Consider the following 144,179-nt stretch of genomic DNA (forward strand, 5'->3'; position numbering starts at 1 on the left):
GGGGGGTTCTCTAAGCCCCCTTTTCTATTGCCCTTCTCAAGCGGTTTTTACAACCTCGAGATTAAGCCCCTTTCCCCCCCTTGCATCCCACACAAGTCCATTTTACCCCGGGTTTCTCTTAAATCCTTCCCATTTTGACTCTTATAATACCCTATTAACCTCGGTTTAAATCCCCTATCCTTGGAGACCCTATTAAGTCCAATGTAACCGGGATTTAAAGGCCATTTTTTCCCCTTGCATTCCCCGGGAATTAAGCCTTCATATTGATCTCCGTAAGTTCATTTCGAACCTAGAATTTTCAAGTCCCCTTCTCATAGCAGCCACCACAAGACAAAATCTTCACCCCCGGTTCTTGTAAGAAGAAGAGGGGTTTCTCTAAACCCTTTCCATTCAAATTCCCCCATAAACCCATCCCAAATTTTCCCCACACACCTTCTCCACAAAGATCCTTGACCCCGAAAGGAGAAGTTCATAAGTTCCCATTTCCAAAGCCCAAATTCCACAAGAAGGTGCTTCGGTCAAGGAAGCCGTACCGCAAAGGGAATTCGCACATACAAGGGAGAATGGGCCAAGATCATAAGTCTGCGGCGGCCAAGGCAAGAAGGTCGAATTCACGATGGTCCCTAAAAAGGCACAAGGCACAACCGCAGGAGGATCATCTCCTAACATTCATGTGGACATTTCACCTAATCCACAAGTCCAAGTTTTCTTCCTATTTTTGATTTACGTCGTAATATTGCAACTATGCATGGTTAATTCACGGAAGCAAGATGCGCTTTTACGATTGAAAAACATTGGCTATCTTAAGGGAAATAACTCACAATTGAAGAATCAGTCATTTGTATTTCTCGAAGAGACGAATGAAAGAAGAACATAAGACGTCTATGCATTCTTAGCAAATTGTTTTTATGCATTGCAAAGTAACGAATTTAGATCAACTAATGACCATCATTTCAAAGTCAAAATTATTGTAGTACACTTCGATTATGCATGGAAAGATTAAATAGCATATCGCATTATTAGACATCTCATCTTCGCAATGATTCATTAAAGAAGGTTGCTAACAACCATAGGAAATTGCAAGGCATGGAAATGATTCTAGGGATGCATGAAGTAGATTAAACTCTAGGCAATTGGCATAAATCTCGTTCAACTGCGTAGTTGTTAGAAAAGGCTGCATGGTTCAAACATAAAACCCTAAAGCTTAGTAGCTTGAATCTTGAATGCATGTTCTAGAAGGATCAATAGAAATTATGCCGTAACTTAGCACAGGCTTTGATCTTAACAAGAAAAGTTAGGGTTTGTAAATCTAATCATATGGTAGGCAATGAATCGTGTGCTTACGATAATTGTATCGTAATGCAACCAATTTTCCCTTCTTCGATCAAGACAATATCTTTAGGAATAGACAAGTACATTGTTTTACCCTAAACACCTAAACCACAAAGGACTCGCTTAGGAATGGTTAAATCGATGCAACATATCCCAAGTGCTAACTGGGATTTAGCACGTTGAGGATGTGACCTAGTCGTACTTATTGCCAAGTTGAAACTCTCATACCCCAAAGACATGCCCACATTCACGGAATGTAGGGACAATAGGACATACTTGCGAGAAACGATCTAGGGTTTCTACCCTAAGGATCACTCGCTCAAAAGATGAAACTGGGTTTGAGTTGGAACCCTAGGATCGATGATGTTGGCCTAGTGCAATCACGAACGGATTGGATATGAAGACACCCTAACCCTATTTCCTATCTAATCATGATTCTGTGATTAGAAGACACCGTTTGATGGGTAAAATAGTCCCATAGATTAGATGCGTCACTTGTGCAACAAATTACAGAGTCGCATGATCTTGTGGTTTGACCACAAGAGAATGACCAATTCCTCGGAATGAGATTGGCAGATTCTTGCGCAAGTTTATATTGCAAGAGAATGAGTAGTCATCCTGATATAGTACCTTTCTTGGAAAAAGTGACCAAGATAAGGGGATAAGATATTTGCTTTGAAGCAAAGGACCAATCAATAATTTGGAGCAACATATTTTCTATTTTGGTTAAGTTGGGTTAATAGGATACGGCCCTAACCCAAGGACATAAGGGTTAACAACAAATCCTTGGGGATCTTGTCGAGTCGTAATTGATCCCAGATCGAATGCTTGATGCATTCGGAGAGAAGGATTCACTCCTTAGTAGTTGGCCAAATTAACGACCACTGGAAATAATTGTGCTTGTAACAGTTTAAAGAGCATTGTTTGCTTTGTTTGCTCAAGGAATTAAAGGATGAAAAGATATCTAATGCTTCAAGTTGAAGGCCTGAAGGGAGAGGCAGCCTCAGTTACCCCTGATTGTCTGCCTGACCCTAACCAAGGGGATTGTTATCCGCACCGGGAACGTGGACCGAACCCATCGCAAGAGGTCTCTCCGTTGGGCGCTACTTGGAGAAGGAGGATGCTTGGGTGCTAGGGGGGCTCTGGCCGTAAATCCCTTGCCTTCCGAGTCCTGCACAAGAGGCCGACGTGACTCGGGATTGGATCTCAAGGCTCGCATACTAGTCTATGGGCAGAATCTTGGATTAGTAATCCCTATGGATTGTTGGATAGCCTTCGCGCGAATTATGGATAAGCCTACGAGGGCTGGACTTAATAAATGTATTCCAAAGATAAATATGATAAACTGTTGAAAATGAACTTGTTTGCCATTGCTTTCTATGTCAAGTGCTATGATTACGTGAAGGAACCGATGCCTAATGGGCTAATTAAGAAAGCTGTTTGATGCATGTTCAACTAAAAATGTGGTAGGTAATTAGACAACTAAAACAACATGAGGAAAGTGCGGTGGATGTGGCCATGGGTCCGTCCTACGGATGGGTAGTCCCGGTTGGCCGAGAACTTTTCTCAATCATAATGGATAGCAAGGAGATCATTTCAAAGGAAATGAACAGCAAGGGCACTGACCTAGACTCTAGATTATAATAATCCTGATTTATGCTATTTTAGGGGAACGCAATGGGGCTATGCCTTATGGCAGAGAGGTCGAGCTTTGCATCCCTCTCGTTTCCCATTCTCCTTGAACCAAGTGCAGCGCGAATCCGCTTCGTCCCTGGCGTTTCTGCGTAAAGTAGTTCGCTCAGGGTTTGATGCTAGTTGCCATTTTGGAAATGACCATTAGGAAAAACCTCGATTCAGGTCGGCAGTCCTAAGTACTGGGAACGGCCAGAATACTTCCGCTACATGGCAGATGCAGAAAGTCCTAGATCACAAACCCCATGACATTCCATGGGAGTGCCGGGCGGAGCTTTCTAGACCTCCTTTCCCATGGACTGCTAAGACATGTCGTGAAAGGAACAGGTGGATACGTTACAGTTGGAATCAAATCAAACCAACGAAGGATTTGTTTTTTTAAGAAGAAGTAAAGCAAATGTTGCTATTAAAAAAACATTCCCTTACTTTCGATGCTATCTTGCAGAATTATGAAGCATGGAACAGGTTCTTAGTGTTCCAAGTCATGTTTATGACCGCAATGCATTCCCCGAATTATCGACAAAGGGTTGAGATGATGAATATCCTAGATCGTATTTAAAATACATCGCTGTTGATAAACACAGATCTAGAGCTAGTTAGCTATGGTGGATGCAAATCAAACACATGATACATTATCAAATTGAGAGATTGTAACTCAAGTGAATTAGGTTCCAAGATAGATTAGCTTGGACTCATAAAGACAATCTTGAATAACTCAAACTGATAGTTCCATTATTGAAATGAGTGTCAAGTACATGCTTATATAGCTTTTGGGGATAGTACCATTGTACTCACTATGCATATGGGATTTTGGACATCTCTTCTTAGAACTTCTAGAGCATACATCTTTGCCATATCTCCTAGCCTCTTCAGGGCATAGATTCAGCCTCTATGGGCATTCATCTAGCCTCTATGGCCAAGCATCATTTGCTATTCTCAACACCCCCCCTAAAATGATGAGTTCCTACCCTTGTTGGCTTTTGCCTCCCTGCATGATGACATGGCCCGGGAGACTAGCTCTTTGGCAGCCTAGTCAAGTTAAGGCTTCAAACTTTACATTCTTGGTAAGGGTTTTAAATCCACTTTGGAAAATCACATCCACTAAGGAAAATTCTTTGTCAACAGCAGCAGCGAAAATAATTTCTTCATCTTCTTTTTGGTGGTTTTCTTCATGGTCTTTTGCTCCAATCTTCGATCTACTGGGTGTCTTTGATCTTCTTGGACTCTTTTTCTTTGTTGTGCTCTTTATCCCTTTTATTGATGCATTGTATGTGCATTTTTCTCCAGTTTTCATGGCACAATCTTTCTGCTCAATGCGATAGATATAACCTGGTACATTGCTTTGACATGGTAGATTCCTTTTGACATACATGACTTGGTGATCCATTACATAGGTCTTGAAATACATAGGATTGATTTTTGGCTTAATGGCTATATAGCTTGTCATTACATTGACGTTGGATCTTCTTTCAAAACCACACATCTTCTTTAGGTGATTACATAAATTAGTTCAGAAAAAGTATAGTGTGTGAATAAGGGTACTTGGACCACTTTAGAGAGCAATAGTGTGAACACACAATTAAAAACTTAGCTTGAGTGTGAAAAGGGAGATTTAGTTAGGTCAACCTAAAGTCTTAGAATTTAGAGAAAAAAACAAGGATAATAGAACCTAAAAATACATTGCTATAACAACCTGTCGTGGCGGCCTCTTCATGCCCGCGTGCAGATCTCTCATTCTCCATTCGTCTTCTTCCTCTAATTTTGAACTAGTAGTCAAGACCAGAAGCAATGGCTTCCTCGCCCCCTCATGAGGGAAATGAAAATGTTGTTGGCCAGAGCGTCAGATCTATCCTTGCGTCAGATTTAGCAAGGCTTAGGAATCTCAAAGAGTCCTGAGCAGAGCTGCTCGTGTGTGTGCAAAGTCAGTGATCTGTTGCTTTGCTTGGTGGTGTTACAAGAGGAGCCACAGATGGTCGTCAACCTCTGTTCAAGTCGATGTGTTTCTCGTTTCTTTGTTCTCCTTTCCTTCTTCTGCTTGATGGAGGAGATGACATTAGATCACAGGGATCTCTGCTCCCTCTCCATCGCCAACGCCGCCCTTCACTGCCTTAGCTATCGTGATGTTGGCTGTCGAAATTTTTTGCGTCTGCTCTTTTTCCTTCTGTGAGCAGCTATCTGTGGACAACTATGGCAGCTGTGGATTCTCCTTATTCACCATGCCCATCAACAAGGAACATTAGCAACAAATCCAATCTTGCTAAGTGCTTTGGTAAGATTGCAAACTAGATCAGGCCGTGCAGAGTAGCTATCTGATCTTGCTGAGTGCTTTTTATTGTTCACTTATGTTGCAGCGCCACTAGTACCATTCAATTGAAAATAGAGCTCTAAGCTCTCTACAACACCCATTTCTTCTTCCTCTTCTCTCTGTCGAACCAAGAACACACCCTTTCCTTTTTCCTCAGGGCCAAAGCCCTTGCTTGCAATTGAAAGCAAGCCCTTAGCTTGGTCTTAAGAAGGCCTCTCTTCTTCTTCTTCCAAATGAAAGCTTCTGAAATGGGAAATGAACCTTAATACCTCTAATGTGAACTCCAAACCGAGCTCCTTGAGCAACACCTTCTTTCTTGGGCTTCTTCACCTCATACACAACACTAGATGTTGGCTTGAAAAATTGGAATAGGGATAGGCGTGTACAAGGAGAAGAATGAGATGGAAAGGCTTTAGAATATGCAAGGAAGAAGGAAATGTTAGGAATCTGGTACTATCTAGCTCAGCCATGGCTCTGATACCATGTTGATAAACACGGATCTAGAGCTAGTTAGCTATGGTGGATGCAAATCAAACACACGATACATTATCAAATTGAGAGATTGTAACTCAAGTGAATTAGGTTCCAAGATAGATTAGCTTGGACTCATAAAGACAGTCTTGAGTAACTCAAACTGATAGTTCCATTATTGAAATGAGTGTCAAGTACATGCTTATATAGATTTTGGGGATAGTACCATTGTACTCACTATGCATATGTGATTTTGGACATCTCTTCTTAGAACTTCTAGAAGATACATCTTTGTCATATCACCTAGCCTCTTCAGAGCATAGATTCAGCCTCTATGGGCATTCATCTGGCCTCTATGGCCAAGCATCATTTGCTATTCTCAACAATCGCCTTTGTACGTGGAACGAAGATAGACGGGTGACTCAAGAATCTACTACATAGCTGCCCACTGGTTTGCATACCTTCAAACCAACCTAAAGAGGATCAAGTGGTTGGAAGACCTGAAGATCGTGAAGCTGTTCACTTTTGTGGAGGCTCACGTAAACTCAACTTTACATATTCGAGGTCGGAGGGTTGAGTTAAACTCATATGTATATGAGGAAGTGACCCGTGTAATCCCCGCCGATAGGATCAAGGTGTTGGGGCGCTATAAGAAGAATGGGTTCCAAAGGAAAAGATACCCTAATATTCCGATGGCTTACCGATTCCTGAAGATCCGTGACCCGAAACCATACTATTATCTAGTTCCCGTAGATAAATGTAATACAACATTATTCTCCCCGAACTAAATGTAATGCTCTAAATATTGTACTCTGAAAGGGCTATGCCCATATAAATGCAATAAGACTTCTTTTTATCAATGTCTGTCTTGTCCATGAGAATTGATAAAAAGTTAAGTGGCTAGGATTCTTGGTTGATAGCTGAATTGGGTATGAAATATAAATCATAACGATTAGTGAGTTATAACGTTAAGAATCCTTTATTCAGGCACAACCCCAGGTACAGATTCCCAGTTCGCCTCCTACATCAAGTACTGTTGTGATCCAGGAGAAGAAGTTTTTTCTCAAGCAGATTAAGCCACCTGAATTTGATGGAAATGATAGGACTGTCCAAGCAGATGCTAAGATTTGGATAGAATCCATGGAGGATTACTTTGAAGCAGCCGGTACTGCACCTGCCAACCAGGCTATGCTCGCCAAGCTGAAGCTAACCGGCAAAGCCAGGATTTGGTGGAAGCAATGGTGCAGAGATCAAGGAATCACGGAAGGATCCGTTACTTGGGAAAAACTGAAGAAAGTCGTGCAAGGAAGATAGTTACCACCTGTGTATCGCACGCAGCAAATGAATGAGTTCTACGAGCTAAAACAGCTGGGACTCACTCTTGACGCATACTACTCTAAATTCGTCTCACTTCTTAAGTATGCACCACAAATGGACATGACACAGCAGGTGTCAAAAAAAAAATTTGGTTTAAACCCACCAGTGAATACGTGTCTCGAATCTATGCGCACATCAGATCTACAGGACGCACTCATTCGAGCTGTGCCTATAATTCACGAGGTGTAGGCTAGGCCAAGAGGTAACAAAACTTGGTCTTATAATGACCCGAACGGAGGAGCATATAGGCCTCAAATGAAGAGATTTCAAGGTCAGAATCGAGGACAAAGAAAGAAAGCAAGGTCTAATAATGCCAACAGCTTTGTCCCTACCCAAAGCAATGACCAAAATGTAATATTTCCGCGTACCGCGTGCCGTAAATATTGACGTCCCGCACACGACGTAAACCTTGTGCAAGGGATATCTCTTGCATTGAAATTATTGGCAGTGTAATGTGTGACCCGCACGAGTGAAATGGGATCCTCCGCATTGGTAAATCAAATCCGGGAGTTTAAAACCGCAAGTCTCACAAAAACACCCTCTTGGGAGGGGCAATTTTAAATATTCAAGGCAATTTTTTTTAATTATTATCCCTTCCCCCAGCCGATGCATGGCTGGAGGAGAGGGAGTGTGGGGGAGGAATGGCCAAAGAGGAGAAGGTCAGTTTGCATGAGGAGGTCCTCCACGTGTGTGGAGGCCCCCTTTCCCCACCCCTCCCAAGGGCTATATAAACACCCCCCTAGCTAGAGGGGGGGAGGCTGGAGGGTGTGCAGGACGGGCCGTAAGGAGAGGGAGAAGCTGTGGGAGGGAGAGAGCTAGAGGAGGAAGAGGTCGCCGTGCCGACGTGAAGGGAGGAAGGGCCGTCATCATTCAGGAGCCGCCGCGCTGCCGCCAGCTGCCATAGCCACCGCCAGTCCAGTCCGCCAGTCGCTGCTGCCCTGTCCGCCGGCCAGCTCAGGCTGCCCTGCCACGTGGATCACGACCCCCCCCCACGTGTTTCTGTTGAAGCTACAGAAGCTTCTTAGAAGCTTCTTTAGAAGCTTCTAAGGAGGGGGCCTCCTTAAGGTCCCTTCCCACCACATTACTAAGAAGACCTCTTCATACCCTTCTCGGGACTTTGAAGAGGGGACGGTGAAGCCATAAAGACCCCCGCAAGACCCATCGAAAAGGCTTTCGCAAGAAGATTTTAAAGCCGCAAGCCGTCCGAGATTAAATTCCATGCCGATTCGAGTTTTCTTGAAAGACTCCTAAAGCCTTTGCCGCAAGCACCATCCCGAAAAGGAAATCTCCCGCATACAAGGATAAAGGCAGAGGTCGGAAGGTCGCATTCCGAGGGCCGTCACTCCGTAGACCACAAAGGCAAATCGGAAGCCGAATTTACGACTACGATGGCCCCAAAAAGATCACAAGGTGCGACCGCGGAAGGCTCATCTCCGAATGTACAAGTGGACATCTCCCCGAGCCCTCAAGTCCAGGTTCCTTCGAGTTATTCTCGCATGATTAGGCGCGCTTAGCTCATAAAAGGAATTGCATTTTTACGTTTAATTTTAATACGGAAATTGGAAAGAAATACATGTGACAAAGCATCTCCTGAAACATTAGGTAAGATTGAAATATGTCGTGAATTTGAACGAGTAGAAGGCTAGTTGCATGTAGTTCTGGTACCTTATCAAGGTAATGAGTCTAAACTTAGGCAAAGAAATGGAATTTATAAGTACATTATCTTTCGTCCTAGACATGGTAGAAATAAGCGTGTGCCGCCCATTAGGCAACATACTTCTCGTAATGATTTCATAGGAAAAGGTTAGCACCTTAAGGTATCAGCCGGAAAGAAATAATAGAGTACTAAAGTGAACGTATGGACTTGCAAATAGCTTGTAAGATGGAATAAATTAACACTAGTTGTATGAGTTTCATTGACTACTTCGTGGCTAGGAGAATGTTGTGTATTGCGTAGTCGTCATGTGAAAAATGTCATTCATTAAGAGCCGCAATTAGGAGTCAAAGCATAAGATGCCAAAGTGTAGACAACAAGGTTGTAGGTACGACTATTGATGTAAGACCTAGTAGGTCCTAGGCAAAGTTAGTAGCCAGATTATCGTGCACCAAAGAAAGATAAAGTTATCATGGGCCATGTGATGCGTAAAGGCAATAAATCGCATGTTTACGCGTGTTGGTGTAGTTGTAAGTATTGTTACCCGTTAGATTTAGATTATTACCCTTGAGAAGGATCATCCTTGTCGCAAGACAAGCATAATTGAATTGACTAAGTAATCTAAACCACAAGGATTCGTATGGACATGATTGAGTCGATATGATAGGAATCCTAAGTGTTAACTAGGGTTTAGTGCAACTTGACCTAGCTTTAGACAAAAACCGTGATTCTAAAGATCCTACACACGTTCACAAAATGTCGAAGCAATGGGATGTTCATGCATGAAATGATCTAAGGTTTTATCCTAAGGATCATTCAAAATGATGAAACTCCGACGGAGTTGCCTATTTCCAAGACCATGGGCCAACATAATTAGCAATGGTTTGGAGGATATCCTAAACCCCTGCTACTCGGCTGGAGGAAAATTCCGTGACCGGAAAACGCTAAACAATGGGTGGAATGATCCCGTGAAATTAGATGTAATACATGTGCAAAAAGCTGCAGCATTGTATAGACTTGAGATTTGTCCACAAGAGAGTTTTGTCATCTCTCGAAATGAGGTTGGCAAGTTATTGAAGGAATTTAACTTACAAGAGGATGAGTAATCATCCTGTTACTCACTTTCCTTGGGGAATAATTGCCAAGGGAAAGGAAAGTTAGGTATTTGCAAATGACCAGACAATAAACTAAAGCGACATGGTCGCTGGAACCTATCACAACAAAACCTAAAGTATTGGTAGGGTATGACCCTAACCCAAGAATACTTGGAATCTTGCCAAGTTGCAATTGATTCCGGATCGAATGCGGGTTGCATTCGGAGAAAAGGAGTCACTCCTTAACAGTTTGCCAGTTAAACGACCATTGAAATTGATTGTGCTTGTAACAGTTTAGAAAGGACTGTTTGCATTGTTTGCTCAATGAACTAAAGGATGAAAAGATATCTAAATATACTTCAGGTTGAAGCCTGAAGGGAGAGGCAGCTTCAGTTACCCCCGACTGCCTGCCTGACCCTAACCAAGGGGGTTGTTAACCGCGTCGGGAACGTGGACCGAACCCGCCGTGAGAGGTCTCTCCGTTGAGTTCTACTTGGAGCAGGAGGACGCTTGGGTGCCAGAGGGGGCTCTGGCCGTAAATCCCTCGCCTTCCGGGCCCTGCACAAGAGGCTAACATGACTCGGGATTGGATCTCGAGGCCCGCATACTAGTCTACGGGCGGAAACTTGGATTAGTGATCCCTGGTGGATTACTGGATAGCCTTCGGCCGGATTATGTATACGCCTACGGGCGGGAACTCCTTGTATTCCAAAGATAAAAGGATTAAATGATAATAAAGGAGTTGTTTGACATTGTCTTCTTTATGTCCTGTGATAAGATTACGTGAAGGAACCAATGCTTAACAGGGCTAATCAAGGAAGCTATTTGTATATGTCAAACTAATGTGGTAGGTAATTACATAACTAAAACAAACCGAGGAAAGTGCGGAGGATGGACCATGGGTCTGTCCTATGGAAGGGTGGTCCCGGTTAGCCGGGAACTTTTCTCAAAGTCTTCGGCGAACAGAGGATGATCGTCATCTCCGAAACAAGTAATGAGAACGATGACTTGGAATTACCGATTACCCGATTCACGCTGTTTTAGGGAAACGGAATGGGACTATGCCTTTGGCAGAGAGGTCGAGCCTTGCATCCCTCTCGTTTCCCATTCTCCTTGAACCAAGTGCAGCGTGAATCCGCTTCAGACCGGGCGTTTCTACGTAAAGTAGTTCGATCGGGGCTGACGCTAGTTGCTGCTAGCTAATGACCAAACAGGAAAACCCAAATTCAGGTCGATCCTAAGTGGGAACGGCCAGGATACTTCCGCTACGTGGCAGACGCGGGAAGACCTAGATTGCAAGTCCCGTAACATTCCATGGGAGTGCCGGGCGGAGCTTTCTAGACATCCTTCCCGATGGACTGCTAAGACGTGTCCGGAATGATTCTAGCGGACACATTACACAAAACCTCCATTGTTTCCACTGCAACGAGCCCGATCATTTCGAGAGGCAATGTCCCAAGCTTGGAGGAGGACATCACCAAGCACCTTTCCAAGGAACTAGCTGTGGCCAGGGAGCCACTACCCGAGGTAGAGGAAGAACTGCCTGCATTGCCAACAGGGAAATGTGCAAAGAAGAAGATCCGACCATGGAAGCAGAGTTTGAAAGGGCGACAATCCATGCCGCTCCTCACAAGAAAGGCCCAAATCATCAGTTCTCGGTGATTCAGACACCGTCGGACTATCAAGGTAAAGGTTTCAAGACCTTGATTGACTGTGGCAGTACACATTCCTCACCATCTTGTGCAAAAAGATTAGGAATAGCCACAGTAGAAGCACCTACCTTGCTTGTGGAATTAGCAAATGGTCGTGAGGTCACTTGTACCAGGCAAACTGCTAAGGCAGAATTCTTTCTGGGAGGAAAGATGACTTTAGTCAAATTTAGATTCATGAACCTAGGTATTCATGAGTGTCTACTCGGAATGGATTGGTGTAAACCTAATGACGCCCACATGCATTGTGGAAAGGGCCAAATTTCCTTTCGGAACTCTGAAGGGGAATTGGTCACAACTCAAGGAGAGACTGGAAAGCCAAAAATTCAATTGGCCTAAGCATCTCGAATTATAAAGGGAGTTAGAAAGGAACTACCTGTCTACTTGATTAAGCTCAATAAGCTAGATCAGAAGCAGGATTCTAGTGAAGAACCTTCATGGCTAAAGGAGTACGCGGACGTATTTCCTAAAGAGTTGACAGAACTCCCACCTCAAAGAGAAGTGGATCATGAGATCAAGCTAGTGCCGGGAGCTGCACCAATTGCAAAGAGACCTTATAGAATGTCCATACCAAAAGCAATTGAGCTGAAGGAACAACTCAAGCAACTGCTAGATCAGGGCTACATCCATCCTAGCAATTCACCATGGGGAGCTCCAGTACTATTTCAGAAAAAGAAAGATGGAACGCTTCGACTGTGTATTGATTACAGAGGGTTGAATCAATCAACTATCAAGAATAAGTATCCTATTCCTAGAATAGATGAGCATCTCGATCGTCTTCAAGGTGCGAAGATCTTCTCCAAGATTGATCTCAGGTCTGGTTACTATCAGATAAGGATCAAGGAAGAAGATATCCCAAAGACGGCCTTCAACACAAGATATGGACATTTTGAGTTCCTAGTTATGTCATTCGAGCTTACGAATGTGCCTGCCACCTTCAATAGGTTAATGCAGGATATCTTTAGGCCATATCTTGATGAGTTCGTGCTCATCTTCTTTGACGACACTTTAGTCTATTCCAAACAGGAGGAGGATCATGAACCCCAACTTTGGATTGTCCTTGAGACAATGAGAGCGCATAAGCTCTATGCCAAGATGAAGAAGTGTGCATTCTTTAAGCATCAGATTGAATATATGGGATTCATCGTATCAGCGGAAGGAATCTCAGTGGATCCGGCCAAAGTTAGAGATGTTCTAGAATGGCCAATACCAACAACTATCAAAGAAATACACAGTTTTCTTGGATTGACAGGATGGTATAGGGCCTTCATAAAAAATTATGCTTTGATTGCAGCACCTCTGATGGACTTACTGAAGAAGCAAACATCCATTGCATGGTCAACTGCTGAACAAACTAGCTTTGATAGATTGAAGCAAAGTTTGGTATCAGCACCTATCCTAAAACTTCCAGACCTCAGTAAGGAGTTCGAGGTAGTAATTGATGCTAGCACGCTTGCCTTAGGATGTGTGCTCATGTAGAAAGGTCATCCTGTAGCATACTCTTCAAGGAAACTGAAGAGCCATGAGAAGAATTATGCCACCCATGATCTAGAATTGTTACCTATCATCCATGCTCTAAAGCTTTGGAGACACTACGTGTTGGGTAACAAGTTTTCTCTAGTGACTAATCATAAAAGTCTCAAGTGGATCTTTACCTAGAACGAGCTTAACATGAGGCAACGTCAGTGGATTGAAGTGCTGGAGGAGTATGATTTTGAAATCAAATATCGACCTGGAAAGGAGAATGTAGTTGTTGATGCACTCAGTCGCAAGGCATTCCTTAATTCTCTAATCTTGCAAAATCCATCAATAGCTAGATCTCTAGCCACAAAGGTGTCCATGCCAAACAACCCAATACTTGAGCTAGCTAGAGAAGAAGCATGCCATGACCCAACCTATCAAAAGATGATAAGGGAGATCCCTATCATGGACTAAGACCAAAAGCTACAAGCTAAGTATCATGAATGCTCTATCAATAGCGGACTTGTTTACTATAGAACGAGATTATGTATACCGGCAAGCCACTCATTTAAGCAAAAGATATTATGGGAAGCTCATGATTCCCCTTTCTCAGGACATCCTAGCTATGCCAAGACTCTCAAAGCAGTTAGGAAGAGCTACTATTGGGAGAGGCTTAAAGGTGACGTTCTCAAATATGTCACTGAGTGTTTGTCTTGTCAACCTATCAAAGCCGAACATGTCAAAATGCCAAGAAAGTTAAAATCACTTGACATTCCCCAAATGAAATGGAAATTCATCAGTATGGACATTGTTATTGGCCTACCCCAAGTTCAGGAAGGATACAACTCCATCATGGTTGTGGTTGACATGCTTACTAAGGTTGCTCACCTTATTCCAGTAAAGACAAACTATAAAGCCTCTGACATTGCAAGGTTGTTTATCAAGGAGATATTCAAGCTACATGGGCTACCCAGAAGAATCATTAGTGATCATGATTCTCTCTTCATATCACAAATGTGGAGAGCTATCTTTGAAGCCATTGGGACTTAACTTTGTTTTAGTACAGCTTACTATCCCCAAACTGATGGCCAAATGGAGCGAGTCAATCAAGTCATCGAGGATATGCTAAGGGCACACTGCTGCCGTGAACCAAAAAGATGGATTCAATACTTGCCATTGGTTGAATTTGCCTACAATTCTTCTTACCAACAAAGCATTGAGATGACCCCTTTTTAAGCATTGTATGGTCATGACTGTTGAAGTCCCCTAAACTTCTCAGATCCAACCTTGAGGGTTGAAGCTTCAAGGCAGATGTTGGAAGAGATGGATGACCAAGTAAAGTCAATAAGACAGGACATCCAAGCTGCCAAGGATAGACAGAAGGCATACACGGATTTGAAGAGTCAAGATAGAATCTTCAAGGAAGGAGACATGGTCTTCATTCGCGTACGGCCAAAGAAGAGTTCTCTGTCCTTAGGAGATTGCAAGAAGCTAAGTCCAAGGTATTGTGGACCATACAAGATCCTCAAGTGCCTAGGACCTAATGCTTATAGAATGCAACTCCCTGAGAACCTAAAGGTTCATAATGTATTCCATATCAGCTTATTGAAGAGGTATGTACCTAATCCTATCCATGTACTTGATGACCAACAAGTTGTAATGCCTAATCAAGAAATCCTTGAGCTACGACCTGACAGGATCTTAGATGTTAGGGAGAGACAGCTAAGATCCAAAACCTTGAGAGAATGCCTCGTCCAGTGGAAAGATTAACTTGAGGAGGATGCCACTTGGATAGATGAAAGCACTCTCAATCATCAATATCCCCAGTTACGCACATAGCGATGCAAATAGTGACGCCCCACAGGGAAAAAAATTTGGCCGAAACCGAGCACGGGTTTATTTCGCATTTTTTCGTCTACTGTTTTGAGAGCGAGAGCGAGAGAGAGAGAGCGACCATCGTGAGAGGGAGAGGAAGAAGGCTTGTCGCCGTCGCCGCCGCCGCCGTCGTTCACGAAGGAGAGGAGGAGCCTTCATCGCGAAGAGAAGCCGCCAAACACTTGCCATTTCTCATCAGTGAGTCTATTCTCTCCTTTTGCTTGTTCAGGGTTTAATTCTCTTTCTCTTTTGCTTGTTTTGGAGAGGAAATGAGAGAGAAAGAGAGGGAGAGGGAGAGGGAGGGAGAGAAAGAGAAAGAGAAAGAGAAGGAGGGGGAGGGGGAGGGGGAGGGGGAGGGGGAGGGGGAGGGGGAGGAAATGAGAGAGGGAGAGAGAGAAAGAGAGGGAGAGGGAGAGTGCATTCTCTCTCTCCCTCTCCCTTTTGCTTTTATAATTTGTGTATATATATTGAGAGAGGGAGAGGAAATGAGAGAAAAAGAGAGGGAGAGGGAGAGGGAGAGGGAGGGAGAGAGAGGAAATGGAAGAGGTTGTGGGCAAAACTCTCTATTCACGTTTTTGAAGTGTTCAAATTAACATAGGATGCATGCATAGATCATTCTTGTGTGTGCAAACTTGAGAGCTCTCTTCTCTCTCCTTTTATCATATCTTCTTATGCTTCACATTGAGGGCGAGGGTGAGGGTGAGGGTGAGGGTGAGGGTGAGGGTGAGAGGAATTAAGTGAGGAACTAGAAGAGTGAAGCTTCTCTCCTATCTTGCATTCTTCTCTTCTTCCCCTTCTTCTTCTACAATTTGGAGGGTGAGAGGTGGAGTTGAGCTGAGGTTGGGATATCCCTATTTCTTTTCTATGCTTCCTCTCTTTGTTGGAGTACTTGAGGAATGGATGGATTGCAAAATGGAGTGGCGTAACCAATTGAGGAAGCCATGCTTGAATTGTGAGGCTGAATTGATTCGAGATGATGATTTGATTGGTTGAGTATATTAGATTAGATAGAAATCAACAACTCTATTTTTTATAAAAAAACTCTCTAATCATTTGTAGTAGAGATTTGAATTGCATTGATTGATGATTTCTATGGAGGATAAGTTATTTCCAACGTTTATCAATTGCATTAGGAAAGAAATTAGTTATGTCTACTGTTATGTCTAATGATTGCTATGGAGGATTAGTTATGTCTAATGTTTATTAATTGTATTAGGAAAATAAATTAGTGAAAATTTTTTGCTTACGCCATGAAATTAGTTCTCTAGATAAAACACCCTATGGGTTGCATTCAAATTAAACTCACAATGTAACTCATCTAAATGCAACTCATTGGAGAGTGTTAGGAGCATTTAAATGGAAGGACCTCTTGAGTGAAAGCTAGCAGGAAGAGAGGGAGATATTTTCCAAATAAAACATTTAAGGAAGAAAATGAAATGAGAGAGGGAGAGGAAGAGAGAAAACGAAATGAGAGAGGGAGAGGAGAGAGAAAAAATGTAAGAGAGAAAAGAAAATGAGAGAGGGCACTAAGGTTCAATACATAACCTAGAAGCATATAAATACCACTGACAACACTATGAGAGATATAAGTACTAGGTCCAAGACAAAACATCAAACCATCCTATGATAGGGGTACTGCATCCAATGAGTATCAAGAGAGCATGTACATGTCACAATTAGTCCTATTGTCTCACTATAATATATCTAACAAATGGCTCATGTATCATCCAATGATAAGAGGCATGAAGTGTCTTAAATTAATGCTTGATGTGAAAAGTGACAGTCAAACTCAATGAGACTAAGCTTCAATCTCAATCCAAGTGCATTCTAGAAGCATGGCCAAGTATATGGCATCAACCATAGACATTAGTGTAGCATGCAAAGTAATCAATAAGCATCAACAAGCAATAAGCATGAAGTTTCTCTGACAAAATAGCATTCAACCCTACTTATTACAGAAGTGAAAACCTCTATAAAATTGAGTAAATGAGTGCTCAAATTAGTCCAATAGCATGCAATGACATTGACATAGCATCCCAAGTGATCTCACATCAAATAGACATCTCGAGAAGCATAAGTGACCTCCAATAAACAATGAGTGAAGGGTTTTCCCAAATTGTATTACGAGTCATTAAATTTTTTGTTGTAACGTAGACAAGATGGAAAACAAACAAGGTCCTATTGTTCAAGATCGCAAGGCGTATCTTAATCAATGTGTCCCATGTCCTTGCTCTCAATGCAAGTTGGCAATTAGACGAAAACGTCGATTGTCTATAGAACAAGTACGACGATTTGGCGAGTTTCAATCTGAGATCATTGATCAGGCGATTGCGGATTTTCAGCAAACGGTAATTTGAAGTTAATATCAATCATGCATTGTACTCGCAAGCTAATTGAATACCATATACAATAAGATTGGGTCTTGCTGGCAAATTTTCTATCCAGGGAGGTGATGTCTCGTCTCAAGGGGGAGTGCACCCTTTGCGTCCAATTAGAAGAGTACGTGGGCGTGCAATGGATGGAGTGCAGGAGCCAATCCACCACTCGCAAGGCCAATCTATACTGTCAATGCCAGAGGAGACAGGCAACCTTCTAGACCTACCTACAATCTTAGAGCCTGAGATGGAGGCAATGATCGATGCTTCTAATCCACTTAGAGAGGAAGCATCCATACCATTATATGATGGGTGCCGAGTATCTCTGCTGAAAATACTGCTTACACTCTTAAGTGTGCAAGCAAAATACGGGTGGAGCGATACGAGTGTGACCAAGTTGTTCAGGTACCTTGTACATACGCTTCATTGATTATTTTTTTCGGCACTATTATTACAAACATTTGTGTTTTTTCAAGGTATTTTATGATTTTTTTCAGGTTATTGAAATATCATATATTACCACCTGTAAATACCATGCTTGAGTCTCGTGATGATGCACGACATGTTTTACGAAACCTTGGCATGGACTACAATAATATCCATGCATGTATCATCGATTGCTGTGTGTTTCGAGGAGAATACGAGACTATGGAGACATGTCCAAAGTGTGGTGCTCACAAGTATCGACAGGACTTGCAAGGGCAAACCATCCCTCAAAAAGTTCTTAGACACTTTCTGCTTATCCCCCGCATAAACCACATGTTTCGTACGTCCGACATGGTGAGCTTGACAACATCCCATGCGCAGAATAGGTCCACGGATGGAGTTCAACGAATATCAGCGGATTCGCGCGCATGGAACCACATTGACTCTACCTTCCTAGGCTTTGCCCGAGAGCCAAGAAATCTTTGGCTCGGTCTCGCAATGAATGGCATGAACCCATTCGATCTGCGCTCAACTTCTTACAGTGTGTGGCCTATAGTCCTTGTCAACTACAATATCCCTCCATGGCTTTCTATGAAGAAAGGACATCCCATCCTTAGCTTGCTCATCCCAGGCCACTACAAAGTAAAAAATATGGACGTGTATCTTCGTCCATTAGTCGATGAGCTTAAGATTTTGTGGGAGGAGGGGGTCACTCTGCAAGATATGAGCAGGCGCGATGGTCGGCGGTCAGCCAATATTCGAGCCATTCTCATATGGACGATGCATGACTTTTTGGAATTGGGAGAGTGCTCAGGTGAGCACGCCTCCGTTCTCGCTGGTAATATCTATATTTTATCTCGTTCAATCAAGTATTCACTAGGTCGTGGTGTTGGAACAGGTCTGGTTACCTCAGGTTATCATGCATGTCCATTGTGTGGGCCACAGTTAGACTCCCGAAGGTCACGAACCATGAAGAAGATGGTATATCAAGGACACGCTACTTTCTTGCCAGAGGATCATGAACTCAGGGAAGGTTTCCTTGGATGACGTCCAACACATATGAACGCCGCGAGCTGGTACGAGTTGAAAATGGTCCACCCGAAATCACATCCAAATGGAATGCGGCGGTTCTCAGTTTTCTACGAGTTGCCATATTGGACCCACTTACAGGTCAACCACTTGTTGGATCCCATGCATATTTTTAAGAATGTGAGCAGCTTATTATGGGACCACATCACAGGAAAGAGAGACACTATAGGGGCACGAATGGATTTGAAGGAGGTAGGTAAGATGCAGGTACTTTGGCCTCAGTCGAGTGCTGATGGTTGCGTGCAGCTTCCTCATGTTCCTTGGGTTTTGTCCACTAAAGAAGAGTGCATTGTGAAGCAAGTAACCAAGTCTATCCGCATTTCGACGGGTATGATGTGTTCTCTCAGGTCCGCATTTTCTAAAGACGACCAATTATCAGGGCTAAAATCCCATGACTGGCATAAGATATGTCAGTTTATACTACAAATGGATTGTAATTAGCATGGGCATTTTGCTATTTGGAATGTAGCCATTATTCATAATGCTTTCTCATTTGTGGCAGTTTGTACTACCGATCGCGATCGCAGGATGTCTTACTCCAGAAATACGCAGGGCCATTTACAAGTTGTCGACTTTGGTGCAATGGATCTCACAGAAGGAGATTAAGACGTCCTCTATTGAATCCGCGAGGCGGCGAGGAGCAGTGGAGACGGTCTGTCTCTTTGAGAAACCAGACAATGAAATGCTATGGTCGCTTAAGGACGATGATAGACTGACTGGAGATGTGGTGGTTGGAAATGGGATAGAAAAAAGAACGGATGCCTCAATGGAAGAGAAGGTGAATCGCTTTTGTATGTTGCACCATGCCTCTATGGAGATGTGGCTCGCCAAGTATTAGATCGCTAGGCAAGATCGAGAGGAAGCGCGAGCTGATTTCCGACGTAGTATGCATCATCGACCGATTCGATATCCTGAAGACATGGAGAAGATGCCGCAGTTTATGTCAACGCGATGGTTGCATGGAGCTTTGACCGCAGCGTCTCGCGAAGGGACAGAGGTCTCAATGGAGGAGTGAGAATTCTCGAGGGGATGTAGTCCAAAGGTGATGAGGGGTTTAGAATCTGTCGTATCTAAATTTTATATCGACATCTAATTTTATTATTTCAATATACAATACAAAATATATAGTGCAGCGTGGTCACGCGGACAGCATTTTCGCGTGGAGCATATTGACAAAATGCGCTCCACAATGGACTGTGGTATCATGGCAAGGTTTGAGCAAGAGAGCCGGCGACGAGCAACGGATCCAAACACGGTTGTGGATGAGATGGAGTATTTTGGGAACTTGCAAAATATAGTTACGGTGGATTACCGTAGCTTCTCCATGATACTATTCGATGTGCAGTGGTTCAAAGTGGTACTTGGAGGAGCTGGAGCAACAGTTTGACGAGGTCCATCTGAATTTCTCAAAATAGATTCCGAAAAAAAATGGACGGATTTACGCGACACCTTTGTGTTACCGGCCCATTGTGAACAGATGCATGGACTCATTTGCTTGGTAATTGTATTACGACATGGTTTATGTGACAATGGTTTGAACTCTCTTGTACGTGTTTGTGAATAGGTAATAATCTATCCAAACCCCCGACAACCTCGATGGTGGTATGTTATACCTTCAACTCCCCGAAGTGCAAGAGTATATGATCAAAGCGATGTTCCGAGCATAGATGAAGATAATATGCAAATAGAGGGATCAATATTGCAAGAGGTGGAGGCCGTCGAAAGCTTGGAGGTAGCATCGGCTAACAATGATAGAAATACAAGAGTCCAAGAATTCTTTGAGAACGAGGCAGACTCATTCTTTTGTGGTGACATGTTTATCGACCTTCCAGTGTATGCGGAGTTGTGTCAGGAGAATAACATGGAACCATAGGATACTTCATACTTGAAGCATCCACTTACTCAATTTGTTGACCAATCGCTTATAACGGTACATAAGATATGCATTTTAAGTGAGATTTTCTTTAAATGATTTATATTAATGTGCTTTGTATGATTTAAATTGATTATTCTAACATCATTTTTTGTCTGTGCAGGTAACATTTTCAGGATGAGCGATGAGGAGTTACAGGACATCTTCACACGCATGTCTCCAGACCAAATCACCAAATTCAGATAGATGGCATACCAAGAGCTGTCTCGGTCTTCGTCAGGGTGCTCTGCTAGATCTATTTCAGTACGATCGGATGCTTCGACTTCGAGCAGACGATCTCGATGCTCACGACTTGGGCCAGAGGGAGGGAGTGCATCGGGATTAGGAGGATGTTGCAGAGATACAGAGGCAGTGAGCCTGCGGTCGACATAGGATACAGGTGCGACTCCTCGCTCTCTTGGCTCAGGTGGATGCTGTGGAGACACGAACGCGATGTCTTCATCTCGTCGTTCAGCTGGAGCTGCGTCACCTCCAGGATTTGTCACACTTGTGGGGACGTCTACTCCAGTTACTCTGACTTTTGCGCAATCGTCAGCAGGTGGCACCCCTATGGGTGCCACTCCGAGAGATATTACCCCCGTCGGTACACCGGATGCACAAGGGTCTCCTGGATATACCCAAGAGCATGGATGCAGATGGGAGAGGATCCATCTTAGGCAGACTCCTGCGGGTTATGGATATCTAGTCGATAGTAGGTCAGGAGCCATCATCATGAATGATGAGGGGAGGAGGGTGATGGCTCGCATGAGAGAGTTGTGCCAACAAGTTTTTTGGCATAACGTCTTGGATCATTGGAAGAACATACCGCAGGGGAGCAAGGACTACATAGTAGTATCCTTGCACGAGGAGTTTCCGGTGCCAGCCGCAGTAAATAGATTCTCTACGGGCTAGATGATGGATTGCATGCGTGCATACATGTCACATAGATGATCTGGCACACGCAAGGCAATCAAGAGTGGGGCTGCAAAGCGCGAGTGGTTAGATGCAGATGACTGGCGCCGACTGAGGGAGGAGGCTACAGATTCTCTAGGACGTTGGAGTCAGTAGTGTGAGGCGACGAGGGCACGACTCGAGGTCGGAGTGGTCCATCATCTTGGGAGTGGCGGCCACATGACATATTTGGAGGACCTTGTAAGTTTTTCTTTTGTTTTTCTTGTTTATTTTTTTGAAATATTCTTTGTACTGACAATCATGTTTCTAACAGTTAGCATTTTGTTTTCTTTGCAGCACTCCATTACAAATCGCGATCCGACTGGCCTTGAGACTCGATATGCAGAGAGGCACGGTCTCAGGGCATTGGTCGACCGATTGTATAGACACAGCGGCCTTGTAAGTCACTCATCTTTCTTGTCCGTAGTTACCATGAGATATTTGAATGCATTATTGTATGGTGGACTGATGTGTTGTTTCTTTTTCTGCAGAGTCTGTTCGATGCTCCTTTGTAGCGGGACGAGCTTTCGAGGGACGAGGATATGTAGCTCGCCCTTGGATCCCTGGAGCTCACACACCTTTATTTTTGAGTCGCCTGATCTATATAGACATTTTCTATGTATTAGTGATATCCTGTCATGATTGTACCAATCACTTTTTATGCGATCATGTATTTATTTCATGTATCAGTTTTATGATTTCAATATACATTGTTTTTGTTTGCAAGCACATTGTACACAGTAGTACAGAAACAATTTTGTATGGCTGTCATAAAGCACATAGTGCTATAGCTGCCCTGCAACAAAAAAAAATTTATCCCTGTTACCATCGCTAATGCAATGTTGACAGCGACGCCAATACCGACGCTGATAGCAATGGTTTGCGACGTGCATAACGATGCTAATAGCAACGCCAATACAGACTGTTCTATGGCGTCGCCAATAATGACGTTTTTTGCGACGACGGGGGCAAATTTTGTTGTTTGTATTTTCGTCGCTTTAAACGTTGGTATAAGGCCTATATCTTGTAGTGTAAGGACATCTCGATTCCTCCAAGGGGGAGAGAATGTAATATTTCTGTTGAAAAATATTACGAGCCCGCATGAGTCTCATGCAATGACAATTCCGGCATTGAAGTTACAGACGGTGCGGTCTTTAAACAGTATACGACATATCATGACTCTCCATTGGCCAATTGAGACTAAGGTTTAAAAACCCACATATCTACATGTGGACCTCCTCTTGGGAGGAGGTCAAGAAGATAATGTTAGATTTATTGCAAATTTTTTTAATCCTCTTCCCCCCAGCCGAAGCGTGGCTAAGGGAAGAGGATGGGGCTATAATGGGAGATTGTAGAGGTGGAAGAAGAAGATGCATATAGGGACCACGTGGGGGGAGGGAGCCTTTATCCCCTCTTCCTATAAATACCCCCCTCTATGGGGTGAAGAGGGAGGGGAAAAAACTGAGAAGTCGTGATGCTGCCAGGCCATGAGAGGGAGAGAGGAGAGCTACGTCGCTTTGAGTGTGCCGTGAGGGAGGAGGATTGCCGTAGAAGAACCGCCGCTGCCATCATTTCGCCTCCTGCAGCCAACAACCGTCATCAAAATCGTCCCCTCTTCCTCCATGTGGATAATTGACGCCCACAAAAGCTTCCAAGAAGCTTCTTGGAAGCTTCTAAGGGGGGTTCTCTAAGCCCCCTTTTCTATTGCCCTTCTCATTAAGCCCCTTTTCCCCCCCTAGCATCCCAAACAAGTCCATTTTACCCCAGGTTTCTCTTAAACCCTTCCCATTTCGACTCTTATAATACCCTATTAACCTCATTTAAAGCCCCTATCCGTGGAGACCCTATCAAGTCCATTGTAATTGGGATTTAAAGGCCCTTTTTTCCCCTTGCATTCCCCGAGAATTAAGCCTTCATATTGATCTCCGTAAGTTCATTCCAAACCCAGAATTTTCAAGTCCCCTTCCCATAGCAGCCACCACAAGCAAAAATCTTCACCCCCATTCTTGTAAGAAGAAGAGGGGTTTCTCTAAACCCTTTCCACTCGAATTCCCCCATAAACCCATCCCAAAATTTCCCCACACTCCTTCTCCACAAAGACCCTTGACCCCGAAAGGAGAAGTTCATAAGTTCCCATTTCCAAAGCCCAAATTCTGCAAGAAGGTGCTTCGATCAAGGAAGCCGTATCGCAAAGGGAATTCGCGCGTACAAGGGAGAACAGGCCAAGATCATAAGTCTGCGGCCAAGGCAAGAAGGTTGAATTCATGATGGCCCCTAAAAAGGTACAAGGCGCAACCGCAGGAGGATCATCTCCTAACATTCATGTGGACATTTCACCAAATCCACAAGTCCAAGTTTTCTTCCTATTTTTGATTTACGTCGTAATATTGCAATTATGCATAGTTAATTCACGAAAGCAAGATGCGCTTTTACGATTGAAAAACATTGGCCATCTTAAGGGAAATAACTCACAATTGAAGAATCGGTCATTTTTATTTCTCAAAGAAACGAATGAAAGAAGAACATAAGACGTCTATGCATTCTTAGCAAATTGTTTTTATGCATTGCAAAGTAACGAATTTAGATCAACTAATGACCATCATTTCAAAGTCGAAATTATTGTAGTACACTTCGATTATGCATGGAAAGATTAAATCGCATATTGCATTATTAGACATCTCTTCTTTGCATTAAAGAAGGTTGTTAACAACCGTAGAAAATTGCAAGGCATGGAAATGATTCTAGGGCTGCAATGATTCATTAAAGAAGGTTGCTAACAACCGTAGAAAATTGCAAGGCATGGAAATGATTCTAGGGCTGCATGAAGTAGATTAAACTCTAGGCAATTGGCATAAATCTCGTTCAACTGTGTAGCTTGAATCTTGAATGCATGTTCTAGAAGGATCAATAGAAATTATGCCATAACTTAGCACAGGCTTTGATCTTAACCAGAAAAGTTAGGGTTTGTAAATCTAATCATATGGTAGGCAATGAATCGTATGCTTACGAGAATTGTATCGTAATGCAACCAATTTTCCCTTCTTCGATCAAGATAATATCTTTAGGAATAGACAAGTACATTGTTTTACCCTAAACACCTAAACCACAAAGGACTCGCTTAGGAATCACTACAACAGAAACGAGGAATAGACGCGCATGTTAGACGCGCGAAGTCGGGTGCGTCTATCATTGCGTCTATATGTGTATGTAAAAGAGCGTGTAAATAGACGCGAATTTTGCGTCTATATATCCACGTAAATAGACACTAATATAGATGCGCCTTCAGACGCGTAATTATTTAACCTCCTGAAATTGGACTTAATATAATTAAAAAACCAGATTTAATAATCCAAACCCGGATCCTTTAAGAAAAGATGGATCTATTTAACCACTTGAAATTGATTCTTGAGTATGCACGTGTGCGCATGATAAAAACCATAGAATTAAGAATACACATTGAATCATTGAATTAAAAAACGAGAGTTAATAATTATATTTGCATTGCTCTCTAATGAATGGCAGTTCCTCCAGTTGACAAGCCTGATATAAGTAATTAGCGACAAGCGACAGAAACCTTATTATACAATTAGTAGCAAGCATTGCAATATGTATCTCGTAATTTCTCTACTTGAAGATGATAAAAAATACTTCCTTTTTACTATGGAAAATTCAATTTAGCTTTATACTTGACTATTGATTATTGAGTATGCACGTGTACGCATGATAAAAACCATAGAATTAAGAATACACATTGAATCATTAAGAAAATTAAGTATGTTACAATGAATGATCCATGTCATCTTCAATGAGATCAGCCCTTGCTAAACTATCTACTTCTAGGTCTATGTTACCAAGAGGTAACGAAACAAATAAGTCTATCCCACTATCAGATGTGTTGCTATATTGCTCAATAACTTCATCAATATAATCGACAATCACATTATTGTCTTCTTCTACATTTGCTTGAACATCCTCGCAAGGTTCATCTTGTACTATATCATGTATATCATCCATTATGGTGTCATCATGTACATCATCATTAATTGTTGGATTGTCATCTGCTATCTCTAGGTCGGTAATATTACCATATATTGGTTTTGAACGATTAGATATAGGGATGACATACCACCATCGGTTATTCTTTACCATTGGATGATACACAACTTGTATTTGAAAAACAAAAGCAAGAAACTTAAATACTTATTATATTGTGCATATGTATCACATATATACATATAAAAAAATTTGCTTTTGCATATATACCTGCTCACATTGTTGAGGTAGTACTAATGTGTCATTCTTATTTTGGTGAAATTTTGTAGAGTCAATGATTACAAAACCACTTGGATGGCGTCTGATTGTGCAATGCTCACCATTTGTTACCACTTCTTTAAACCACTTCACATCCAGTACATATATAAAGAATCATCTAAAGTCAAGCTTCAAAATATCTTGGATCAAGCCACAATAACCTTCCATGGTACCACTGGCATCCTCGAAGTGAGAAAGGACACCACAATCTTGGGTATTTCTCTTTTCATCTATACGTTGAGTTCGAATATGTTTACCCTCACACCAAATAGCATTGAATAATGTGCACTATTAGTAAAAGATTAAGATCAAACATGTCAATTATTTATATAAAATGTAACTTATAGAAACAAATTAATTGATAGTATGTCTCACCTTTGATAAGCAACCTCGTGCGTATTCCCACTCTTCTTGAGATATATTAATTTCCTCCTCTTTTTTCATTCTCTCCATTTCCTCATGTAACCAATCTATATCAATATGATGTGGGAGCGCATTTAGATGATCTGGAAATGAGACATTACGTCCATATCTAGTGCGAAATGCTTGTGTTTCACTTTTTCTTCTTGCCCTTGCTTCATTATATACTGTCACCCGTTTGCTCATTACATCACTATTGAGCACACAAAAACTATTTCACTTACGAAGTTCTTCTTTTGTTAGCACTTTACTCATTCCTTTTCCTTGAGGTATTATAGAGGTCATCCTCAAGTCTTCATCATCTTTTCATAGTCGTGGTTGAGAGGGGTCCACTTCAGCAAGATATTCAAAGATATAAACAAGGGATGATTGCACTAACCAACCCTCAGCCATGCTTCCCTCAGGCCGTGCTTTTTGCCTCACAAAATCTTTCAAGGTTTTCATAAAGTGCTCAAGAAAAAACATCCACCTTGCATGAACTGCCCCACAAAGTGCGATCTTATCAATCAAATGTACAAGTAAATGTAATTGAGTAGTCAAAATGGATCGAGGAAAAATTTCCTCCACCAAACAAACCACCTCAACAGATAATACTCGAGCATCTTGCAATGTGTTTGGATCAATTTCCTTCGAGCTCACGTATCTGTTAGGATGTATTTGAGAATTGTTTATTTTTGTGTAGAAATTCAAAGATATATAATGAAAAAATACAATGTATACACACCTCACAAGCTCTCCCATCTTGTAAATGATATCACGTACATCTTTGGATACACAATGGGATATGCTAGTAGGAAGTACGAACTGAATGTAAACAATATTCATAGATCAAATGATTAGTTGAGGAAAAAGTTACTCCACTAATTACTATATTCATGGTTAGGGATACCCTTAGTTGAATCATTTTGTGCCAATCGTGGGACTTCAAACCAGATAGTTACTCCACATCTCTTTTCTTTTTCTTTATGAAGGCTCCCTTGAGACATCTCATACATCCTGTGGGTGTTGGAAAGCTACATATTTGTTCCTTCACTATTTTTTCCTTGTCCTTTGATAACATCCAAGGTGCATGGGGTAGCTCAATCTTTCCTCTGGGTCCATTGCGTGGCCAGGCTCGTCTCATGCGACCAATGTTACGTAAATCCTCCCTTACATTGAGTGAATCACAAGCCCCTATCAAGTGATCCCATAATGTAGATACAACATTTTTGAATATGTGCATGGGGTCCAACAGGTGATTGATCTTGAGTTCAATCCAGTACGAAAGATGAAAAAATATAGAGAACCTAACAAACAAATAATATATTATGTAAACAATTCATCATGCTAAATACTTTAAAGTCAATCAAGAGAAATTCACTTCTTACCGACTCATGTCGAGTGGAGGGTGGATGTCGGCATTAATCTATCTCTCCTTCCAATCTCGAATGGTTAGAGATTGTGGAGTCATTCCATTAGTAGGGAGAACATATTTGGGATGGTCAATAGGAAGAAATCGATGATGATTGTCATAGTTAACCTTCTTTAAACGTGCTGGCCTAGAGGAAACTAGGGAGGGACCGCAAATAGGACATGCATGATATCCTAATGTGGTTAAACATGAACAAACAAGTGAATTAATAAAATGCAATTGATTCAAGTCTTGAATTTCAAATATAGAGTTATATACATATACCTGAACACTCTCCATATCCTGGAAAGTCATGCATGGTCCACAACAACATGGCCTTCAATGTGAAATCTCTAGAGGATGCAGATGCGCTTGTATCTTGCATCGCAATATCTTCCCATAACATTTCTAACTCTTCAATCAAAGGCTCTAAGTAAATGTTCATGTTTTTTACCTTGTGCTTTTCAGGAATCAGAAGGGACAACATTACATGTCCCTTTTTAATTGCCATGGATCGAGGAATATTATAGTTCACCAATACCACTGGCCATACACTATATGATGTGCTTTTGATGCCAAATGGATTGATTCCATCCATACCTAAACCAAATCTCAAATTTCTTGGCTCTTCTTTGAAAACGGGCCACAAATTATCTATACGTTGCCATGCCGGTGTGTCTGCAGGGATCCTCCATTTTCCATCACTTGAACGATGATTAGCATGCCATGACATGAGCTTTCCAATAGACTTACACTTGAACATAAGTTTTATACATGGAACAATCAGAAAATGTCGTAAAACCTTACTAGGCACATCCATTGACTTCATCTCCACTTTGTATCTTGATTCGCCACAAACAGGACACTCTTGTGAGAACTCATGAATCCCACGAAATAAGACACAATCATTGACACATGCATGGATCTTGACATAATCGAGGCCTCCCAGAGATGTCAAGTAATGTCTTACTTGCTCTCTCTTAGTTGGTAATTTATTTCCTTTTGGAAGCATTTGTGATATTAACCTATATATATTTTTAAAAGTGAGTTAAAAACCACCAACATATATTTCTGTCTGATTTCAAAATAGAACAATTAATATTATGATTCATAAGCCAAACTGAATTGATACCTACTTCAATAACGCATCCAAACTGACACTCCATCCATAAATTGTTTGCAAGTTAAGTATCTCGAGAGACGCATGAAGAATGGAGTACGTACAACCTTTATACAATGGAGTAGATGACGCTACGTATAGTGGATCATCTGGCTTCATAGAGTGACCTTCTCCCTGAACTGGTTGCGAAAATAGATGTTGTACCATGTTGTCCAAAATCTCATCCACTACGACTTGATGGGGCATTTCATGAGGGCTACTATCATGGTCGTCGGTCTCCACTCTTCTTGAAGACTCTGCCTCCTCGTGTCGACGTTTTGCAGCCTCTCGATGCCCGGGAGGGAGCATCTAAGAATGTGGCACCGCATCCTGCTCAACCACAAAAGGGAGTTTCATGTATGTTGATATATATTGAGTAACATAGACTAGCAATCTTAGTGTTTTAAAAAAACAATGAATACCGGTGATTTTTCTCAGTCCCATTCTCCATACATACTGAGGTTTGACATTGCAACTCGACGTGCTCAAAAAATACACCCTCGACAACGATCACACATGCATTTAATTTTTCGTCGTAGCCATGCATCTCGATTATGAAGACGTAATATTTCATCCTCACTTGAGGATGTGCTCGTTGACTCATCAGTATATGCACCGCACTAGGTGATGATGATTTGACATGATTAAATCTAATTCATGACAACATCAAAATATTTGTCATTCATATGTTTACATAAAAACTTCAAGCTGGTGTATTAATTATTCTAAGATCTCAATTATAAATACACAAAACTCATCATAAATACATTAAAAATTATGATAAGAATTCACTATCAAAACTTATCTTAAAAACAAAAAATTATGATAAAACCTAAATGCGTGTCTATATCTGTGTTTACGTACACGTCTAAATTTGTGTCTATTTGCGCGTCTAAGTTTGCGTCTATACGCGCGTTTACGTAAACTTAGACGCGCATATACACGCCAAAATAGACGCACACGTCAAAATTCAAAAGATACTTAAATCATTTCTTTTCAAACTGCGCCTTTCCTTTCTTGCGTTTTTTGCGGTTCTGAAGCTCGAGTTTAGCCGACATGCAGTCTCTTCATGCCTCACCTCCTCATGACTCACCTCTTCTTTCATTTCAAACACACAAGAGGGGAAAAAGGAAAGCCAAGGAGAGGAAGAAAGAGAGAACAAGAGAGAGGAGAATAAGAGGAAGAAGAAGCAAAGGGAAGAGACAACAAGCAGTAAGCAAGCATCAAGGGAGAGTAACTCACCAAGGAGAGGAAGAAGGAAAAGAAAGAAGCTCCACCACCTGCCACACCAAACACCCAAGGTGAGTCCTCTTTCTCTCTCTCTCTCTCTCTCTCTCTCTCTCTCTCTCTCTCTCTCTCTCTCTCTGTGTATATTAGGATTTATGATTGCATTTTGTATTGCATTTTGTAAATCATGAATGGCAATCGTCGAATAGAAATCAGCCGACTGAGCACATCTGCCAGCGCGTCTACATTTCAGTGCACACACAAGGATAGATGCAAAGAAATGTTTTCTCTCATTGTATCTGAGGCCGCATCTCAGAGCGCGATACACGTGCTCTGCACAGAGGCTTTGACTTCACAATCGCATCTCCAGGCGCGTGTATTCTACAATCGACATGCAAGGATACATGCACGCACTTGGAGCATTGACCTAGAGATCGCATCTGATAGCGCATCTATACTACATCTCAGATGCGGATATAGACGCGCTCTGAACAGAGGGTTGACTTTAAGGACGTGTCTGAGAGTGCGTCTATCCTGCATTTTAGACGCAGTTATACATGCGCTAGCCAGCTCTGATAAAAAATAATTTCCATTACCTAAACAATATATTTTTGCAATGATGAATGCGACCAATCCCATGTTTGTGTTTATCAGTTTTCTTGATTCATGATCAAATTTTTAGAAGCTTTAGCCTTCCAACGTAGTGAGTTAGGTAGCATTATACTTTAGATACCATATTAGAGATTTTGGGTATCTTCCAAGCTCCACTTTCAAATGAGTAAAGATTTGACCAAGTGGCTAAATCTTAACCCCATATTTGAGAGTGGGACTCCCAGAGATTTCTTATTTATGAGAAGCATTAGCACTTAATTTTTATGCTCAATGTCTAAAGAAAGCTAGATTATTAGCACTTTCAAGTGTCATGAGCATCCATGTATTTTTTCTATGGAATTTCCACACCTTTGTTTCACTTAAATGGACCTTAGTAAGTGCTTGCAAAATACACTTGAAGAAAATGAAAATGTGTGAGCATCAAAAGCCTTCTCTTGCATAATAATTCTAGGCTCATTGAATGATTTTTCATAAATAATGTTGGATTGGATCAAGGATTATGGCTCTTTGAAAATGTTTAGGTGTGGATGAAGGTAATATATGATTTTTTGTATGCAACCAAATTTGTCTTTTTCCTATGTTTTTTTTGCAGATGTCACATCCTGGTTCATCTAGCAATGACCCGGATTTGGATCGTATGAATGATACATTGGCCTTGTTCGGCAGGGGGGTCAATGCATTTTTTGGAGATTTTCCTAGTAGGGAAGACTTCATGGGAGAGATGACAAGACACCTTGGCCGCTCTCCCACAGCAGAAGAGGTGTTCAGTGTCATGTCTGGAATGCCTCTAACATCTTTGCCTGGCACTACTTTCCCAACTCCAATTGCAGGTACTCCACGTGCAGCACCTATACATGCATCGGCTGAAGCACAAGCGTCAGCCGACGCACGTGCATCTACAGAAGCACGTGCATCCAGAGAGGCAGAGGGTAGTGGACAGAGAGGGAGAAGGGAGAGTCGAGGGGGAGGACAAGGCTTGTGTGGGGGTTGCCTAGGAGGTGGTGAGCGATCACCCTCACCAGTAGATCACATAGAGGAGCCTGTATGCTAGTGCTATAGAGTTACAGATTCTAGTGGCATCTTCCATGATGATGAAGGAAGGGATGTAATGGCGTACATGAGGAGCATCGTGCATGCGACGTATAAAGATTGTTTCGTCTACTTCAAAAATCAGAAAAGCGGCTTGTGGCAGGAGGTGTTGAGGGCAGTCCATAGGAGGTACCCAAATCCTGAGGGTCAACGATTCTCGAATGATTGGGGACGCACAAAAGTGAGGGATTTGCTTCACAATAAAAGATCCCACCTCATGACACGCGCTAGGGACTCACTGCGGAGACAGGAGAAGGGGCGTAGAGCCTATAGCCAACCACCTATGTGCCACCGCATAGAGTGGAAGAAAGCCAAAAAAAAAGCAGTAGAGAAAGTGAAGAGTCACCAATACGCAGAGGTGCGATGCATCCAAATGGAAACCATGGAATCGTCGCATTACGGATCGGGCGGCAAAGAGTCGTGGGAGGAAGAGTTTGTAAGTATATTTTGATTTTTAGTTTTTTTTAATTTATATTTCTTTCAATTCTTTATATAATTTGTTCTTATACATTGTGTCTCATAATTATTTGTATATATCATAATTGTTTTGCAGACTACTATTGTTGGTAGGATACCTACTCCTAGAGAGGTAGGTTACCATCGAGGCCATAACCGCGCAGCCACATGGCTTCACTTCTATAAGGAGGCTCTCATCACTGAGGACCAATACAACCGGGCTATGAGGATTTGACCGGCAGAGGAGGTATGTTTTTTTTACTTTTCTATTAAAAATATAGCTAATTATAACTTTTTCCCCACCATGTCTACCTAAGCAACCTTGATCTTTTGTGTGTGTAGGCGAACCCGGATGTGGAGCATAGCGAGGAGGGCGATAGCGACGCTAGTAGCCATGTTGGTGCTAGCGAAGATGTTTCTTCTTTAGATTCATAGAGGAGCACCATACCTCCTCTATGGCCTTGTTTTCTTGTATATGTATTATCCATCTTTGAGCCTACTGCTTGCGGCCACGCTTTAGGTCGCAAGCACTTAAACTCCCCATGTAAATGCTTTTGATCTATAATGAATACATGGACTTTTATTTTCAATTCTCGTGCTTTTAGATCCATGCTCTCTGGTTTTTTTTTTTCAGTTCTATTTTGCGCGTCTATTTGCGCGTCTAAATTGTAAAAAATGCGTGTTTATAAGCATGTCTAAAATGCAGAGTACGCGCGCTTATATACGCGCTACATAATTCAAATTTAAAAAAGAAATTAAATATCTTTTTTTAAAAGGAGATTTTTTGTTTTTCATTCGCGCTATGGGTGCTTGTAAAAGCACATCTACGAACGTGTCTATATGCCGGTCTAATTTGCTAGGTAGACGCGCTGCTAGACGCACAAAATAAATTAAATAAATAACAATTTTGGTTTTTTTATGCGCTTGTATTCACACGTGTATATGTGCGTCTATTGCGCGTCTATCTCTGTGTGTAAATTCCTTAATACATGCGATTATAGACGCGAATTTGTAGACGTGCAAATAGACGGGCAGGTAGATGTGCCCGTAAGATTTTCTCTATATTCAAAAATTGGGTCTAAAAGTGCGTCTAAGAGGCCTTTTTGTTGTAGTGAATGGTTAAATCGATGCAACATATCCCAAGTGCTAACTGGGATTTAGCACGTTGAGAACGTGACCTAGTCGTACTTATTGCCAAGTTGAAACTCTCATACCCTAAAGACCTGCCCACATTCACGAAATGTAAGGACAATAGGATATACTTGCGAGAAACGATCTAGGGTTTCTACCCTAAGGATCACTTGCTAAAAAGATGAAACTCGATTTGAGTTGGAACCCTAGGACTGATGATGTCGGCCTAGTGTGTTGAGATTCAGCAATCACACTCACTAACAGCCTCTTTATATGGAGCTTTAGGGCCAAGGACATGCAGGCTTACCTATCCCATATGCACAGTGGTGCCTATTGCAGTTTCCTACTTTCCTATAAAGCATTGTACTTGCTTTCTTTTCTTAATGCAATGATAGTACTCTTTTCTTATCAGTCAAGTGTCTGTGTCATTGTCAGTCCTACACAAGATTGTGTTTATGAGTTCAAGTCTCAATCTTGAAACCTAATTCACTTGTGTAATAGTTGTCTACATTGTCATGTCAACATGAGTAGTATCTTTATCTTCCATCCTCCATAGCTTCGGCCTTTGCCATGCTCTAGATCCCCCATCTTTGACATGGTATCAGAGCGCAGCTGAGCATGGCTTAGCTCTCCTCTACTCTCTCTCAGCTCATCTTAACCTCAAGTCAGCTCAAGTCCAGCTCATGGTTCCATTTCTCACCTCCATCTCTACTTGACCTTCCTTGGCAGCCATAGCCAGCCTGCACCCTGCCTGCTTCAAGCTCTTTTATCTCACTCCACATGTCAAATCTCTTGGAGATTCCTTCTAGAAAAGTGTTTCCCTACTTCCAAAGGTTCTTTTTGACACCTCAATTAGTGCCATTGGGCTCCTATAGCTCCAGCATTGTCATTCTTCTTTGCTTCTGTCCTGTGGCCACCATAGCCAGCCTGGACATACCTCTGATAGAGGGCTGAGATCTCCCTCTACAGGTCAAATTAGCTTATGACCTCTTCTTGGAAGACGTTCCCCAACATTAGGCGCAACTCCCTATCACATTAATTGATGACATTGTTTCTCTCTAGCCCCAGCATTGGAGAAATCGACTGCGCCTGTCCTGATCTCCGCCCGATCTGATTTCGTCACTCTAACTGCCCTGCGCACGACGCAATCATGACGAGCACTATAGGGCTTTGATAGTCCATGAAGTAAGCTATTTTTCTATAAAAAAAGTTTTGAAAATCATCAAGTAGAGCTCTTGCAATCTGCAAAAAACTAGGCCCCTGTCTCAGAAACCCTAATTCCACCATAGCCAAAATCTCCCAAGCTTATTTTTCTCATTTTCTCACTCCTGCCACTAAACCAAGCTAAAGCCTACTAAATCTGAAGTTCCCAGCATCAAATCAACACTGAGAAGTTCTGTCATGCTAGAAAGAGGTCCCAAAAGGCCTATCTTGTAGCTGTGAAAGAAGAAGAAGATCATAGACCAAAAGAAGAAGATGAAGATGAAGATAAAGGCCACTAGGATCAGAAGGACAAGCCTCATCAGTCCTTCTACTCTCATTACTCTGATAGACTATTTTAAAAAGCCTTGTATTTCCTTGCCCTAATGCTTCCTGCAATAAGCTTTGTAAACTCCTCATGTAACTTGGCATTACAGTCCCTGTACACTTTGTGAGGCCCCTGTTACAGCCTCTGGATGTCCATTATGTTTTGGTGCCCACACTTAGCCTTTTCTGCGACAGCCTCTGGTGTCTATCATGTTTGTGGTGTGCCCACACTTTGCAGGTGGTTCTCATTACAGCCTCTACACACTTTGTGCCTTTCTAGTTGTGATTGAGGAGGGGTGTTGAGATTCAGCAATTACACTCACTAACAGCCTCTTTGTATGGAGCTTCAGGGCCAAGGACATGTAGGCTTACCTATCCCATATGCACAGTGGTGCCTACTGCAGTTTCCTACTTTCCTATAAAGCATTGTACTTGCTTCCTTTTCTTAATGCAATGATAGTACTCTTTTCTTATCAGTCAAGTGTTTGTGTCATTGTCAGTCCTACACAAGATTGTGTTTATGAGTTCAAGTCTCAATCTTGAAACCTAATTCACTTATGTAATAGTTGTCTACATTGTCATGTCAACATGAGTAGTATCTTTATCTTCCATCCTCCATAGCTTCCGCCTTTGCCATGCTCTAGATCCCGCATCTTTGACATAGTGCAATTAGGAACAGATTGGATATGAAGACACCCTAACCCCGTTTCCTATCTAATCATGATTCCGTGATTAGAAGACACTATTCGATGGGTAAAATAGTCCCATAGATTACATGAGTCACTTGTGCAACAAATTGCAGAGTCGCATGATCTTGTGGTTTGACCACAAGAGAATGACTGATTCCTCGAAATGAGATTGGCAGATTCTTGCACAAGTTAATCTTGCAAGAGGATGAGTAGTCGTCCTGATATAGTACATTTCTTGGGAAAAGTGATCAAGATAAGGGAATTAGATATTTGCTTGGAAGAAAAAGACCAATCAATAATTTGGAGCAACATATTTTATGTTAATAGAACTTAAGGTATTGGTTAAGTTGGGTTAATAGGGTACGGCCCTAACCCAAGGACATAAGGGTTAACAACAAACCCTTGGGAATCTTGGCAAGTCGCAATTGATCCCGGATCGAATGCTTGATGCATTTAGAGAGAAGGATTCAGTCCTTAGCAGTTGGCCAAATTAACAACCACTGGAAATGATTGTGCTTATAACAGTTTAAAGAGCACTATTTACTTTGTTTGCTCAAGGAATTAAAGGATGAAAATATATCTAATGCTTCAGGTTGAAGACCTGAAGGAAGAGGCAGCCTCAGTTACCCCCGACTGTCTGCCTGACCCTAACCAAGGGGGTTGTTATCCACGCTGGGAACGTGGACCGAACCCGCACGACAGGTCTCTCCGTTGGGTGCTACTTGGAGCAGGAGGACGCTTGGGTGCCAGGGGGGCTCTGGCCGTAAATCCCTTGCCTTCCGGGTCCTGCACAAAGGTCGACGTGACTCCGGATTAGATCTCGAGGCCTGCATACTAGTCTACGGGCAGAATCTTGGATTAGTAATCCCTGTGGATTGCTAGATAGCCTTCGGGCGGATTATGGATAAGCCTATGGGTTGGACTTAATAAATGTATTCCAAAGATAAATATGATAAACTGTTGAAAAGGAACTTGTTTGACATTGTTTTCTATGTCAAGTGCTATTATTACGTAAAGGAACCAGTGCCTAACGGGCTAATTAAGGAAACCGTTTGATGCATGTCTAACTAAAAATGTGGTAGGTAATTAGACAACTAAAACAACCTGAGGAAAGTGCGGTGGATGTGGCCATGGGTCCGTCCTACGGATGCGTGGTCTCGGTTGGCCAGGAACTTTTCTCAATCATAATGGATAGCAAGGAGATTGTTTCAAAGGAAATGAACAGCAAAGGCGCTGAGGAAAGTGCGGTGGATGTGGCCATGGGTCCGTCCTACGGATGCATGGTCTCGGTTGGCCAGGAACTTTTCTCAACCATAATGGATAGCAAGGAGATCGTTTCAAAGGAAATGAATAGCAAGGGCGCTGACCTACACTCTAGGTTATAATAATCCCGGTTTACGTTGTTTTAGGGGAACGGAATGGGGCTATGCCTTATGGCAGAGAGGTCGAGCTTTGCATCCCTCTCATTTCCCATTCTCCTTAAACCAAGTGCAGCATGAATCCGCTTCGGCCCTGGCGTTTCTGCATAAATTAGTTCGCTCGGGGTTCTACGCTAGTTGCCATTTAGAAAATGACCATCAGGGAAAACCCTGATTTAGGTCAGTCCTAAGTGGGAATGGCCAGAATACTTCTGCTACGTGGTAGATGTGGAAAGTCCTAGATCGCAAACCCCGTGACATTCCATGGGAGTGCTGGGTGGAGCTTTCTAGACCTCCTTTCCGATGGACTGCTAAGACGTGTCCTGAAGGGAACAGGTGGACACGTTACATAAGGTGCATGCTAAAAGACAAGGGATTACCAAACCATTTTTGGGTCGAAGTTATAAATGCTGCAATCTACATTCTCAATCGAAGCTAGACAAAAGCTCTTAAGAGAAAAAAACCTCATGAGGCTTACACTCATAAGAAACCATCTATCTCACATTTCAGAACTTTTGGATGTGAATGCTATGCACATGTTCTTGATAAGAAAAGAAACAAGTTAAAACCAAAAAGCAAAAAATATATTTGCTTGGGTTAAAGTGATGATTAAGAGGCTTACAAATTTTATGACTAAGAGGCAAAGAAGATCATAGTGAGTTGTAATGTGATATTCAAGGAGCAGCCGCATACAATGGAGGAGGAGAAGGCAAGTTCTTTCACTTTATCATAAAGCAAAGTAGTCCATTGTGGGCTTCTCCCAAGAGCTACCCCTGTTCTCCTTAAAGGTCACACCATTGGTTCATGAGTAACTTACCCGAGACTGGATCTCTATATGTTTTGTGTGTGCATGAATACTGGATTCTTGCCAATAGTGATATAACTCTGATTGTCATACCTTAGCATAGTTAGGTTTTCATCTTGCATTCACATATGCCATAAGATCCTCCTTAACCATACTTCTTCACATGTAGCATAACAGGCTGCCTTGTACTCTACTTTGGTATGCCACTATTGGTTGCTTCTTATACTGGTCTAAGAGAAAATTCCTAAACCTAAAGAAAAACAATAACCAAAAATTGACTTTTTGGAATCACTTTCTCTTGCCCAATGTGAATCACAGTACCCCACAAAAGAAGTACTAGAATTGTATGTGATACCATAGTCAAGAGTTCCCTTCAAGTATCTAAGCACTCGCATCACAGCCTTCTAATGACTCTTTGAGGGTTTGTTTGAGAACCTACTAAAAAATCCAACAGCAAAATTAATATCTTGACTAGTGTTGCACAAGTAGATTAAGTTGTTGACCAATTTCTTGTACCTTCCAATGTCTGCTAGTGTTGATGTATTCTTAATGGATAACTTTGCAGTGATATCCATAGGTGTAGCTATCTCCTTGCACTTAGTCATCATACCAAATGATTTCAAGATTTCCAATGCATACTTCTTTTGAGAGATGAAGATATTTTCTAGCTCTTGCTAGACTTCAATCCACAAACACTAGTGGAGCAAGCCCAAGTCTATCATTGCAAGCTCAAAGCTCAAAGCCTTTCGAGTTTGGTTGATCATATCTTCATAGTCACCTATGATAAGAAGGTCTTCCACATATAGAACAATAAGTACAAACTTTTCACCATCCTTGTAAATATGCAAGTTAGCATCTGAGGTATATCTTTTAAAGTTTAAGCTTAAAAAGAACTTATCTATCCGTTGGTACCATGCTCTAGGGGCTTCTTTTAGCCCATACAATGCCTTCTTTAGCTTACACACTTTGTTCTCAGAATGGAGGACCTAAAAAACTGGTGGTTGGACCACGTACACCTCCTCCTTGAGGTCACCATTCAAGAATGTTGAGTTAACATCCATTTGGTAAACCCGCCACTTATTGTGGGCGACTACTGCAAGTACTTTGTAAATAGTAGTCATTTTTGTAGTTGAAAAAAATGAATCTTGAAAATAAAACCCGTCAATGAGTTAAAATCCCTGTGCAACTAGTCTAGATTTGTACTTTTTTATGTTTCCATTAGCCTTGTACCTGACCTTCAAGACCCACTTGGTGCCAATAATATTTCTCTTTGGCGACCGTTCCACTAGCTCCCAAGTGTCATTCTTCATTATGTTGTCATAATTAGCTTGCATAGTGGCCTTCCATGTTGGACCTACAAGTGCTTCTTCCAAGTCAATTGGCTCCTTTACTTCTCTTATAATCTCAGCCAAGGCCATATTGACTATGTGGGCAAAGGCCCTTCTTTGCTTCTCTATTCTCTGAGACCTCCTTGGTCCATCTGCCTTCTCCTCAATAGATATAGGCATATGATTATTCTCGTCATATAGTTGCTTTACCCATCCCAGAAATGGCTACAGGTACATATGGAAGGTCATCCATCATGACCCCCTTCACATGCTATAAAAGGTAGACCCATTCACAGCTTTCACGATCCATCCTTTCACCCAACCAAAGTTATTCTAGCTAGCCTTAAGCTTTTCGCCTATCTTCTATCTAGATCACCATGTAAGCTTCACATTGGAAGTGCACAAGTGGACATAGCCATCTTTGTATGAGCTTGTTTGGAGTTAAAGAAAATTTTGATTCTCCTCTTATCTACTGTGTCCTCTCTTTCTTTATCTCTTGCTCAAATTCTATTTGCTGCATCATGAAATTTTTAATATAAAGAATGCTACTAGTAGAATGAATTTTACTAGGATGTATCGAAGTTTGTAGAGTCTTATAGAGAAATCCAAATGTATTCTTCATGAGTACATCACGTAAATGAGTTACACCCTATGTATTCTTTATACATGCATTATAAATGGGTTGTTGACCTTGTTTTACTATGTCTGTAGGGTTCTAGAAAATGAGATACATAGTGCTTGCAAAAAAATATATAGCCTGAGTTTAAGGGAGAGCATTAAGAACTAAGATTACTAGTGTAGAATGCAAGTTTCCTCTTAAAGATGTCTTTTGTAGATATGGATGTGTAGGAAAAATGATTGCAAAGAGACAAAGTTAGATGTAGAAGAACCCAGAGAGTTCTTTTTAAGATTAGGTATAAAATTGGCATTGACTTTAGCTTGTAATCCAAAGGGTAATAGAAAGAGTAAGAGAAGCATCATCCTATAGTGAAGGCCTTAGCAAATGCTTATAGAGGAAGAGTCAGAGTATCACCGTAGTTATTACATTTGCTTTATGGATAAATCATAACATACATAAAGCTACCACAAGTTATATGTTGATTGAGCTCATGTAGGGGCACAATCCACTCATGCCTAATATAGAGAGAGTAACAACTTTATTATGCATGATTTCATGAGAAGAAGGTTTGAACTTGATAAGAGCTCTTAGCTCTTCGGATCTAAGAGGTAGAGAGGAGACTAGAAGATCTTGAAGTTGCAATGTGCAGAAAATGAAAAAGGCAAGAATGAAGAATAGAGAGAGATTTGGTAGGAGACATAGGTTGAGACCTAGGGCTATTGAAGAGTGTGATTGGGTATTGGTATACAACAATATTCTGGATAATCAATATAGTATACTTAGGAAGATATCCAAGAATTGTTTTGGACCATATATTCTGATATACATTTTGACAATGCTATAAATGCATCATGCGAACTAGGTAGCATAGAGCTTAGGATTCTAGTCGTAGTAGGTAAAAGAATCAAGATCTTCAAGAGAAGAGAATCAAAGGAATATGAATAGGCAAAGCTTGAAGATGAAGAGACATAGAAAATATTAAAGAGCAAGAAGATTTAGAGCTTATGGGAGATGATAAAGACCTCAAACCTACAAAAGAGGGAGTTGCACATGTCAAAGGATGTGCAGATTTGGAGGAGGTGGGAAGGAAAACCATTTTAAAAAGGCATTGATACAAAGATACATGGTAGGGAGTCTTTATAAACTTTTCTAGGAATAGAGATGGTGTTTCAGATAGCTAGAGTATTCAACATTAAGTTTTAATGACTTAATGACATCTTTGAGTGAATATAAATGCATGAAATGACTTATTTCAAGTAGTATAAGTTGTCCAAGTTAGAAATTGTCAAAAAATAATGGGTTGATAAGAAAATTACTTTTGGTTATTTTGGGAAGATTTTTTCAATTTCGCTTGCATTTTCTCATTGATCACCTGTATTTGCTTCAATTTGAGTACCTACTAACTCTATTTGGAGTTTGTATAACAAAGTTATTGTTGAAACAAGTTGCAACTAGACATAGGGTCTACATATAAGAAAATGAATTAATAAAAAACGCTAAAGGAAATAGGGAGAAGACTAAGAGATGCTTCTGCATGCATGTTTGTGACAAAATATCGAGGAGATTTGGAACTATTCTAATGCTATGATTAACAAGTTTGAAGAAGGACATTTGAAGTTATCGTTACTACCTACTACCATAGGTGAGGACTTAAGGTGTTGGTGTGGGTATAATTAAAGAGATCTCACAAGGTTTTATCAAAAGAATGAGGACTAAATTTATTCTAGGTCATTTTATCCATATCCACACTATTTTGGTAGTGTATTCTATAATAGTTCCAAGTATTTCTTTGTAATTGATGTGGTTTTTTTTCCTGGAGGCTGAAAGACTGGTGCTAAAATATAATCTTAGATAGAATCAGCGTAAGCTATCATCTTGGGTAGAGTGTATTCAATTTGAAGGGATTTATTACTGTTATACAAAGTCTCTAATAATAATATAATTGCTTGTTGATTGTATTTATTTCCTATATCCTACAATATATATTCCAATATTTTTTTCTTCCATCTATCTTTTCTTTTTCTTCATGCGTAGTGGATCTAGGACTAGATCTTTTCAACCCCTAGTAACATATTTATGTGCATATATATGTGTGTGTGAAGGTCCTCTTAGTTATGTGTAATCATGGCAAAAATTTGGTTTCCTACTTTGGCATTCCTTACCCATAGAATATCTACCCAAAGATCATTTGGACTCATGGTCTTCTACATCTCATCATCATCAAACTTTCTTCTTTTCAGCAGATTCTTCCATGTGATTGCCTCATATTTGTCTTTTTGGGCTTTATATAGAGTCTTCTCAATACCTATTCACACATCATAACCAAACAAGTATGGACAAGCACTCGCACATTCAAAAAAAATATAACAATATACCCAAATCTTTCCCAATACAAGTTATTCCTAACTGTGATAATTGACGAGCTCACATAAGAGTGTGACTATCTCAACTTGATGCTCATATTGTTAGATACTAAAGATGCGTTATTAGAAACTTGCAATTCGATTCTTGTGAGCTAAAGCTAAGAACTCAAATAGAAGCCTTGAGTATATATCAAGTGGTATCAAAGCCATTAATTTTACTATGCTCTATAGAAAATTTGATATTAGATTCAAAATTTTTCGATTGTTGTAATAATAAAATAGATCAAATCAAAGCTCAACAATTTGAAATTCTTTCCCCAACACCACCACCCAACCACCAATAAAAACATTAGAACCCTATTTACACAAGGAATCACATTTGACAATTCATCGAAGAATCCATCTCAAGAGTGGATAGTTGACTCTCAAGAACATAAAGCTTCAGCTCAAGAAAAAACAAACAAAACATCCAAAGATCACAAGGCATCCTCTATATTGATAGAACCACAACACTACTAATTTTTATTCAAACAAAAGCTTTGTATAAAATCCAAGGATCTTAACCCTTGAATTGGACTTCTCTTTGAAATAGCAATGCTTTCCACTAATGCCACTTCTTCAATATAAGGCACCACCTTTTTGGTACAATAAAAGTGCTTCATTGAAGGCATTGGACAAGATGCTTGATTGAGATTATGAATGGCTGTCAACTTGAGGTTAACATTCTAGTCGCATGCATGAGTCATTTGTCTTTGAGGCGATGGGTAGAGACTATGATCTAATGCCAACACTTAGGGCACCATAGTTGTATGGTTGACCTCCTTGGGTGTGCCGGTCAACCAGACAAGGCAATAGCACTGATAACAAAGCTGCCAATTCTTTGGGAAAGGAAGGCTCATATGCTGCATGAGGAAAGGAAAGAAGGCTATTATGGGAAGAAGTCATTTGTCTTTGAGGCCATGGGTAGAGACTATGATCTAATGCGAACACTTAGGGCACCATAGTTGTATGGTTGACCTCCTTGGGTGTGTCGATCAACTAGACAAGGCAATAGCACTGATAACAAAGCTGTCAATTCTTTGGGAAAGGAAGGCTCATATGCTACATGAGGAAAGGAAAGAATGCTATTATGGGAAAAAGCAAGCAAAAGAGAATGAGAAAAGTGTGAAGTTTGTTTTTTTTAATTTTTAACAAAGCTAATTATGGGGGAGTATGTAGGCTTTCCTCCGTCTTTTGAAGGGAGCTTAAGAAGTCGCCAGCTAAGTGGGGGGAAAAGCGCAGAAGCATGGGAGGAATGTGGCTTGCAATATGCTGGTGAATCACAGCACCATGAAGAGAAAGCCTAAGTTGCTTTCTCCATGGCGCCGAAGCTCAGCTTGTAATTGAACATACATATGACTACAGTGCTTCAAACCGTGCCATCCAGATTGCCCCAAAATCTGTCACAAGCAGCTTTCAATGCCCTATGTTCCCAAAAATAACACTAGGACGTGATTTTTCGTAGCCAACTAGGCAGGAAGCTTGAACAGTCGTCATCATCCCTCTTGCATAACATGAGCAAGACAACGTCATACTGAGCGTGATGTAGATCAACAGTGAGAAGCCCTATTAAGCCTGAGGAGATCAAGGAGAAATAGGGTGAACTCTCTAAGGCCTATCAGAGATGCATACGTAACACTCAAAACGAAGGCATTGACAGTCATCAATCTGTGACATCAAGTTAGGCGGCTGCTCTGGAAGGTGGATTCGGTGAAGAAGTGCTGATCCAGGGAACATATGCACTGTCCACCTGACTTGTGAACAGGCTAACAAAGCAAAGGATATTCCTGTAGTGTTGCAGGGAGAAGAAAAACGGAAGCAACGTAGTGGATTACTACAGCTTGATCATTTTCTATCGAATTGGTTAGATTTTTAGCCACATCTGTGGTTAGCAGGTTGAGACATGACCCAGGGAGATCCTGAAGAGTGCTGCTGATTCGTGTGATTGCACGGGCAAAAGCAACTCCGTTATCATGGAGCGCACATACAGGCGGATGCAGTGATGTTGGTCTAGTTGTAATTGATGCACCTTGGCTCCCGACTTCATTTGACCCATAGCACCGTCGATGCGAAGAGAGTCGCAACTTCATGTTCATAGGTGATGGAGCCGAAACGATCATCAATATGTTGATTGCTGCAAGAGGATGGTGAATACTTCAATACCCTATCTAGCCTGCATAAAGTCAAGTATATGAAGGAAGACAAAAAACAATAAACTGATGGAAAGCGTAATAAAACGGACTACTGACTGTATCAACCACAAGCTTTTATGTGAGATGTAATAACCGCGCAGACCCGCAGTGTAGTTTGCAAAGTTGGCAAAAGCAAAAGCAGGATGCTAGACTTGGCGTACTGCCTGGCTGGAATGCAAGGTGGAGTCTTCGAAAGGCAGCCTGATGGTGAAAAGGAGAGGAGAGCATGCCAATCTAACCCTCGTATACGTGTACGAAGGATAGATTCAATGATTGATTTAAAATCATGGCCGTGCCAACTCAATCACATGCGAAGGAGTTGTCTTAGGTTATCGTGCTTTATCTTATGCTTCTATGTGGTGAAATCGAGGATTACATCCAAAAGGTATTCCATTGGCAGGTTCGATGAGAGCCTTGCATGAATTGATGTATGTTTTCATCAAATTCATAGATCTTCTAAGAGTGATTGCCAGGAGAAATGCCTTCAAAACTTGCTACAACGTTAGTGCAATGTGATTAGCAATGATTGACACACCCTCACAAACCTGCAAGCTAGCCTCCATAAAGTAAGTTCATTTTCCCTTAGAGAATCCATATTGCCATCCCAATAAAGAAAATTCATTTTTCGATAGAGAATCCATATTGCCATCCCAATAACTATGCTCCATATGAAACACGTTTGTCCATACTACTTCATTATTTAGGTTGACTTGGATATCCATATGGAGTAAACCTTTAATATATAGATTTCTCTAAAGTAAACTTCTAAGGTATAGATCTCAAACAAACCTTTGAGAATTATGTCCTACTTCATCTCACTATTTGGTAGTTTACTTCATCTTCCATAGATATCCTTTAAGTTTGCATAGCTTAGCAAAATGAACTCAAGACTAATTCATTGATTGATAGAAAACATGTATATGGCACAATCTTTTGATATGTTCCATGTTAATCAAAGAAAAATAACAAGAAAAGAGAGGAATTACCTAATTTTAAGGAGTTAGAAATGCCCAAGTTTGTTTATGTGCAGGTTACTAATACATAAGATTTCCCACCTAGCCATATGTGTATATATCTACAAGACCGGGAGATTCAAAGACAAACTTATGGGAGAGGAATCAACTTCAATGCAAGTTTTAATCTATGTGTATACATAAATGCTTCTCAAGGAAAAAAAACAAAGAAAAATGTTATGAAATAACTACCATATATATATATATATACACACACACACATACACACAAGTTTTTCTAAACCATACTAGTACAAATTTGTCCATAGAATATACCCAAATGTACACATAATCTTGTCATTTGATGTGAGTTGTGTGTGATAAACAAGTTATCATTGCCAATTGTTTAGTATAGGTAAGGAAGAGAGAAAGAGATAGAGAGGTTGCAATGGTGCATTTATCTAGTCAACATGATACAAATTCCATTATCACTTTATGAAAAGACAAACTCGACCTTTTATCAATTTCACTATTACTTTACATGGAAAGACAAAACTTGATCTCTAACCAATTACTAGAATGGATCACTAATTGGACCAATCATCAAATCACTAGGCTTGAGATTGATGCTAGGAGGCATATTCCACGGTGGATTCTGTGATTATATTTATTTTCTGGGGCTCGTACACAAGGATACCTTGTGCGAGAAGTTGACAGGGACACCTGTCCTTTTTATGCGTCAAATTAATTTAATGTGCACATGGGTGCTTCCATAGCACATGATTCTATAAAATACATATTAAATTAATAGATATTTATGAGTTTAGAGTGCGCACTCGAATTAAATTAAGGTTAGGACTGAGTTCCAACCTATTTAATTATTTTGTAGCTGAAGATTGCTAAGTATTCACTTTTGTTGGGTTTTATTTAATTATGTTTTAACAATTGTAAATGCTTTAGTTGATGTGAGGGCAGGTAACGATTGCGTTGTTGGGTAGCACTGGGGGCGATAGCATGAATCCAAATGCCTAGAAAATTTACTATTTTTGATGGGCAGGTGCCTTATCACTAAAGGCGTGGAACCAATATTTTATTAAGTACACTTATTTATTAAAGCACTTGATAAAATATTTATTATCTTATATGCGCAAAGGTGCTTAGTTAAATATTTCATGACACCCAAACACCTTACTCTATATTTGGGCAAAAGCAAAAACATGTTATTTGTAAAGTGGGCTATTTTTTAGCTTAAAGATAAATAAATCTATAAATACATGCCTTGTGAAGCGTTCACACAAGGTATGGGAAGAGATTGCACCCAACTCATCTTTTTGTCTCATGTCGTACAAATTTCCTTTTGCTTTGTTCTTGAAATTATGAAGGTTTGTAGAGTTCTTTGTTCTTCGAGACCTTCCGACATTCACTAGGCACGCATACAGCATCCGATCTGTGCACCGGTGGTATCACAGCTGAGCTGAGATCAAGAGCTTCCAGTCGCTTGCCATCTTACATGAAGGTGAATCTCTTGGAACGAATGGACTCTACAAGCTGTCTCACGATGAACTGACAACACAGGTGTATTTGTGGCGGTGAAGAATCCCATGTTGTACCCTCTGATCACAAAGAATGACCTCTCATAGAAAATGGAGGACCACTCGGGAAGCCTCTTTATCAAATCATTTTTTTTTTCTCAGAGAGAAAGCAATTAATGTTATGGGAATTGTAAAGCTGAATGCTTAAGCTCTAAAATTTTCAAATGAGTAATTCGGCATAAACTCGCTGATGACGATTCCGTCAAAAACATGCTGTCGTCTTGCGCTGATTCAACACTTTACTAAAGCTTTAAGTTAGCTTAAAGTTTCAATTATCAATCTCTTACATAGCAGACATTCATACTGCGGTATTATTAAATTGGTTTTGAAGCTCCAGTAAGCTCATATCTCCACTTGCAACTTGGTTGAACGGATTTACAACAAGTAGATTGTCACACATAGTCTATGCGGAAGACTATTTTTCTTGGAAGAAGACCATTTTTAATTGTTGTAGCTAAGAAAAGCAAAATTATAAAAGCAAAAGCCTTTTTTTTTTTAACAAGCCTTGTAAACCCAAATTTGAGTTACGTTCATCTTCTAACGAGATTTTGAGTGTGTGAGATTGTTTGAGATTTTTGCAGGATGTCGAAACATAACATGGATGATTTTATGGGTGAAGATGATTTGCCAAAGCGGACTGTGGAACAAAAATTGGATCTAATCATGATGCAACTACAAGAAGAGCGAAGAACACATCAAAAATTGCAAGCACAATTGGCTACACTTCAACAACCCACTATCGATCAAGACGGAGTGCAACCTGAAGATGTTATTTGACGTACTATTGATACAACACTCAATGCAATGGCTCTTAAGAAAGAGGCCAAGATAAGCAAAACAAATTTTTAATTCCACACTTTTAATGGGCAACATGATGGAAAAATTGTTCTTGCTTTCATTAGTCAGTTTGACGACTATTTTCATGAAGAGCAATATGCAGAAAAAGATAAACTTAAATGCATCACTAACCATCTAATAAAAAGAGCATCATTATGATGGACTGTTGTCCGCAAGAGTGTTGCTTGTCCCTCTACTTGGGAAGCCTTTCAAAAGAATTTTTTGCAGAATTTCCTTACACCTCAATTCCATGAGAAAGCTATCAAACAGTGCGATCTCCTGCAACAAAGAAATTATGAATCCATCCCGTAATATACCGAGCGTTTTTGGAGTACCTTGCTTCAACTTCGAATGCTTGAAGATATTCTTGAGATGACCCATAAGCACAAGTATATATCCGGTTTTCTTAGTCACTTCTATGCGAAAGTGAATATATTCAAGACAAAGACTTTGAAGGATGCGATTTCTTTAGTGCATGATGTAGAGGATAAAATTCATGGACAAGAAAAGTGATCGCAACAATTTTCGATTAATGGTAACTTTGGTACAAAACAATTCAATTCTAACTTCCAAAAATTTAATCAAAATCTATTTTCTCCTTTTCGTAAACCTTGGACTCGACCTCTTGCTTTACCATCAAATACAAATTCAAACCTTGAGTCTTCCCTCTAGTCAAATCCCAATATACCCAAACTTCCAGCTCTTGCCAACAATGTCTCCAAAGCAAAGCCTATAGTTTGCTACAAGTGTCATCAACCTAGATAGTTAGCAACAAACTATCAATCTAAGAAGCAAGCTATTCAAATCATTCACTTGAGAGTAGCTGATAACGAGCACCATGAAGATATACCAAACTTCACTAAAGATGATGATATCGGTAATGCTTCAAATACTTTACCAGGTATACCGAATCCTCATTCATTATTAACAATGAAATGTTTTGTGCATGGTTAAAAAAAGGTTATTTTACATGATGATGAAAGCACGCATTATTTTATTTTCGCAAAGTTGATAAAATAATATTTACTGTTCCAACTCATTATCGCATAAAGCCTACATTCTTAAGCACTAGATACAATGGTACACAAGAAATGCATGATTTAGAGCTTAAAATCAGTGATCATACTGAGCGTAAAAATTTATTGAGTGTGCCTTTACAAGCTAGTGACATCATTTTAAGAATACATCGATATCACAAATACAATCCTGACATAGATTATTTCACACATTCCATGAAAATTCATTTTAGCAAAAACCAAATCACATTACATGGATTGCACACACATCCTAAACGTGCATTAAGAAAAGACAGTAAATCATATTTAGTATGGGTGAATGAAATTGAAGCTAAGGAAAATCAAATGCATCCTAGACATATACAATTTCTTTCATAATTTAAAGATTGTTTTGCTGCTGATTTACCACCTGATTTACAAGGGATATGATGCCAGGAGGCATATTTCATGGTGAATTTCGTGGAAAACTATTTATTTTATGGGGCTCATACATGAGATAGATTCCTTGTACGAGAAGCTGACAGGGACTAATGGCTAGGATACATTTGGTTAAAAGTGATCGTAAATATAGAATTGGTCGTAAATATCTAGAGTATCTACAGGTAGTTTTAACTTTGTTTTCAAGTTAGAACTAGTCGTAAATATACTAGATATTTGGTTAAGTTTAAAAATCATCATGTTAAAGAGACCTAATGGTTACTTACCTCTCACTGCTCGCTCCACATTGAGCTAATAGCAATTGAGAATAATTGATATCCCATCCCGAGGGTATAATGCCAGAAGGCATATTTCACGGTGGATTCTATGATTATTTTATTTATCAAGGCTCGTACACAAGGAAGATTCCTTGTGCGAGAATTAACAAGAACACCTGTCTTTTTCGCACGTCGGATTAATTTAATGTGCACATAGGTGATACCATAGGAAGTGATTTCGTAAAATACGTATTAAGTTAATGGATGTTTACGAGTTTAAAGTACACACTCGAATTAAATAAAAGTCAAGTCAAAGTTCTAACCTTATTATTTTGTAACCAAAGACCACTAAGTATTCACTTTTTTTGAATTTTATTTAATTATTTTCTAACAATTGTGAATGCTTCAGCTGATGTGTAGAGCAGACGACGATGGCATTAGGTAGCTCTATGCAATAGTGTGAATCCAAATGTTTAAAAGAATTACTATTGTTGGTAAGTACGCATCTTATCACAAAAAGCGTTACATCAATATTTATTTAAACACGCTTATTTATTAAAGCGCTTTGATTAAAAAATTATTATCTTATACCCAAAAACACTCAATTAAATATTTCATCATTTGATATTTGTATTTGGACACAGTCCAAACGTCCAAACACCTTACTCTATATTTGAACAAAAGCAAATGCAAAAGCAAAAACATGTTATTTGTAAAGTTGACTATTTTTTAGCTTAAAGATAAATAAATCTATAGATATATCTTGAATACAATATTATTGAGTTTAAGAATCTCCCAATTCTCATTTTTTAATATTAAAAAAATAACACGCGAATATCATGCCCATAAGTTTCTCAAAACCATATGATGTGACCTATCATTGAAAAACGCCTTAAAAATGAAATCTATTGAGCTATAAAACGTTCAATTTGGAGTTATTGGGTTTCAAGTTATGACAAATCCAAGGATTTGCCCACGTGTCTTGAACTTGTAAGAAATTCTTATTTTCCCCAGTATGATGTTGTTGTGATTCACTCACGCAAGGCATGTAAGAGATTGTACACAATGTCTTTTTGTCTCATATCATGCAAATTTTCTTTTGTTTTGTTCTTGAAATTATGAACGTTTGTAAAGTTCTCTGTCCTTGGAAACCTTTCAGCATTCACTACACACACATACAACATCCGATCTATGCACCAAAGACACATGCATATGTACTCTCTCTTTACAAATGGCACACTCAAATGATGTGGAGTTTTATAATCAACCATCTTTATGTTAGATGACTTCATGAAACATAAAGTTTTAAAACAATGTCTTCACTCCCCTTTGCTCATCCTGTCCCCCTTCTCTCTCTCTCAAGGTTTTGAACAATAGTCTTAACCATTATTAATAGACTTCGCTTTGATCTTTAAGAATATGATCATTGGTTCCAACACATGGTCTCCTTTAATGTTTTAAATATATAAGTTTGGGTACTAAAATTTAAAGCTACATAGTTTTCAACTAACTAAAATCCATTTTTACATGTTAATTGATGATTATTATTAAGCCAACCAAATTCTATTCAAATGCACATGCATGCACACATGCCCGGACATATACAACAAAATCTCATCACCAATAACTTGCATATCTACAAGCCTTATTGTTACACAAAATGAAAGTAGAATCTGTGAAATAGAATAAGAATGAATTATGCTTTGATGCAAGAGAAACAAAGGTGCATTTTCACCCAAAGAAAGGAAGACACTTATAGTGCAATATAACACACAAAGAGAGAGAGAGTGAGTGAGAGAGTGAGTGAGAGAGTGAGAGAGAGAGAGAGAGAGGAGAGACTCTTTAAAAACCTCTACACCCACATGTATACTCACATGTACATAGTCTTTCACTCCATATTTTATGTGTCTGTATCCATCGCAAGAAATGGCACAATACCAAGTTCACCTAGTACAAAAAGATGCACACACATGCACATACATTGAAAAACAAGTATGAATGCATTCATGCATGTAGGCAAACATATGCAATCAATTTGAGCATACACCTAATTACATGTGACTTGTCTCCAAAAGTGTGAGCATTCATGTTACGACTGGTAGGATTCTATGTGCACAAATGTAACATTTACCATTTTCTAGTTGCAAATAAAGACCAATGGGCATGTGATATTGTGACAGTATCCTTTTGCTAACAAGAAAGCAAAGTGAGCATAGCTAGCCTCACGAGTTTCACAAACCTACAAATCACGTAATATCAGTGCTGATATTAGCAGCCTCAAGCAGTTACTTTGAGCATAGGTGTTTGCCTAGGGCGAGCCAATTATAACGCTTGTCTGAGAAGCACCAAAAGCGGAGCGTGGGAGGTAGTGATCGCGCACAATAAGTGAGAGATCGTGCATTGTGCGACATATGACCGAGAATTGAGAACGCTAATATAGTCATGAAAAGATCGTTTCTACGACCAAAATTGTGACAGTTCAATAGCAGTAAAATGTAAGTGCATGCATCAGCAAAACCCCAAAATGCCGAAGTTTGAACTGCTACGCAATTTTGCTTTCTTGTCCTATCAGCTCCTTATCATCACCCTGTAACTCGTCGACAGATGAGTACGTCTCACTGAAAATTTAACACGCCAGAAACAATCATGAGTAATTAAATGCAATCTAGCGAAGCTGGTAGAAGGGAAGCATGTTGAACTCATCATTATTACCAATCTTGGAAGATGTAGGTGACAGCATTATCTGCTCCTCGAAAGTCTCGTGCCCAGTGATGAGCCCCGACTCCTCTTCGAGGTAAATAGCCTGGAAAGAGCGAGTGCTTGAACGTGCGACGCTGCATGAGCCGCAAGGAGCTGTGCCGCGTTCTTGAGAAAACCTCTCACCAGCTTCCGATGCCCCCTGCCAACATGTTGTATCATTGACACTCACCACTTGGCATTGATTAATGCCAATTCTTCATCCATAATTAATATTGTGCTAACTCCACAACAAGATCTGCAAGACATGATGTAAGTGTATAACAGTGCCATATCGAGTCGTTTCTCATTTGCGAACATATGCCTCCCGATACAGGCTATATTAAAAAACTACTTAAAACGTTCGTATATCTATTTCTCACCTCTCAGAGGTCCGATAACGTAAAGCAATTCTACCATCTGCAGTAGAAATGTCGGGCATTGCATGCATCTAAAGCCACTAAATACGGGTAGCTCCCTACAACAGGGATTAACACAGCCTAAGGCACCAGGATTGAACTCCCCGCCCTCTATAACGCCATGGTCAGAGCTCATTAATTAAACCACTACAAAGTACGAATGGCATTGAGTTGACAGTTTGCTAGTAATCGGTAGACACATTGAATATGGGAACACCTAATTCTTAGACTGCAATACTAAGAAGATATTAAATACTTGATCATGGTCGGAATATGGTCCTCTCGTCGGTTTGGCAAGAAGCCCGAATGTGGAAAGTTGAAAACGATACGATCGAACAACTCCATGCATCGCAGCCGAGTGTCTTTGGCCATGTCCATGGCGTCGACTTCATGCAGCACGACGGCCCCCATGTCCGTTAGCTTATCCAGGTTGGAGACTGTGTCGAGGGATTGATACTTGCTTCGTGTAGTCTCTGAAGAAAAGATCAGAACGATCACTTGACATCTACATCTACATACTGGCAATGGTACTCAAGATAAGGGAATTGCAGCCTAGTACCGACGACTTTATAATACACAGCTATCCAGCAAGGACCACACCACACTAGTAGCACCGTCATGCAAGTAACGATGATGTTATGGTTCGGTAGTACCGTAGCTGTCGAGGGAAGTGGCCACAAGATTTGGGGCCCGCCCGAATGCATTGGCCAGAGCCATAGCAAAAGAGAAGTCGCCCTCACCTACTAGCAAAATACGATGGACAGACGAGTACCGAGAGATCCTTCTCTCCCTGCGGTACTCTTCTGAGTTTATCATGGCAGTACTAGTACTGTTGTCTGCATGATCCACTGCGTCACCCCACACTACCATATTGCTTAGAGCTACTTTGTGTGTTACAGAATTCAGAATCAAAAGACCATATCTTTATCAATGTACAAGTCCAAAAAAAGCATGATCTAGCTTTTCGTCTATTTTCCTAAACTTGGTTCTATTATTGCAGTCCCTAGATAAGGTGTCTTCTCTTCATTCTTCATGATTCTATTCTGCAGCCTTTTTTTTAATTTCTGCAATCATGACTGCCACCTCCATCTCCTGAACTTCTTTCTTGATGTCTTTACATTGTTGAATGATCTTCTTTGTCTCATTTTCATCCTGCAAAAGTAAATCAGACTTCAAACCCCAGAGAGGATCAGCAAATTGCTTTTCAAATACCATTTTATTCCTGCATATCCATATGTTCCACAAATAGAGACTTCTTAGCCAATTCCAGATAGGGGGGGTACACCATAAATTTCCCCTAACAATAATTCTTTCCAAGTGATCTTAGTGGGGTACCACTTCAAGATTAAAACCTGCAGTAAACAAAATATGTTAGTATTTTGAGAGCAATTAAGAAACAAATGAGGGATAGATTCTACCTGGATACCACACCTTTGGCATATTCCATTTCCTATGCCAACTTTCAGAGCCCTCTCATTGGTCCAGAGGCCTTTCACCGTGATCAACCACATCAGACAAGAAATTTTAGGCTGAATATAGGCAAACCACAGGTTGTTGAATCTGTAGTTCCATTGATCTACATTCCAATTAATATGCCATCTAGCATTAAGTTTGTAGCACAGTTGAGCATTGTTTATCTTAAGATCAGGCAGTGGAAGTAGTGTCTTGTCTCCTTGCAAACACACCCCTCTGTGGTTGAATTGTTGGTTGAGATTTATTCCTTTTGCTCTATGTTGGTCCCATAACATTTTCATTCCCCTTAAAAAATCAATTTCATATTGTTTGAGGTTAAACAGTTGACCCATCTTTTCCTCTTGAATCCAATTTTTGTCTTTATAGTCCCATATGTCACCCCAAGTTTTAATCCCCTTTTTATATAGTTTATAGGCCATATTGGCCTCTTGGTCTTCTATTGCTCCATGAAAGAAGCTGAACCAAATAGAATCTCTGGAGCTCCAAGGGAGTGTGAGATTGATTTGGGAAGAAGGCATAAGGAGACCCTTGTATTTGAACCAGGCTTCCCAAATTCCTTTGACTAATTGAGAACAATTTTCGGTTTTTATATTTACAGGGCTTATTGCTACTGTTAGAGGATCAAGTCCCTTCCATTTGGAGCATATTGACACTTGGAAATGTTTGGTTGTAGCATGCAAAAGGTTTATCCAATCTTCATCCTCTCTGTTCAAGCTTCTTGCAATCCACTTAGCTGCTAGCTTTTCAGCCAGGCTATGAAGATTAGGAAGACCAAGCCCTCCCAACTTTTTGGGTGTTGTACATATCTTCCAAGACACTTTAGATATCTTGAATTTATCCCCATCTTTGAGGGTTTTCAGCATGCAAGAAAATATATTGTTGAAGGGATAAGAATGTGTTTCAGCACAAGCACTCTTTGGTGCGCAGATCGGTCACAGTATGCTTATGTAGTGGATCCCGGAGGTCCCCAAGAACAATGAACTCTACCTTTTTGCACAAAAAACCATGTAAAAGCATGCACGACAAGAGGCAAGAGACAAATTGGGTTCAATCTCCCCCATGCCTTGTGTGAGCGCTTCACAAAGCATGTATTTTATGTATATTTCAATCTTCATGCTCAATAATAGCCCAATTTACAAAAATATGACAAGCTTTTAGCTTTTGAGTTTGCTTTCTACAAAAATAGGAAAATAAAGCTAATGGACGGTGCCCATAGAGTCTGGCACGCCCAATCTCAATGTCCAAATAGAAATAACATATCCGGGCGCATAGACGCATACAAAATAATAATCAATAATCAATGTCTCAATAGACATAACAAAATATAGGCGTGGCTCCTATCAAAATATAGTCCAAAGGTCGAATACTCGCTAGACTCCAATGCTTTCCTCCGCCATTGCTGCTATCTCTACACATCAACTGAAGCATTCACAATCGTTAGTAAAATAATACAATTAAACCGACAAAAGTGAATACCTAGCAGTCTTCAGCTACATAAATAAATCAACTGGTTAGAAATAAATCCTAACCTTAATTTATTACGAGTGCGCACTCTAAACTCATAAACGTTTATTAATTTAATATGCATTTTGCGGAATCACCCGCTATGGAATCACCCATGTACACACTAAATTAATGAAACGCCCGAAAAGGACAGGCGTCCCCATCAACTTCTCGCACAAAGAATCCTCTTTGTGTATGAGCCCCGATCATCTAAGTTTACGGAATCCACCGTAAAACCTCACAGAATCCACCGTGGAATATGCCTCCTGGCATCATACCCCCGGGGTGGGATAGCAATTGACCTCAATTGCTATTAGCTCAATGTGGAGCTAACAGAGTGGGGAAAGCATTTAAGTCTCTAGCGTGCATCCATTGTGCTTTCTCTACAGGATGGTTCTTAAATTTGACTAGATATCTAGAATACCTTCGACCAGTTCTAGTGGTCATGTAGTCAGTGTCTATGATGGCTTCGGGTTCAAGTATTTCAGTCTCTTCCTCTAATAAAGGTGGGTTTTCATAAACAGGGTGGATAGGTAATTGGCCTCTAAATGGTCTCAATAAACTAATATGAAATGTATTATGAATTTTCCAATGAGATGGCAATTCTAACTTGAATGCATTATCATTAATCTTATGAATGATTCTAAATGGTCCATAGAATCTAGGAGCTAATTTGACAACTGGATGTCTATCTACACTTTGCAGTCTACGCTTTTCTATTCTAAGCCAAACATAATCATCAACTTTGAAATTCATGGCTTGTCTTTTCTTGTTAGCTTGTTTGGTATATGATTGTTGGGCTTTAGCAATCATATCCTTAACCTCATCAAAAATACTGTTATGCATAGTAGCAATATCATCAGCACTCTGAATTCTATTAGACAAAGATGCAACAGGTGTAGATAATCTATATCCATAAATGACTTCAAAAGGTGCTTTCTTTGTAGATGTGTGCGGTGTATTGTTGTATACAAACTGTAATAAATGCAAATGAGTGTCCCATGTCTGAGGTTTAGAGATAGTATATGCACGTAAAAGATCTAGAATGGTGCTATTTGTGGCTTCTGTTCGTCCATTTGTTTCTGGATGAAATGCAGATGAGAAATCAATCTTTGTGCCTAGATTTACAAACAGTGTAATCCAAAAATTGTTACAAAATCTAGAATCTCGATCTGAAATAATCACTTTTGGCAATCCATGGTTAGTAAAAACAGTTTTCAAAAATAATTGTGCTGCTTGTGATGCTGTTAAAGTTTTCTTACATGCAATGAAATATGCTTGCTTACTAAATCTATCTACAATTGTCCAAATCATGTCATGATTAGATTTAGTATTTGGTAAACCAGTAATGAAATCCATAGAAATATGTTCCCAAGGTTTAGATGGAATAGATAAAGGCATTAATAATCCATACTGTTTACCATGATGTCTCTTTATTCTTTGACAAATCAAACATTCAAAAACGAAATTAGATACATCTGCATCCATATGCGACCAATAAAAATCTTCAGTTAACATGCGTAATGTAGATATGATACCTCTATGACCTTGATATGGGGGACAATGAATTTCATTCAAAACAAAAGATCGGAATGGAATAGTAACACACAGTCTCTTTTCAAAAAACATAAATCCATCATTATATGACAATGAATCAACAGGAATGAAATTATTTTGAACTAATTTTTGCCAATCAGAATGAAAAGTAATATCCTGGTGATATGTATCTTTCATAGCAATCAAAGAATCAAAAGATATGATAGAAATATTATGAATTGCAGGTCTTCTACTCAATGCATCAGTAACTACATTTTCTTTTCCAGGTTGGTATTGAATGATAGGATGAAAACTTTGAATGAAGGAAGCCCATTTGATATGACGGTCAGAAATTTGGGATTGGATAAGTAGATGTCTAATGCTTTGCTGGTCGGTCTTTATCATGAATTCTGAACCCATTAAATAGTGCTTCCACTGTTTTAATGCTTGTACAACTGCTAATAGTTCTTTGTCATAAGTGGAATATTTGAGCTCAGAGGGTTTCAGCTTAGAACTAGAATATGCTATTGGATGATTGTCTTGCATTAGTACGGCTCCTATTCCTGATCCGCTAGCATCGGTCACAACTAGAAAGACTGGTCTGTTAAAGTCATGCAATTGTAGAACAGGGGCATTGGTTAATACACGTTTCAGTAAGTCAAAGGATTTCTGCTGAGTTTCAGTCCATTGATAAACAATTGCTTTCTTAAGAAGTTTTGTTAATGGTAAAGCAAGTAATGAAAAATTACGTACAAACTTCCTATAAAAACTAGCAAGACCAAGGAATGAGCGTAATTCATGCACATTTTTAGGAACAGGCCAATGCAATATTGCATCAATTTTCTTAGGATCAACTTTAATTCCTTGTTTTGATACAATATGACCTAAATACTCAATTTCTCTCTTAAAGAATTCACTCTTTTCAGGATTTGCAAACAATTGATTTTCTTTCAATAATTAAAAAACTAATGATAAATGCTCATAATGCTCTTTTTCACTTTGACTAAATACCAAAATATCATCAAAGAAAACAATCACACAATACTGATATTTCAGAAAAATACGGTTCATCATTCTACTGAAAGTAGCAGGTGCATTAGTTAATCCGAATGGCATGACTAAGAATTCGTAATGGCCAAACTGTGTTCTGAATGCAGTCTTAAATATGTCAGTTCTATCTAGCCTCACCTGATGATATCCAGACTTAAGGTCAATTTTACTAAATATAGAAGATCCTTGCAGTTTGTCCATAAGGTCATCAACTCTAGGTATAGGATACCTATTCTTTACAGTGATCTTATTTAATGCTCGGTAGTCAATACACATACGATAAGTATTATTCTTTTTCTTGACTAAGAGTACAGGTGCACCGAATGGAGAACTGCTAGGTCGAATTAAGCCTCTATTTAGTAATTCTTCAACTTGACTCTGGATTTCTTTTTGCTCTATTTGATTGTGCCTATATGGTGCTTTGCAAGGTGGTTGTGTGCCAAGAATTAAATCAATCTTATGGTCTTCTGGACGTGAAGGTGGTAAACCTGGTGGTAGGTCTTCTGCAAAACAGTCCTTAAAATATGCAAGAAATTCCTTATGCCTAGGATGCATATGATTTTCCTTTGCGTGTAATTCATTCACCCAAATGAGATATGATTTAGTATTCTTGCGTAGTGCACGTTTTGCTTGAGTATGCGAAAGCAGTGGAAAAATACGATATGCATGCATACCATATAATGTAATAGATTTTCCTTGAAAATTAATATTCATTGTGTGTGTGGAATAATCTATATTTGGATTATGTTGGTGTCTCCAAGGCATTCCTAAAATAATGTCGCTTGACTGTAATGGGACAACTAAGAAATTTCTTCTTTCAATATATGAACCAATTTGAATCTCTAAATCTTGTACTTCTTGTGTGCCATTGTACCTAGTGCCTAAAAATGCAGCTTTTATGCGATAATGCGTAGGTACAGTCTGTAATTTCAATTCCTTTACCAATTTTGCTGAAATAAAGTCATGAGTACTACCGTCATCATGCAAAATAGTTCTTTCCTTTCCATGCACCATACATTTCATAGTCAATAATGAATGTGGAGTAGGCATACCTGGTAAAGTGTCGGAAGTAGTAGTAGGATCATCCTCATCTTCAGTGAAATCTGGCATATCCTCATGCTCGTCTTCATCCATGGCTCCAAGATAGTTGATATGTGCTGGTGGCTTCTTTGAATGACAATTTGCTGCGAGATGCCCTGACTGGTGACACTTATAGCATACTATTGGCTTGGCTTTGGTTACATTATTTGCAATGGCTGGAAGTCTGGGTACATTTGGATTTACTTGTGGAATAGGCTTAGGATTTGGATTGACAGTGGATGGTAATGCAGGTGGTTTAGCCCAATTCTTGCGGAAAGATGGTGATGAGAAACGACCTGGATTAAACCTTCTAAAATTGGAATTGAATTGTTTAGATCCATAATTACCGTTGGCTTGGAATTGCTGTGGTCGTCTATCTCTTCCGCATAACTTATCTTCAGTGTCGTGAGCTAGTGAGATGGCATCTTCAAGGATAGCAGGCTTGAACATGTTCACTTCAGCTTAGTAATGTCCAAGAAGTCTAGACATATACTTCCGCTTATGTGTCGTCTCTGGTACGTCTTCAAGCATGCGTAGCTGTAGGAGTGCATTCCAAAAACGCTCTGTATACTGTGAAATAGGCTCACAATCCCGTTGTTGAAGTAAATCCCATTGCTTGATAGCCTTCTCATGAAATTGCGGTGGAAGGAAATTCTGCATGAACTTCTTCTTGAAATCTTCCCAAGTAGCAGGACATTCTATGCTCTTGCGGACTACAGTCCACCAAAGTGATGCTCTATCTATCAGATGATTAGTAACACACTTGATTTTATCTTTTTCGGGATAAGTTTCCTCATGGAAATAGTCATCAAACTGGCTAATGAATGATAAAACAGTCTTTCCTTCTCGTATGCCATTGAAAGTGCGAAACTTGAAACTTCGTTTACTTATCTTGGATTCCTTGCGAATGGTTTGTGCTTCAAGAGTGGCGTCGATGGTACGTCGAATCAAATCTTCAGCTTGAGGTTCTTCTTTATCGGTGGACGCTCTTTGTAGTTTTGTCAATTGCGCTTGCAATGCTTGCCTAGCCCTTCGCTCTTCTTCCAATTATAGCATAATTAGATCCAGCTTTTGTTCCATGGTAGGCTCAGGTAGGTCGTCTTCAGCCATAGGATCATCCATATGTGGGGTAGTCATCCTGTAAAACTCAATAAACCTTTCTCACTCAAAATCAGGTTAGCGGGATGAGCGTAGCTCAAATTCGGGGTTACAAGGCTATGTATTTTTGGGTATTTCTTTCTCAATTTTCAGAAAATCTACAATATTTCCGTCTCTGTTTGCTGAAAGTACTTCAACGAACTTGTAGATAGGTAGAACACGTTGCCACGAACAACTTTCCAGTTCAGAGTTTTTGCATAGGAACAAGTCTTCTAGGAGTTTTGAGCACTAGTCGATTCTGACTCCAGTTGACTAGTCTGACTTGCAGAGTTGCAAACTTAGCAGACTTACAGGGTTGCTGACTTGCTGAACTTAGGCCGACTTGCAAAACTTACAGAACTTGATTCCAATTGACTTGCTGAACTTGACTTCTGAGGTGCAGGACCTGAAGTTTATGGACTTGTTTACCCTGTGTGACTGCAGTGATTTAGCTTTGACTTAAGGAGATTAAGCTTAAGCTTAGTAAGCTTAATGAAGTAGGCGGCGTCTGATTTTCGGGGGGGGCCGTTTTTTTCGCCGCGCGAAAAATTCGGACCTCCTCTGAGACCACGATGAAAAAAATTGAGAAGCTATTAAGCTTCTTAAGCTTCTTCTAAGCTTAAAGCTTTAACTTATGAGAAATAATAGATGAAATTTTTTGTTTTCTCACGGTTTCTTCACGACTTGATGAAGGAGATGGATGCGTGGTCCTCCGCCTGCAGAGCCTGGTCCTTCGCGATCTGACAGTAGAAACAGGGGTTCTTGATCGCCAGAAGTCTGCCTGTATTGACGGTTCGCGATGAGATTGACTGTAGAGCCCGATCGTTCCTGGAGCTCCGCCTTCGCCCGAGATTGGTAGCGATTGGAAGCTCTTGATCTCTGCTCTGCTCTAATACCACTGGTGTGCAGATCGGTCGCAGTTTGCTTACGTAGTGGATCCCAGAAGATCCCCAAGAACAATGAACTCTACCTTTTTGCACAAAAAACCATGTAAAAGCATGCACGACAAGAGGCAAGAGACAAATTGGGTTCAATCTCCCCCATGCCTTGTGTGAGCGCTTCACAAAGCATGTATTTTATGTATATTTCAATCTTCATGCTCAATAATAGCCCAATTTACAAAAATATGACAAGCTTTTAGCTTTTGAGTTTGCTTTCTACAAAAATAGGAAAATAAAGCTAATGGACGGTGCCCATAGAGTCTGGCACGCCCAATCTCAATGTCCAAATAGAAATAACATATCCGGGCGCATAGACGCATACAAAATAATAATCAATAATCAATGTCTCAATAGACATAACAAAATATAGGCGTGGCGCCTATCAAAATATAGTCCAAAGGTCGAATACTCGCTAGACTCCAATGCTTTCCTCCGCCACTGCTGCTATCTCTACACATCAACTGAAGCATTCACAATCGTTAGTAAAATAATACAATTAAACCGACAAAAGTGAATACCTAGCAGTCTTCAGCTACATAAATAAATCAACTGGTTAGAAATAAATCCTAACCTTAATTTATTACGAGTGCGCACTCTAAACTCATAAACGTTTATTAATTTAATATGCATTTTGCGGAATCACCCGCTATGGAATCACCCATGTACACACTAAATTAATGAAACGCCCGAAAAGGACAGGCGTCCCCATCAACTTCTCGCACAAAGAATCCTCTTTGTGTATGAGCCCCGGTCATCTAAGTTTACGGAATCCACCGTAAAACCTCACGGAATCCACCGTGGAATATGCCTCCTGGCATCACTCTTCCTGCCATATTGAGCTAACAGCCCTTCCATTTCTCAAATTTTTTGCTTATCTTATCTATCACCCAGTCCCACCTTTGCTTCATAGTCACATCAAAGCCCATAGGAATACCTAGCAACCTGAAAACTTTACCAGTTTCTATTTCTTTGCAACCAGCTTCTATCAGCCACCTAGGACTCGAACTTATCAGGGTTTTAATTCCTGTCTTTTGAGGATTTATGACTGACCCTGAAGCTCTACAGAAACATTGTAGGCATTGCCAAAATGCAACAAGGGAAACAGGATCATTGTTGACTGTGCTGTTTGTATCATCAGCAAACTGATTAAGTACCATATCCTTTTTATTTGGAATGGAGCCATGGGGCAACCTTGCCTAATGGATCTTCTAAGAGGAAAAGAGTCTGTCATTTGTCCATTGACTGCAATCCTTGTGGATGCATTGCCAAACAGGATGCTAACAAATTTAATAAACCTCTTACCAAGTTCCATATCCTGAAGGGACTGTAGTATGAAATCCCATTCTAACCTGTCATATGCCTTATCAAAATCAATTTTGAAGAAGACAAAATCCCGGTTTTCTCTCTGAGCATGCTCAATGCCTTCCCAAAGGGCAATGATAACATCAAGTATAAATCTTCCTTTTATAAAACCTTTTTGTTCCTTTCTGATCCACTTATCTAGATGGGTTGATAATCTTCTAGCTAGAGCTTTTGCAAATACTTTATAAGCTGAGGTCAAGCAAGTAATGGGTCTCCAATTAGTTAGGCTTTCCTTCTCATCTCTTTTATGTATTAGTTTTACTACTCCTTCATTTATAATATGTGGCAAAGCCCCATACTTGAGAGACTCTCTCCAGACTTTTAGTAAAGGATGAATAAGGAAGTCTTTGAATTCTTTAAAGAATTCATTGGGCAGACCGTCAAGCCCTGGGCTCTTTCCATTTGCTAAAGAATCTATGGTGTCTTTTAGTTCAATTTCTGTGATTCCCCCTCTAGGATGCTAGCTAAGCAAGAAGGTACAACCTTCTTCCTTACCCTTGCTATCTTGGCTTTAGCTGCAGTGTCATCCAAACTGCTCTCCCTAGGAGTACTAAACATTTTGGAGAAGAACTCCTTGGTAATAAGGAGGTTCTCCCCATTGTTCTGGGCATAAGTTCCATCCTCCCTTCTAAGAAGGGGGATTGTGTCTTTGTCCTTTTTCTTTTTAAGGATCTGAAACATTTCTTTGGTGGGTCTGTCAGCCTTTCTAGCCCACCATTGCCTAATAAAGAGTTGAATACTAGAGGCCTCTTTCTCTTCAGCTAACCTCAATTCATGTTTAACCCTTAGCAGCTGAGGCTGAAGGTATGTTTCCCCTTGGTCAACCCTTACTTCAAGTGTTTGACATTCAGCATATTTTCTTGCTCTACTAATCCTTGTACTTTTAACTTACTGTAACTTGACCTCTTTAAGATATTGTTGGGTGTCTCTAATGGCTCTAGTCCAAGCTTGGGCAAGTGACCATTCTTGTTGAAAGGATAGAGACCATATCCTGCTAAGAGTGTCTCTTACATTCTGGTTCTTGAAAAGCCTAGGGTCTGTATGAAACCACCTAGCCTTAATGGTATGCCCAAAATTTGACAGGACAAGCTGAATGGGCTTATGGTCTGACAACACAATATTATCTAGGACTTTGGACCTAAATTGATATATGAGGCCAGCAGCCCTGTTGACACATAAAACCTGTCAAGCCTTGGCTTTCTTAAGTGACAGTCACTTTGATTATTTCCCCAAGTGAATCCCAAATCCTCACTGACATCAGTAAGACCATGAAATGCTTTAGTAATTAACCATTTATCTTTTTCCTTACCTGAAATACTATGTCCTTTTCCTTACATTCTGGTTCTTGAAAAGTCTAGGGTCTGTATGAAACCACCCAGCCTTAATGGTATGCCCAAAATTTGACAGGACAAGCTGAATGGGTTTATGGTCTGACAACACAATATTATCTAACCATTTGTCTTTTTCCTTACCTGAAATACTATGTCCTTTTTCCAAATACCTATCTTTGGAGGTTTCCACCATGTTGAAATCTCCAGCCAAAATGATGGGACAGCTGATTACCTGTAAGGTATCCCAAACTCTAGCTCTCTCCATAGAGGAATTAGGTGCATAAAGAGAAACAATTGCAAACTCATCTTTATCCTTGAAGTGCATTGCAACCCAGTTAGCATTATCATCATGAGTGACTTTGAGCAGTTTGTCATTCAGCTTTGATGAGATTCCTATGCAGGCTCCCCCTCTCCTATTTGTGTGTTTGGTTGAGAACCATATGTGTTCTCTTGATACTCTATCTAAGTTCTTAAGTAGGGGGGTTTCAATGACTTTAATCTCTTGTAGGCATATTATATCAGGGGCAATGGCATCAGTTTTTAGCCATTCCCTGATGATTAATGCTCTTTTAGGGTCTGTTAGCCCTTTTGTGTTATAATATATAATTTTCAGTTTGTCCATCATCATCGTAAATCTAGTTCTTTTTAGATTTTCCCTTCTTACTCGCTTCTTTACCCTGACCAAATGGATTACTAGCACTCTACCCTACTCTAGAGTATCTTATTTTAGAGTTTTGTGCCCCTGTTCCATCTTTTCTTGGGCTTTCCCCTAAAGGTGGACTTAGGGGGATGTCTCCCCCATCTGGTAGCTCCTCCTCTTCAGCCTGAGTCAGTTCAATGTCATCCTGAGTGTTGAGGTCTATGATGGGGTTCTCCCTATTTTTCCCTTCATCATTGGCCTCCATTTGAGTCTCTTCAATAATCACATCATCATTATCAAATTCCTTGGGTTTTCTCTCCTTATCTTTACTAGATTCTCCTTTCTCAAATGTACTAGTGGGCTCCTCCTCTATATTCATTAGAAGTGCTGAAAATCTATTGGCATTATTGTTTTTACTCTTAGTTGGGTTACTGTTTTTATGGGCTGACTGATTCTTATTTTTACCCTTCCTATTTACTGTCTGAAAGCCATCATCCTGGGCTTTCTCAGTTGGAGGAGGGGTTTATTTCTTTTGGGGCTCACTTTTCCTTATTTTTCCATTCTGGGCAATTTCTAATGAAGTGCCCTGTTTTGAGACATTTAAAATATGTGTTGGGAAGATTTTTATAGAGGACTGGCTGGTCCTTTGTAAATTTTCCCTCCAAGTCAGAGATTAGCAAAGATTCTACAAGTTTTTTTACTGAGATCTACTTCTATCAACAGCTGGGGGTGCCATCTAGGATTGATGTCCATGTACGGTCTTTGTCCCAGAAGTCTACCTATTGGGGATGATAACATCTTAAGGAATGGATACAAATTCTGTGGGAGATTGGGAAACTCTACCCACACATGTATATAAGTAAGCTTTGGGCCTGTAGGGTCGAATTACGGGGCCCATTTGAACAGAGATAACAGTGAGCTTTTGAGCATCCATTGCCCATAGCTCAAGATGGTCAGGGCAGCTTGTTCATTCTCAAACAAGAAGAAGAAATAACTATTGGAGAGATAATGCATGACTATTGGTTTAGCCCCAATTGGTTCCCAGTTGGTTCGTACCCATGTCCTTAGAAAGTCCATTGGGGGTCGGGCACCATGACATAATCCAATTAGAGTCCTAGATTGATACGACAAATTATATTTTTTTAACTCACCTGCTAGAACCAACAGAGGTACTTTGTTACCTGCTGTGGTGGTGGAGTCTGTTTCTAAGTTATTGGGAGTTTTGCCCGCTTTGGGGATGCCGTTGGTGTCAGATTGCCCTTTTTGTGTTCCACCCTCAGTCTGATATTCGCTTCTTTGAGGAAAGCTCTGTTGACCTCCAGATGGTGCTTGGTTGTCAGACCTCTCAGCTTCTTTGAGGCTCTCCCTTTGGAGGTAGGGGCTACCTCCACTGCTTCTTTCCAGTGGGTCTGAAGGACCTCCCATGTTGATTGGTCCATTTCCCAGGACCCATTCGCCTCCTCCACCTCCGCAACCTCCACTTTGACTCCTTCCCCAGACGCCATGGTGATTTCGTTGAGCTGATAAACCATTGAATAATGGGTTTCCAATGACGTTCCCAAAAGATTTATTTAATGACCTAGCCATTCCCCTACAGAGCTGATTGTTGTTCCACGCCCAGAATGCTTCAGGGTTTAAATCGACGTGCTGCATATTGATATCTCAGTCCATCACGATAGAGTTTCATAGGAGAGAGATGACTCGATGTAGAAGATGCGTAGCGCAGGCATCCAGAAGAAACCGCAGTGCACTCGAATGCTTCTCAGTGCGTGCACTCGGACATCCCTCCACTCGGACGATAACACCCCTCAGCGCGCACGCACTCGGACGTCCTGCCACTCGGACAAATAAGAAAAGGAGGAACGCTTCGGCGCGCGCATTCGGACGTCCCACCACTCGGACGTCCCACGACTCAGACGAAAAAGAAAAGGGGGGAAACGCTTCGGCGCGCACGTGCGCGAGGTCAAAAGTCCCGTGACTCAGACGAAAAGGAAAAGGGAAAGCTTCGTCGCGCGCACTCGGATGTCCCGCCACTCGGACGTCCTGCGACTCGGACGAAAGAGAAGGAGGGGAGCCTGAACTACTACATATCTTATAAATTTTCCATTTAATACATACTTAAAGCTTCCTAAAAAAAAAAAGAATTCGTATTGTACTAGCGGGCAAGCCTAGGTCTATCAACCGTCAATGCGCTCGATCCATTATGCACATATATAGTGCACGTTCGTATCACATCGACTCGACGCTATTAGATAGACAATGCTCATTGCTCCACGTCCACGTCCTAAAATGACGAATGGCAATTACTAGCTGGGTCTCATAGAATGTTGTACCCACACTACTTCATGATACGTGTTCTTTGTCCTTTCATTACTCCATTACTCCATTAATGACCTTGGACACGCTCGTCTATTATTCAAATGTATTATGTGATTCAGACCCAGCCCCAGCCTAGGCCTTACACTCTAGAGTATACCACTAGAAACTTTTGTTCGGGAATCAAAGACAGATGACGTCTACTCTTAACGCAGCCCTAGCCTAGGCCTTATACTCTAGAGTATACCACTTGAAACTTTTGTTCGGGAATCAAAGATAGATGACGTCTACTGTTAACCCATAATACCATTTGCTTAGTTAAGTGATCACTGATGTTCATAGTCCATATTGTAAGTAGGAGACGTGTCTCTATTGTAATGTGCTTTCTTTCTCAAAATCATGTGGGGTCGACACTAAATAAGCCTATGGCTAAGTCTATTGTCATGTGCTTTCTTTCTCAAACTCATGTGGAGTTGACATTAAGTAAGCCTAAGTCTAAACGGAAGAAACGTCACAAAAAGAGGGTCACCACTTACCTTACCACTTGAGACTTAAGTTGTTCATGAATCGAAGATCGATTCATTCCTCATGTTTGAAGTAGGCCTCAACTTCGAAGTCTAAAGGCTTTTGAGTTTTTATGCCTAGCCAAGAGCTCCCATTTCTATACCAAGCTCCTCTTTTACATTTACATAGATATTATTCAACTTGATTTGGGATAGGCGTTTTAGAACTCATGGACCAATATCTAGCATTATCTTAGTTGTTTTCTACATTGGATGATATCTTTTAGGGCCAAGACATGCTTAGCTGCTACCTCACATGGCGAGGGCATATTTGACTTGATTTCACTTTACGTCCATGAAAAAAAAAACTTTAAGAAGTGAATGGAGCACCTTCCTAAACGGTGCATGCTCTGATAACTGGCCTAAGTAGTGATAATGTAGCATAGGACACTAGTTGATAGTCATGTTCTTTATCCATTTAGCTTGACTTTCTATTTTCTCAAAGATAACCTTTGTGTGTGTGTGTGTGTGTGTATCCCTGATGCCTTAGTGATGAAGTGGTATTCTGTACCTCTTCACTTGTGTGGTGACACTTTCTTACACTAAAACATGTTGGAGAATCGCTATGAGACAATGATGGAAAATAGAATACAAGAATATATCATGAATATGACTTGGTCTATTCTCTACTATAAGAAAGCTACATTGAGGAGCTACTATAGAGTGATATATGCAAGTACAAGGAAGTGGTAGGTGAGATCTATAATCAATGATGCACACATATATTCCTGAGTAACTCATCCCAGGTGGTAGGTGAGAGTTACACTACAAGGATATGAGGCCATAGCGATGCCGATTAGTGACGATAAATAGCGGCATCGCTAATAGCGACGCTCCACAGAGAAAAAAAATGCGGGTCGAAACCCGAGCGCATTTCATTTCGCGCATTCATGAAATTTTTCGAGAGGGAGAGAGAGAGAGAGAGAGAGATCGTTTTGCTTAGAGGGAGAGAAAGAGAGGAAGAAGGCTTCTCACCGATGCCGCTGCCGCCACCGTCGTTCGCGAAGAGGAGCCGCCAAACCCTTCTTCGAATCTTTACGGTGAGTCCATTCTCTCTCTCTCTTTTACTTGTTTAGGGTTTGATTTGTGTATATTGAGAGAGGGAGAGGAAATGAGAGAGAAAGGGAGGGAGAGGGAGAGGGAGAGGGAGAGGGAGAGGGAGAGGGAGGGGGAGGAAATGCGACGCCGATTAGTGACGATAAATAGCGGCATCGCTAATAGCGACGCTCCACAGAGAAAAAAAACGCGGGTCGAAACCCGAGCGCATTTCATTTCGCGCATTCATGAAATTTTTCGAGAGGAAGAGAGAGAGAGAGAGAGAGAGAGAGATCGTTTTGCTTAGAGGGAGAGAAAGAGAGGAAGAAGGCTTCTCACCGATGCCGCTGCCGCCGCCGTCGTTCGCGAAGAGGAGCCGCCAAACCCTTCTTCGAATCTTTACGGTGAGTCCATTCTCTCTCTCTCTTTTACTTGTTTAGGGTTTGATTTGTGTATATTGAGAGAGGGAGAGGAAATGAGAGAGAAAGGGAGGGAGAGGGAGAGGGAGAGGGAGAGGGAGGGGGAGAGGGAGGGGGAGGAAATGAGAGAGGGAGAGGGAGGGAGAGAAAGAGAAAGAGAGGGAGAGGGAGAGGGAGAGGGAGAGGGAGGAAATGGGAGAGGGAGGGGGAGGAAATGAGAGAGGGAGAGGGAGGGAGAGTGCATTCTCTCTCTCTTTTATTTTATTTTTTTTTAATTGTGTATATTGAGAGAGGGAGAGGAAATGATAGAGAAAGAGAGGGAGAGGGAGAGGGAGAGGGAGAGGGAGAGGGAGAGGGAGAGGGAGGAAATGGGAGAGGGAGAGAGAGAGAAAGACAGGGAGAGAGAGAGGGAGGAAATGAGAGAGGGAGAGGGAGGGAGAGAGAGAGAAAGAGAGGGAGAGGGAGGAAATGGAAGAGGGAGGGGGATGAAATAAGAGAAGGAGAGGGAGGGAGAGTGCATTCTCTCTCTCTTTTACTTTTTTTTGTATAATTTTTGTATATTGAGAGAGGGAGAGGAAATGAGAGAGAAAGAGAGGGAGAGGGAGAGGGAGAGGGAGAGGGAGAGGGAGGAAATGGGAGAGGGAGAGGGGAGGAAATGAGAGAGGGAGAGGGAGGGAGAGAGAGAGAGAGAGAGAGAGAGAGGGAGAGGGAGAGGGAGAAGGGGAGGAAATCGGAAAGGAAGAGGGAAGGGGAGGGAGAGAGAGGGAGAGGGAGAGGAAATGGGAGAGGGAGAGGGACATTAAACATAATAGGAAAATGAGAGAGAGGGAGAGGGGGAGGAAATGGGAAGGGAAGAGGGAGGGGGAGGGAGAGGGAGGGAGAGGAAATGAGAGAGGGAGAGGGAGACATTAAACATAATAGGGAAATGAGAGAGGGAGAGGGGGAGAGAGAGAGAGAGGGAGGGAGACATTAAACATAATAGGAATACATTAAACATAATAGGAAAATGAGAGAGGGAGAGGAAATGGGAGAGGGAGAGGGAGGGAGACATTAAACATAATAGGAAAATGAGAGAGGGAGAGGAGAGAGAAAAAAAATGAGAATGAGAGGAGAGAGAAAAATAGAGAAAAGATGTTAAACATAATAGGAAAAGAGAGAAAGAGAGGGTGTGGGTGAGGGTGAGGGTGAGGGAGGGAGAGGAAGAGAGAAAAGGAAATGAGAGAGGGAGAGGATAGAGAAAAAGAAATATTAAACATAATAGGGAAATGAGAGAGGGAGAGGGAGGGAGAAGAAATGAGAGAAGGAGAGGAAGAGAGCAAAAGGAAATGAGAGAGGGAGAGGAGAGAGAAAAAGAGAGAAAAGATATTAAACATAATAGGAAAAGAGAGAAAGAGAGGGTGTGGGTGAGGGTAAGGGTGAGGGAGGGAGAGGAAATGAGAGAGGGAGAGGAGAGAGAAAAAGAAATGAGAGAGAGAGAGAGGAGAGAGAAAAAGAGAGAAAAATCATTAAACCTAATAGGGAAAGAGAGAAAGAGAGGGTCAAGGTGAGGGAGAGAGAGGAAATGAGAGAGGGAGAGAAAGAGAGAAAAGGAAATGAGAGAGAGAGAGAGAGGAGAGAGAAAAAGAGAAAAAAATCATTAAACCTAATAGAGAAAGAGAGAAAGAGAGGGTCAGGGTGAGGGAGAAAGAGAAAATGAGAGAGAGAGAGAAGAAAATGAGAGTGTGAGAGGAGAGAGAAAAAAATGAGAGAGGGAGAGAAGAGAGAAAAAGAGAGAAAAATCACTAAACCTAATAGGAAAAGAGAGAAAGAGAAGGTGAGGGTGAGGGAGGGAGAGGAAATGAGAGAGCGAGAGAAAGAGAGAAAAGTAAATAGGACCTTACAATAAGCTTATCCTAGGCTCATAGGGGTTAGGCCGATCCTCAACAAACCTAAGGGATATATGGCCAGAAAGCCCTAGCATACTTGTGCTTCCTAGCATAATGTTCTTCCTGCAAAGAGACCTCTCATACATGGGGCTTGTCCTAGCCTCCACCACGCAAGTATACAACGAAGGAAATCAGCCTATCAGTATGAAAAACATTCATTTTTCATAACGTAAATCCAAAAATAACTTTGGATATTCCATAAAAATCAATCTCTTCTTAAAAAGACAAATACAAAAAACTAAAACAGCATCATTCATATGCTTCGCAAAACTAAAACAGCATCACCACAAGATCTCTTAGGAAACTCATCTTCAACTATCAATTTTAATTAATAAATATAATATAAAATCACTTGCAAAGAATTCATTAACCCTCTTTCTTCCTTAGAATAGTCTTAGGAACAAATTTCTGCTCTAACAAGCATATATTTGAGCATAATAACTATTTTAAGGTTTATTCCACGAGTAGTAGTAGTATATATATGCAACCATCAAGCTAGAGATCATGCTTTGGTATCTGTGGAGATCCCAATCTCATGCCCTCATAGAGATTGTAGTGTGCAATAGTGTGGAGAGGTGGGTGAGTTATAAATGGTAAAGGAGAATTCTATTGATGATGGAGAGAAGATGAGGTGAATCACCAATCCTATTCTTAGTGAGTGCAACCTACCCATAGTATGGCATCCATGACTGATTGAAATCAATAAGACTTTGAAATCCTACCTCGAGTATTATAGCTATTGTTTTGTGGTGGATTTTCTTGCAATAATTCAATGTCAATTTGTACTTGCGTTTTCCACGGTGTGTTGACTATGGGTGTCAAATGCTCTAGTCGGATCTCTCTCTCTTTCTCCTCTCTCTTCTCTCAACTCTTGTCTCTCTCTTCATCTCTATATAAGTAGTCATAGTCGTAGTCATAGTCATAGTCATGGTCGTGGTCGCGGTCGTGGCCGTAGTCATGGTCGTGGTCGTGGTTGTAGTCGTGGTCATCGTAATCGTAGTCGTAGTCGTAGTCATAGTCGTGGTCGTGGTCATGGTCGTAGTCATAGTCGTGGTCGTAGTTATAGTCGTAGTCGTGGTCATGGTTGTGGTCGTGGTTGTGGTCATGGTCGTGGTCATGGTCGTGGTCGTAGTCGTAGTCGTGGTCGTAGTCATGGGTGTCGAGTATCTCACCTAAAGACACTGCTTGCACTCTTAAGTGTACAAGCAAAATACGGGTGGAGCGATGCGAATGTGACCGAGTTGTTTAGGTACCTTGTACATACGCTTCGTTGATTTTTTTTCGGCACTATTATTAAAAACATTTGTGCTTTTTCAAGGTTTTTTATGATTTTTTTAGGTTATTGAAATATCATATATTACCACCTGTAAATACCATGCCGGAGTCTCGTGATGATGCACGATATGTTTTACGAAAGCTTGGCATGGACTACAACAACATCCATGCATGTATCAACGATTACATACTGTTTCGAGGAGAATACGAGACTATGGAGACATGTCCAAAGTGTGGTGCTCACAGGTATTGACAGGACTTGCAATGGCAAACCATCCCTCAAAAAGTTCTCAGACACTTTCTGCTTATCCCCCACATAAACCACATGTTTTATAAGTCCGGCATGGCGAGCTTGACGTGGCATGCACAAAATATGTCCATGGATGGAGTTCAATGAATATCAGCAAATTCACGTGCATGGAGCCACATTGACTCTAACTTCCCAGGTTTTGCCCGAGAGCCAAGGAATCTTCGGCTCGGTCTTGCAATGGATGGCGTGAACCCATTCGGTCTACGCTCAACTTCTTACAGTGTGTGGCCTATAGTCCTTGTCAACTACAATATCCCTCCATGGCTTTCTACGAAGAAAGGACATCTCATCCTTAGCTTACTCATTCCCGGCTGCTACAAAGTCAAAAATATGGACGTGTATCTTCGTCCATTAGTCGATGAGATTAAGATTTTGTGGGATGAAGGGGTCACTGTGCAAGATAGGAGCAAGCGCGATGGTCGGCGATCTGCCAATATTTGAGCCATTCTCATGTGGACGATGCATGACTTTTCAGGATTCAGAGAGTACTCAAATAAATAAGCCTTCGTTCTCGTCGTTGGTAATATCTATATTTTATCTCGTTTAAGCTTGTATTCACTGGGTTGTGGTGTTGGAACAAGCCTGGTTACCTCAAGTTATCATGTATATCCATTGTGCGGGCCACAGTTAGACTCCCGAAGGTCACGAACCATGAAGAAGATGGTATATCAAGGATACGCCGCTTTTTTGCCAGAGAATCATGAACTCAGGGAAGGTTTTCTTGGACGACCTCCAATACCTATGAAAGTCGCAAGCTGGTACGAGCTGAAAATGATCCACGCGGAGTCACATCCAAACGAAATGCGACAGTTCTCAGTTTTCTACAAGTTGCCATATTGAACCTACTTACAAGTCAACCACTTGTTGGATCCCATGCATATTTTCAAGAATGTGGGCAGCTTGCTTTGGGACCACATCATAGGAAAGAAAGACACTATAGGGACACAAATGGATTTGAAGGAGGTAGGTAAGATGGAGGCGCTTTGGCCGCAGTCGAGTACTGATGGGGTCGCATGCAGCTACCTCACATTCCTTGGGTTTTTTCCACTAAAGAAGAGCGCATTGTGAAGCAAGTAGTCAAGTCTATCCGCACTCCGACGGGTATGATGCATTCTCTCAGGTCTGCATTTTCTAAAGACGACCAATTATCAGGGCTAAAATCCCATGACTAGCATAAGATATGTCAGGTTTGTACTACGAATGGATTGTAATTGGCGTGTGCATTTTGATATTTGGAGTGTAGCCATTATTCATAATGTTTTCGCATTTGTGGCAGTTTATACTACGATCGCGGCCATTATTCATAATGTTTTCTCATTTGTGGCAGTTTATACTACCGATCGCGATCGTAGGATGTCTTACTCCAAAAATACGCGGGGCCATTTACAGGTTGTCAACTTTGGTGCAATGGATCTCACAGAAGGAGATTAAGACGTCCTCTATTGAATCCACGAGGCGGGGAGTAGTGGAGATGGTCTGTCTCTTTGAGAAATACCTGCCTACCAGCATGCTCACAATACAAATCCACTTTCTTATGCATCTTGTAGATGAAGTGGAGATTGTTGGACCTGTCCATACGCGATGGATGTTCTTCTTGGAGCGCTTCATAAAAACCCTGAAAGACTTTGTGCGACAACGAGCTCGGCCAAAAGGTAGCATGGTTGAAGGTTGATTGGTGTCTGAGGCACTAGTGCATATTTCACAATGGCTACAACGGTGGATCCAGACAACAAAATGATATGGTCACTGAAGGACAATAATAGACTGATTGGAGATGTGGTGGTGGTTGGAAATGGGGTAGAAAAAAGAATGGATGCTACAATGGAGGAGAAGGTGAATCACTTTTGTATGTTGCACCATGCCTCTATGGAGACGTGGCTCGCCAAGTACTAGATCTCTAGGCAAGATCGAGAGGAAGCGCCATCTAAATTCCAATGAGGTATGTGTCATCGAGTGATTCAATATCCTGAGGGCATGGAGGAGATGCCGCGGTTCATGTCAACCGATGGTTTCATGGAGCTTTGGCCGCCGCGTCTCGCGAAGGGGCAGAGGTCTCAATGGAGGAGTGGGAATTCTCGAGGGGATGTAGTCCAAAGGTGATGAGGTGTTTAGGATTTGTCATATCTATATTTTATATGCGACATCTAATTTGAGTGTTTCAATGTACAGTACAAAATATATAGTGCAGCATGGTCACGTGGACGGCATTTTCGCGTGGAGCGTATTGACAAAATGCTCTCCACAATGGACTATGGTATCATGGCAAGGTTCGAGCAAGAGAGCCGGCGATGAGCAACGGATCCAAACACGGTTATAGATGAGATGGAGTATTTTGGGAACTTGCAAAGTATTGTTACGGTGGATTACCGTAGCTTCTACATGATACTATTCGATATGCAGTGGTTCAAAGTGGTACTTGAAGGAGCTGGAGCAACAGTTCGATGAGGTCCATCTGGATTTCTCGAAATAGATTCCGAAAAAAAATGGATGGATTTGTGCGATATCTTTGCGTTGCCGGCCCATTGTGAACAGGTGCATGGACTCATTTGTTTGTTAATTGTATTACGACATGGTACATGTCACAATAGTTTAAACTCTCTTATACGTGTTTGTGAACAGGTAATATTCTATCCAAACCCCCGACAACCTCAATGGTAGTATGTTATACCTTCAGCTCCCCGAAGTGCGATAGTATATGATCAAAGAGATATTCCGAGCATAGATGAAGACAATATGCAAATAGAGGGGTCGATATTGCAAGGGGTGGAGGCCACCGAAAGCTTGGAGCCAGCATTAGCTAACAATGATGGAAATACAGGAGTCCAAGAATTCTTTGAGAACGAGGTGGACTCATCCTTTTGTGGTGACATGTCTATCAACCTTCTAGTGTATGCAGAGTTGTGTCAGGAGATTGACATGGGACCATAGGATACTTCATACTTGGAGCATCCACTTACTCAATTCGTTGACTAATCGCTTATAAGGGTACATAAGATATGCATTTTAAGTGAGATCATTTTTTTAAGATTTATATTACCGTGCTTTGTATGATTTAAATTGATTATTCTAACATCATTTTTTGTCTATGCATGTGACATTTTTAAGATGAGTCGAGGGATGAGCGATGAGGAGTTGCAAGATATCTTCACACACATGTCTCCAGACCAGATCACGAGATTCAAAGACATGGCAGACCAAGAGCTGTCTCGGACATCATCAGGCCGCTCTGCTAGATCTACTTCAACACGGACGCATGATTCAACTTCAAACAAACGAGGTCAACGCTCCAGACTTGGGCCAAAGGGAGGGAGTGCTTCAGGGTCAGGGGGATGCTACAGAGATACAGAGGCAGTGAGCCTGCGGTCGGCACGAGATACAAGTGCGACTCCTCGCTCTCGTGGCGATTCCAGGGAGCGTGGCTCTGGCTCAGGTAGATACTGTGGAGGCACTGACACGGTGTCTCCGTCTCATCGTTCAGCTCAAGTTGCATCACCTCTAGGATTTGTTAACCTGTGGGGACGTCTACTCTAGTTACTCTAGCTTTTGCTCAGCCGTCTGTAAGCATGTGGCACCCCTATAGGTGCCACTCTGATAGATATTACCCTAGTCGGTACATCAGATGCCCAGGGGTCTCCTGGATATGACCAGGAGCGTGGATGCAGATGGGAGAGGACCCATCTTAGGCATACCCCAAGGGGATATGCATATCTAGTCGATGATAGGTCAGGAGCCATCATCATGAATGATGAGGGAAGGAGGGTGATGACTCGCATGAGAGAGTTGTGCCAACAAGTTTTTCGGCACAACGTCTTAGATCATTGGAAGAACATACCGGAGGGGAGCAAGGACTACATAGTAGCATCCTTGCATGAGGAGTTTCCGGTTCCAGTCTTAGTAGATAGATTTTCTACGGGCTGGATAATAGATTACATGCATGCATATATATCACACAGACGATCGGACGCACGCAAGGCACTCAAGGGTGGGGCTGCAAAGCCCAAGTGGTTAGACGCGGATGACTGGCGCCGACTGAGGGAGGAGGCTACAGATGCTCTAGGATGTTGGAGTCAGCAGCGCGAGGCGGTGAGGATACGACTCGAGTCTGGAGTGTTCCATCATCTTGGGAGTGGCGGCCACAGGACATATTTGGAGGACTTTGTAAGTTTTTCTTTTGTTTTGCTTGTTTATTTTTTTGCAATATCCTTTGTACTGACAATCATGTTTCTAACAGTTAGTATTTTGTTTTCTTTGCAGTATTCCATTACAAATCGGGATCTGACCAGCCTTGAGACTCGATATGCAGAGAGGCACGGTCTCACTGCATTGATCGACCGATTGTATAGATGCAGCGGCCCTGTAAGTCACTCATCTTTCTTGTCCATAGTTACCATGTTTAATTAGAATGCATTATTGTATGGTGGACTAATATGTTATTGTTTCTTGTTTTGCAGAGTCCGTTCGATGCTCCTTTGTGGCGGGATGAGCTTTCGGATGACGAGGATATGTAGCTCGCCCTTGGATCCCTAGAGCTCACATACCTTTCATTTTTGGTCGCCTGATCTGTGTAGACAGTTTCTATGTATTGGTGATATCTTGTCATGATTGTACTAGTCGCTTTCATTATGCGATCATGTATTTATTTCATGTATCAGTGTTATGATTTCAGTATACTTTGTTTTTTTTTGCACGAGCATTGTACACAGTGTAGAAACTATTTTGTATGGCCCAAATAAAGCACACAGTGCTACTGCCACAAAAAAAAAATCCATGTTACCGTCGCTATTAGCGTCACAAATTTACTGCTTGCGTCGTTATTGGCATCGGTATTATCATCGTAGACCATCGGTATCAGCGTCGGTATGCTGATACCAATGCCAATAATGACACTGATACTGACGTTGATACCGACAGTTCTATGGCGTTGCCAATAACGACGCTTTTTGCGACAACGGGGGCAAATTTTGTTATTTATATTTTCGTCGCTTTTAATGTCGATGTAAGACCTATATCTTGTAGTGTTATTACATGTGGTAGGTGACCACTTTTATTTGCTAATCAAGGAAGCCGCTACCTCGTGAAACATTCTCTACGCCCATATGCTATGCTAGGTAGTCTGACTAATTTTGCACCCATCAACTCCTTAATGCACCGTTGGTGGGTGGTAGCTCCTAGCTTTGAAGGCAGCTAACTATCGTTGCCTTTAATATTGACACGTACGGTGGACTCAAACCCACAAAGTCTAATGTTGCTCTCATCCTCTATGACCTATGCATCATTAACCTAGAACTGTTCCAGTGATGACAAAGGTGGGCCAAGAAGGACTGGAAGTGAAAGGGGGGGCTAGGAGAGGGTGAGATGGGTTTGGATTAGGTATGGGCCAAAGGTGAGCTGTTGCTGGGACCGGGAGGTGGGTGGTAGAGTGCTAGGAGGGGAGTGCACTAGAGGTGGTGCTACTATAGCCATACATCCATATGAGTATAGAGGGGGGTTGTAGAATGTTGTGGTAGATGAGCTCCATCACTAGCTCCTCAAGGTAGATAGTACCAAGCTGGATATGCTAATGAATTTGGTTTTGCTCAAAGGTGATCTAGAAAAGATGGACCTATGGACTCCTTTCAATTCAAGTTTATGCTAGGACTAAGTTTTTAGGAGGGCATGGATTTGGTGGCAGCACTTAAGGGAGAGTCCCTCAGACTGAGTTAGGCAGGCCAGGAATTGGGTGATACTGGCCAACTTCATGATGTCACTGGTGGGGATAGAGGTGTTTTCAGAGAGTGGCTTGTTAGGATTAGGATCCTTGCCTCCTTGAGTCATCCGGATTTGGAAAGTCTATCTCCGAATTCTGGGGAAATTCTTCTTTGACTCTAGTCTTGGGACGAAGTCGGTAGGCACTCCGATAGCACTTCGAGGTAGGGCATGGTTGTCCTGAGTCTTGTCCTAAACAAGGAATGCCAACCTTCTTCATGTCTCGAGCCACTCTAGCCCACTCTTTCTCTAGGATGTGTTGCCAAAGAAGGTCAAATTTCACCTTCTCCCTATTTAGGTCCAACATTGCTTGTTGAAGCACCTAGATCCGCTCTGTTGCTTTTGCATTCCACTGCTTTATTGCCATGTATAGTGCTCCACTATGAGTTGCCACTTAGGGTCAGTGGAACTGGTGCCTACAGAGACTTTCCAAATCCGAATGCATCTTCCTTATTGATAGGCATCTTCAGGGAAATGTGCTTATATTTATTAGTGGATAGGGAATATGTGGCCTTGTTTGCTTGGTCGTTGCAAGGCCATCTAAAAGGATTCATAGTGTGTGGCTTTTGTATTGAGGCAAGGTGACAAGTTTGAACTTGGCCACCACGGAGTCTAATGTGGAGCGGAAGTGAGAGGGAGCAGAGCCAACAGGGATGATATCGATGTGTTGTGATGGATTGGTGGAGGTGTAGAGGTTTGTGGATGAGCAATGGGAGTGGGTCTATGCATTGTAGTCCATCTCATCTAATTTGTTGGGGGAGCTGGGAGTAGGATTATATCATGATGGCTTGGAGTTAACATCAAAGCTTCTTCCAGCTATCCAGTCACTTCACTTTGTAGTCACATTGGGGTCATGCCATCCGAATTATTTGCTCATCCCATGCAAGATTTGAGGAAGACATTCTCTTGCTCTAGCTATTATCCTTTGTTCTTGACATTATTAAGGCCAGTTGCATGTATTGGCATGCCGCTAACCTTTTTTGATGATATTGTTGATGAATGGTATCCTTTTGTTGGAGTTTCATGGAGAGGGAAGTGTTGGCCTACTTAAGGTGATCCACTTGGGCCACTAGATCCTGTTGTTGGTACTATTGCAGGGTCAAAAACCTATTGATGAAGTTCAATGGGTGACCAGTCTGAGTTGAATTCGAGTGGGATGATGACGTAGCTGCTAAGACAAGTTAGTAGGGGGAGGGGTGTTGCCATAGGGGAGGTAGCATCTAGAATGGTGAGGGAAGAAGTGGAAACAGGGGGCTTAGTGTTATATGTAGTCCCCTTCTCCCTTGGCAGGTGCTTCTAGCCCTTTGATTTGAGGAGCAAAAGTTTGGCAGAGAGACTAATGGTAGAGCTAGAGTTTTTGGGAGACTAAGGATGGTGGGGCTCCTGTGGTGGGGGGGTCTTGCTCAGTGGGTTTTTGGGCAGTGGGGCTAAGTGATTGATCATTCTTTTTGAGGACTTGGTCTTCGCCACTATATGGAGGCTACTCCTCTTAGGTTTTCAAGCCAAATGCTAGTTTGTACGGAGTCATGCTAGTGTTGACTTTGAAGGTAGTATAGAAAGCCCATAGTGTTGCAGGAAGGTTAGTGTCCCAATCTTTTCTATTTTGATCTACCAACTTGGTTAAAATTTTACATAAGACCTTGTTGATCTTGTGGATAGTAAAGAGAAGATTTCTTATGGACAATTAAAAACAATTATATGAGCTCCTTTTTAAACATTTATTTACAAAGTGTGTACCTCTATTCTCACTGTTAACCTCAACACAAGAAAAAGTAAAAAAAGTGAAAAAGTGCAAGTCGGGAGCTGAAAAAGGCGGCCTAGAAGAAAATCAAATACAAAGGAAGAAGCAAGAAGGGAAATGGCAAAAAGTGCAAGGGTGGCCTCAAAAGCTAAGCCAAAGGCAAAAGTGCATTTTTAAATGCAAGATGACTGCCCAAAAGGGATTTAGGGTTTTCTATATAAACTCAAAAAGTAAATGAGAAGCTCATTCTTTGGTATGTGGCAAAAGCTCTTCTTCTTCTTGTCTTCTTGCTTGTGCTTGAGTGAGGGACTGTGAGTGAGTATGGAGGGAGGGAGTGAGTGTGTGAGGGTGAGTGATACAATGAACATAAAAGAATACACCATTTTTTAATGGAAATCAATCACATAGTTTTCATCTTCAATGTCTTCATAGTTTTTTCTCTTAATCTCTCATATACCGATACACTGTTTTGATAGAATTGGCTCTCTCTCTCCAATGTGCCGAGTATCGTCAGATATCAGTCTGTTGTCGATGTAGATCAAGAATCCTCCGGATCTCCAGTTTGCTCTTTCTCCACCGCCGATGTACCACATCCTGCATCCAGGAGGGATCACCTGCTATTAGCGACTTCGATGACTGCTACTACATCCCAGGATAGTATATCTCCCTGCATCTGTTACATATACACATCGCACCACTTTATCACAGCCGACATTTGTTCTCCTATCACAGCCGACATTTGTTTCCCTTTTGTAGCCATTATCTGGAGTACCAGAGCTACATACGCACATACACATACACGACACTTATCACACTCACAGCACCGTATTTTCAGTTTCCAGCTTTTAGCTTTTCATTCAGCACTTTTATTTTGGATAGCTGGACCTCATCAGTTGTATCACAGTTTGTCTCATAGGCCAGTTTTGATCTTTAGAAGACGTTAATATAACTTTCTTTCTTTCTTTATCTCTCTCTCTCTCTCTCTCTCTCAATAGTACATCATCTCCTCACTAAAATACTCTCATAATGACTCTCAATAATCCTTCTTAGGTCATGGATACACCTCCCAAGAGGTATGTTTGATGTGAAGAGACACCAGAGCCACTACAGTGTCTCTTCACAGCTTACTACTGTCACTGTCACTCCAGTCTTCTCTTCAGTCTTCAGCAGCTGCTTCTTCCATTTGTTTTAACTCTTTTGAACTTAAATTCATCCTTTCCAAAAGTTAAAAAACTTTCCCAAAGTCACACATATATTCTTCAAAACACTTATAGAAGATCTACCGAACAATACAGTATAGGACCAGAGCAGATACAGAACAAATACAGAACAGAGACAGAGGCTCTACAGAAGGTTTACAAAGGGTTACAGAAGGTCATCAGAGAACACTAGATCCTCATAATTCATACTAAAACCATTCCAAACTATCAAAAACTATTCAATAAGCTTCCAAAAGATTTCAATCTTCATCAATCATCAATCCATGCTTCATACAGAAGAAAATCAGAACAAAACAGAAGCTATACAAAAGGTATACAGAACTAATCAGAACCTCAACAGAGCCTATCAAAACATCACAGAGCTTCATATCTCCACTAAAACTCATCATGAACTTCCAAAACATAATCAATATCATCCAAAACACTCTCAAACACTTCCATTAACAACCATACATCACTCTAAATCCATCAAAAATCAATCATTCAGTCCTCAAAAACAACAAAAATCAGTCAAAATTTCAGTCTTTTTTCGCTCTCAACATATCCCCACACTTAGAAAGGAAGTGTCCTCGCGACCTAAGGAAAAAAAGAATATAAGTTCATTAAAGAGCTCGATTTTGATCTTCTTCAGTATCTTCAATAATCTCTCCAAACCAGACCCCAACTTGTTGAGAATCTGTCAATCACACCTTGTGTATGCCCCTTTGTATGGAACAGCTAGGTTAGGAAGATGCAGTTTATTCTAGGAAGAGAGACAGAATCCCATATGCACAGTGGATGAAATGTGCTACCAAGCAATCCTATATAATGATGTACTTGACTATCACTTTCATATGATGATAATGCAATAGTACTTGTCTCTTTGTGTCAAGTCTTTGTGTCATTGTCAGTCCTACACAAGATTGTGTTTATGAGTTCAAGTCTCAATCTTGAAACCTAATTCACTTGTGTAACAGTTGTCTTCTTTGTCTATGTCATCATGAGGTTTATCTCTACATTCCAACCTCCATAGCTTCTGCCATGCTCTAGATCCCGCATTTCTAACATGGTATCAGAGCTCAGCTGAGCATGGCTTAGCATGTTTCAGTTCCTCTCTCTGCTCCCTCAGTTTCTCATAATCTCTATCCAGCTCAGCTCAAGTGTCTGACTTCATCTCCAAGTCCATTTTCACTTTCTACCCCTTGGCAGCCATAGCCAACCTGCAACCTACCTTTGTTGGAGGAGCTGGATCTCCACTTACAGGGCATATCTTCACTTGCTTCCTTCTGGGAAAGTGTTCCCCTACTTCCAGATCTTCTTGTTGACACATCAATCACTGACTTTGGGCAAGCATAGCTTCAGCATTGACAATTTTCTCAACCTCTGCCCTGTGTCTGCCATAGCCAAACTGGACCTGCAGTACTTGGAGCTTCCATATCTTCCTCTACAGACCTTATCTCCTCACGATTTCTTCTATGAATATCTTCCCTAGGTCAGGGCGCTGCTCCTCATCATGACAAACACCAACATTGACCAACCATAGCTCCAACATTGCAAGATTTCGTGGTCGCTGAAATTTCTGCGCCTGTTCACGGAATTCGACTCTGCGCGTGCAGCACGGGCCGCGATCTAGACGAGGAGATTAGGGCTTTGGTAGAGCATCTCATGAGCTACATTTTCATAAAAAAAGTTTTGAAAATGGTCAACCACAGCTCCCACAATCTGTAAAAAACCAGGGCTGCCTCAGAAACCCTAAAAGTCAGCCATAGCCAAAACCTTGAAAGCTTCATTTTTTTTCAATTTCTCACTCCTCCAAGCTCACTGAAGGCCCTGCCACTCTGATCCACTGTGTCACTGAAGTTCCTAGCAAGATTTGCCTTCCAAGCTAGCAAGCAGAAGATTCAAAGTGAAGGTCAAGTTCAACGAGACGACATCAACAAGCATCAAGAATCAAACTACATAGTGTGTTTTCACACTAATATTACTTGTGTCTCTTGACACACTACAATCTGCCCTTCCACTGATAAATCTGAGAATCTGGAGTTGATTTGCTGCTCATCCTTGGTCATGGAAATGACGAACAAAAAGATCGCTATGTGGATACACTCCATGAAGAGCAACATGACTTGTGTTGTTTATCTACACTACATAGAAGATGTGCCTATTCTACTTGCAGGGAAGATTCAAGCCTTGATTCAAGTTTCATCCTTGTGTTTATTTGAAGAACTAGAAGACATGCCTATTGCTTTGGGGAAAATAAGAAATTCTTTGCTTGAGGGGGACAACTGGAAGAGCAAACTCAAAAATGCTACAAGCAAAGTCAATAAAGGAGCAGACCAAGAAGATCATGAAGAAGAGAAGAAAGATAAGAAGATTTTCCATGATGCTGACAAAGAAATAGCATATGCTGAAAAAGACCACAAGGGCTTATCGGTCCTGTCTCTCATTTTCTGTTTTAAAAGCATTGTACCTGCCTTAATGTTCCTTTCATAAGCTTTGTAAACTCCTCATGTAGCCTTGTACTACAGCCTCTGTACACTTTGTGAGGCCCCTGTTACAGCCTCTGGATGTCCACCATGTTTATGGTACCCACACTTAGCCTTTTCTGCGACAGCCTCTGGTGTTTTGCCATGTTTGTGGTATGCCCACACTTTGCAGGTACTGCTCTCACTAAAGCCTCTACACACTTTGTACTTTCAGGTTGTGATTGAGGAGGGGTGTTGAGAATCTGTCAATCACACCTTGTGTATGCCCCTTTGTATGGAACAGCTAGGTTAGGAAGATGCAGTTTATTCTAGGAAGAGAGACAGAATCCCATATGCACAGTGGATGAAATGTGCTACCAAGCAATCCTATATAATGATGTACTTGACTATCACTTTCATATGATGATAATGCAATAGTACTTGTCTCTTTGTGTCAAGTCTTTGTGTCATTGTCAGTCCTACACAAGATTGTGTTTATGAGTTCAAGTCTCAATCTTGAAACCTAATTCACTTGTGTAACAGTTGTCTTCTTTGTCTATGTCATCATGAGGTTTATCTCTACATTCCAACCTCCATAGCTTCTGCCATGCTCTAGATCCCGCATTTCTAACAACTTATCACCTATATCTCTAGAAAATACTACTAAAGGAACACTTCGTTATTCAGTAACTCATCTGATAAACAATTAAAAATCATCACAAATTTGTAAAGGATATAAAAGTTTCTTCTTCAGCTTTCCACCATAGGCGTTCCATCCACCATCAATAGTTTGAAAAGAGCTCTCGAACAAATTATGCAACTAGCATGAACTCATCACATACAAATTATTACAACACACACACAAATACAACCATTTGAATGACACCTCCAAAAAGAGATATATATAATTAAGAATCATCCAAAATACATTGCAAAGTCATCAATGAAGGTGATCCCTTTTGAAGGCTTGGTGGTTTCGAAAACGATCCATGGAGAAGGACTCATCCACAAATGTCTCTGGAGGATTTTGAAAGAACTGCAGGCAGCACATCCTTTCTAGCAAAACAAGGTATCTACTAGGTAGACATAGGGCATGAAAATATAGGACATCCAACTGTTGGGAATCAATGTTCACATTGACATTCATACAAAGCTTTGGAATGGCATTTTGATCGTTATGGGAATGCCTATGCATGTATGCTAGATATCAAGCAAAAATAGCTGTCAATCTCACTGAAGAATCTAGAGATTGTGAATATTGGTAAGCAAAATGAAGGTAATTCTGGTATGCTTGACTAATAGTTGTCCAATCCCCTAGAATTAATGGCCAGTTAATCTATGGTCCCGTGAGAGAATCAATGGATCTCTATCCTCTTCTTCTCGGAATCTGCTGATCAAATCCTTCATACTCACTAACCAAGTGAGGGGGTTGAGAAATAGAAGTGGCAGGAGATGGAAGTGAAATAAGTAAAAGAGGATGAAGAGATGGATAGGCAAAATCATAAAAGAAGGAATAAGTTAAAGGAGTGGCTGAAAATTTAAGTGAATCAATTAGGAAAGGTGTCAATTGATAAACAAGAAAAGTAGAAGGTATATGAATAGATGGAGAAGGGCATGGCAAAGAAGGGGAAAAGACTCGATCTTCAATGAAAGAACAATAGATAAATATAGGAATTTGAGGAAAACCCTAAGGTTGGAAAATAAGAGGTAAGATAGCTGCTAAGTTGGTTTGATAAAGGGAAAGATAAGTATCATAGCGATGGGCCATTTGTTGATAGTATAATAGGCTAGGAACAAAGGGACCTAAAACAGATCGTTTCTGATAGGCATCAAAGAAGGATGAATCAAATGGATGGTTCTTGGAAAGATAAGCTAGGAAATCCACCCTCAATTGGTTAGTGCTCTGCACATAAGTAGAAGCTATATTCTGACGTTGATTCAGGACCACAGAATCAATCATTGAATGCCATGAATGGTCAAGGCAAGTAGCCACTTTAGAAGAATAACACTGGAACATCTTATATATCCTCAACTCCAAATAGTTGACATACAAAACAGCTTGCAAAACCACATCCCCCACATACCAGGCCAAATCTACATCATTTGAAATCAACAAATCACCTCGTAGATACATGTAAGACAGCAACATGGTATCCGTCGTCACAGAATCTTCAAAAACCATACGGACCACTTCTGTCAGCAAATCAAAATATCAAGCCCCACTCCAACCATCCTCTAGAAGAGGGAGATCCATCGTTGAAAGCTTCATATAGAAGGCCAACTTCTACAACCGATAGTGGACAAAAAAGGAATGGTCAGAAGGAACATACTCCTAAAAGTGCTCAAATGTAGACCATAAGAAATCCATCCTGGACTATAATCTTTCCACTTTATCTTGAAACAAGGGATACAATGTGGCCTATCTCTGGAGAACTACCAAGTCTTGCTGAGAGATAGAAGGAATCATAGGAACATTGGAGCTTGGAGGAACAGACCATGACTGCATCACTTGGTCCTGCAACTGCTTAATCTAGAAAGCTTGTGATTCCAATGTATTGTGAGCAGTCTGCAAAGCTGATAGTTTTGCATCTAAAAGAGTCTGAAACTCTTGAGCTTCTTTGGACATTCTCTCTTTCTCCTCCGAGACTCTAGTGACCTCTAACTGAGCTTCTGCTAACTGAATCTTCAAAGAAGATATTTCTTCCCTCTAGGTCTCAATCTTTTGGGTCTGCTGCTCCATCTGCTTAAACAAATCAGCAAGTGTGTCTTTAGCAGAGGCTAACTCTGAGGTTGCCGTATGCAACTGGTCTTTGGACTACATCCATTCTTCATAGAAAGAAACATATAACTGTTGAACACAAGCTGTCACTGAAAGTTCAATCGAACTCTGGATGTCATTACAAAGGAATGGAATGGCATCTCCTAACACTAAACTATTTAGTGAAGGGATTGATATTTCCAAAGAACCCTCTCTATGTGCCCTGAATAAATTGTTACATGTGAGGTAGGCAGGGAGGTCACTACCAGATGTAGCAGCTAACTGAATCTTCAAAGAAGATATTTCTTCCCTCTAGGTCTCAATCTTTTGGGTCTGCTGCTCCATCTGCTTAAACAGATTAGCAAGTGTGTCTTTAGCAGAGGCTAACTCTGAGGTTGCCTTATGCAACTGGTCTTTGGACTGCATCAATTCTTCATAAAAAGAAACATATAACTGTTGAACACAAGCTATCACTGAAAGTTCAATTGAACTCTGGATGTCATTACAAAGGAATGGAATGGCATCTTCTGACACTAAACTGTTCAGTAAAGGAACTGATATTTCCAAAGAACCCTCTCTATGTGCCCTGAATAAATTGTTACATGTGAGGTAGGCAGGGAGGTCACTGTCAGATGTGAGGTAGGTAGGGAGGTCACTCCAAATAGTTGACATACAAAATAGCTTGCAAAACCACATCCCCCACATACCAGGCCAAATCTACATCATCTGAAATCAACAAATCACCTCATAGATACATGTAAGACAGCAACATAGTATTCGTCATCACAGAATCTTCAAAAACCATACACACCACTTCTGTCAGTAAATCAAAAGATCAAGCCCCACTCCAACCATCCTCTAGAAGAGGGAGATCCATCGTTGAAAGCTTCATATAGAAGGCCAACTTCTACAACCGATAGTGGATAAAAATGGAATGGTCATAAGGAACATACTCCTGAAAGTGCTCTAATGTAGACCATAACAAATCCATCCTGGACTACAATCTTTCCATTTTATCTTGAAACAAGGGACACAATGTGGCCTGTCTCTGGAGAACTACCAAGTTTTGCTGAGAGATAGAAGGAATCATAGGAACATTGGGGCTTGGAGGAACGGACCATGGCTGCGTCAGTTGGTCCTGCAACTGCTTAATCTAGGAAGCTTGTGATTCCAATGTATTATGAGCAGTCTACAAAGCTAATAGTTTTGCATCTAAAAGAGTCTGAAACTCTTGAGCTTCTTTGGACATTCTCTCTTTCTCCTCTGAGACTCTAGTGACCTCTAACTGAGCTTCTACTAACTGAATCTTCAAAGAAGATATCTCTTTCCTCTAGGTCTCAATCTTTTGGGTCTGCTGCTCCATCTGCTTGAACAGATCAGCAAGTGTGTCTTTAGCAAAGGCTAACTCTGAGGTTGCCTTATGCAACTGGTCTTTGGACTACATCGATTCTTCATAGAAAGAAACATATAACTGTTGAATACAAGCTGTCACTGAAAGTTCAATCGAACTCTGGATGTCATTACAAAGGAATGGAATGGCATCTCCTGACACTAAACTTTTCAGTGAAGGGACTGATATTTCCAAAGAACCCTCTCTATGTGCCCTGAATAAATTGTTACATGTGAGGTAGGCAGGGAGGTCACTGCCAGATGTAGCAGGAACTGTGACTAAAGGAATGACTAAGGGAGTTTTATCACCCACATGCTTCAAGCGCTTCCACTGAATGACCAATGGAGGAGGGGAATCAAGATCCTCTATGTTAATAGGTTCTGACTCTTTTGAAGGGGGAGGGGGAGGTACTGGATCAGATGGAGGAGGTGGTAACACACTCTTCTTAAGGCCTGAGTATGTCAAGAAAGCATATAAGTAGGAACCATAAGTGACATTTATGGCATTCCCTCTGGTCACTTTGACAAAATGTTGATCCATCTTCATAAGCAAGTAAGTACTCCAATCAATGGCCACCCCTTTTAACACCATCCTGGAAGCTGTTAAGAGTTCTTTGGACAAATAATGGGACGGTGTTTTGGCAAGCATAAACCAGTCTTGGAGGAATTCGCAAACTAACTTCCAAAGAGCACTTTCTTGACATCTAGAACCTATTTGGTCTACTTCTGTAACAACTTGAGAATCTCATCATTGGAAAATAATTGTCTGGCTGTAACAAAGGGTTCTCCTTTTGTAGGGAAGAGACAAAGCCTTCCCTAACCCTCGGGGTGTCAATACCATGGAAGCACCACGAACTAGGCCCGACTTCTTACTATACGATGCAAGAAACTCATTACACAGGGATGGATCATCTGGAATCAATGGGAGTGAAGCAGCCATGAAAGTTGCAAGTCTTGCTCTTTTCACTATAGGCTCAAAAGCCAGTAGGAAATAATAATCCCTACTGATCAACGGGACATATTGGGTACAAGAAGGAGCGTGAGGCGCCATTCAGATGGAAAACACACACACCACAAACACAGAAAATCAAAAAGAATGCCTGCAAAACAACCAAAATAGCTATCAAAAAGAAATCAATCAAAAGAAGTACACACATAGACATAACTAACCAATTTACCACCCCAAACAACCCACATCCTAGAAAAAATTCGACATGACCTCTACACATATGCGACCGAAAACTTCATGCGATGCAACAAGCAAGTATCCAAGACCCCATATCAGGCAAGAAAGAGAAAAAACTACAAACCACGCCCATAATCCTAGCACATAAGCAAACCATAATACCATAAAAATCTAATCAGGACATAACCATAACTTTGACCAACAATTTCAGCTAAGAGGACTTTATGTGCCCATCCCACAAAGCATATTTATTAAAAAGGAAAAAAAAAGTACAGTGAGGAAAAATGGTTTTAATGAAGGATTCATTTTAAGAAATTATTAACAATGGGTGATATTTTATTAGGTAATAAACCTTAATAAGAAAACAGCGGTTCCTTCTTAAAATTTTAATTACAATTTATTAGGATGAAGCGGTTCTTTAACGAAACCCGGACTGTGATTTCCAGATTGGGGTCTCTGAATGCAAATTCATTAATTTAAAAATAACAGTGATGTGGAGCACTTTTTTACCAGCACGTGCTTTTTTGTGACGGCTGGTTGATTTTTAATTATTAATTAAAGTACCTCTGAAGTACTCATAGCGCGTGCAAAGTGAACGGTTGGTTGATTTTTAATTATTAAAAACTGTATGTTTAGCGCGAGTACGCGTGAAAAAGTGGGTGAATATAGTTCATTTTAGCAATTAACTGTGGTTAAGGGATGATCAAAATGAATAAAGCTCAAAAAATAAATACCTGGCAGGGATGTGTATGTAATAGACTGAAGGTGCACTAAGTAGTCCCAAATGCAATGAATCTAGTTTTTTTTTTTAAAAAAGCAAAAACCACTGACTGGAAAAAATAATGCACCTTAGTATTTTTGTTTTATTTTTATATTTCTTATTGTTATTTTTTTCTCATTTTCTTTTTTAAATTGTAATTTAGGTGTCTGTGTATTTTATATATTGTTTGTTTTTGTTTATTTATTTGTTTTTATTCATTTTTCGTCTTTTTTTTAAATGATTAAATCAAGATATATGACACATGAATATATTCTGAAGTGTAAGGGTGGAATTTCGGCAATCCAACAAGTGTCAACAATGTATTTAAAATTTTTCATGACTTTTCAGCTGATTTTTGAAATTTAAAATGAATTTTCATGAAGAGAGGTATTAAAAGTAGAGTTTTGGCTTCAAATAATACTTTGGCTATTTATAGAAGCATTTCCAATTGAGAAATTATTGGCAAAAGGGGTAAGGGAGTTTGTAAAATTTTTTGAAATTTTTTTGGAAATATTTTTAATTTTTTATTAATTTTTAATAAATTTTACTCATTTAACATGTATTTTTGAAGAAATTTTAAAGTTTTAAATTTTTTGTAATTTATTTTCTTGAATTTCCAGTTTAGAAAATATTGCAAATGGTTTCAGCAATGTTGGAATTTTTTTAGATTTTTTTTTTTTTAATGGATTTTAAATAAATTTTAATAAATTTTTAAAGTTTCTTATGTTTTGTATGTATTTTTATGTGTTTTTATATGTTTTTCGGGTTTGAAAATTAAAATATGGTACCCGAGCTACGTGTGAACAGCGGAGGATGACTACGTGTGAATGGCTGACTGCAACACACCATCGCACAAACAAGTCGAAGGCGCGTCCTCGCGCGTGAACGCCTGCAAACCACACCCATACACACACGCACACCACAAGGTTCGCACGGTGTGGGAACAGGGGAGGGAGAGGGGAGGGTTTCTGCGGGGTGGAGAGGTGTGTGGGTGGAAAAAAAGGGCTATGAGGGGGAGAAGTGAGAAGGGGTGGAAAAGGGGGCCTGGATAGGAGTAACTGGGGTTAGGATAACTGTGGGTTAGGGGTTAGGGTAACCACGGTTAAGGGGGGTGGTTTAGGGGTAGGGTAAATCTGGAGGGGGGATAAATTTAGGTAGGGGAAGGGGGTAAAATCGTAAATGGGGGGGCCCCAAGGTGGTGGGCGGGTAGGTAGGGTGCGGTGCCCGAGGAGAGGGACGGGCGGGGTGCCCAAAGGAGGGTGGGGAGCCGGTTGGAGGACGGGCGGGTGGCAGGGGAGTGGGGAGGCGGGAGGATGGAGAGATTGACAACACACTAGGGACTGGAAGATGGGCCAGTTCCCCCCCCCCCCCCCCCCCCCTTGTGGAGTTATATTATTGACAAGGAGCAAACTTCTCTGCTACACATAAACCAGTTTTTAACTTGTAGATCTTGGGAACAAGATCACGGTTGCTTGCACAGTATACAACTGGCTAACACTTGCACAACTTGAAAGTTGGCACTTTTGGATCCTTCTTGAGTCTCTCCTGCACAATATGTGAAGGGCTCTCCTATTGGAGCTTGATTTCAGCAAAGCTTCCGTCTCTTCTCCTCTTGGAGCTTGATTTTAGCAGAGCTTCTACAGCACTTGCACCTTCTCTTCTCCTCTTGGAACTCATTTTCTTCTCCTCTTGATTTCAGCAGAGCTTTTGCAGCACTTGCACCTTCTCTTCTCCTCTTGGAACTTGATTTTACCAGAGCTTCCACAACACTTACACCTTCTCTTCTCCTCTTGGAACTTGATTTCAACAAGGCTTCCACAACACTTGCTCCTTCTCTTCTCCTCTTGGATGCATGCAAAGTGATGCTTCCTTCACCTCCCCCATACCCAAGGAGAGTCTCTCTTTTTATAGGCTTCAAGAGCTTCTCTTATTGGAGAGAGACTTGAGTGCCAAGATTGGAAAGGTTGATCTTCATGCAAAATGTGCCTATTCTAAGACCTACTCTGTAGCACAAATTTTGAAATATCTCTCTATTCGTTGCTCGGATGGAAAAATGTCCAACACGAAAGTTGTAGATCTTACCGTTTTCGATAACCCGGGTAGGCCATTTTTCAAGATCAGCTTTCAATCGCGAGATATTTTAAAAATGGATTCACCATGTCTATTTTAAGAAAATTAGCTTTTTAAACTCTACTCTTAACTTATGGTTCATACAACCACCTTGAGCCATAGATAAGGAGAGTTCATTAGATTGCCTTGGGCCTCAACCTTAATATTGACTTCCCACAAAAACTTGTGTCATCTTAGACCTTAGAAAGAGAAAATCACTTCTCTCCTCACTTCCAGAGGATCACGTCTCTCGTCTTTCTTAGTGAGAGAATTACCTCTCTCGTTTTTGTTAGTGAAAGAATTACTTCTCTTCTTAATTCATTAAGAGAGAAAATACCTTAAACCTTGACTTGGAAGGGAGAGGATGATCCCAAATGAAGGCAATGCTCATTACACACAAGTAAACATTCCCAGGCATCCCCGGATGCACACATAAATACATATACACAATGCTAATGCACTTCCTCTTCTTAGAACTCAATCCATCTTCATCTATGTGTAACTCCTTGATTCTTATGTACACTCTTACACTTGGTAGAAACTTCCTTCCCCCTTCATAACTCGTACTGCCTATATCAGATATCCCTATCACAGTGCTCTGATCACCCCATTAAGTGATGCACTAGGAATACTGATCTCTAAATGGTCTCATGGCCATGCTAGATCATCATCCACACTTAAAGAAAAGTAAGTCATTAATTTATTGACATAAACTTACTAAATAGAGAATGTGTAATAAGATATCAATTTAGTGACATCCCTCTAACTTCTTACATAGTCCTTAAGAAGATCTAGAAAGTCTTGTAATTCTCTCTCAATCATAAACTAAGCATCCAATGGGGGATAATTCTTAAACTTAACCAGATACTTCTGTAATATCTTGCCTGACCTTAGAGCATTGTCTTGATGGTGTTAAATTCTTTCAAGCACAAGGAACTCTTCTTTTTCTTCTATGTTAGGTATATCTTCCTTGATTGGTTCCATTGGAGGTTCTCTAATATAGGGACGTAGCAAACCTATATGGAAAGCATTATGAATGTTCCAATGACTTGGTAGATCCAAACAAAAAGTCACATCGTTTATCTTATCTTTGATCTTAAAAGGGCCATAATAGCGATTAGAAATCTTAATCACTTTATCCTTTTGACCTTTTTGCTTCTTCAAGCAAGCCTTCTAAAACTTAAGAAGAACATACTGTCCCAACTTGAGATCTAACTTACGACGATGCTTATCAACTTCGCATTTATGCTTCTCTTATGTCCTTTGGATAGCATCTTTTACTTGAGTGAAAGTTGTATCAATGTCTCTAACAAACTCATCTGCTGCAAAGATCTTATCCTTCGTAAGAAGAATGGGTGGTAAATGAGGCTTACCATAGATATCTCAAAGGGTGCCTTACCAATACTAAAGTGCACAGTGTTATTGTGTGCAAACTCTACTAAAGGCAAATACTTTTCCCATTCTCTTTGATTATCAGAGACATAGGATTTCAAAAGATCCAAAATAGTAGAACTAGCACTTTCAATATGCCCATCCATTTGAGCATGATAAGAGTATGAAAACTTTAATTGAGTCCCGAGGTTCTCAAAGAAGAGAGCTTGCCAAAAGAGGCTGGTCATGCGGGGATCTCGATCACTTATAATGGACTCTGCATGCCATGATGCTTGAAAATATGACCAATGAATAGCTTAGCCATATGATTGACTTTGATTGTCTTTTGCACAGATATAAAGTGAGCTTGCTTACTGAATCTATTAATGATAGTCCAGATTGCATCGTTGCCTGGTTGTCTGCGAGGAAGCTCCATGATAAAGTCCATGGCTATACTTTCCCAAGGCTCATTGGAAATAGGTAATGGCTTCAGTAGACCAAGTGGTTTATGCATGTCATACTTTACTTTTTGGCATATCTTGGACTCACAGAGATATCTTTAAATGTCAGCTCCAAGAGTGGGCCAAAAGAAATATATTTCCAATGCTTGAGTAGTGGGTAGAATACCCCTATGTCTAGCATATGGAGATGCATGTGCTTCATCCATTACCTTGTGTCACAATGGTAATGCTACACAAATTGCTCGATGATGATACAAATAATCATCTTGAATCGAGTAAGATGTAATCAAGTAACTCGATCCCATATGGTCGAGAAGTTAGAATCAGTTGCCTACATTTTGGGTAAATCCATGAACTCATTACGATAAACAATTGTGATTGCATTTATTCGACGTCGTCGTGATAGAGCATCTACTACCACATTCTTAGTTTCAGATGTATGAAGGATTTAAAAGTGAAACATAGATAAGAAATTTGCCCAACGCATCTATTTCGCCGAGAGATTCTTTTGAGTGAGGAAGTATCTTAGACTTTGGTTATCTATTTTAATAACAAAATCTACACCACCTAGCCTTGAGGAATTGGCTCTCAAATGCTACTGCATGATGCTCTTGGTTAAGCACAGCTCCAATGCAATCCCCATAAGCACTATAGTGAACTTCAAAAGGTTTTTGAAGATCCGAAACTATGAGAACTGGTTCTTGAGTCACAAGAAACTTAATTCTTTCAAAGGCTTATAGTTGCCTTAATCCCTAGTGAAACGGCATTCGCTTCTTAGTAAGGTCATGTAGAGGAGATGTAACATACGCAAAACCTCTTATGAACCTCATGTAGTACGAACATAGGCCCAAGAAACTTCTAACTTCATGTACAAAAGTAGGTATAGGCCATTCAACAATGGCTCGAATCTTCTCAGGATCCAATCTCACCAGATTGTGAAAACAATATGGCCCAAGTAATAAATTTCTGAAAGCAAAATTTCACTCTTCTTAGCATTGACCTATAGTCTATGCTTGTGAAGCTCTTGAAAAACAATAAATGGATGTTTTCTATGCTCTTCTTCATACCGTGAAAATATTAGAATGTCACCAAATAAGACACCTGTGAACTTTGAGTGAGGTCTGATAATTCTATCCATCATTTGATTGAATGTGGCAGGTGCATTACTCAAACCAAATGGCATGACTAAGAACTCATATAGTCCAAATATTGTACGAAAAGTTGTCTTATGAACATCTTCATGTGCTATCCGTATTTGGTGATAGCCACTCTTGAGATCAATGCGACTAAAGATACTATCCCCTTACAACTTATCCAAGACATCATCTATCCTTGGGATAGGAAAACGATTCTTGATTGTAATCTTGTTCAAAGATCTGTAGTCTATGCACATACGGAAAGAACCGTCATTATTTTGAATAAGTAAGACTGGAGAGCAATATGGAGAAGAGCTAGGTTGAACTAACCCTTTTCCAACAATTCGTTTACTTGTTTTAGGATCTCCTCTTGCTTACTTGCCCTTACTTGGTAAGGCGGTTGGTTAGGTGGTGAACTACCTAGGATAAGATCAATTGTGTGATCTTTCGAGCGCTTAGGAAGTAACTCTTCTGGGAGTGAATCACTAAAATAATCTTCATATTGTTTAACAAAATCATGTCTGGCTTGATCAATTAAAGAGAGTTCTTTTAAAGCCTGAGACTTAGAAGCATTAGTTGGTATTGTGTGTTCATTAGAGGCATCAAGTGTCCTTGAATCATTAGCTTCTTTTGACTCTCTCACAAAAATCATGTACGTAGAAATAGCTTTCTTCATTTCTTTAGAAATGCTAACATGACTAACCATTGGCACATGCCAATCTCCAGCATCAGCAATGAATACTATGTTTCGACCCTTGAATTGAAATGTAAGGGTCTTCTTAAAAAATTTAGGAAGAGGTCTAATCTTATAAGACCAAGGCATACCTAAGATAACATCACAGTTACCAGTGGGTGCAAGTAGAAAAGATTCTTGGTCGTGGTAATCCCCAATTCTAAGATTCAACTTCCCCTGGATAGGAGTAGAATTTGTTGTAAGAACCTGATCCAAGTGGTGTTCCCAATCGATCAGCTGAAATTTATAGCCTTTCAACAGTATCTATTGACACAAAATTATTGGTGGACCCTGGATCAAAGAGTATCAAATCTCGTTGATTGTTGAGTGTTCCCCAACCCTTTAAGAGTTGTATCTTCTTCTCATTTGAATGAGTTTTAGCTTCAAAATCCAGAATAGAATTTGAGGATGGTGGATGAGGATCTTTAATCATATTTGTTTCCTTCCTTTTGTGAGGACAATCAAGCTTCATATGCCCTAACTCACCACAAAGAAAACACCTTCCTTTCTCTTTGTACTTTTGTATCTCAAAGGGTGAGAGATACTTGCGCTTCTTCTTGTTACCCTTTGGCTTTGAATATTGGTCATGGATAGAGGTAGGTCTTCTTCGATTAGTCCTGTCTCTTGGTTGATCATAGCACTGCTCTTGTCTAGCTCTATAAAAACTCATCTCCAACTTTCTAGATGTACCAGGTGTATGCAAACTTTCAGCTATGATGGCAGACTCCATCATGCGAGATAAGGTTTCATGAGGATACACCTTCATGGTTCTATGTAAATGAGGGAGTAGGCCAGCTTCAAACTTCATTTTCTTCTCTTCATTCGTTGATCTGCATGAAAGGAGTAACCTTGAGAAGAGTAGACCAAAACTTGTCCACATAACTAGTGACCTTCTCATATGCTCTTTCTGGCCTAGCCAATCCCACTCCTTCTTGACATAATTATCAAAATTAGGAGGCAAGAACTGAGCATAAAACCTCTTCTTGAACTTTTCCCAAGTCATAGGTTTCCTTCCCTCCAAAATAAGAGTCAACCACCAATTGCTAGCAGTGTCTTTCAAGTGCATGCCTACATGCCTAAGCTTGGACTTTTCTGAGAAATTACCATCAGAAAAAGCAACTTCAAATTGCCTGACAAAGGCTTAGCAGGATCTCTCTTACCAGAGTAAGAGTCAAATTTTATGTCCTTATCCCAAGACTTGAAAGTCTTAGTCTTCTTAAGCTTGCTCCTCTTATGGTCCCTCTTTGTCTGTTTGTGGATTGCACAAGACTTAGAACCAAGAGAGTAGAAACTAGAAGACGATGAGGAGGAGGAGGAACTTGAGTAATCAGCGGAGTAGTTGGTTGCTGAGGGAGATGACTTTCTCCTTATCTGCCTCACTCAAGGTGAGGTCTTTTTACTCTTCTTGACCCAAAAGTCCTTCTTCCTTCTAGGAAGCTTCTCAACAGTTGGATGCTTTGCACCTTCACCATCAATTGGTGCAATGGTGTTTCCTCTAGTATCACCATCTTTTGGAGGATCCCGTCCTTCATAAGTAGCTTCTTCCCTTGCCCTTAAGCTGTCAATCAATTGACCTAATTCAGGAATCTCCAACAAGCTACGATACTCTCTCAATTGAACCTATAATTGCTCACTTGTAGGCACTTCATCAATTGCCATCTTTACCCTCTTCTTGCAAGGATCGCCTTTACTTTGAGAAAAGCAAAGAGACCTGCTCTGATAACACTGTTATAGGATCCAAGATATACACTCGAACTTCTTATATACTTAAAAGATATATGGTGAATATTATGATGGCGCAGAGAGAGAACAGATGAGAGAAAAGAAAGATGTACACACACATACACACACACACATAGAGAGAGAGAGAGAGAGATAGAGAGAGAGATTGACAACACACTAGGGACTGGAAGATGGGCCAGTCCCCCCCCTTGTGGAGTTAGATTATTGACAAGGAGCAAGCTCCTCTGTGACACATTAACCAGTTCTTAACTTGTAGATCTTGAGAACAAGATCACGGTTCCTTGCACGGTATACAACCAGCTAACACTTGCACAACTTGGAAGTTGGAACCTTTTGCTTGAGTCTCTCCTACACAATATGTGTAGGGCTCTCCTATTGGAGCTTGATTTCAGTAGAGTTTCCACAGCACTTGCACCTTCTCTTCTTCTCTTGGAACTTGATTTTAGCAGAGTTTCTGCAGCACTTGCTCCTTCTCTTCTCCTCTTAGATGCATGTAAAGTGATGCTTCCTTCACCTCCCTCTCACCCAAGGAGAGCCTCCCTTTTTATAGGCTCCAAGAGCTTCTCTTATTGGAGAGAGACTTGAGTGCCAAGATTGGAATGGTTGATCTTCAAGCAAGATGTGGCTGTTCCACGACCTACTCTATAGCACAAATTTTGAGATATCTCTCTGTGCGTTGCTCAGATGGAAAAACGTCCAACACAAAAGTTGTAAATCTCACTGTTTTCGATAATCTTAGTTGGCCATTTTTAGAGATCGGCTTTTAATCATGAGATATTTTAAAAATGGATTCATCATGTCTATTTTAAGAAAAGCATATTTTTAAACTCTACTCTTAACTTATGGTCCATGCAACCACCTTGAGCCATAGATAAGGAAAGTTCATTAGATTGCCTTGGGCCTCAACCTTAAGATTGACTTCCCACAAAATCTTGTGTCATTTTAGACCTTAGAAAGAGAAAATCACTTCTCTCCTCACTTCCAGAGGATCACGTCTCTCATCTTTCTTAGTGAGAGAATTACCTCTCTCGGTTTTGTTAGTGAAAGAATTGCTTCTCTTCTTAATGTATTAAGAGAGAAAAGACCTTAAACCTTGACTTGTAAGGGAGAGGATGACCCCAAATGAATGCAATGCTCATTACACACAAGTAAACGTTCTCAAGTGTCCCCGAATGCACACATAAATACATATACACAATGCTAATGTACTTCCTCTTCTTACAACTCAATCCATCTTCATTTATGTGTAACTCCTTGGTTCTTGTGTACACCCTTACACTTGTAGACACTTCCTTCCTCCATAACTTGTATTGCTTGTACCAAATATCCCCATCACTGTGCTCTAATCACCCCATTAAGTGATGCACTAGGAATACTGGTCTCTAAATGGTCTCATGGCCATACTAGATCATCATCAACACTTAAAGAAAAGTGAGTCATTAATTTATTGATATAAATTTACTAAATAGAGAATGCGTAATAAACAATCAATTTAGTGACACAAAGTGCTATTTGTTGCCTATAAACTGCAATTGCGATGCACGCAATTTTGCCAATCCTTCTTTTTGCATTAAATCTCCAAAACTGACTGAAAAAACCATTTGTTTTTCTTTATGACACCCTGTTCTAGATTTTTTCATAGCTTTTTAGGATATTTACAATAAATAATATCAAAAATATGCTATTTTTGTTCAAAAATCTAGTATTCTTGGACCACTAATGATTAATATAACTCGTAACTCTCGTTCACGCGATAACTTTCGTGATGGGTGGCTATAGTCCTTGTCAATCCAAAAATGTCAGGTTATGATCGAGTCTTTTTGCTCAAGATCTTCTCTATTTACTGATTTTAGAGTTCTTGAAGTCCATTTTGCAAGAAGTTGGAAAGATTTTAAATTAAAGTCGGGATATCACATGTCCTCCCAAAGCTTGAAACAATTCAACTTTTTCCAAAGCATCTTAATGAATAAATTCATTGACAAGGGTTCCAAGCCTAGGACATTTAAGAACATGTTATACATATGCATTGCAAAGGACGTAAGCTTGATGCTTGCTTTCTTTCTTTTGTGAAAACCATTACATGTGCAATGAGGAAACTCTAAAATTGATATTGACAAATTAACACCTACATCTTTACTCCCTTTTGTGCTAATATGAACACATGTAACTCATTGCACAACATAATGGCCTCCCATCCAATGATCAGGATGTGTGACAATTAAAGGACCATGATTGGTGTAAGTTTACAATTATGTGAATCTTATTCTTGGAGCCATACATATGCGCGCGCGTGCGTGCATGTGTGTGTGTGTGTGTGTGTGTGTGTGTGTGTGTGTGTGTGTGTGTGTGTGTGTGTGTGTGTGTGTGTGTGTGTGTGTGCATACTTTTCATTTTTTGACTTTGTGAGATAGAGACACATACACATACCCACATACACACACACACATTTTTTACTACTTAAGATTATGATAGAAACACACACACACACATTTTTTTACTATACTTAAGCTTATGATTGAAACATACACACACACCCCTTTATGATTATAATGGACTTTGTATTACTCTTTTGTCCTTATATCACACACATATATGAATACGTACACATACTCACTTAACATTAAAATAAATGCATACTAACACCATTTACCAATCCTCAAAACATTAGTTGTAGTTGTAATTATGATTACTAATGGAAGTCTTATAGATACACTACTCTTAAGTTTCTTTTCTAGCTCCATCTCCCACCCTTGATACTTTGACATGTACACACAAATATAGTTTTGAAATAAACTCTTCTTTGCATTCAATGACCTAATGCAATTCATCTTGTTATGCCATGAGAATTACAGTGATAATATATATCCTTCAGTTTAAGCTCACCCTTTGACTAAACATTAAGGTCAAGGAAGTATTAATAACTAGAGTCATGAAACCCTTATATTCTAGCTATTCAAAACCATTTTTCATAAGAACTCAGATTCCAAAAATATGCACTCTTTACATTGGGATGGATGGCCTATCTGATTGATAAGTTTAACTATTTGATTTTTAACACCTTTCCACCTAATGTGCACATGCACATGCTACAGATGTGTTACTACTAGAAGTGAACTTCTTAGCACATTACTCACTCTTACTACACACACCATCACACATAGGCCTTGTAGGAGTATACACTAGCATTGTGTGTATATTCCACCATTTCTTTTCTCTATATGAATCCTGAGAATAGATCTCACTTTTCTTTTATACCTAGTAAGAATGAAGGTAGCTTCATATATATATATATATATATATATATATATATATATATATATATATATCTACTCTATAACTACCCTTATTTCTAGAGGACCTAATAGCCTTTATCCCAAAAATTTATGAGTCTTAGCCTTTATATAATATTCCCACTACCTTGAACTTGGATTACTTTTGAAAGAAGTCTAATATGTAACATGTGGCCATATTTGTATAATGTAAATATGGATTAACCTTTATTGATAGACTCGTTCTTATCATTTATCCTTAGCATTTCTCTACCAACCTCCTTGTCTTTTTCCTTCCCCATGTGTGTTCTAGAGCTCCAAATATACCTCAAACCTATTAGGATTAGGAGAAAAAACATCTATGCAAGGAGGACACGCCAACATGGTCTCCCTAGTTGAGAAATGCTATTGTTTTTCGTTGTGATGTTCATGTGCCTCCAGTTGAGATCTTTGGTTTCCCCCTCTTAAAATTTGCATTCATAGAACCATGCTTATGACTCATGTGGATGCCACTCCTATGTGTCAAACCATCTATAGGGGGAAGTTGCAACCCTAACCAATATTTGTGACTATGGAGGATTACTATTGTAGAGATTTTCTATTTCCTTGTGTTGATGGTTGAATTGCATCCAAATGGGGTACAATTCCTATCTATTGAGAGTTTTGTTCATGTTTTGGACACTATATCTTTCCATCAAATAGCCAGCTATAAATGTGATCTAAATGGGAGCATTTGTCGAAATCATACGTAGGGAGGCCGCATCGGTGTGGCTTCCCTGGATGAGGATTTGGTAGCACTTATGGATTACTTTTCTATGTATACAATATTGTGGAGGAGGTCTTTGTCACATTATGAAATGCATATTTTCGTGTACACAATATTGTATGTTCTGATTCAATTCAAAAGGCATACAAAAGCATTGTTCAAAATCATGCAAAGGTGTGATCTTTTTTATAAATGCATTGGTCATAATCATGGGCAGGGAGGCCATGTTGGGCATAGCCTCCCTAGAGGAGGTCTTGGTAGAAATTATGAATTCATTGATACTCACAATTTGGTCACACTACTTCATTCGAATTGCTTTGAAGCTGCAATTTTTTGGTCAAATGCATTGGTAAAAATTAGGCCTGGTTCAAATTGAGCGGACGGCCACATGTGAACACATATGCACATGCGTGTGCATGTTGATGTGTTAAAAGTGGATTGGCACGTATGATGTTAATGCTAAGCTATACATGTTTGTGGCCTTTGGAAGTCGCAATATCTTTCAACAAAAAGAACAAGGGCCACATGGTTTGTACCTTGGGCTTAATCAATTGCTTCTTATCCCACCATAGTGGCAACCCAGAACTTGCGCGGCCTCCCTCTCCCTGGAGGAGGTCTTGGTACCAGTTCTCGAGGGCATCCGCTGTAGGTGCACAACGCAAGATCAACTTTTGATGCGCTCGTCTTGCATTTTCTCACGGCGTCAAGCAGCACAATGAGGACGGGAGGGAAGAACGAAGAGCGGGATCAGCGCTGATGATTCCTCATTTCAAAACACCGCGTGCGTCTCATGGATCATGATGTAATTTCCATCTACTTCTACAAACGTGCCACATTAGAGTGGCTCATCTTCCAATCGAACTAAGCTATAGTCTTGTAGGCTATGTGCAGGCCGAGCAGAGGGCTGCCTCATCGGTGCAGCAAATGAGGGTGGCCATGGCCGCCCTCTCACAAACGTCACACTAACCTTTATCATCTCTATTCATTAGAACCAAAAGCCATAGGCTCATCAGCCAATACCACAGTAATCCGAAGCAAGTAGCTATGCCGACAGTTGAGCGTGCATGAGAGAGAGAGAGAGCCCCTGGATCCGAGGATATTGTTCATGGGCGAAGTAAGGGGGCAGAGGTTGGGATGGGGAGGGGAAATGAGGACGTTCATGGGCGAAGTAAGCGATCAGCGGAGGAACCAACGGTAACCATTGACCAGTAATAACGAGAGGAGGAGAGGAACCAACGGTAACCATTGACCAGTAATAACGAGAGGAGGAATGTAGTGAGCTGGGAAGTGTCCTATTGAGTGACCACGTCTTGGGCGTACTCCCCAGGACCTCCGGGCCATGCGGGATGGTGCCCCATACTGAAGTGCTCATGCTCACTGCCATGATGTGCAAGTTGTCTCACACATAAATGTTGACACCATGCACCTTCTCTCCTCCACCCTCAATGCTTTTTAAGTGTGCTTGCTATAGACGTCCATGATGTGCTTGCCTCTTGAAGCAAAGATAACACACGCAACCTGCCCGTTTGGCCTTTCCTAGTGCTCCTTGAGATGGCATGAGCGGGACATTGTAAGGAGGCCAAGAAGCTTGTATTTATGCTACTAGGGTAAGGGAGCCAATAAAGTTGAGGCCTCCAACACTATGGCATATTTATGAAATAGGTAGGAGCCTGTAATATGGCATTACGAAAGGTAAAGCCATTCCCTCGCCATGATGTGGCACTTCACAATTTGCTAATAAAGGTTCAATTCCCATCATATTATTGGCGCACATCTGCCTTTCCTTACTGGCCCTCATATGTCACATAATAATAGCCCTGTTTTTATAGTCGTGAAAATTTGTGTATTCAAATCATGATGCCGAAAATGATATGGTATCGGAGCATTTAGAGTCGAAAGTCTACCACGAGGGTAAGAGATAGTAGGGTGAATGGAGATTCAAGGAGAGCAATTGATGAAAGAGAAGGGGTTTGAAGAAATAGAAGATGTAGAAGAATACTCATAGAGGTAAAGCCTATCAATTTATTTCTGCATCCTGAGAAGATAAATCCTTGTAGACCAAAAACGTGCATCAAACACTAGCTTCTTCTATGTTGTCAGACCGTCGATCTGATGCTTCCATTGGCTCAAAAGGGGGGGGTAAAATACTAGAGCACCTAGTCAGAATTCTCCCAAATCACTCCTTTTTCTCCTAGTTCCAAGTACTGTTTGCTGCCTGTAAACTACGATCGCGCGTCGCACGATTTCACCAATCCTTTTTTTTAACATAAAATCCCTAAAAATGATTGAAAGTCACTTGCTTTTTTTACATGTCATTCTATTCTATAAGTTTTATACGGCTTTTAGATATTTACAAGAAATAATATCCAAAATATCAAAAATAGCCTAAACTTGTCCAAAAATCCAGTATTTTTGAACCATCCACAATACGAACACTAACACCAATGACTAATATGGCATTAACTCTCTAGATCAAGAGAAAAGCCGAATGATGATGCACTCTAGAGTTTTTTACACTGTGTCTACATTGCGGCATGACATCCACCCCCTCTTAACCTGCACATCCTCCGACATGTACCAAAGTCTTATGGATCTGTAGTGTTAGAAGAAGTATCCTCTATCATGCCAATGTCTTCATCTTCTAGCTCTTCTTCTTCCATATTCTCATGTTCATGCTCAATATCTGACTTCTTCAACTCATATGCTAAAGACTCCCTACGTTTAAAGAGATTGATATGTTTTCCAGCCATTGGAATCCTTAGAGTTATCCCATCCATCTCATTTAATGCATAGCTAGCATTGTCAAAAACAAACCTTACCATATATGGACCAAACCACCGCTTTGCCATCTTCCAACTGGCAGTATGCTGATTTTCCAAGCTGTTGTCTCATAAACTAGTACCCAGTCGTTGTATAGCTCGTAGTCGACGTCTGTGTCATTTAATCAAATCTCTTCTCGTTCTTGATCCTTGCAGTCTTCAGCTTTTTCATGGTTGTCTCAATGTCTTCAGGCCTTCTTTCTAATTGTCTAATGCATAGGACCAGCAACTCTTCTCTATTTAAACCCTCTTCCCATAGTAGAACACTCTAAGTAGCAATAGTCTCCTCAATAGGCATGATTGGTTGTTGTCCATACATTGATTCAGCAGGCATATACCCTATAGCTGCACTATGAGTGGTCCTATAAACCCATAAAAAGTAAAGGGTAACATTCTTGGCCACTCTTACATCCCGCCCTTGCATGACTTTGCTAATGCCTTAATGATAGACTGATGACATCTTTCACTTTTTCCATTTGCTTTATGATTGTAAGCTGAAGTTAAAGCCAACTTGATGGCTAATGAGAGAGAGTGTATGTGGATTGGGATCATTTTGTTGCCAAAGAAGGGGTTGCCAACGGCCCAATATTTGGTGTAGAAAAATATGACTAGCACCCCCTCCTTTTTCACATCTCTCTCTTCGTATGGCACATGTCTCCTAGTCTCCCCCTCTCTCTCTCTCTCTCATGAGAGAGAGTGCATGTGGATTGGGATCATTTTGTTGCTAAAGAAGGGGTTGCCAACGGCCCAATATTTGGTGTAGAAAAATATGACTAGCACCCCCCCTTTTTCACATCTCTCTCTTCATATGGCACATGTCTCCCAGTCTCCCTCTCTCTCTCTCTCTCTCTCTCTCTCTCACGGGAGGAGAGGATATGCTCCCTTTGCAGATCAGAGGTGGAGAGTGAGGCACGGGAGGAGAGGATATTCCCCCTTTGCAGATCAGAGGTGGAGAGTGAGGAGCATTTTGTTCTCAGATGCCCGGCATACTCAGAGTTGAGATCTAGATACACATTGAGCAGCTCACTTCAAGGATGTATGACTGATATGGATTAGAGATCATTTGGCCGTTTTCTGGGAGAGGCATGGCACATCAGAGGACAGAGCACACAGCGGGTCCCAGTCAGAGAGGGGCCCACCCAGACGACTATTACACAGTTCTTTCAGACAGACAGAGTGAGAGCTACTGTACCAGCCTCCAGCCAGACCTCCGGGCTCACACTACTGCAGGCTGAGGACCAGCGTACCCGACGCCGCACGAGGATTCGTGGGTTTCAGACCCCACAACCACACCGACAGGAGATCCGGAGGATTCTTGATCTACATCGACAACAGACTGAGATCCGACGACACTCGACACATTGGATCTCAGATCTCCAGTTTGCTCTTTCTCCACCGCCGATGTACCACATCCTGCATCCAGGAGGGATCACCTACTATTAGCGACTTCGACGACTGCTACTACATCCCAGGATAGTATATCTCCCTGCATCTGTTATATATACACATCGCACCACTTTATCATAGCCGACAGTTGTTCCCCTATCACAGCCGACATTTGTTCCCCTTTTGTAGCCATTATCTGGAGTACCAGAGCTACATACGCACATACACATACACGACACTTATCACACTCACAGCACCGTATTTTCAGTTTCCAGTTTTTAGCTTTTCATTCAGCACTTTTATTTTGGATAGCTGGACCTCATCAGTTGTATCACAGTTTGTCTCATAGGCTAGTTTTGGTCTTTAGAAGACGTTAATATAACTTTCTTTCTTTCTTTCTTTCTTTCACATGCATTTAATGCCCCACTATATCAAAGTGGTTATATAAGGCCACACACCCCCTATGACACAACGCCTCCCTCTTCCTCAAGTTGTGTATTATTTTCTTAATCTTGCAGGTATATACACCTCTCCCTTTCTCTCTCTCTCTCTCCATGGCACCCACATCCACTCACACACACACTCTCTCTCTATCTCTCTCTTTTGCTCTCTCCCTCCCACACAAATCTTTATATCCTCTCTCTCTCTCTCTCTCTCTCTCTCTCTCTCTCTCTCTCTCTCTCACACACACACACTCTCTCTCTCTCTCTCTCTCTCTCTCTCTCATATCTGACATATGCATCCATACACAAACACACACACTCTCTCTCTAAACCCTAAACCCCAAACCTCTCTCTCTCTCTCTCTCTCTCTCTCTCTCTCTCTCTCTCTCTCTCTCTCACATAGTGCATGGCACCACATGTAGGAAAAAGATGGCAAGGAGGAATTGCATGCATATACAAATGTCGTTTCGAAGGAATGATTGATGTATGTAAAGTAGACCGACATAAGCAGTACATATGGATTATGCTCAAGCACACTACATTGATGCACATTGCGGAATGTTACATTCTACATAAGGAGTCCCCCTTCTATTCACGACATGAAGTGGATTCGCAAGAACCTTTTGAAAATTTGAGTATGGATGCATGCACATATATGCAAAAAGGACACGTGATGGTCCTAGGTGACTATTAACTCCAACACGAAGAAAGCAAAAGTAAATTTAAAAAAAAGATGCAGGGCAAAGGCGGAAAAAACGTAGCCCGACTGAAGAAAGAAGAGGAGAAAAGGCCAAAAGCGCAAGGGCAACCTTAAAAAGGCCAAGGCAAAGAAAAACGGAAGACAAAGGCACACAAGGAAAAGTGCAAGTCAAAACTTTTGTAAAAGAGCACAAACGCATCATAGTTTAATTCAAGGAGCGCCAAGCTCTCACCCATGTAATTTGTAAATATAGATGGGTGGTGGAAAGGAAGCTAGGAAGATAGAAGGACAATGGGAAAAAGGGCCTAGGCTACGGCCGGCCATGTAAAAAAGGGGAAAAGGGGATGACCACCCAAAAGGGATTTAGGGTTTTGTATATAAAGTTGAAAAGTGAATGAGAAGCTCATTCTTATGTGTGGCAAATGGTGGCTCTCTTCTTCTTCTTCTTCTTCTTGCTTGCTTGCTTGCTTGAGCTTGTGCTTGAGAGAGGGAGTGCGAGAGTGTGAGGGAGTGAGTGTGTGAGGGTGATGGACCATGGGGTGGAGAAGCTCTCCATCTTCTCCTCTCTTCTTCTCTTCTCTTCTCTTGCTCGCGGTGATGGAGCTTGGAGCGTGAAGCTTGAGGATGGAGCTTGCTTGAAGCTTGCACTTGGATCGTGGAGCTACCGGAGTGCGCCGGAGAGGAGGTAACTCGAACGGCATGGAGGTAAGCTCACTACACCTGTAGATATGGATGGCGCGTCGGCTATGTGAGAGGTAGCCATTAGTGCTCGGCTTGGAACGCTTGAAACAATAAGCAGTCCGTGGGTCTTGACGGTTGAGCGAAAGCTCCCACATTTTGGTTCCATTGCCAGGACCAACGGATTCAAGCCTTGAGCACTTGCGCGCTTCAAATCGAGCATCGAAGTAAGGGCTTTCCCCGAACAGGTGTTTGAGATAGGTAGGAAGTGAGGGGGTTGAAGATGGTATTCGATCCCCTCGGCAAGTAGGTCTTTTGCTTTTTTGAGATTTATGTTGTGAAATGAAGTAGCGTAGGTATTTACCTTGTGAATTGGATGCATTAGAGTAGGAGAAAACAAAGAAAAACAAAGAAAATAAGCATTAGGGTTTACTGTTGCAAAATAGGGTAAAACAGGGCAAAAATTGTGCAAAAAATGGCAAAAAGCTCGCTTGTGATGCCCAAGATCAGCCAAGTGAGTGATTGGGGGCATCAACACCTTACCCGGGAAGGGGCATAAGAGCCGAGAGGCCAAGGGAGAGCTCATTTGTGACTGTGAGAGAGAGAAAGAGAGAGAGAGAGAGAGAGAGCCATTGCACGATCCGCTCCGATCTCGCCATTGACCAACCTACCACTCTAGTCAGATATATGAATCCCTTCCCCTTTCCCCCTAGATAGGATATGGAGGTTTGTGCTTGGTATGATTGGGTAAACCACAAGAATCGGGCAAGATCGACATCCCGTTGTTGCCATCACGCTGCACTCGGCCTGTACGAGTGGCCTTTTCTGGGCCAAGTCCCAAAATCGGCCCTCGGCCCCTTACCATTTGGCCCACTCGACCCGAAATCCTAATCGGGCCTCGGCCCCGTCTTAGTCAAACTATCTGAGCCGATTGATTCGGCCGTCCGAGAGCCAATAATTTGGCCCTCAGCCCGCCGTCCGAGTTCAACATTCAGCCCTCGGCCACGTGTCACATTCGGCCCTCGGCCCAAGCGCCTCGGCCTGTCCAAATAACCTCATCCGAGTCCGCTCTATCCGAGTCAGGAATTCGAACCTGTGCCTCGGCCCGTCCAAGTAATCCACTCGGACCCTGCAATTCAAACCAGCTGGGCCGAGTGTAAATTTTTACCGAATTCTCAGAAAGTTGACCTGACCCGACTAGAGCTCAGCAGTGCAAACTGTCGAAAGTCCTTCGGATGCTCAGAACTTGATTCTGGCACACGGAATAGACGAAATTGTAGGGAGCAGCCACTTAGCAGCTTGAATTAGGCAGCAGCAAGACCTAGAGACCTAGATGCAAGGCGCTGAGTAGTTAAAACCTGATTAGCCAAAAACGAACGTGGCAGCATATTAGAAAGGCGTTGAACCTTGTCAAGGCGGCCAAAAAAGTGACCAATAAGCCTATCAGTCCCGAACAAAGTGGGAGTGCCTAAGACGCTATGAGTAGTTTGCTGCACTCACCTCGAATTTCTGCACTTGAATGCATTTAAAGAAATTGAAAGCCTGACTGAGCCTAGTGCACGAGGAGCGACACGCACACTAAGTGACTTTAAAGTGAGGGTTGCATTCAATAACTGAAGAAACTCACTCAGATAAACCACTCAAGGATCCCACCAGTAGGAGAGGACCCCCATAGAGGGAGCTCTGCCCCCTCCGCACCTCCCCCAAGTAGGTTGGCGAGAAGATACGCGCCGTGACAGGTCCTCCAAATTAGACCCTATTGTAGTAACAGCTCTACACGAACATGGACTCTCACTGACAAAAGAACAACCAAAAGCCCATACCCGAACTGAGAGAAACAGAGACCCTACAACCTCAATGGGCCAACTAGCCAACAAGGGCAAAAAGGCCGCACTACAAAAACACATACGTGTTGCATTCGAACTGCATCTAGTCAAAGCAGAAAGCAACAACATCAGGCTACAATAGCGAGAATGACTAAATATGGCAATCCTTACAATAGATGCTCCTTGAATAGCACCGCACTGATGAGCCAAGACATTAGTGGAGAATCCGCATCTAGTCGTGCAATTGGGGACTCAAGGGCGTTTGTCAGAAGGCTTAAATTTACAAGCCAAGACCCGGAAGATGAAGACATAGTACCACCTGCCTATCTTAGGGTCAAACTCACCGCGAAAAGAGAGCATACTATCGATGCTCTAATTGATGAAGGAGCTGATTTTAATGTCTTGACTGAGACGAAGAGCACTAGAGAGCTGATGAATAAAGCAGCGAATCCATCCACCAAGGAACCCATTGATGCCTCTCCTAATAGTGGTGAAACCTCAGACACCTCCGTGTGCTCTGAAAAATCAAAGCAGCCACCGTTACCACCAATGGCTACTTGCAACGCTCAATCCATCGACAATAGAACTTGCATTAACCAATCAAGAGTGGATATGACGCCGTCACAACAGGATGACAAACCTATACCGGTCGCATCCAAGGAGAACCATGACGCAATAACGAAGCCTCAGGAAAAACATGGAAACCCCAAGAGCATAAGAAATCCTAGCATTGGCCAAACTTGCATGTCTAGGCCTGAGCCCCCAGCTGCACTAAAGCCCAGGCAAACCCCTAGAACCTTGCATGAGATAGCAACCGAGCAAGCCCTCGTTGAACGTAGAAGTGTCACAGAGTGCTTGACGGAGTTGGATGCTAATCTCAAAGTGTTCGCATGTGTCTATGTCCTGGCAGACATGCGCGGATTCCCTAAAAAGCAGCTTGCAGAATACTTGCCATTTTCCTTATCCTGGGAAGAGCAAAAACATCTTGACGAGCACTATAACAGGCTCCTGTATGAATGCATGTGACTCATCTCTGGCAAGGAAGCTGATGAACTACGCTTAACTATCACATTCAATGATGCGCTCTGCCAACCAAATCTCTTAGAGATAGAGCAACTAAAGCGACTATCAGAGGGCTGACGTCAATTTGAACAGCATTGGTGTGAAAACCACGTTGCAATGGCCGAACTAGGAGCCTAGATCATGACAGTCTCGGAGGAGCAACTGGCCAAATGGCAGTCTCAAAGAGACCCCACCTATGTGGCACCAACCTCCCTTCGAGTGCTAACTGCCATTCGGGATACAGACTTAGCTAAACCTAGTCAAGAGGACTCACAGTTCGATAAGGTTCTCACTAAGGAGGAGCTACATGTTGCCAATAGACTCGGACAAGGTTCCAAGCTACTCGATGTTGCAAAATATCTATCGGTATTGAGTAAGCTGCCACGAGTACTGGATGCGTGTGCCATGCTCCAGTACAATCTGAAGTTCTATAGCTGGTTTTTATCCTCATAAAGCGACATGGATCCATGGATATGTATATAAATAAACAATAACTTTTGTCACCCTGTATAGACACTATCAACACATACAAGCAATAATAGTCAAGCGCAGACAGACGAGTTGGGGCCAACAAGCTAGGCTTGTCCGGTCCCCCTCTCACATGACCATTTCCACCTCCGAGTGAAGGGCATGCACCCCACATTGCCGCCGTGGAAAGACCTGACCAATATCTCTGATGATGTAAGCGGGGTGCTGTCCCTTTCTATACACCTTTCCCTCTCCGATCCATCCTTCCGAGGATGAGCCCTGCCCAAATCCATGACCACCAGCCGATGTAACTCGACGTGAGCCAAGATCTGCTAATGGCGAGAGGCTAAGTCAACATCATCACGAGGGCCATCCCGCTACAATGAGCACAGCATGTCCCACTCCGCCTCTTCTAGTCATATGCGTTTGATAACCCACACTGTAATCCCTCCCATGCAAACGATCTTATTCTGTATCAAGGCCTAACCCTTGGGTTGCATCTTGCAGGCCCCCCACAAGAAAAACATGAAGAACCTCGGGCAGCTGGCTTGCAGAGACACTCTCCGCAGATGACGGGAACATGCAGCACACACCCCTCCGCCGGTGCGCTACGTGCCCACTCTCAAAAGATATGCAAAGAAACGAGATCCTAAGCGACACCACCAAGAATCCTCGGGCCAGGAAAGTTGAAGCTCAAAGAAGCACGCAAGATTTGGCAACACTAGTTGCACAAATCCCCAATGTACGCTCAAGCACCAAATGCTCAAGGGCAGAAACGGCAGCCCGGGACAGGGAAGAATTCAATGAATTATTTAAAAGCATTTTGGAAATGGTGGTGGCCCGGGACTACACCATTCATGTCCCGGCCGACATGTGCCCTGCCCAACTTCACAGGAGCCGTGCACCAGCAGAAGCCCTAGTCGCCTAACCACCCGGATTCACCCTGCCTAGTGCAAATCGACTAAGCCCCTATGATGTACAAGTAGCTTGACAAGTCATCATGCCATAACTTTTTGTCTTTTGATGAGTAAAGGGGCAAGCTCCCCACTTGTACACACTTCCTTAACCTATCGTTAATGTATGCGACCTTAACAAGCAATGGAATAGGCATCGCAATAGACATCATGGCATTCTGAAAAATTATGTCTTAACATGATTGCATTTGCTCAATGTACTTAACGCAAGCAAGCATATACTCTCACAAAGTAACAAGTGGATGTAGGATGACACAGGTCTTCGTGCAAACGTGTTCAACGACCAGGCCACCGCAAGACCACCAACCACACAAGAACCGCAACAAAGCCACACTGCTGAACGCGAAAAATCACCCTTGCGAGTGCCAACATCGCACGAACCAAAGCATAGTCATGGGCTACACTCTCTTCTTGGGTCAAGCTCTACAGTGAGCTCACGACGGGTGTCACCTCAATCGTACCAATATCGCAACAATGGCTCCTCTAACAACGGGGCTAGGGCACAATCATCACCGTCCTGCCCATTTCCTAAGCCTTCGAAGCTTGACATGTCCCAACCCATGGAAAGGCTTATAGCCTCAACATATTGCAATGGTTGTACTTAGGCAAAAAAAAAAAACACACACAAAGAACGAAAAGTTAAGAAGCACCCACGATCACATCATTGCACCTAGGGGTCTTCAAATTAGGTGCGTCCAGTGACCAAAATCAGCTGGCTCCGTCCCTAGTCCCCTAGCCCCCTAGCACCTCACAATGGTTCAGGGCACATCAAGGGCAGGATAGACCTAAGGAGCTTGTCTCACCTATGGTTAAGACATGTCACCCTGACCCATTCTCACCATTCCCTCTTACATTCTGCCTTAAAACCATGGCAATCAATTGGGGCACGCACCGCAGAATGGCCATGAATAGTACACCGTCCTCATCACACATGCCCAATGTCTACCACCTAAGGCTAGTACACTATCCCTGTGTTCTATCCTGCTACGTCGTGCAATCACAATGCATAGGATGTTGCATCCACCTTCACATGTACTTCTTTCCATCATTGACCACTTTGCTTCATCCACACGACGTATAGAAACCAACCCGCGGTCTTCTACCTACATAATATCTAAGTATGCACGTGCACTCACATAATATATGCACCGAAGTCTATACACAGTTTGGGTCCTTAAGTGTAGGACAATACTCCAGGCTTGCTTAGAGTTCGACCTGTCTCCCAAACTAATCAAATATGTCTTGTGCATGTTAAGAAGACTAGCACTACCCCTTAGGGAGAGACCACCTGAGAGGTTTTCCAATTGCAGGTATTAAAACTCCAACGAAAGCATCGTTAGCTCTACATCAACACTCAACTCTAACCTCTTGTCCTTTACTTCATCATGCCAGACCACCAGAGAATCATCACGGACATATCTAGAGCATGAGCATCCCAAAAACACCAACACCCATGCTAGCTATGCGTGACCATTCCCAACAAAAAGTAGCCCTATCGCCACCTACAACCATCATATCACCAGCCAATCAGAATAGCAAAGTGCCACCAACGACCTTCATCCGCACCAACATCAGAACTCCTCCAAGGCAAACCACAACAGTCCCTTCCACCCACATCTTCGGTGCACGCTTCGCATGCTACCTTCGACGAAGAGTGCCATGGGACTAGCACTCCTCTAGGAGGGGGGTAATGTTAACTCCAACACGAAGAAAGCAAAAGGAAATTTTAAAAAAAGATGGAGGGCAAAGGTGGAAAAAGCGTAGCCTGACTGAAGAAAGAAGAGGAGAAAAGGCCAAAAGCGCAAGGGCAACCTTAAAAAGACCAAGGCAAAGAGAAACGGAAGACAAAGGCGCACAAGGAAAAGTGCAAGTCAAAACTTTTGTAAAAGAGCGCAAGCGCATTATGGTTTAATTCAAGGAGCACCCGTGCAATTTGTAAATATAGATGGGAGGTGGAAAGGAAGCTAGGAAGATAGAAGGACAATGGGAAAAAGGGCCTAGGCTACGACCGGCCATGTCAAAAAGGGCCTAGGCTACGGCTGGCCATGTCAAAAAGGGAAAAAGGGGATGACCGCCCAAAAGAGATTTAGGGTTTTGTATATAAAGTTGAAAAGTGAATGAGAAGCACATTCTTGTGTGTGGCAAAAAATGGCTCTCTTCTTCTTCTTCTTCTTCTTCTTCTTCTTCTTCTTCTTGCTTGCTTGAGCTTGTGCTTGAGAGAGGGAGTGTGAGAGTGTGAGGGAGTGAGTGTGTGAGGGTGAGGGACTGTGGGGTGGAGAAGCTCTCCATCTTCTTCTCTTCTCTTCTCTTCTCTTCTCTTCTCTTCTCTTCTCTTCTCTTCTCTTCTCTTGCTTGCGGTGATAGAGCTTGGAGCGTGGAGCTTGAGGATGGAGCTTGCTTGAAGCTTGCACTTGGATCGTGGAGCTACCGGAGTGTACAGGAGAAGAGGTAATTCGAGCGGCATGGAGGTAAGCTCACTACACCTGTAGATATGGATGACGCATCGGCTATGTGAGAGGTAGCCATTAGTGCTCGGCTTGGAATGCTTGAAACAATAAGCGGTCTGTGGGTCTTGGTGATTGAGCAAAAGCTCCTACAATGACTTAAATGCATGTATTGGACGTATGTAATTTCAGCCCATAGCGCGTGATGAGCTAAACAAGGAAGAGGTTGTAGATGTAGATGCATGTTGGTGTAGACAGTCTGAGGATACGGACATTAATGCTCATGGACAAGCTTTGATGGATATTGTTAATGGTTTACACATGCCGATATTGAATGGTATGAATTGTTTCCTTGATACTGAAGGATACATGTGCTACTCAGCTGGTGGAGGTTCCAATGTGGTAGACTATGCAATGGTACACATAAATGATTTATGCATGATTAGAGAGTTCTTGTTAGGTGAAAAACATCCAGAATTGAATCATATAGCTTTGGGCTTAACACTTGCTATTTGCCACCATGTAGGATATGCAGGGGGCACAGTAGGTATTGGTGTATTCCGTATTGATGTAGACAATAAACAAGCATATGCTAGTCACCTGGATAGTTTTATGAGCAATCTTACTAGGAGCACATGAGCTGATCTCAGAGGTGCAATGTTAAATATGGCTATAGAGGTTTTTGGGAAACCAAAGAGCAGTCACAAAAATATCAAAGTATTGCCATGCAAGGAATGGTTTGATGATGAATGTAAGGATGCACATAGAAAACTGAAAATCCTTCCTAAGGGATAAGAATGAAGTGAGATGGAAAAATAATATAATGCTCTCACATGTAAAAAGCAACGATGATATGTAGTGGCCAAAGAAAGTGAAGATTCTAGGGAGTTTCAAGGCAAGCATTGTTTATTGTGTTTACCGCAGCACAGAGGAGCGGGAAAATGGAAAAAAAATATATCAAAAAAGGCGCAGGATAAAAGAAGGAAAATGCGCCTTGACCGGTAACCAAACCCTGAAAATTTAAATGTTCGGGCACGACCCCCAGAAAGTCTCAGTGTCACCCCGAGAAAGCAAAAGAGTAAAAAGCGCACCATTAAATGTGGAAGCGCTCCCAAATCCTTTTAAAAGAGTACCAGGCTCGCTCTTGTGCAAATTGTATGCATTAGTTGGGAATAGGATAAATTAGAATGGTGGGAAATGAGAAATGGGCTTAGGCCAATGGCCGGCCATGTAAAAAAGGGGATGACCGCCCAAAGAAGGGAGGGGATGTATATAAAGTTTAAAAGTGAATGAGAAGCTCATTCTTGTGTGTGGCTAAAGCTTCTTCTTCTTCTTCTCTTGTTTCTTGCCTTCTTGCTTGTGCTTGAGAAAGGGAGTGAGGGAGTGTGAGGGTGAGGGAGCAAGTGTGTGAGAGTGAGGGATCGTGGAGAAGAAGCTCTCCATCTCCTCTCTCCATCTTCTTCTCTTCTCTTCTCTTCCCTTGTCTCACACGTGGCTATGGAGGATGGAGCTCATGGGAGAGGGATTGAGGTTGCTTGAGCTTGCCATAAGGATCATGGAGCTACTGGTGTGCAAGAGAAAAGAGGGTACTCGATCAAGCATCAAGGTAAGCTCACTACACTCGTAAGGTAGGCATGGCGCGTCGGCTATGTGAGAGGTAGCCATGGCTGCTCGGCTTGAAACGCTTGATCAATAAGCGGTCCATAGGTCTCAGGGTAGAGCTTGTAACTCCCCTTCATTTTGGTTCCATTGCTAGGACCGACGGAATCGAGTCTTGAGCGCCACGCACATCAAATCGAGCATAGAAGTAGGGCCTTTGCCCGAAACGGTGCTTGAGATAGATAGGAGATTTAGGAGGTTTAATCATTGGAACAAGTAAGTATTTTGAGTTTTTTGATAAGTGCTTGAGTATTAAATACAACCCATGCTTGGTTTTGCGATTTTTTGTTAGCATTAGGTAGGATAGGATTAAGATTCGAAACTGAAATGGTAGGGTTTTTGCTGTTGTAAATCTGGTTGCAATAAGAAAAAGAAGGCAAAAATCGTGTTTTTTAAGGGGAAAATCGCAATGGGGAAAGGCTCTAAGGTTAGAGAGCGGTTGGGCAATGCTATGTAAGGCTGGGGCAAGGGGAGAAGAGCTCATTTGCATTCTGACTTAGTTGAGAGAGAGCAAGAGAGAGTGAGAGAGCTACAGGCATAGGAGAGGAGCAGACGCCCTTCGATCACACTTCCGGGGTACTAAAGGTATACAAATCTCTTCCCCGGCATGCCCTTGTGTGTATTTAATAGTCTAGAATAGCTAATCATCAACATAACACTAGATTCGTCACCATTTTCATTGTCAGAAGTGCGCCGACCCCGACGCGTTCGGACGTTCGAACCCCAGAATCAGGCAGTTGGTTGCCCTGAACCTAGGGTTCGGTGTTCGGCCTTCGGGCATTCGGCCACGTGCCATTCGGGCTTCAGGCTTCGGCCGCCCGAACGAAGGCCTTCGGACTTCGAGTTCGGCCTTCGGGCCATCTAGCCATTCAAACCTTATCATTCGGGCTTCGGCGGTTTGGCCCCTCCGAATTTGGGATTCGGCCATTCGGTGTTCGGACGGCCGAACCGGCCCGTCAGAACCCGGCCATTCGGCTCTTGGACTCGGCCATTCAGGCTTCGGCCCTCAGACTCGGCCATTCGGCCTTCGGCCCGCGACCGAACGAGACATTCAGACTTCGGCGGTTCGGACATCGATTCTGGGATTCAGACCCTGCCATTCGGGCCAATTTTGGCCGAATGCATTTTTTGACATTATTTTAATAATTTAAGCCCAGACCCACGTTTTCGACACTAGTGCGACCCTGTAGGTGCGAGAAAATCATAGAAAACTTGGCCGTGTGGCTAGGAAACCTAGCAGAGTGTGTTGTCGCAGCCTAGTCGCAACAGCAGACCAGACATCAGACCCCCACATACCTGAGAGACACAGCAGAGACCCAGAATTTAACCAGGCAGCCGTGTGCTGACCTCATACCCAGTGGCCAAGAGCTGAAGGTAGCATTCACATCGCACTTGAGTGCCGTAATCTTGCACACACAGTAGGCCACATTGGTTGTGCACTGAAAGAGTAGAAAGCGTGATTTTGCACCGAACGCACACACACCACACTGAGTGTACATAATTTGAGGATTGGTTGTAATAACAAGGAATACACTCAAACATAATCATTCAAGGAACCCACCAATAGGAGTGAACCCCAAGATTTAGTAGACAAACAGGGTTAGGATCCAGGAGGACGTTAAGTGGACACGAGGATCCAGAAGACGACAACATAGAGGATCAGGCGCTGCAGAACTACTCGAACTGATCGACGGCCTTGTGGAATTGGAGGTAGAAACAATGTCAGGATCAAGAGGCGACCGACGAGGAGAGGACCGGCTAGACCTAGGAGAATTCCAGTCTCAGTACAGGAACTAATAGTACGATTTACTTACTAGGACCGTGATCTAGGGCAGACCTGTAGAAGAAGTGGTAGCAAGCCTCGAAGAAGAGAGAAGAGCAATCAGGAGAGCGCTAGAAGGCATAATTGCCTACAACCACGAGCAAAGGGCTAGAAAGCTACAACAAGATGTAGATATATACGAGGCTAGAAGGGTGCTAGACCTAGCTGGGGCAGCCAAATCTGGACCGAATGAAGAGAGGGAACAGGCAACAGAGCTGACATGACATTGAGTGAACTTGTAGCCAAGCGACTCATGGACAATACGTCCATTGAGCAGAGTGCTACAACCCTAGCCACCGCACTACTCTCGGGATTGGGAGTCACGCAAGGGGCTAAAGGGCAGGCTAGAATCCCTATCATAGCAAAACAACTAGCGAAGTATGAGCCTAGCAGTGACCCATATAGCTTCATGGAGCAGTTCAAGCAAGTATGCAAAGCAAACAGTCTTACTGACCTTGCGCAATGCTCTCAAGCTTTTGGCATGTGCTTAGGCGATAAGGGGAGAATCTAGTATTCTAGCCTCGATGACGCAGAACTTACAAACTTTGCTCGCCTTAAGGGCCTCTTCATCAAGAGATTCTTGGAGGCAGGGTATTCTGACAACCTCATCGTCTGGTTGATGAATATCAGCCAAAGGGAGAAGGAAGACGTCAGGGACTACGTCACTCATGTGTGTAGCCTCTTCAAAAGGATCCCTGCCAATGAACGACCTACTGAGAGGGCAGTGTCTACAATATTCATGAACGGAATTCGGAGTGAGGAGCTCTACAAGGCTTTGGTCAGTAACTCTACCTTGCAACTAGATATGCTAGCTAGATTTTTCAAAGAGGCAATACGTGTAGATGATCAGCTCAGGGAACGAAGCATGAGGCCGGACTACCAGCCGAGAAAGTGCAAATCAGAGGGATCCAGAGAGATCAACTATTTCGGGAGAAAAAGTAACCACTAGTGTGCAGGAAAAGGAAAAGAGTATGGACCAAGGCCAGGAGATGGCGGAGATGAGAATGGAGATTGCACGACTGCAGGAACTGATAAGGAAGCCTGCGCGATCGCATGTACAGTGTATAAACTGTGGCAGCAATCACCTCCCAGCTGAATGCCAAGATCCTAGATCTAGGCCATACTCAAATTGTGGTAGATTCGGGCATGATGCATTGCATTGCAAGATGCTGAGGAGATTCCCATATGCACAGCAGTACAATCCTCCGTACTTAGGTAGTAGACCACCCAATTTCTTTGGGAGGGGAGCCCAATTGGCACTCCCTGCACCAAATGACTCAAGACCTGCCGTACCTAGGCTGGAGATGAACCCAACAGGTATACCAAGACCACTAGGGCCTTTTGTAACCCACCCACCGAGTGATGCTCCAGTTCACTATGTGGAAGAGCCTAGTGAAGAGGAGACATATGTCAACCCATACATATCCTATGACGAGAAGGGCAACCTAGTCCTGATGGACTATCGGTCGGTGCTGGTGATGGCATTAGGTAGAGGAAGAGGCAGAGGCTTTGGAGGGTCAAGCCAAGATCACATGCTGGATCTGCGGCCATCCAGGCCACATTTCATCACGTTTCCCAGAGAAGGAACATGCTAACAAGGACAAAGCGGATCTCCGATGCACAGAATGTGGGATCACTCACCTGTTTCCTGATTGTCCTAGGCGAAAACCATCAGTTAGCTCTGCCAATGTACCATCAGTACCTCTGGGGCTGTTTGGAGTGGAAACCTTTGATAGTGAGGACACATCTATCCCACTACAAGTTATGACACGAGCTCAAACAAGGTAGGCAGGTATCTCCTTGCCTGGACCAAGTAACCTTGACGCAGCCTCAATAGGAAAGAAAAGCCGAAGGAGAAGGAAAAAGAGAACAGACGTGAAGATAACCCTTAAAACCGAGGAAGCCACGATGTTAGTGACAGGAAAGAAAGTCACGGATGTAGAGGTAGAGACCTCAGCCCCGAAGACAGCTGAGCTAGGGAGTGCCAAGGTAGGGGAATATCCCCATCTCAAACGGCAACTCGAAGCTATAGTCAAAGTCAAGGAGTGGGTCAAGGATGCCCAGGAGCACCTCAAGGATGTTAAACCCATACTAGAAGATCCAATGGACGATTTTTCTAGCGTGAGCACACCAATCTCACCCACAAAACCACAAACTAAAAGTGTATCCTTGCCACAGGGGGCAACTCAGCAGCAGCAAGGCCAAAGGGGGACTTACCAAGGCAGACAGAATGCATGGCCCAAGAGTGCTAGCCTTAGGGGAAGACAAGAGCCCAGCAGTCTCCTTGCAACCTTGCTATCCACCCTAGTAACTCTAAGCGTAGAAGACCTGCTTAGGCAGAATCCTTCTTTATGGCAGGAGTTAAAAGATTTGGTGGAGGGACACACAGGACCCCCGTTGACCTAAATGCCATCTCAGCCATGCTGAAAGGCAATACTCAAACGACCAAACCCTATGGATCACTCACTAAATATATTCCCTGCCCTGAGGATGAGCGAGATTGGATGCATGTCTTGGCAACCATTGACCTACCATTCTCAGATGAGGAAGAACTATATCGGCAGGCCCCTAAAGCTGCAACCATGCCAATAGAGGAGCCAACTGTGCCACTCTGCATGATGGCAGGAAGCTCACTCAACCCAAGGAAACATGTCTCGTTCCATATCCCCAGCAATAAGCTAGAGCTTCAGGAAATCGTAGAGTATCTAACAGACACACTGAAGGGCAACTTGGCTACCAACCTAAAGCCTCTACGTGATCTGTTGACTAAGCCAGAATGGAAATGGACCAAAGTCCACGATTTGAATTTGTTATACAATTGGGCTTTAGTTATTGACGATAAGGAGACTGAAGAGGAAAGCTTAGGCGATGATGAACGGTCTGAAGAGCAAGACTCTGATGACGAGGAATATGAGGACTGCCGCTCTACAGGAGATGAAAGTGAGGAAGAGATAGATACAGTAGAGTATGACACAAAAGGGAGAATGATAGAACAAATCAAGGCAGACTCGAGACCCAGGAAGGAAAAGATGAATTGGAGTGAAAAAGGAGTCATGTGGATGGAGTGCGATAGATCCTGGCTAGAACACATAGGAGCCGTGGATTACGAGCAAGTCGGAGTACCACGACCATGGGTGATCCCAGTGCTCAAGACGGATACACCTACTGAACTACGACCCCGTGGGAAAACTCCTTCCTCAAGCGAGGGATGCGAGTTTAACTCGGAGTCAAAAGTCAGCACTGAGAGTGATCCCGAGATACCCCAACCCTCTAAGGTCAAACATACAAAAGGGGACTTGCCAGTCCACCTAAGGCGCAGGAGATTAAAGGAGAAGGCCAGGACGCGAGCGAAGGACTCAGAAGCAGAGAGGCAAAAGAAACCGCAGGATCTACCCAAACGGTTTACAAAATTTAAAAAGGGTGACAGAGTAGTGATTGTGCTAGGTGCGAAGAGGCACGGCCAAACTAATGAACTGATCAAAGGACCTGCCAAAGTCAAGGAAGTCAACTTGGCTGGGGAGGGTGAAAAGCCAAGACCTGTATTCATTGCAGACGATTTGACCGAGGATGAGGAGGCCAAACTTGTTGCAGTCTTGCAAGAGTATATTGATGTATTTGCCTGGACATTGGAAGAACTTAAAGGGGTCGACCCTAGGGCTGTGACACATAATATCCCAATAGTCCCTAATGCAGTGCCAACAAAGCAACGACCTTACCCCATGAATCCCAAACACGCCCATGTAGTAAAAGAGGAGATTGATAAGCTCATGAAGGTGGGATTCATATATGAGATTGAGCACACGGACTGGGTATCACCGATTGTGATCGTGATGAAGAAGAACGGAAAAATCCAAGTGTGCGTTAATTACAAGAAAGTTAATGCTGCTACGAAGAGGGATAACTACCCTTTACCATACATCGAGCACATGCTTGAGAGGGTAGCAGGTAAAGAGGCCTACAGTTTTCTGGACAGCTTCTCGGGCTACAATCAAGTGCAAGTGCACCCCGATGACAGGCACAAGACTGCCTTTGCCATGGAACGGGGTGTACTCACCTACATTGTCATGCCCTTTGGGCTGATGAATGCGCCTGCGCCTTTCCAACTCTTAATGTGCACTGTCTTCAAAGATACACTTAGGCACAAACTAGAGGTGTTTGTAGACGACTTATGCGTACACTGTAGTTGGGCCGAACACTTAGAGAAATTGAGAGTTGTCTTTGAATGGTGTCGGTTATACAACCTCTTGTTGAACCCCTTGAAGTGCCAGTTCTGGGTGAAACACAGATGTATCCTAGGGCATGTGGTGTCAAAGAACGACATCACCACGGAATTTTCAAAAGTCAGAGTCATTGTCGACCTTCCGCCACCCAATAACTACAAGGGAGTTTAGTGTTTCTTAGGACATACTGGATACTATCACCGCTTTGTACTAAATTATGCACTGATTGCTAGACCATTGTACAAGCTGTTGATCGTGTTCGAGTGGACTGAGGAATGCCAGCGCATATGAAGAGTTGAAGAAGGCTCTTACCACTGCACCAATCTTATGAGCCCCAGACTGGAACATAACGTTTCATGTGCACATAGACACCTCTAAGTTTGCTATTGCATAACTTAGACTATCCGATGAGTTTTGCTAGCAGGCAGCTCACAGAGACCGAGATGAATTATTCCACCACAGAAAGGGAGGGGTTGGCCATGGTATTTGCTGTAAAGAAATTTAGACATTATCTGTTGGCCACTCCCTTTGTCTTCTTTGTTGACCATCAAGCCTTGCTCTATCCTGTGAACAAGCCTTGCGCTACAGGACGCATAGCTAGATGGTTACTTCTCCTATTGGAATTTGACTTCTTTGTGGTTGTACGCAAAGGAAAGCAGCATTACATGGCTGACCATATGTCCCGCGTACCCAAACAGGAGAAGCTGCTGGACAAGGCATACCTGACGATTTACCGGATGCTCATCTCTTTAACCTGTCTAGTGAGAGAGAATTGTTTAAAGCTGATCTGACGCCATATTGGGCCGATAATGTAGTTCAGGTGCTGGAGAATGGATTACCTGAGAGACCAATTGAGAAGGAAGGCTGAGGAGACTTATTTTGAAAATCCAACCATACCAATTGATAGCCGGCCAACTCTATAGGTTAGGACAAGACGGTTTGTTGCGCAGATGCATGTGTGAGTACGAGTTGCATGATGCATTGAAAGAAGTACATGGCGGAATCGCTGGAGGACACTTTAGCGGGGATACAACAGCCCAAAAGGTGCTGCAATCCCAACTATGGTGGCCCACCCTATTCCGTGATGCTGCTAAATTTGTGAAGCACTGCGACGAATGCCAAAGAACCAAGGTGCCCGTGCGCAAAGATAAAATGGAGTTGACCCCTGTTATAGCCCAACAACCCTTTGAAAAATGGGGCATCGACTTCATTGGACCTATCAGTCCCGCGGCACAGTACTCTCAGGCTTGCTACATCATAGTGGCAACTGATTACCTAACGAAGTGGGCAAAGGCAAGAGCTACAAGGAAGAATGATGCTAGAACCACTGCAAAGTTCTTGTGGGAGCAGGTCATTTCACGATTTGGGTGTCCAATAGAATTAGTTAGTGATCAGGGCACACACTTCATTAATGAGGTGATATCACATCTACTCTCTACCTTTCTAATCATTCACAAAAAATCCTCCCCCTATTACCCTCTGGCTAACGGACAAGCAGAATCCACCAATAAAATCCTAGTCAATGTACTCACAAAAGTGGTATCTACATCTCGGAGTGACTGGGACAACAAGTTAATGGCGGCCTTGTGGGCCTATCATACGGCTTATAAAACGGCTATAGGCCAGACGCCCTTTAGGCTGACTTATGGAACAGGGGCCATTCTGCCCTTAGAGTTTTTTGTCCCTAGCTTAAGGATAGCAATGCAGGAGCGCTAGGAGGGAAGAGACGCTTGGACAAATCACTTAGCAGAACGTCTCACGGAAACGCGGCTCTTGGCCATCCATGCGCTGATTTGTGAGAAAGCACATAGGAAAATGTGGTTTGACAAGCATGTCAAACAACGTGACTTTGATCAGGGGGATCTCGTTTTGCTATACTCTGTGAAGGGTCACAAACAAAAAATGAAATTCCATGGACTGGGACCTTTCCGAGTATGTGCAATTAGTCGAACGGGCAACGTTGAATTAGAGACGCTCGAAGGCGAAGGAATCGGCGTTTTCAATGGCAGCCGCATAAAAAAATACTATCCTCCTTCCCACCCATTGCATGAGCCACCTATGTTGGAAGCCCCTGTCAACGTCTGCGTGGCTACTATTACGGAAATAACAGATCAAGATGAAGAAGCAATAGCACTCGCCTACTTACGAATCACCGTCACTGCGGAAAAGACCTATTCTTTTTATGCTTTGATTGACGAAGGTGCCGATTACAATATCTTGACGTATGACCATTGGACACGCATTGGTCAACCTAAACTGCAGCCCACCAATGCCAAACTCACCCCATTTGGGGGCAATGCTTACACCCTCTTAGGGAAGTGCAAAGTGGTCATTTCTATCGAGTTTGACCGTATACCAGCTTTCTTTCACGTGTTGCCTAACACAAAAGGGGCTGGTAATATGTCACTATTAGGTCGTACTTTTAAGAAGCAGATGAATTGTAATGTGGATTATAATCTAGGTCGCATCCATCTTGCTATAGGCAATGTGCGCATAGTGACGACTTTCAGCAAGGGCTGTTCTGACCCTTTCAACATTGTGAAGCCACCGGTAGAAATCACTACGATCGCACTTACGCTCAAGTCTACATAGAAGGACACTAAGGTCTCATGCCAAGCTCTAGACCCTAGACCCAAACCCACCAAGAGTGCTCACAAGGCCAAGGAGTCTAAGCTTATATGGGTGCCAAAGCGGCAAAGACCACCTCCGAGTAGACCACCCAAACGTGCTTCTAAACGCCAAAACAATCAGTCATCATCACGGCCTAAGAGGCAATTTGGACACTATCAATATAGGCACACAACCACGCCGCAATGGATCCCCAAAGATCTCTTGCGAGCGCAAGGCTACTATGAAGGCAACCCCTGGATTTAGGTGCCTAAGAATGGCAAGTCTAAAGGCTCATCTCCAAGCAACCTCACTCCAGTGAGAGAGGCTTGCAAACATAGCGCCTGGGCCGTAGTTAGCAAACCACTACCAGCTGTGACTAATAAGTCCCAGCTAATTTATCGACCAAAGCAATCACTAAAAGTCTCAAGCTTACCTCACTCAAAAGAGTTGAATACTTCCGTGACTATGCACTCAGAACCCAGCACAAGTTCCATGCCACTAGAGCTTCCTACAACACTTTAAAGTGCTTCAGAGTGCAAAGCCATACCCATGACACCAACAATGGAGTCACTGCTGTCCAGCTCAATTGCATCATCACCACCAGCAGGTCTTAGGTCTTCCTATGCGGTACGATCTTTCCTTTCCTTGGCTAAAGACCTTGCTGAAACTTCGGGAGATGACCTTGTGACCTGCATTAAGGTGTTAGACCACACTTTCACCACATTTGCTAGGAGTTATGAGCGGTTGGACCTAGGTCTTCTTGATGAACCACTTGCTTCCGATGTTTGTGCATTACTATGCACTTGGGAGAAATACGAGTTTATGACTGTCAAATTCCCCTGCTGTTGAACTAATAGCAAATGAAGAAATCTCAAAGGAACAAGTTGTTCTCAAGCGACTAATCACCTCATACCGTAAGCCTCCTCGTTCTACTCCCAAACAAGAATTACATGAGCTCACACAACTTGCAAGCTCAACTTCCTCGTTCTTACAGCAGTGGTTCACTTTACGGACCCAATGGGAAAAGAAAGGCTGTCGTATCATGAAAAATCCTGAACAAAGGAGGGCAATCAAGACCATTGAGGACCAGGTCCTAGCCCATCCTTGCATTGACCAATTCCTTACGGAAGAAGAACTGCACGTTGCAAGCCGCCTTAATACCGGAGATATTTTTCACGATGTCTTGACCTATATCTCCCAAGTTTCTGTACAACCCTGTGAACTCGATCGTCACGCTCAACTTGAGTACAACCCTGCATTTTATGAGTGGCTGTTGGCCGGAACACCCCATCACAATCACCTTTGATATCCTCACCACTTCGTTCAATCCTAGGAAGGATTTTCATCTTTTCGAGGGGGAGGAATAAGGCTAAGAAGGCATAAATAATTGTTGAAAGGTTGAACTCAATGATTTTTAAAAAAAAATAAAAAAATAAAAAATAAAAATTAGTTGGCAAAATTTTTTAAGTTCTTTGCATTTCTATTTTGCGTATTTTTCATGCTTAGCTTCATTTAGCCATGTTTTCCTTTTCCACTTGTGATTAATGAAAAGTATTTTTGCTGGGCAGGAACCCAAGATGGCTCATCAAGATCGCGCTCATAAGCTTCCCTTCACGGAAGAAGAAAAGCAAAAATATATGCTGAGTCTGCAAATTCAAGCTTACAGATGGCTGAATTTTCGAACTATCCACAACCTATCCAGGGTCGTGGAAACGGAGGAAGCAGCTAAGCAGGTCATAGAAAAGTGCAATATGACCAAGTATGTGGAGAAGGTGGAGCAAAATGTGGATTGTGCAAGGTGTGTTGAGTTCTTACGAACTTTCGACTCTACCTCCAAGAGTGCCATGGTGACTGTGGGAAGGGAGGATGCTGCCAGGCAAGTCAGGGTATCCTTAAGCAAGGAACTAGTAGAAAAGGCACTGGACCTGGAATCAAGGGCCGTAAAGAGACCAAAAAGGGATGTCTTCGCCATGCTAAAAATGGACAGGGGCTAGGTGCGGTCCAAGGGCGAAGTCAATATCCAGGACATCCCTGATGACGAAATCCGCATGCGTGCTAAAGTCATGCACACCCTCTTCTCCAGCCATCGATACACTACCTATATGGGCAGAATAAATGTGCATGTGCTCGAAAGCCTCGCGGCCAATGCACCAGAAGAGATCAACTGGTAATGATTATGTAAGACACACAATCGAGAAGGCTGCCGTAGCGCTTGATCTAGGAAGCCAACCTACTGGAGGTGAATCCCCAGCAGCAAAAGATAGGAAGAAGGCCACCTCCAAAGCATCATTCATTGGATATGGAGGTGTACTAACTGCCCTAATTGAAGAAGCAGTAAAGGAGGCAGGAGTAGCAGAGGAGGAGCAGGAGAGACCGCCACCCTCACCACACAACGAAGAATCCTTTGGCTCTGATGAGGAAACAGAAACTGACGAGAGTAGTGATGAAGAAGAAAAGCAAGAAGAACGGCGCCAGTAGTAGCAAAGAGAGCAGCGCACTAAGCGCTTGCAATAGCAAAGGGAAGAAGAAAGGAGGAAGAAAGAGAAAGAAGAACTGCAAAAAGCGCAAAGAGTGTCAAGAGCCCAGGAAACAGAGAGGAAAAGGAAAGAAAAAGAGGATGCATAGAGAGTGGAAGAGGAGTCTAGAAAGGCAGAAGAGGAGAGGAAAAGAAGGGCTGAGGAGGAGGAAGAAGCCTTGAGGAAGAAGGAACAAGAAGATATAGAACTTGCAACTCGCCTATCTGTGGAACAACATCAACGACAAAGAAAGCAAACCCCACCCCAAGAGGATGAGAACCCGGACACGAGCTTGAATGTTCCAGATCCCATCCCACTGCCGATCGCAGAGGACAAGGGCAAGGAGGCCATCATGCCTGTCCCTACCAGTTTTGTGCCAACTAGCCCTGCTGCTTCCGTAATAACCATCCCCGCCCCAGGAACTTCACCAAAGGTCGATGAGAGCAATATGGTCACATGGCTGTGCAGTTCCTGGTGGAAAGGGAGTTAGCAAGAGAAGCTGGCATAGCCACCCTAGTGTCAGGAGTGAAGAGGGCAGCCACGACTGATGTGGAGCCAAGCCCAGATCTTAAAAGACAGAAAACAGAAGCTACTACCACCGCCGCCACCATGGTCCATCCCCCATCTCTAGCAGGCCAGTACGATGAGTATGTTAAAGAGCTGCTCTCGCAGCTAGAAAGGCCAAGGAAGGAAAGAGAACTACCATGGAAGAGTTGGCAACAGAGCAAGAATCAAGAGCCACTCTCCAGCTGGAGAAAACTAAACAGATAGCAGAGTACCAAAAGGAGATTGCTGTGCTAAAGGAGGAAGCCAGTAATAGAGATACAGAAGAAGCAAAAACCCTAAAGGAACATGATGCTACATGGGAGGGAAGAAGAAAAATCCTAATGGATCGCCTCAACGGAGAGAGGGAGACCACTGCTCACTTGTGGTGCAATAACTCCCAGCTCCCTGCAGTCAACCAGGAGGCACAAAACCAGCTTGAGAAGATCAAACAGGAGACTGCAGAGCTAGAAAAGCTAAGAGAAGAGCAGGTGCAAAGAATGCAGGTGCAGCTGGATCAGCTCAGTGCGCAGATCGCCAATGAAGACCAGGAGCAGTCCCGCCTACACCACGAGCTCGAAGACCAAGAGCAACGACTCATGGCTATGACCCTCCATCAGGGGGAGAACCTGGAAGATATGGAGAAGAGAGCAAAGGAATGGGCTGACCACAACGAAAGGAGGGTACGAGACCTGACATGCCGATTGGCCAAAGCAGAAGGAGATAGAGTGTTGGCTAAAAATCAGGTAGAGGCTGCCCAGCTCTCTATGATGGCCCAGTAGCACACTTTTCTCAACATGCTGCTTCACTCCACCAAAACAGAAGAAGCTAGCAATTGCACGCAGAGTCCTAACAACAGGCCTGCACATACCACTGCAACTAGGAGGCCCGCCGCAGAGCCTGGAGGAGCAAAGAAAATACCTTACACAGGTAGGCCTGACGGTGCAAGAAATTGACGAACTTGGTTTCACAGAAGAGAAGGTGCAAGAAGAAGTGCAAGCAGAAGGGGATGGACCAGAGTTTGATCTAGGACCCCAGGAGAAGGACTACGTCCCACCACCCTCTCCTCCACGACAAGATGAAGTGCAACCCACTGACACATCCACTGAGAGGAAAGCAGCCCTGGCTAAGCGCAGAAGAGAAATGGTGGAGAAGGCAAGGAAGAAGCTGAACATTAGACCTGTCCCAAGGTAACCTGCTCCTCTCCCACCGCGCCCTGAGGACCTCCCCGCTAGATTCCATGCAGAGCTAATCATTTGGGAATAGCAAGAATGTGCCCGCAACCCCTTCGACTTGAGGTTCGAGCTTCCCACTAAACTAAATAGAGTAATGCCCATTGAAGTTGTAAACAATGTAATCGCTATGGGTGCAAGGCTCAAGGATAAGTGGCTAGCGGAGCGAGAGGCCAACCCAACTGCTTGGGGAACCGAGGACCGTGAATTTTGGCATGATAAAGTCTTCCAGGTACCTAAATCGGTGGAGGGCTACAATTGCCAACCCACCTGGAAAAGATGCATTTTTTATGTCAACCTTGATGCTTGGATGGCGTTTTATAACACCCTTCCTTCTGAGAGAAACAACCCCACATTCATGCCGTATCCTCGAAGGGTAGGCGTGGATTTTAATCTGTCCATCCACGTAGGTTTGACTTCTCTATCATCTATAATGCCAATAGCACCTCCTATAAAGATGCCCTTGTATTTACCCTCCCTAATTTGTACAGTTCCATAGATAGATTCCTTAGTGCGTTCACATCCTGTCTTGACCCCGCCTTCATAACAACCTGTAATTATCTTAGACTAATTAGGGTCCTAATCTATCAAGAGCCTGCACCTCAAGAACGCCACCTTCCACCCCTTTACTTCGACCCCAATGCCATAGATACCAGCACCATGACTCACCTCATGATGCGCGGTACTCTTCTGCCATCCTTCTGTATTGCACTGCTTGAGGATATGAGCGATAGTAAATTCACACAGTGCAACCACCCTTTCCTTTCCACCACCACTCTCAAGACCCGCCTCAATCTCAAGGGCTACATGCTAAGCCGCAGATTCCTTAACAAAGCCCCTCGCCCTCCACCATCCCCTACCCGCCATTCGGATGATGAGGATTAAACTCCCATCATGCCCTTGTATCACATGCATCTATGTATAACCTTTTTTAAAAAAATTAAAAAATTTTAAAAAAAGCCACAAGGCAACAAAAGAAAAGGTGAACTAGAAAGAAGAGACAATAGCAAAGCCAAGGGATGAATCTACTACTAAGCAAAGATAAGAGAGAGAAGACTTCACATGATGAGCTTGCAACTTCCCTTCGCCTTGTTGTGCACCACAGTCACTACATCTAGGGTTCTCCCTAGCCCCTTCCCCACTTCACACTTAGGGCACATCAAGGGCAGGACTTTCAGACCTATCACCCTAAGATTTGCACCGCACCTCCAACGACACACGAACTGGGTCCTCAAGTGTGGGACATTACCAAGGGCTTGCCTAAGGTTAGTAGACCCATCTCCCAGTTTCACTCTGCCACGGGCACCATGCACTACACGGTGAGGCAGACACACCCCTTAGGGAGTGCACAACTTTTCTTGCATGTTATGTTCGTGTTTCAAGAACTGGCCACTCAGCTAAAGAAGATCATTCATGACATCCTTTAATGACCAAAACTTTTTCCATGTGTCGGACATGACACCATTGCTGCTGTTTCAGGAGCTTTTCTGCATTGGATTGGACGGACCAACATGCTTCATGTCGCCAACCATCTACCTGCTAATGGCTACCATGACTAACCAAATCAAGCAAAAGGAGTACTCAGTAATAGATCTGCCATTGGCATAGAATTTGGAACCTCATCTTCCAAATATGCATGCCTAACACCTCAAGATCTACGGATCGCTTATTGATTCCACAAGCCTGAAGATCTTCAACTTTGCACTGAAGATCTTGAAATCACAGACAAAGATCTTCAAATAAAAGACAAAGATCTTCAAATAAAAGACAAAGATCTTCAAATCAAAGACACAGATCTTCAATGCGAAGACAAAGCATATCTTTGTCAAGGCAGAGTTCGGGGGGGCTTCTCCAAGATAAATCCCTCCAACACCATCCTCCTAAGGGATTGCTTATTGATCAAGCGTTTCTTATGCTCAAGGGATGACCGGCTATATATTTTTCACCAGCCAACTGGAACCCCTATCAGCCATCGTAGAGTGGAAGCCACAACTGTGTGAGAAATACCAAGCATCTTCATGAAGCCTAAAGCATGCCGGAATCTCTCATGGTCATGGTCATCGTCATTAAACTCCATCACCTCTCATTCACACCCTCACCTTTGAATTAGTGTCATCTACCCACCAGTTCCGCTTAGCAGCAGACCCAACTATCCCACTACTTCCCACCGTAGTGCCATGGGACTGGCACTTGGCTAGGAGGGGGGTAATGTTTACTGTGTTTACCACAGAACAGAGGAGCGGGAAAATGGAGCAAAGGAGCGGGAAAATGGAAAAAAGGAAATAGCAAAAAAGGCACAGGATAAAAGAAGGAAAAGGCACTTTGACCGATAATCAGACCCTGAAATTTTTAAATGTTCGGGAACGACCCCCAGAAAGTCTCAGTGTCGCCCCAAGAAAGAAAAAGAGTAAAAAGTGCACCATTAAATGTGGAAGCGCTCCCGAATCCTTGTAAAAGAATGCCAGGCTCGCTCCTGTGCAAATTGTATGCATTAGTTGGGAATAGGATAAATTAGAATAGTGGGAAATGAGAAATGGGCTTAGGCCAATGGCCGGCCATGTAAAAAAGGGGATGACCACCCAAAGAAGGGAGGGCATGTATATAAAGTTCAAAAGTGAATGAGAAGCTCATTCTTGTGTGTGGCTAAAGCTTCTTCTTCTTCTTCTCTTGTTTCTTGCCTTCTTGCTTGTGCTTGAGAAAGGGAGTGAGGGAGTGAGTGTGTGAGAGTGAGGGATCGTGGAGAAGAAGCTCTCCATCTCCTCTCTCCATATTCTTCTCTTCTCTTATCTTCCCTTGTCTCGCGCGTGGCTATGGAGGATGGAGCTCATGGGAGAGGGATTGACGTTGCTTGAGCTTGCCACAAGGATCGTGGAGCTACCAGTGTGCAAGAGAGAGGAGGGTACTCGATCGAGCATCAAGGTAAGCTCACTACACTCGTAAGGTAGGCATGGCGCGTCGGCTATGTGAGAGGTAGCCATGGCCACTCGACTTGAAACGCTTGATCAATAAGCGGTCCGTAGGTCTCAGGGTAGAGCTTGTAGCTCCCCTTCAAGCATGGAGAAAAGTGCAAACCAAACGGTTAAGTGTTATGGGGGATTTTATAGATGCTTGCATGCTATCATATGTTTCAGAACTTTAAATGCATAAAGGGATACAACCCATCAAATGTGATGTATATACGCAGTGATTTAGTGCTCTGTTCACTTTAGAAACATTGGAGGTAGCCTTCAACAAGATGGCTAATGGAAAAGCATGTGATACTTTGCAGTTGGATGCGGAGATGTTGAAATGGACAACAAAGGAGATGAGACTGTTTATGTTGCATGTGATACATCATGCTTTTGCATATGGTTTTCTCTGAGAATGGCACGAGAATTGGATACAACTGTTGTATAAGGGAGGAGATCGCAATTTGCTCACAAACAACCACACAATTATGGTCAGTTTAGCCATTGCAAAGCTATTCAGCACTATCCTGGAAATGCAATTGAGTAAATGGACAGAAAGTAATAACAAACGAGCTTATGGACAAGCAGGTTTTCGCCCTCGTCATAACACCATAGACCATTTGGTTACTTTACGTGTGCTTATGGATGAGAGTCGGCTTGAGGGAGCAACCTTGTATTATTATTTTGTGGATTTTAAGAAAGCTTTTGACACCATACCGAGGGTTAGCTTATGGCAATGAATACAAGAATTAGGGGTCCCAAATGATCTATGCATGGGAATTTATAGGATATATCAATGAGTGGTGTGCCACCTTAGAGGTCGCAACGGGCTGTCACAAGTATTTGAGAGTAATATGGGAGTCAAACAGGTTGCCCGCTCTCCTCTAAATTCTTTGGTTTATGCATTGATAAGCTAGAGGAAATACGTCTCAAGCCTATGAATGAAGAGGAAGCCAAAAGCCCGCATATTGGTATGTTTGCCATCTTGCTCTTGCTTTATGCAAATGATGTGGTCTTCTTTACATACATTGGGGAATGTATGCATCAGTTCATGGGGATTCTTGAATGGTTTTGTCAAGATAGTGGTTTGACGGTGAATGTATCAAAAACAAAGCTAATGGATGTGTTCACCAAGCAATCAAAGACCCCACCAAAAATACATTATGTGGGACAGTCTATAGGGGTAGTATCTACTTTCAAATACTTGGGGATTGAGATACCTACAAACCACAAATGGCATACATGTGTGGAGCGGTAGAGAAAAGCAAGTATTATCACTTTGAAAACGACTGCAGCTGTACAAATACTAAATGCTGGAAAATATATTATATGATTTTTGATGCATATGTTCTACAAACGATATTATATGGAGTGGAAGTGTGGGGGGGAGCATCTCCTCATCTACATGGAACGACATTAAGAAGCTACAAAAAGCTTTTATTCGTAGACATTTGGGCATCAAAAGCACCACACCATATGTACTTATACTTTTGGAAACTAGCCGTCAGCCAATTGAGGTGCATGCTATGATGCGAGTACTGAGATATGCCACCCAAGTACGTCAAATGGATGACAACAGGCTCCCCAAACACGCATGGGATGCTAGCAGACGCTTATAGAATACGTGCAAAAGTAAAGTGTTTTCAACAGGATGGGTTCTGGATATGCGAAAATGGTTTAAAGGGTGGGCTGTGGATAGATATCTAGAAATGGCATCCGAAGATATATGGATGGACACATTTCAATCAAACCTCTTACGAGCGTATCAACCAAAACATCAAAGCAAGGGAGTAAATGGCAAACTTGCTTATTATAGTATGCATATCTATCCTTCATGTTAGAAATCCTAGATGCAAGCAGAGGCATGCACATACCCAACCCTCTCTCAATGGTATTTAGACGGAGTATTGCATGACTCAATTACACACTTTATTGATCGAGATAGGTACATGGAGTGGACATGCAAGAGAGACGAGGTTATGCAAGCTGTGTGGACTACAAAGTAGAATCAGAGGAGTACATGATTATGACATACCCAGCATATGCACACATACGGGCTGACTTTGATATCCCTTTACAAGGGCCACTTCACCAATTTTTGACCACTACTCCTATATCGAATTTAGGGGCTCTCATCACCCGCATGTTACACTTTCAGGAGAACCATGCTGCATAGATCATTCTTTCACAATAGCTACCCTTTCCTACCATGGGGGAGGAGAATCATTCTATATCTTGAAAGGTCCCATGGGTCATAATTTGGCCTTCCATGGACGATAATAAACTACTCTACTCTCTCTCTCTCTCTCTCTCTCTCTCTCTCTCTCTCTCTCTCTCTCTCTCTCTCTCTCTCTCTCTCTCTCTCTCTCTCTCTCTCTCTCTCTCTCTCTCTCTCTCTCTCTCTCTCTCTCTCTCTCTCTCTCTCTCTCTCTCTCTCTCTCTCTCTCTCTCTCTCTCTCTCTCTCTCTCTCTCTGTGTGGCACCCACATATCACACTTGATGTGGAAAAGGAGGGAATGCGACAATCCTCTTATGCTGTAAGTGTGGTTGAGTATATAATGTCTTCAAGGGGCCGACACTAATTCTTACGTCATTTGCTTCAAAATACGAGAGCTATAGTGAGAGTGGATGAGATCCCAGTTTTTTATGATGGTAATGTGGCATACAAGCTTCCACCAATAGCAGATAATATGAGTCCAATGGAGGGTATGGAGCAAAAATATGATGGCCATTGCAGGACAAAGCCCACATCAATATCGATGGCATTCGTTGGTACTTTTCGTTGAAGTAAATGTATCGAAGAGCTAGAGTGTCCCAATAGAGATTGTACTGGCAAGTTGATTTTTTGCGCTCCAAACAAGGTGGCATGGACATGTGCAAGATTCTTCATTCACTCCACTATTATTAAAGTGATTTGCAGAGTCACATGACATGGTTCTAGTACCCTATCGCAAGTAAATCACACTAATCAAGTCCAAATACAGGCCATGCAAGTAAACTCAGTACCACCATACCGACTATTGGAATGTCAACTATTAGTCTCGAAAGCCTTGAATGCTTCTATTGTAAGAACCCCCCCATCTTGCTCTCCAAGTGCGAGTGTATAGTGTATTATGTGATGTTAACAAGGCCAATGTCAAGACTATTTATTCATCAAGGCACACATAACCATGAGATGCAAATAGGCACATGTAGAGCTAATGCCAAAGAGGTGCAAAAGATCGTAGAGGAAATGGTAAGAGACTTTAGTGTAGCTGGACCTCGACACCTGCAAATGACTGTGGCTAGAAGGCTAGTGATGGGTGCCTTGGTTCGTGATCAAGGTGTCCCCATGTCTGACATTGAACTCTCGACGATGCTCGAGGAACTCCAACCACTCATTTAGAGGAACAAGTAACATATTATTACATTCACAACACATTTCAAAATATCTTTAAAAGGCCATGCATATGAAGATCAATATTTTGTGCATGCAGGTTCAAACACATGGTCCGTGCAGCACGCGTTGAGAATGATCAGGGAATGGAATCGTCTTCTAAAGTTAAAGCAACATTGTGCATACAAATTTTTCCATGGTAGCCTATTTCCTGGGCAAGGCATTGACAATGATAATAGGTGCTTTATATTCAAAATGTTAACAACTAGACCAGCCTCAGGGGTTGACTTAGTGAATTGTATGTGAAGGAATGGCACTAGGGACCTACGTAATAGCTAGGTATGCTTTGACCACATGCATTGCATTAATGATTGGACCACCATGGCAGCACATGTGTATGACCCAAGGTAGTTTCTATTACCTGATTCTACTATCACTACACAAACTTAAGCAACATAGTTCTCCTTACTCTCCCATTCCTTTCTTGTGTTTCTGTAGTGTACAAGAGTTGATGACTCTGGCAATATGTGAGATGAAGGAAGAGGATACAGATGCACAAGCTCTTTTTTGGCCAAAGATGAATGAGGTGATGGAGAAGTGTGGACACCCAAGCGCTCTGATTTTCAAGGATTCATGATAAATGAGACAACTACCAATTAGAGGGCCATCCACACAGTGGTCCGGACAATGTAATGCAAGGAAGGGAGAGATCTTGCTTATTTCATTGGGAACAAAGTCTCCAAATACATACATCATAGCATGTGCACAAGAGTTTTCAAGATGAGCATAAGCACTTGTACAGCATGTGGAGGTTTACAGTCATGGAAGATGATACAACAATGCAATATCAATTCATTCGGGCTTAGTGGGCCTCAAGGAAAGTTGCAGATTGCAATATACTAGCAATGGATTATTGGCTTAGTTGGTGGCATATCAGATATCCACGTTGGAGGTAGCACTTTGTTAGGGTAAGACTAGTTCGTAATAGTAGGATGTGACGTGTGGTGCATTTGTTTTCTCACTCTTCATACCTTCTCGTGCTATATTTTTGTCTAGGTGTGCTGGAGGACATTTCTCATATACCAACCACAAACTTGGTAGAGCCAATGTATGCAAGTTGGTTGGCAGGGGAGGGATTCAAGGGGTCTATCAGTTTGTACGATGCACATGTTAGTGATTTGGCCAACACTCTACTATAGAGCACAAAATGACATGCATTCATTGGTGGAAAGTCCCATGGCACAGGACCCAGTGCAGAGAAGCTTTTGAGTTGACTACAACAAGGAATTAGCCCCACACCTCGAGCAATGGTAAGGATGGTTGAGGAGGTGACAAGAGGAACTGAATTGCATAAACGTCCCGAATTTTGAGGGGACAATGTGACTGTAGTAAGAAAATGCAAGATTGATGGAAAAGTGGGGTCCGAGGAAGCCAATGCCTCTCATAGGCTTGAGTGTGTGACCGAAAACATACCTAGAAGAAAGGGTACAAGAAAACTAAACTTTGAGGACCCTTTGCCTTCCTGACCAATCAAGGGGAATATCACCAAATTTTTTGGAGGAAATGGTGGTGGAGACTGTCCTTCATGACACCATTTGGGCTATAAGAAGGATTCCAGCTCACAATTCTGTACAATGTCAAGGAGGGTTGGGAGCTAGAGAGGGAAAATGCAAAAAACCTATAAAAAATCTATCACATGGGGTGCCTACGCCTTTATTTTGGAGCATCATGGAGTGGTCTAGCTCAAGAGGAGAAGGTAGCAATCAACATGGAATGTGGCGCCAGTTCATGTGGTTTTGTAATGAGAGTGTGGACCATACATGGAACATTTGTTCTTCCATTCAACATGCATCGCCCAAGGTTCCACAAGTATGGCCAGTGGCACAAGGCACTAATTTGATCGTAGAAGAAATCCACATGTTGGAGAGTGGTGGGTTTGTATTACAAAAGGCAGCACTAGAGGCAGAGGTTAACGAGGGCTCGTGTAGATATCGAAGAGATGTTTCACAGGCTGCATGGAAAAGGATAGACTCAGCATTGGCTCTAGATGCAACAGTGGAGGGCCACACAGTGGTGAAGGCCTTGAAGCATGAGTTTTCAAACTAGAGACAACTAACTTAAGTGTCATGCATGAGTGTTATGATGTGCACATTGTAAAGAATCCAACATGTAATTGCTGGGATTTCATGGACCATGACACAGAAGGAAAAGCATATTTGGCATGCAAACACCTATACTATATGTACCTCCGAGTGTTTGGGATGGAAGCAAATGCCAACATGTTTATACACCAACCCACACTCGCTGAAGAAAACTTGCACATTATATTTGGAAGCAGAAGAACTTTTCCAACACCACCTATATAGTGACCAACAATGCAATGCCAACACTACCTCTTAGCACAACCGCATTTTATTTTGTTGAGAAGTCATTGTTATATAATCCATTTGGATGGCAAGGCTTTGGTGAACTTGTCTCTCTTAATTTGACAAGCAAAAGTATGTCTCCCAGAGTTAATACAATATAAATGTACATTCGGATTGCTTGTATGAATTGTCTTGTATCATATTTGTTGGGGAGAGGAGGGGAAGGGAGAGAGAGGGGGAGGGGAGGGAGCTATCAATGCATTGAAATTAAAGTTCTAAAAACATTGAGTGGCTACCCAAGCATTCACATTGTGTGTGTGCGTGCGTGCGTGCGTGCGTGTGTGTGTGTGTGTGTGACGTATTTAGGATTTAAGAGAAGCATTTGTTACAACACATGCCATAATCTGATGTGAGGCATTATGATACAATGTGGACTGATTGTATGCATGAGAGAGAGGGAGGGAGATAAACACAGAGAGTGACTCACTGACTAAGATCTGTGTGTGTGTGTGTGTGTGTGTGTGTGTGTGTGTGTGTGTGTGTGTGTGTGTGTGTGTGTGTGTGTGTGTGTGTGTGTGTGTGAGGGAGAGAGAGAGAGAGAATGTAGAGTGAGAGGGAAAAATTGCATGTACAACCCTAAACTGAGAGAGAGTAAAGACATGGAGTAATTCTTGAGAGAGAAACGGGGGGGAAGAGAGAGAGGTGTGGACTGTGGTGTTCCATTCTTCCGAGGTGATCGCATGAATGAATCCATGTTACATGCTAGAGAGAGAAGAATCCTTTACATGAGATGGAGTGCTATTTGATAGAGTGTGCTAGAAAGAGAAAAAGAGAATATACACATAGAGGGAGAAACTGAGAGAGAGTGTGAGTGAGTGACTGAGTGAGTGAGTGAGTGAAGGTAGTGGTGGTAATCGTGGAGGTGGTGGTGATAATGGTAGTGGTGGTGGAGGTGGAGGTGGCAACAATATTGGTAGTGGCGATAGAGATGGTGGTAGTGGTGGTGGAGGTAGCGTGGTGATGGTGGCAACAGTGGGGCCAACGGCAGAGGCAGTGATGGTGGAGGAAATTGTTGTGGTAGTGGTGGTGGAGGTCAAAAGAATCAAGGGGGTGGAATAAGTGGACTATGTGGAACAAGAAATGTGGACTATGTGGACTATGTGGAACAAGAAATGGAGGTTGCCTAGAAAAGCTCGCTTCTCGCACACACTAAGAAAAGTCCTAAGTCAGTGGAGGCCATGTTTCTATGATCATCCAAATACAAATTTAACCATCTTTGAGGAATTTTTGACTAACCCCACATGGCAATGGACAAACCTACATCAAGTCTTATTGGACTTCCATAACAACTTCTTTGTCTCACTAGTGAGCAAGCAAGGCACAGAAGGTGACAAGCTTAGTTATTCCAAGGATGATCACTACTCCTCAAGCACACTAGGTACTATCCCTACTTCATGATTAACTATGTAGCTATTGCTCAACTTAGTTACGTGGGAGTGGACAGCTGAGGAATGTTAGGCCTCCTATGAAGCTTTAAAACATGTTTTCACGATAGCTCCTATTCTACAGGCCCTGAACTAGTTGACTACTTTTCAAGTGCATTTAGATGTTTCCAAAGTTGAAATTGGGGTAGTATTGTGCTAGCTCCATGAACACAACATGGACTTCCCCATGAGCTTCACTAGTCCATAATTCATTGAAGCCAAAATAAATTGTTCTACCACGTAATGGGAAGGCCTAGTTATGGTATATGCCATTATGAAATTTTGCCATTATTTATTAGCTATGCTCTTCACCTTTTTTTGTGGACCATCAAGCCTTGTTCTATCTCGTAAAACAAGCCTTGTTCTATTAGATGCATTGCTAGGTGGCTTTGTTTTTTGTTAGAACTCGATGTTTTTGTTGTCGTATGAAAGGAAAAACAACATTTCACGGCACCTTTCACAATGAGTAACTTGTGGCAAGAAGGCCACGAGAGCTGACGACCAACTCCTAATGCTCATCTGTTTCACATTAACCAAGAAACTCAACTCTTCAAGGATGACCTCATGCCCCATTGGGCTGATGACATAGCACACATTCTTAAACATGACCTCCTAGAATGCCCAATTGAAAAGGTACATTTCATCCACCTTCAAATCAAAACGCCACCATACCAATTGATCACGGGCCAATTGTAGTGCTTAAGACACAATGGTCTCCTCAAAAGATGTGTGTGTGAGCATGGGCCACATTGGAAGAGGCACATGGTGATATTATCAGAAGACACATGGATGCAACCACCATGGCCAAGAAGGTGGTTCAAGCTCAACTCTAGTGTCCTACTCTATTCAAGGATGCTAGCCGCTTTGTCAAACACTAGTTGTCAAACACTAGGATGAGTACCAATGCACCAAATTGTTCACTAGCAAGGACAAAATGAAGCTCACACTAGTTATTTTCCCACTAACCTTTTGAAAAGTGGGCACAGCTCTCATGGGATCAATTAGCCCAACTACTTTTAGTACTCACAAGCGAGTCACAAGCTTGATACATTATCATAGCAATAGACTACATAACACTAAATGGACAAAAGCATGGGAAACCTATAAAAATAATGTACAGACCATTGCAAAGTTGCTTTGGGAACAATTCATCTCATGATTTGGATGCCCATAAAGATAGTGATCAATGGACATACTTCCTAAATGAGGTAATCCATGTTCCTTGATATCTATCCAATACTACCCTCAAGAAAATGGACAAGGAGAAGCTACCAAAAAGTCCTCATCAAGTATCCTTACCAAGATAGTTTTGGCTTCACACTCTAATTGGGATTACAAGCTCATGGTAGCCCTCTAGGCCTATGGTACAACTTACAAGACTACCAACACGGTCATAACCGCATTTTGTCTAATATATGGTACCAATCCTCTCATAACAGTAGAATTCTTGATTCCTAGTCTACACATTGCCATTGAAGAACACTAGGAAGGCACTAATGCATGGTAAAATCACTACTTGAGTTGGAGAAATTGACTGAAACATGACTGCTAGCCACTCATGCCCTTCTGAAAAAGAAGGCCAAACAAAAAGCTTAGTTTGACAAGCATGTGAAGCAATGCTCTTTCAATAAGGGGACCTTGTCCTACTTTATTCAATTAAAGAACACAATTAAAAACTCAAGGCCTTGGCCTATTTGTGTTCATGCAATCAGTAGAATCTAGAATGTAGAGTGAGAGAATCTAGATGGCCAAAGCCCATTCGCCACTTCAATAGTAGGAAAATTTGGTAGTACTTGGTTGGACACTATTCCTATAAACCACTGATAGTAAATATAGAGAGTCCTCTACTATGCATAGAACAAATATTAGATGAGAGAAATATGAGCAAAGTTAGCATGTGACTTCACTTGTCTCTACTACCAAGCCGATAATTGTGAATATAGGAGTTATGACCATTAGCAACATTGAGCTAGATGATGAACCTCTCATCCTAGCTATATATCTTTGGATTTGCCTCACCATCACTCGATCAATGATAGTGTATGCGATCAATGATAGTGTATGCTCTCATCAATGAGGGATCTAATTATAATACCCTCCCATATTGCTATTGGAAAAACCTAGGAAAACATGCATTGTAGCCTACCAATGCAAGGCTTAATCCCTATGGAGGATTACCACACACCTTGTTGGGTTGATGTAAGCTTGAAATCACTATTGAGATAGAAAACATTCCCCTCCTCTTCTATGTTCTTTCCAGCACTAAAGGAGTAGGTACCAATATTCTCTTGGATTGCACCTTCAAGTATCTAGCCAATTATCACGTCAACTATGTTGACAAATGCATTCATCTTCAATTGTCCGATACCCATGTGATCACTACATTTGTCTCCCAAGATGGGTAGCCTGAATCCAATTCAAATAATTACCATCCTCCACCTAGCCAACTCACCAAGTCCATGATCTTGTTGACTTGGCTTTTAGATGATCGTGCAAGGAGGTAAACTCCCATTAGTACCACAATACAGTGGCAGTGGTAGCCAAAGACCTCCTCACATGCTTCTCAAACACTTGAGCATCCTAGGCACTCACCCCACCATTATCGGTGTCAATCCCAACACAGTGTGTGCCTTACACAACATTGGCTTTCCAAGAAGCTTCTAGCTCAAGGCTATTATTAGGGATCCTACAAGCTATTGTTACCCTAAAATTTTAACCCTCAAGCTCATGTATCCATTGCCTCTCCCAATCCTCCTCCTAGAGGACTTCACTTTCACCATGATCTTACCTATGACCTGTTTCTCCATTTGTTACCTTATCCTCCACTACCTTTCCAAAAACCCTAAACCCCACTACAACACAAATTGACACAACAAATTCCAAAAGAAATCCTACAACAGGATCCTCTTCCCTTAAAGGAGAAAGCCTGTTGAGCATTCCTTGCTCAGCCCCATACAGAATCAACATGTACTGGCCCCTTCCTCTAGGCCACATCCCTAAACCCCAACAATCCTCATCCATATATCAAATGACTAAGGATGTATTGCTCCACACCTAGAAGCCTCTTGCCTATCCTTTTGGACACCACTTTCTACACCTTTGCCAAACTCTTTACCTTGATGGGAGGCATTGCAAACACTAACATGCTTTCATTTGTACCCTAGTGGTCTTCTACATGGGAAGAGCATGAACAACTCTTTTGCAAAATCATCACCGCTTTGGAAAAGTTAGCACAAGAGATCCCACATGACTAGTTAATGAAATGTCTACTACTTCCCTTCTACAAGAGCAATGCACTCGTTAAGGACTCGAGTGCTATCTCCAAGCTACAATAGTTACACTACTTCTTCAAGTCACTTCCTAAACAAATGATTCACTCTTTGCCACGACAAAGTGGCCACACTTGGCAATAAAGTGGTTAGAACTAGAAAATACTTGAAGGTCATCATCTTTCTAAAGCATGATGCTACTTACTATGATATTACATCACGTTGGGCTCGAAGCTCATGCCTTGACACCACCTGAAGTGTTGCTTCATCACCCCCTCATCAATAAATTAGTGACAAAAGAATAACTCCATGTGAGTCTTCCTTTCCTCTGAGCAAACATTTTCAAGCAAAAGGATGAAATTGAGCAACATGTGGCAAAGCACATGAGTTAGAGTAGGCAAAAACGCAATAGAAAGTACCCTCTCTCTCTCTCTCTCTCTCTCTCTCTCTCTCTCTCTCTCTCTCTCTCTCTCTCTCTCTCTCTCTCTCTCTCTCTCTCTCTCTCTCTCTCTCTCTCTCTCTCTCTAAATATGTCTCTATTAACACGTCTCTAAATGCATCATTATCAAAATTAGACATGTAGCATCATTAGGAAAAGTATTCCATATACCTATACTAGCAACACACTTCCAATAACACAATAAGAAAGCACAAAATGAGCACATTTTATTACTATTAAGATTTTTATATAGTACTCAATTTCTACAAAAATCCTAAGAGCAAGCAAAAAACAAATATGCCAAAACCAATTCATAGACTAAATCGACCTCACAAATTTTCATAATGATCACAAACAATGATTAGCACTATAGTAACCTTTATCATCATGCTCTATTCCATGACAATCATAATGGCAATATTAACTAGGCAAAACATGGAATATGACCTCTCTCTCTCCCTCTCTCTACATATCTCTCCCTCCATCTCTCTCTTCCTCTCTCCCTATCTCCCTATCCCTCCCTCCCTCAATCTCAATCTCTCTCTGTCTCCTTATCTCCCTCTTTTCCTATATCTCTCACTCCTTATCTCCAACTATACTATACATACACACACACATTCCTCTCATCTTGTATATCAAACATAGATTTGTAATCAAATTGTTGCAAAATCATCTTTGTAATGGAATTCAAATTATCTTTGTATTACTTTTCATTGTTTTTACAATTATTACACTTGTATTTCTTTCAAGTAGATTGTGGCAAAAGGAAAACTTGTTTTTTGAAAATGTCTTTTTTTAGTGTTGAGAGGTGAGGTTAAGGATTTAATTTAATCAAGGAATTGTGTTTACATTTTGCATGATGCATGGACACATGTAGATAGACTAGGCACTATTTTTTCTAGTGCATTTTTTTGTGGAGCATCGCTTGTTTGATTGCATAGTATGGATCTGACAATGCATCTCTTCTCAAATCATGTTTGATTGAGTACAATGTACATTTTTCAAGGCATGTCATCAAATAGGACATGTTGCATGAACAAAATCAAGTACATATGAAGAAAATATCAGTCTTTGAAGACTCAAGGAGGGGAGGAATTACCATGAGCAAAAGCTATTGATCTTGAAGAAGAATTTTCCTATTCAGGCTAGTGCAAGTATTCTGAAAGTTAGATCTTCTCAAGTGTGTTGAAGAATGAGTGTGTCTATATAGAATCTCAGAGTGAGGAGCTTATGCAAGTTGGATTATCCATATTTGATGCCACATGAACTTTGAAGGCTATGCAAGCATCTAAGGATATTGAGATATGGTCCAAGAGTAAGCTTCAATTGATTGGAACTTGACATCCTACAATTTTTTATTGCATATCATGATTTACATAGCATGTGTCATAAGAAATGCAACCAATCAAAATCGCATGAACCA

This window comes from Lygodium microphyllum, chromosome 19, assembly GCF_053477565.2.
Source record: "Lygodium microphyllum isolate KBCC chromosome 19, Lygodium_microphyllum_v1.1.10, whole genome shotgun sequence".
NCBI classification, from domain to species: Eukaryota; Viridiplantae; Streptophyta; class Polypodiopsida; order Schizaeales; family Lygodiaceae; genus Lygodium; species Lygodium microphyllum.